This window comes from Ruditapes philippinarum, unplaced genomic scaffold (assembly GCF_026571515.1).
Source record: "Ruditapes philippinarum isolate M1 unplaced genomic scaffold, ASM2657151v2 ctg11063_1_1_1_1, whole genome shotgun sequence".
NCBI classification, from domain to species: domain Eukaryota; kingdom Metazoa; phylum Mollusca; class Bivalvia; order Venerida; family Veneridae; genus Ruditapes; species Ruditapes philippinarum.
In genome coordinates, this window is record NW_026860214.1 from 1 (window position 1) to 101571 (window position 101571).

Genomic DNA, 101571 nt, shown 5'->3' on the forward strand with positions numbered 1-101571 from the left:
CCTTATTGCTTATGTAAAAACAAGATGCCAGATGCATGTACATTGCCAATAATAACACAAAATATGAATACATTTCAATACAAAACAGGTAAAAAATTGACAACTTAAATCTAAGAGCATTGTGTCGATACAAGATCTAGTCCTCCATGTCTGCAAAATCAATATCTGAAATGGACCGTTCAGTTTGAACAGCTAATACAATGACATTCTCCAACAACCAACCGAACATTCGAGGTCATGTTTGCGACAGGTACATCTCTAAGAGTGGCATTTTTTGCAATTGCATCTGATAATATTTAAAAGAAAATCTGGAGCAGCGGGTTGTGTAGATTTTGCGGGTACAAGAGTCCTTAGAGAAGTTCCTATCCCCATTCTGTCGGGTCTAATTCATAATTTCAAATCCATGTTTGTGTTTGAAAATATGAAGGTATAGAGTGTTGCGCCGCAGCATCAGACGTAGGCGGAATGCTTTGAACTTGAATAACAGATGAACTTGACATGGTTTTACTTACAAATTTGTGAAATCTCAGTCTGTTCATATTATCTCCCTAGCTCATCATATAATATCCTCATGGCATTTTCACCGCCTGTAATAATTTCTTCTTTGTTTGTTGAAGAATGAAATATTGCAGCATTTTGCCGGAACACTTCATTTTTACACATTATTTTAAGAACTGTCGCAACCAGAGAAAGCGTGCAGGAATGGTAGGTGATAACAAATCTCTATTCCAATCATATTTTGGTGTCTTTTGAATATATATGCCAAACTATTTGGGTTTTCATTGTCTGATCTGAAATATACATTCTTCGAATCTGACGAAAATCCAAAACTGACAACAGTCTGTTTAAAACAACATTTCCCAAAAGATTGTTTCTCTCAGAACATTTGAGTTGTATTGTTTCCTGCATCCTCGGTAACCCAGGCTATTTACCGTATATATGTATCGGTAATAATATTAAATGTAGTATATACGGATGACTCTAATCCAGTTACCTCTCTGGCGTGGGTTCGATCCCCGGGAGATGCTTTGGTAGTTTAGCGCGGAGGAAGGTAGCCTAGTACTGGTGTAACTCTCCAGGAACGATGGTTAGGAAACTACCCGCCTATATGACTGAAATATTGTTGGGAAAAGGCGTAAAATGAAACAAACAAACAAACAAACAAGTATATACGGAATGTGTACCGTGGGTTCCGACGATGTGTTTCCTGAAAATCAAAACTTCTACCAGGATGAACATCTACGTTAACCAGATGCAACTTTAGCAGGCTTACCACAGAACAAGCAATTACACTTAAAAGCAAAATTAGCATGTGATCTTAAAGGTCTTTTAACTTGGTTACACTTAACATTGGAACTATTTGAAATGTTTCTATTGAGAATAAAATCCCTTCTACAGTCTTGATGCACAATTTGGCCTGTAATTGTTCGTATTCTTGTATACTTGAATTCCTCAGATCGCTAGCATGGTTAACAATGTTGCTTCCCTTCTCTTCTCTCTGAGAGTGACAATTGGGACCTATTCTGGATATCCTGCGCACAAAATACGCACGTTGTAGAATCTGAAAGCATATTTTAAATCTACAGATCTGTATATATTATTATTTTGTATATGCATTATTTCACAGTAACAATAGTATTATGTAGTGTAAAATATGAATATACATCATACATGTATATAACTTATGAAATATGTTATTTTATATATGTTTGTGTATTGATTTTCTTACTATTCAGACCAATATCGACACATGGGAACATGATGAATGTATAAACCATCTGACATTGGTAAAAACAAAATATACCTGTTGCCATGTTGATATTCACTTGTAGATCCCGAAATCAGAAATGCACAACGGGTTTCTGAAAAAAAAATTCAGTATAGAAATATTCAGTATGAAATGTGCATTTATTTCAGCCTACCTTAAATAGCCTATGTTATTTCCCTGCATTTAACATACATTAAACCTTTGTCCGAAAACTTGATGGCAAGCATGTGTATATTTACAGAGAAATTGTCATGAGTTTTTATTAATTTAATATACAGTAGTCAGTATAAACCTACCGAAATGCAACGCCCTTCATATCGTTATTTGTTCCATCAGCATGGTTTGGTAATGTGGCTTGTATCATCTATAGAAATAAAAGACATATTTTGTGAGAAATCATGTATGAATTTAGCATATATTTATATTAGCATATTAACTTTGTATTTAAAAGAAACAAGTATATTTTGCATGAACCGATACTCAAATGACATAATCGTTCATTTCATTTTTCCACTTTGATTAATAAAGCGTGACGTCATTTGGCCAGTGCCAATTTGAATATTCGGCATTACTTTCCATAGGTGTTAAATGTAGGCAATAACAAAAAATATCCGTACTATGTTATACATTGTGTACTTTGCATTTTTAAACTTTTAAATCAGTAAGTTATACAATCACAACAGACCGAGGAAGGTGAACATATATGGAATGTATTGTACATTCCGGGCAATCATGTAGTATGAAAGCTCGGGAGCGATTTTGCAAATTTCCTATGAAGAGCTACTGGTGTGGTCCATTTCACATAATAGCATATTTAAAAAAGGACAAGTTAAAACAAACATTGTTCATATATTATAGATAGAAATTGTGCATAGATAATACTTAAAGTATGACTCACCTTGATACAAGAGACAGCTGAACATTAGATAATCATCATATGACCATTGGTGTGTAAATCATGGATGTCCTATCTGAAATTAAGTATTGATTTTATTTATGTACATTTACATGTTTAATAATGCAAAATATATATCTAAATATAAATGTATATATACGTACATGTAAATCTGAATATTGTTTTATATACTGGTTTGGGACCACCAAAACCAGACAACCACCAAACCCGGACGGCCCCCAAAATGCTTTATTTAGTATTTTCTTTGTTCAGTGGTTGTCAGTCAAATTAAGTAAATAAATTTATTTCAAGCTACGTAAATGGTAATATTTTTGTTGTCTATTTCTAGAATGTTGACGTTGAACTTTTGGGGTCAAGAAAGCATTGCCTGACCTCATATACCAGCTATAATCATTTGCAGAGTAAACAATAGAATATTCAAAACTTCAGCATTTGTTGCTGAAATATTGTATATCATGTTAAAAATCTAAAATCAAAACACCCCACGTGATGTACATATCTGTCCGGACCCATGGTACTGTAGTGTAGACAAGTTAGGTAATTTTGATACCCTCCTTGTGGAGCCTAAGATATAAGTGTCAATACAATCAGAAATAAACAAACTAGTTTGTTAGTTAGGAGAAGAACCTAGCTGAACTGTGTCAAATTTTAAGGTCTCTAGGTTAGAAATTATGAAATTTGTACGGTAAATTGTTCAAAAAGTGTTCGTTTGATGGTCCCCGATAGTACAATAAAAATACCTTGTTATAATAAAATAATGCATATTCACGACGTAAATTATGTCCCGTTTTGTCTTCCGTAGATTAAAAAATCGTGAAATTTGTTCATTTCAAAGTAACAATATATGTCGAAAATACAAAGTTTTCATATTAAATATGTCTTATTAACATCGTTTTCTTATAAATATATATATATCGTTTATTTAAATCAAATCTACTAACGTTTACTGCTGATATTGGTTTGCTGTTTATTTCCAAAAATATTTAACATAAAATCGTAGTTATATTTAACTATGGCACTTATTGTGAAAGTAAAAAGGCATAAATGATAAAAGTAAATGTAAAATACACAAAACAAACTTACCTTTGCCATCTAAATGCTATTTTTGATGAATAATTATATTTATGTTTCGACGGAAGTTTCACGAAATCATATGACAAGTTTTCAATGACGCGCGTGCCTACTTAAAATTGTTACGTCATAGGAAAAAAACCGCGTGTATGGTGTACAGTTCGGGTCTTAAAATATAAAGTTAAAATTCGTGAACTTTGAACGCTTGTAAAAAAAGTTGTGCACAGAGTTATATGTGCAACTTTTTTTCTGACATATACATATACCAGACCTATTCAATGAACAAAGATTGAAAACTTTTGCAATTAGTTCTGGGTCATATTTTATTTTTACTAGACTAAATAGGGAAAAATGCGGGTCGTGTTAGAATGTATATTTCTACACTTTTACAACAATTATCTCATATATAATATTGTCATATCCGTGATCGTAAGGGGGAATTCTTTAACAATCGTCTTTTCCGTTGCCTTTTTGTGGCAATTTGGCCACAAAGCTATAAATGTATCTTTCATGTTTGTGTAAAAAGCTATTTTATATGTTTTCCCAGAGACATAGATAACGTCATAGTTATATATATGTCTCTGGATTTCCTAATTTTTTACCTTAAACTAACTCGGAATTATCTAATGTAATACATTCAGAAATGAACTTACACGAATTTAATATTCTATTTATCAAAGACCGTTTAAAGTGAATAAAGAGTCATTTTTCATTGACACGCATATAGTATAACGCTAACATTTACCGCGTCTTTACACTATGTTTGTATAACGCTAATGACGTCACGTCAAAATATAATGCACGGCCATGCAATACCATATTTACGGAGTCGCAAAATCGGCACGGGAGTGTGATAAAAAGCCCTACATGTCTCCTATGAGCCAACTTAACAAAAAGTTGGACAAGCCAAGGCCATTAAACAAACAAAAAATAATACAGTCCTTTCACATCGCAACCCCATATGAGATATATTCCTAAGAATATGGAAGATACCTGGCCAACAACTCAACAAATATAGTCATATGAGCCAACTTCATATTGTCTGCGAAGAATGATATAGAATGGAGTCAAGACCCCCTTTCACTAAAGCAGGTACGTATATATATAGATCTACGTGCCTGACTAAATCTACCATATAAAGGCAAAAAAAGTGTTCTACATCATTTGCTGAATCTTGCTATGTGTTTTTATGTATTTAATATTTCACCAGTTTTGGGATATTCTCATTAGTATAATTATACAAAATTGAAAAAGAAACCAATGTTTGGCTAAAATTTCATTCCAAATTCGCTTGTCAAAACCTGGAAAAAATGCTCGTGCATGTCGGTCGTGCATACGGAAAATATGTGTCAGGTATCAGTCCGAGTTGCATGATCCTATCGATCAGTCAAGCTCGTCATTCATTGTTTCTCCATGATGCATATATATAATGGTCTCATTGGCTTCCCGTGCATAAAAATTGTATCATCACAAAAATCGACTTGTAAACATATTTAGTATCATTCAGTTAATTACTGAATTCAAAATTTATAGGTGATAGTAACATTTAAGGACATGAATGGTGAGATGTCCGGGTCCGTACTTTCATGATCAGTGAGTGAAAGGGCGGATGGACCCTCATTAAGCCTAGAATATTCATACTCATTCTTATATGTTGTTTATAGTAAAATACTACCAGCCCAAGTTAAGAAGATTCAACTATTATATTTTCACGATTTTGGTAAATTTTGATGTTTTATGTATTCGATTAAATTTATAATTGTATATACAATTAACAACAAATCTACATATCGGACCACTGTCTGTCTTTATGTACAAATAAAATGTTTGTGACATAATTATACACTAGTATGGAGCACCTCAAAATACTTGATTAAATTTTTGTCCAATTTGTAAATTGTATGCGTCAGCATTTTAGTGCGACCCCTTTAAATATGGCCGCGCCCATCGCTACATGTTAGTATTTTTTGGTTCTCCCTTTTTTGGATATAAAGAGGTAAGATACTGGCCCGGGACCACCAATCGGACAGTTTTTGAACACCTTTTCCATACAGATTTCATAAGTTTATAGATCTGAAAGTTTGACACAGCTAGGTTCTACTCCATACTACAGTAACGTTTGTTTATTTCTGATTATAGGGTGCATAGAAAACCGGAAAGCACCGGATAGCACCGAAATACCGGAAAGCACTCAAATTTCTCATAAAAACATATGAAAACGTTAATTAATCGGTTTATAAGTGTTACAAATCGATTTATTAGATTAAAATCTTTCAGACAAGTCATTTTTATATTTATATATTGATAATTATTACGAGTATTTAGGAAAATAGATATATCGAGTGCTTTCCGGTCCTGTTAAGATACATGTACATTACCGGATAGCAATATTGTTTATCAAAGTTATACATGAAAACTTTATTTTATTGATTTGAAAGTGTTACCAGTCGATTTATTAGATCAAAATCTTACAGACAAGTCATTTTTATAAAAATATATTGATAATTTTTACGATTATTTCGGAAAATAGATATAACGTGTGCTTTCCGGTCCTGCTAAGGTACATGTACATTACCGCATAGCAATATTGAATATCAAAATAATACATGAAAACTTTATTTTATTGGTTTGAAAGTGTTACCAATCGATTTATTAGATCAAAATCTTTCAGACAACATGTTTTTATAAATATATAATGATAATCATTACGAGTATTTAGGAAAATAAGATATATCGAGTGCTTTCCGGTCCTGCTAAGGTACATGTACTTTACCGGATAGCAATATAGTTTATCAAAGTAATACATGAAAACTTTATTTTATTGATTTGAAAGTGTTACCAATCGATTAAATATATCAAAATTTTCCAGACAACATGTTTTTATAATTGTAATATGATTATTATAACGATTATTTAGGAATGTTAAAGAAATTGAGAATGCTTTCCGGTTTTGTTAAGTATATGTACCGAAAAGCACTCGAATTTTCCCTAAAAAAAACGTACAACCTTCATTGTATTGAATTGAAAACATTACCAAGAGATTTATTAGGAAGAAATCTCTCAGACATTATTTTTTCATAAATAATATTACTAATAAAAAAGTTTAAAATAAATATTAAAATAGATATATCGAATGCTTTCCGGTCCTGCACATTCCATTATTGCTTTCCGGTCCTGTGAAGTAATAGTAATACATCACCGAAAAGCACTGGTCCTCTTACCTCAGACAAACAGATGGTATATAAATATTTAAAATGTATGTACCTTGTCTAATATATTAATATATTTATTTGTTGTAGGCTATATGGAAGACAAGAGGATTCAAAATAGCAGAAAGAGAAGAACAGTAATAGTTTCAGTGATGTTTTATTTTATTTTTGACAATAAACAGTGCAATGAATAAAAATAAACGAAACTAATTACTAAGAACAAAATAAACAGATAAAAAAACAGAACTTAGCAAACATATATACATACATAATTGAAAAATAAGTATGATATTGAAATCAATCAAGCTACACTTCACGCCTTCATATAAAACAGAACTTAGCAAACATATATACATACATAATTGAAAAATAATTATGATATTGAAATCAATCAAGCTACACTTCACGCCTTCATATAAAACAGAACTTAGCAAACATATATACATACATAATTGAAAAATAAGTATGATATTGAAATCAATCAAGCTACACTTCACGCCTCGTTTAATACACGGGCACACGCTGATTGAACGGACACACGCTGATTTAATTATCACATTTAAAGAGGTGTTAATAATACACAATAACTTGATGTATTTAACTGATTGATTATTTATAAACTTTTCGTATTCGTATTCGATTATTTGAGGTATTATATATGATATTGAAAAGTCATTTAAACTTATAATTTAATTGTATTTACAAACAGTGATGTTTTAAAAACAAAATCAACAAATAACTATCTCATTATTATTTACATATAAAACTACAAAATATATATACATAGGCAGACCCCTAGATTTTTTTTTATGTAATATTAATATCAATGCATATTATATTATGGTAAATCCATTTCAGTTCGAGTATGGGCTAGACTATAGCCTGATGAGCATAAATGACATCTTAAGACACACTCGAACCTACTATTGCGGTCGTGATATAAAGTATCTATGAACTGCAACAACCCGAGATAACTCAGGTTGTGGGTTCATAGGTACATACTCCCTTTTCCGCTGAACTCTTGTTAATTTGCAGAATAAATTATTTTTTTTGTAAATGACGGACAGGTCACCGGCATTACCCAAAAGATATAATGTTTTGGGAGAGGTTCCATTATCTGAATTCCAGACGCCACGATCGTCTGAAAAACTTCTTTTTTTGCTACGGGAGCGCTTGTTCAAAAATAATTTTTATATCAAAAGAGTGTGTAGTTAATTGCAATTTCTAATTATCTAATTTAATGTGCATGTAAAGGACAGTGTCTAATTAATGCAACTTTGATGTGCAGGTCGGTACTCTCAATTATCATAATTGTGTACAAATTGATTAAATCATCACCTTTTTGTGCTACAATATACAAGGTCTTTAATCAGCAAGGATTAGCACGTGTGATAAACAATACAACAACTACTGTCCTACACTGATGACCACATTGCTTTTCGGTACACATAGTATGGTAAAAATAAAGACATAACTGAACGAAAATTTATAAGTTTTTCTTTATTTTACATGATATAAAAATATAATAATAAAAAATATGGTTCGATGCTTTGAATAACTTATTGGTACTTTTTACACAGCCTCTTTCTGTCCTTCACACAACCTATAAAATATTAGAAATATGATACATTGATCTATGGTATGAGCAAGATTGAAAAATCGTGTAACTAATCATAATATTTTTAATTGAAATAAGTTCAACTTAATTAATCAATTTATAACACTTTCACATAATTAATATGAAGGATTAGTGTGATTTATATAAATATTCGAGTGCTATTCGGTAAAGTATATGTACTTTAGCATTACCGGAAAGCAATCAATACAACTTTGTAACAACTTTGAAAATCGCGTAATGAAACATAAAATATTTATAAAAACGTCATGATATACAGATCTTCAACTACTAAATAGATTGGTAACACTTTCAAACCAATAAAATAAAGTTTTCATGTATTACTTTGATAAACAATATTGCTATCCGGTAATGTACATGTATCTTAGCAGGACCGGAAAGCACTCGATATATCAGTTTTATATATCTGAGGCCATCGTCGGATACCCACGGTCGAACCATTAACATTTATCTATTGCATGATCTATTGATTGCATGTTATGTGACATGTTTATCAATCATGGGTATCCGACGATGATCTGAGGCCTGTGTCTGTGAAGGAGGGTATCAAAATTACCTAAATTGTCCACACTACAGTACAGTACCATTTATCCGGACTGATATGTCCATGATGCTGATTTAATTCAATAAAAGCTTTAGTGTTTTAAATTTTTATTTTTAACATGATATAAAATATTTCAGCAGCATATAAATTTTTGATATTCAATTATTCACTTAGCAAATGATTATAGCTAGTAATATGAAATTAGGCAAAGCCTATGAACGGGGAAGTCGTTAAAAAATTAGTTTCATTCTTTCCGTTTTAAAGGTGCCATTCGGTATTTAATGCATCGCTTCCGTTTTCACTCGGAACACTCGACAATTATTATTAATCCGAAAAGTTGAGATTTGTTCCTTTATCGGAATACCCCGCCTATTATCATTGCGTTACATTGTAAATGGCGGCGCCCGACTAGAACTGACACTGAAAATTTGAAAATTTCATTGATAGGTATAGAATTCTATATATTTTTTAATTGTTTTTTATTTGATTTTCTTTTAAATATACACGTGTAGTCTATAGCCGGCCAAGCCAAAGCCCGGGCCCGCTTCGCAGTCCCGGCCTTTGACTTCCCCGTATAAGCAGGCCTTTCCCCAGGCGCTTTTAGCACCGCGCTCCGCTGTGCCTTAATCTCCAAATCAATCTTACCGCTGTGCCATAAAAGTCACCGCGGCGCTTAATTTTTCCGATCCTTGTTTACAATTTCTTATAGCACTTGCAGAGTCGGACTCGATGATTAATCAATTAACAACAGCGGTCATCAACTAGACAGTGTGATAACAGATTAACAGTTTGTTTATAGGGTGCAATTAATAATCAGTCTGTGCGAAAATCTGTCACGGTCTGTCTGAATAAAAATCAAATTATCCGAGATAAATTTCGTTACAGTCAGTCCTTATGTTTGAATAAAATTTCAAGAAGCTAAAAATTTCAATGAGCTGTTTGATAAAAAGTTCCCGGTGACCCAAAGAAATTTTTAAAGAACCTGTCTCTTCAAAAAGTTACATTTTAAGCAACAGTAAATTTGCACCCGATAAAGGTACATCGATCGATAATTTATCGGCGCTAAGCGAAAATGCCCGTTAGCAAAGGATACCTACTTTACAAAATACCATATAGCTTTTCCATTTATTATCCGATTTTTGAAATTTAAAGTTTATTTTCAAGAAAAATGCTTGTTTAATTCAAATATCTAATTTATTTTTTAAAGATACAGACTATATTTCTGCAACGACAATTAAGAAATTAACTTGACGAAATCCGCGGTAAATTTACATTTTTTTATATAAAAAGCATATATATGAAATTTATTATTACGGTAACATAATAAATTCAATTTCAAAATAAAAAAGAAGCCGATGGAAGTTATTCACAGTTGATCAAAGATGCAATATTTAAGATTTATTTGGTTATGTAGTCAAATTAATTGACGCACAATTGTTTTACGGGTAATGTATTGCGGGCTTTACAATTCGCTCAACACGTAAAGTAAATTTATTCATTTTTTTAAATACAAAATATTGCTGATATTGTCAATACATGTATTGCCATTTTCATAGGATATCTAAAATTTCTTCATCATTTATATCATTATTATTTTTTTGTAAATCTGTTTTCAAATGTCGGTGCAGTAAAGTAGACAATCATCGTAACAGTAAAGTACTTACTCTCGTGTGGCTGTCTCGATTCCGGCCTTTTTAATGTCACTCGTATATTTTAATTATTTCACTCGAATATTTTAATTATTCTTTTTATTTGAATGCCTGTAGAAAGATATTTCTGATATTTTTAATTTTACGCTAAAAACAATAAAAATCTTGACAGTTTTATTCGAAATAAAAGTAACTTTTGATTTATTTTTTACACATCGCTTAAATTTCTGTGAAGTTTAACTACTTTTGAAGGGGGTTAATTACCAGGTAACAAGTGATAATTGAAAAACTTTGATTATACGGTAAATTAAAGCTGTGAAAGACCCTAATATGAATGCAGCAGATGATAAAAAGCTAGCTAATTGATAATTAAGTTACCTCAAACGTATATTTGTGTCTTATTTACAATATCCCCTGTAAGTTTTATTTGATTTACAATATTCCCTTTAGAAACATTTTGTTTGATTTACAATATTCCCTTATATGTCCTGTTTGATTTACAATATCCCCTATACGTTTGTTTGATTTACAATATTCCCTTAACGTTTTGTTTGATTTACAATATTCCCTTAACGTTTTGTTTGATTTACCATTTCCCCTATATGTCCTGTTTGATTTACAATATCCCCTATACGTTTTGTTTGATTTACAATTTCCTCTATATGTTATGTTTGATTTACAATATCCTCTATATGTTTTGTTTGATTTACAATATCCCGTCCATTCTTGTTATCACCATTACATTTATGATAGTAATATTCATCATTAAAACTGATGTAAATTGATAGAATTTGGATAATTATTATGAATTAAAGAACTTTTCTTCGAAATTAATTGCATTTAAAAGTTAGTTTCAGAAACTGTTGAACCTAAAAAAAAATAAAAAAATGTTGTGTTGATGTAATGTTGTGTTGATGTAAATCAAATGCTGAAATAAACTTTATTGAGCAACTAGTACTTCATTCAATATCATCATAACACATTTGTTTATTTTCCGTGCCATATACATGTACATTTTATATGTATGTATATATAAAGGTGTACATGTGTATTTTGTGAAATAAAATAAGAAAAAAAATCCAATGATATAACTCGATTTGATGATCACTTCTCCCTAAATTTCAAAACTTCTCCCTATTTTTCCTGAAGGGAGAAGTCACTTCTCCCTAAATTTTCTGTCCAAGGTTGTCCCTGTACGATGCATATTGAAATAGCTGATAAATAACAATCTTCAAATAATCAAAAAATATTTAATCTGATATAATAATAAACAACAACTAAAAAAGTGAACGTTTTTTTGCAGGAAACAGAAAAATTTCATTTGTCACATATTTTGCAATGCCGCTTTTTATAATTAAAAAAAGGTAACCACAATGAAGCTATGTTTTGTCAAAATGTGTGTAATAACACTTAAAATGCAGTTCATGAATTAAAATTATTAAAGGTATTGTTTAAATTAGTTGAGATGGAGATATTTGCCAGTATCACATACTTATGGGAGTGGGTTGGGGTGGAGTGAATTGGGAAGAAAACAGCATAATGGTCTGAAGATGTAGGGTATTAGAAATTATATATCAGATATTTTTTTGTGACTTCCTCACCGCTTATTCTGTTTATTCATCATATACATCAATTGCATAAATGCAGCAAAGATGGCTTAAGATTATTATTATTTGGGACTCCTAGTTGTTCTGGCTTGGGAGTGTCAGGACTCCTATTTTGAAAATCCTAGTGAGACCCCTCCCTGTAAGACTGTTTTGTTTCTACATTGATCATCATTGATGTTCACACTAATATAAGAAAGACTTTCAGTTTTGAACAGTTAAGAGTGACTGTGAAGACGGACAGTTAATGTATATATTGTTTATAAAATGATTTTTTTCATTGTGTTGTTTTCTTAATTTTATGATTATAGTGAAATAAATTGTTAAAATGTTACATTTATCTGGTATCTTTTTTGTTTATGAAGACTCTTAAATATAGTAGATTTTGATGTTGCAAACATAAAAATAGCAAAAATTTTTGAACATGGGAAGAGGTTCCTACCCCCTCCCACCCCCACCCCCATTTTCACGAAAACTTGCCCCTGTGCCTGGCAAAATTCCTGGGAAAAGGCCTGATAAGAGGTCAGGTATTGCACTCTAGACGTCAAAATTTTCAATGTCAACGTTTTTGAAAAAGACATTAAAATATTATACTTGTGCCTCATATTTCCGTGGTACCCATATTTCCAAGGTATTATAGGCATAAACAGTCTAAAGTGCCTCCTAGACTTTGTGAACCTGCCATTAGTTTTACTTTTACTATTTTATTGTAGTTTTATCGAAATGTTACATATACACCTGAAAAAAATATTTTATTCAAATTATGAGCAAAGTAATTTATTTCACCATTTTACTTTTAGATTTCATACCTTTTAAAAAAATCTTCTTTTAGATATTTGATAATGCCAAAGAGAAAATCCCCTCATTCAGACGAGGCCAGGCATAGGTGTACTAAATAATAAAGAGTACAATTGGTTTTGCTTTTGAAACTGTTAAAATGTAATTGCCTGAACACAACTTTACTCACTAGGCAGCAGATGGGTATTTATTACAATGTTGTATACATAATTGCTTACATGGAATAAACTATGATGCAATTGACATGTCTATCCTACAATATTCAATGTGTTTTCCAGAATTTTATCCTTTTAATTTTTGTTGTCTGTGTTAAACAGTTAAGTACCAGTAAGAAACAGTAAGGAAATATGAGGCACCAGGGCTGCGTTTCATGGAGAGTCCTAAGTCTTACCGGTAAGTTTGTCTTAAGATAAAAATTGTGACAATTTTCAAAGAAAGTCTTAAAAAAGGTCCTAACTTATGACTCCTATACTTATGACCAAAAACAGTCCTAAGTCTAGGAGACTGAGTGTTTTAAAGGTATCTTAAGATTGTCCTAAGTTAAAACCACTCCAAAATCAAACAACTTTTTGTTGAATTTTGTTTTGAAAACTATCTAGAATGATAGATAATGGTCTAAATAAGAAAATAAATCCGAGCACCAATATCTTTAATTCATTCATTAACGCTGTACAGATGTTTAAAGAGTTGTTTACATGACGTCACAATGTAGCTCCAAATAGCAAAACAAGACGCATATATAAATTATAATAATTATTACTGCGCCCTGTACAATTGCAGTTGCGTAGCAAGCAAGGGGGTTCGTAACCATTTTTTTTTACTATGAAATTAAATATAGGTTATTTTATCGTTTTTCGTGAAATATGGTATAATTATTTTCACTCAACATGATAAGAGGGCAATACATTACTTTTTATACTTGCTATAATCAATTACACAGTAAATCCAATCCGGGATTATGTGTGTGCCATTGTATTTTGTAACTTTTTTCAGGAGAGCGAATTGGTCGTAAGTCTTAAGTTTAATACAAAAGATAGTACAGTTACTTGAAACGGTCTTAAGTGCAAAAAGTTGGTCATAAGTCCTAGGCATTAGGATTAACTTAGGACTCTCCATGAAACGCAGGCCAGTATACCATCTATGAAAATGATTTTAACCTTTTCCCTGATATAGACGTGTTTCAACGGCTGTTTGCCCCCCCCTTTTTTGAGGCCTCAAACAGTGAAAAAATGCCTTATTTAGGACCCAAACACTGTTTTTCGTTTGAGAAATGTTGTAAAAAAAAGTGACAACTCTTTCTGCTCCACCCCCCATCCAAATGTTACATCAGGGGGTTGCCAGAAGGGGGATGTTTGGGGGGTTTGAAGGGGGCGGTAATCCCCCTCATCGCCAAGAAAATTTTTGACATTTGACAGGCTAAAAATGGCAATAGGTCCATTTTAGGGTAACTAGTAACCGACACTGAAAAGCCTTTTACTCTATCTGAATTCATCGAGAAGTTGCAGGCCTTTGGGAAAAAAAACAATGCAAAATAGTGATTTTTGGCAATTTTGAGACGTCCCCCGTTGCACTGGTAACAGGAAATTTACATTTGAGCATGCTGTTACAGAGGCTATGGTCTAGTCAACATTTGTGCCAAGTTTCATCAGTATTGAAGCATTTTTCATAGATTCATAGCAGTTGGAACTTGTTACAGGAGGCTTTTCAATGAAAACGGCCAATTTTCGCAATATGCTCATGGGGTAAAAGGTTAAATATATTAACTATACTAGAACGCTTATAACGGAAGATTATCCCAATACAGCATTGCAATATACAGTAAACGATGACGCTAATCCTTTGACTGGTAAATCTATGTGCCCTTCCGGCAATAATTTTGATCAATTAAAAGATTAATTGTTTACCCTCTGTGGTTTCTTGAGGGAAGGTTAACAATTGGTGTGAAAATTACCACTAAACATGAGGTTATGAAGTCTACATGATTGAGGGAATGTTTTAGGTATTTTTACCAAAAGGACATGGCTAATTGTCGTTTAAGAGTGTAGGACAAAAGCCCTCATTTTACTGTCATTTTACTTCGACACATCAAAATCGACTTATCAAAGTTTGACTCATAGAAGTTCTACTGTAGTAAATAGTGAAATAGGTGGTTGGTACTTGTATACTTCATAATAAACAATTTCAGGCTACAAATCCATAGAAATATCTCACTCTGTACTTTAATCATATCTTTAATATCAATCATTTACGCTGTACAGACATTTAAAGTGTTGTTTTAATATGTGACGTCACAATGTAGCGATAAACAGCGCGTGCAAAAACAATCAAAGCAAGAGTGCTAATTCAATGTCACAAACCAGTTAAATTTCACATTTATTTCACTATATTCATTTATTAACACTACAATACAGAAGGGGTGACAGTGATTGTATGGTCTTGTTTTGAATACATTACCTAATTAGTGAAGAGTTTCTGGGACAAATAATGTGAGAAATTTTTTTCTTATTTCAAAGTTGATACCATTTAGTTACTAACATGATGATACTGAACAATAAATGTGACTGCGCATGTGTACCTTTTATACCTTACATATTTTGCATTTTCTATATTTCTGAAATCAGTTTAGAAGGGATTTTTTTGTGCTTTGAAAATAGGTTTGTTTGGTGCTTTCATTTGTTTATCTTATTCAATATAAGTGGAAAAGTTTGTGCAGAAACTTACCATTGAAGCTCTGTTTAACCACAATAATTGGAATATGGTTATATTGTGTCACCAATATAACGGAAAAGAAATGAAGTTATGGACAATGCTCACATGTCAAAGGAAACTCGAAATATACGTCATCATAGAGGTACTAGTAAAAGACAAAGAGCAGATGAAACTACTGTTTTTGATTCTGATTTTACTGATACAGATTCATGTGAATAATGTTTTTGTTCCTCATGTGTTACTGTGAAAGAGTAGACCTGAATGGAAAAAAGGTCAGGGCCAAAACCTACTCATAAAATTTCAATAAAAAAACAGATACAAACAGTTTTGTTCAATTCTGTAAAGACAAAATGTTTGGTGTAAAAGGAAGTAATTAAGAAACAATGCATTTCTCCATTGAAAAAATGATAAAAGAACTGTTCTTGTTCAACTAGACAAAATGTTATGCAAAACTGTTTTAAATTAACTTAACTTAAATTAACAATTTTGCATTACATTTTGCTATTGATTACCATATTTTGTAAGGAAACTGTATCCTAATCCACTAGTACAACCCTACACTGGACACTATTTATGACCTTAGGTGATGAAATTGAGAATTACTACTAGTATTTATAACGTGAATATAATGTGTCTGTGAAATTGATAAACTTACAATAGTGAGAAACACAAGTCAGGGATTTTTTTTGGCTTATTTCATAGCCGATATTCGGTCATATTCCCAATTGAAAACAGTATATTATTTTCCCAATCCACAGTAAAAAATTCCCAATTGAAAGTTACAAAATAAAAATATTAATATTCAATAACAAATTCTAAAATCTTTGTTTCTTCAATGTTATGGTGCTTAAATGTTTGAAGTTGTCCTAGACAGTGATTCTTTGCATTCATTTAATTACTGCCAAATTAAATTAAAGTCATGCTTTTTTCCCCAATTTTCAACAAATCAACGCTGAATTCCCAATTCCATGGGCATGGGTCATGTTCCCAAAATCCTGGAAAAAAAACCCTGCAAGCCAAGAGTTTTATCATTTCTGTATATTTTCATTGTGAAATGTAATAATTGATGTACTTATATTCTCATGTGATCACATTGCTATGTTTAATCAAAGCACAGATGGCGCTGAATTTGTTTGGGTCTCAGAATGCCAGAAAGGTGAAGGTTGTGAGATTATAAACCAATTTGTTTTTGTATAGTGCCACCAATGCTTTCCAGTGTTTTAACTGTAGTAAATTGGCTATAAGACTAATTGCAACACTGATAGTCAATTCAATGTTTATTTGACTTAAAAAAAAATGAGTTGCCTCAACTGGGATTTGAACTCCAGACCTCTCGATTCATACGAGCGTGCAAACCCCTCGGCCACGGTGAAGTTATATGTTAACGGCTTGAAGAAAACCATATTATTCTAAATTAGGGTTTGTAACTCTTATTATTTCGACACTAAACCTGTTGTTTAACACAGATGTAAATAATCATGGAGCTTACTGTAAGCATGTATATCTATAAGGAATGAATCAATATTAGAAATCTTCGACCATTCGGGAACTACTTTGCTTGAAAATTAATGCGCCTCTCATTTGACAATCTTTACGCATTGATCTCCCCTGAATTTTTTGGCGTTAGTGTACATATAAAGGGAAGTAACCGCTTCAAAAAAGTGGACTACTTTAAGCATTTGCAATTAACAGCATTAGGCTCTGAAATTTCGCTACCATTATTTGTTTGGTCTGACGACCCAAACAAATAAAAACAATGTGGTCATGTGGTTACTTACATAATAAACTCCTCCCCATAGTTTCAATTTTAATTTCTGTTATCATTTGTTATTAAGTTATAAGAACCAATTTCTTCATACATTTTGCAATTTGTTATCAAGATTGACAGATTAATCATTTGGGTTCATTGAACTGAATACAGTTTGAAAGTTCAAGGGAAACCACCCACCAGCCATTACCTTCCATTTATACCTAGGTTGGGTCCGTAAACCAAACTAATTTTTGCTGATTTTTTTATTTACAGATATAACTTAGATTTAATGGTTACAAATAGACAACATTGATCAACTGGAAAAAAATTGCTGAAGTAATTTTAACTTGGAAAGATGATGATCTCTATGTCATGTGAGGTTAATTTTAGGTAAGATATAAGTTACATGAATCTTCAGTGAAGAGTATATTAAAGATAGTTATTGTTTTATTTCAAAACTATAATTATTGATTAGTTCCGTAAAGAATTATCAAATTTATTTAGTAATATATGTAATACAAACTATTGTAATTGGATGAAATTATCATAATACACATGTACAAAATGCATGACTTTTGTCTATCTTTAATACTGTAGAGATGCAACAATATGGACATATCCTAGTACATTTTATATTGCTATTTTGTATGGTGGTATAGAACTCTCATACTGTGATATTTCCTTTAACGTATGTCACAGTTTTATGTATTTTGACTTTTTCAAGACTTGAAAATAGCTTTATCAATTGCCAATGTATGTTGTATAATCAGAGCAGATGATACCAAGTATTTTATTATTCTCAAAAGAAACTTAGGGGCATATGATTTTATGGCATTATCTGTCTGTCTGTCTGTCTGTTGCTTTCCACAGTAAAACTTTTAATGGATTCTGATGATTGTGTTCAGTTAAGAATGAGATATTTAAATGAAACTTGGTGTTCACAAGCTGATGTGAAGACATTGCTTTGCATTTCTTTTGGGGCTCCTAGGGTTAAGGTCAAGGTCATCACTGTTACTAAAGATAGAAAATCAGTTTCCAGTTTTGGTATGAAATACAGTTGACTCTCAATAAGTCAAAATCGCTTTACTCAAAATTCTGCGTTAGTCGAAGAATTTCTAAAGTCCCGTCAAATTTCCTTCTTTATCTTTGTGTTTTAACTCCGCTTAGGTCAAATTTTGACTTATGGAGACTCCTGTTTAGTCGAAAAGAAAATTTGGTCCCGTCAATTAAAGTCCAACATATTTTCATCTCAATTAGTCGAAGTGTGAAAACAGCCGACTGATCAAAGGTCGGCGAAATCAAGGTGAGATGTTGTCACTCGTGATTCACACGTTTCATTATTATTTTAATTGCCGGTCATCATGTATTATTAACATGTCGTAAAAGTGGCTTTAATCGGTTTCAGGACTTAATTGGTTTTAACAGTTTTATAACTAAAGCAAACTATTCTTACACATTTCTTTAAGAAAGTTGACTCGTGCCAGTCTGACAGGTGTTAGTCAAATAACAGCCTAGGTATTGATTTGTGTTATCAACGCAAATGACATTTGTGTAATTAATGTTCCGTCATATTGCATACATTAATATATACTTCTGGTTTACGATATTTGTTACTTTCGTTTTCGTCCGATGATCAATTCACTTCAAATATTAGACAAATTGTTGTTGAAATAAATGTGTTATTTTGCATTTATTCTAATGAACTGTCATGAGTGCTTATTAAATACATGTGCTTTTCTGATGAATACTAACAAACTTGCATTTCTGTCATTGCTACGAATGATTGTGTTTATGTTTCACTATTAATATACATGTATTAAATTTTGAATAATTTATTTTTGTTCAATTATAAGTTGTAGTTGTAGGTGATTTACCGTCATTTCAACGGTTAAATATTGCAGCATAGCCACTATCAACAATAACAAACCTACTTCTTGGCACATTCAATCAGACACATGTATATACATTAACGAATGTCAACGTAATGGCGGCATGTTGCAAGCTTATGTGAAAACCTCCCTTGGGATTTCTTTAAAGCCCCCCTAGGGTCAAGGTCACTGAAATTTTGTTTCTGGTCAACAACTAGAGTGAGGAATGAGATATTTCAGTGAAACTTGGTGTGTTGCAAGATTATGTAAAGAAAATTTTGTTCTTGGTCAATAACTAGAGTTTTATGCTAGTGTTTACTACTACTTCACTGACATGTGAAATTTGTTTTTTGATTCCTACTCACAAAAGACCGTTACAGACCATATAAAGTTGTATTTGAATTCCTTAAACATTGCAATGTTCCGTGCAAGTAGAATTTTCAAAGACTAAAAGATGGAAATGTGTTTATTTTATATATTTACCTACCTTGTTAAGCTAAAAATCTATTTTATCTGAATCAGCCGGTGCCAATAAATCCAAATCAGTTCAGGGACGGGAAAATATTCCAAATCAGCCCGAAACCATTATGCACCGTTTGCATGCAACATCATTTTTCATTAAACACTGCACATACTTATTTGGGAGCATAATAGGGGGTCACAGTCCAAGGCCCATAATTCTATCATGGGTTTTGACAAAATTATGGCCCTTTTTGAACTTAAAAAACTTAAATAAAGGAATAGTCTCTGTCCTTCCATTTGTCCGTCCGTCCTTCTGTCCCACATTTTTGTCCAGAGCATATCTCAACAAGAGCACCGCTAGGCGGAGCATTATATGCCTGAAAGTATTTTTTCTTTTAGTAAGGATGAAGCATTTGTAAGACATGGGAATTAAATACAGTAATACCTCCTTCAAAAAGCAATCCTCCTTTATAGCTGAAAACCTTCATGTATATATACAGTTGCTGTTTTCAAAGCACCACCATCAAGTTGTTATCTTGTAAGTAAAAATGCTAGAAGGGATGAACGAAAAGACGTCAGGGGTATAAAGCTGTTAATCCTACAAAATTTTACAGCTGTAGGTTGATTAATAATTGAGTTATTGAGCGAAAACTGTTTCCAGTTTTAAGAAGATAGTGACCTTGATTTTTGACCCCAAAATCAATAGGGGTCTTCTACCTTATATGGACAATCATCTTATGAAGTTTGAATACAGTGGGCCAAATGGAACTTAAGTTATGCTCCATTTTCAGTATTAAGGTAATAGTGACTTTGACCTTGTGACCCCAAAATCAATATTCTGTTGGGCATATAAAAAGTATTTGAGGTATCAACTTGAAACTTCATAGGTGGATGGATTATATTGAGGAGGAGTGCAGTGCACAAGAATGATAACTCTATCCTGCATAATTTTTCAGTTATTGCCCTTTGTTATTTTTCAAACTTAATTTTGTCCAGAGCTTAACTCAAAAAGCCTTTGAGATATCAACATGAAATGGGTCATTGATTTTCCTTATATGTATATAGTAAAAACTTAAAAAATCTTCTTGTGACAATCCAAAAGCACTATAGATTAGATATTTGGCATGAAACATCTTCTAGTGGATGTCTACCAAGTTTGTTCAAATAATTGCCCTAGGGTCAAAATTGGCCCGGCCCCAGGGGTCATTGAGTTTCCTTATAATTTTATGTTTAAACTAAAAACTAAAAAAAAATTCAAAAGAGCTACAGCTTAGATGTTTGGCATTCACCATCTTCTAGTGGATGTCTACCAAGTTTGTTCAAATAAAAGCCCTGGGGTCAAAATTGGAGGGGGTCATTGATTTTCCTTATATATACATGTATATAGTAAAAACCTTAAAAAATCTTCTTGTGAAAATCCAAAAGAGGTAGAGCTTAGATATTTTGCATGAAATATGTTATAGTGTATGTCTACCATGTTTGTTATCCCCCGCCGAAAAATTTCGGCGGAGGATATAGAAATAGTCTCCGTCCGACCTTCCGTCCTTCCGTCCGTCCGTCCGTCCGACATTTTTGTCCGGAGCATATCTCTAAAAGTATTTGAGGTATCAACTTGAAACTTCATAGGTGGATAGACCTCATTGAGGAGGAGTGCAGTGCACAAGAATGATAACTCTACCTTGAATGATTTTTGAGTTATTGCCCTTTGTTATTTTTCAAAATTGATTTTTGTCCAGAGCATAACTCCAAAAGCTTATGAGATATTAACATGAAACTTCATAGGTGCATAGATCTCACTCAGGAGGTGTGCAGTGTACAAGAATGATAACTCTACCTTTCATAATTTTTGAGTTATTGCCCTTTGTTATTTTTCATACCTAATTTTTCACCTGAGTGGAGCATAACTCAAAAAGTGTTTGAGATATCAACATGAAATGTCATAGGTGGATAGATCTTATTGAGGAGGAATGTTGTGTGCAAGAATGATAACTCTTCCCTATACAATTTTTGAGTTATTGCCCTTTGTTTTTTTTATGTTATTTTGTCCAGAGCTTATCTCAAAAAGTATTTGAGGTATCAACTTGAAACTTCAAAGGTGGATGGATCTCATTGAGGAGGAGTGCAGTGCTTAAGAATGATAACTCTACCCTTTATTATTTTTGAGTTATTGCCCTTTGTTCTTTTTCATACTTAATTTTTCAATTCAATTTTTTTCTCAAAAAGTATTTGAGGTATCAACTTGAAACTTCATAGGTGGATGGATCTCATTGAGGAGGAGTGCAGTGCTTAAGAATGATAACTCTACCCTTTATTATTTTTGAGTTATTGCCCTTTGTTCTTTTTCATACTTAATTTTTCAATTCAATTTTTTTCTCAAAAAGTATTTGAGGTATCAACTTGAAACTTCATAGGTGGATAGATTTTACTGAGGAGGGATGCAGCACACAAGAATGATAACCTACCCTGCATTATTTTTCAGTAATTGCCCTTTGTTATTTTCAGCCATCAGTATTCACATAGGTTTCAAATCTGTAATCATTATAGCCATCAGTTTTCATTACCAAAAGACATCTTAAAATGGAATTATTCCGCTCTACTACATATACATTCTTCCAATGAGCAAACACATTCGGCGGGGGATGGCCATGTTGACATGGCTCTTGTTCAAATAAAAACCCTAGGGTCAAAATTGGCTCCACCCCATGGGAACGAGGTAGACAATTCAGTCCCAAGCCAGGTTAAATGTTTGTTTTCCTTCTCTTTTTCCATCATCTTTTTATTAGCTCACCTCTCACAGTGACAGGCTGAACTGTCAGATGGCTGCCAGAGCTAAAATTAGAAAACAACATCTAAACAACCTCTCAGCCAGTGGTTCAATTTTGAAATAATTTTACACAAAAGTTTTCTTGGTGACAGTGTACAAAAATTGTTCAGATTAAGCTGTCCCTTGTTGTCCCCCGCCTTTTTGAAGAAAAAGGGGGATATAGAATCAGTACACACCCAGAGGTACTTGTGTGACTTGGAGAACAATGGGTAAAAGTAAATTCTCTTTGATCCTATTCATTCCGTTTTTACTTGTGTGCCTTTTTTTAAGCCTTGTGTGACTAAAAATGGCTAAAAAGATCAAAGGAAAAGTCACATAAGTACCATTTTGTAAGTCTGTCCGTCCATTAGCAATTTGGTTTCCCGAGCATAACTTAAGTTCCATTTGGCCCACAATATTCAAACTTCATAGGATGATTTTCCATACTGGGTAAAAGACCGCTATTGAATTTGGGAATACAAGGTCAAAGGTCAAGGTCACTATTACCTTAAAACTGAAAACAGTTTCCGCTCAATAACTTAAGTAACTAATCAACCTACAGCTGTAAATTTTATAGGATGAACAGCCATTTCCAATACATGACCCCTATTGATTTTAGAGTCATAAGGTCAAAGGTCAGGGTGACAATGATCTTTAAACTGAAAAATTGTTGTTTCTGGAGCATAACTTAAGTTTCATTTGCCCCACAGTGTTCAAACTTCATAGGATGATTGTCAATATTGGGTGGAAGACCCCTTTTGATTTGGGGTCTAAAGGTCAAATGTCAAGGTCACTATTACCTTAAAATTGAAAACAGTTTTCCACTCAATATCTTAAGTATTAATCAAGCTACAGCTGTAAAATTTTTATAGGATGACCTTCACACTGAAAATTGTGATTTCTGGAGCATAACACAAGTTCCATTTGGCTTACTGAGTGTTCCAACATCATAGGATGATTGCCTATATTGAATAAAAGATCCATTTCTATATTGGGGTCACAAGGTCAAAGGTCAATATCAAATGACCTTAATATTGTTAACAGTTTTACAATTGTCAAACTTCATAGGATGATCACTTATATAGAGTACATTAATTATATGCCCAAAGAAATTTGCTTATAAGATTGTATTATGTTATACCCCTGGCGTCTTTCTGTTCATCCGTCATAGCATTTTTACTTACAAGATTATTAGATAATTACTTGATAGTGGTGCTTTGGAGACAGCAACTGTATATATATGAAGGTTCTTCAGCTATTAAGAAGGATTGCTTTTTGAAGGAGGTAATACTTTATTTAATTCCCATGTCTTACAAATGCTTCATCCTTACTAAAAAAAACTTTCGGGCATATAATGCTCCCCCTAGCGGTGCTCTTGTTTTTCATACTTTTTTGTCCGGAGCTTATCTCAAAAAAGTATTACAGGTATAAACTTTAAACTTCAAAGGTGGATAGATCATATTGAGGAGAAGTGCAGTGGACAAGAATGATATCTCTGCTCTATCCTGCAAAATTTTTCAGTTATTGCCCTTGTTATTTTTCATATTTAACTCAAAAAGTCTTTGAGATGTCAACTTGAACTTCATAGGTGGAAAGATCATATTGAGGACGAATGCTGAGCACAAGAATGATAACTGTAACCTTTATAATTTTGAGTTATTGCCCTTTGTTATTTTTCTTTTTTTTTGTTTGGAGCTTATCTCAAAAATAGTTAGAGGTATCAACTTGAAACTTCATAGGTGATAGATCTCATTTAGGAGGAGTGCAGCACACAAGAATGATAATCTACCCTGCATTATTTTTCAGTTATTGCGCATTGTTATTTTCAGCCATCAGTATTCACATAGGTTTTAAATCTGTAATCACTTCAGCTATCAGTAGGTCTCAAATCTGTAATCACTTCAGCCATCAGTTTTCATTACGAAAAGACCTCTTAAATTGAATTATTCTGCTCTACTACATATACATTCCTCCAATGAGCAAACACATTTGGCAGGGGATGGCAATGTTAACATGGCTCTTCAAAAATGCAATCTTGTATTAATTATGCCCCTACTTCGAAGAAGACGGGGTATATTGCTTTGCACTTGTCGGTCCATCAGTCCGTCGGTCCGTCGGTCCGTAGACCAAATGGTTTCCGAGTGATAACTAAAGAACCCTTAGGCCTAGGAACTTCAAACTTGGTACGGTGATTGGTCATGACCAGTAGATGACCCCTATTGATTTTGGGGTCAAGGGGTCAAAGGTCAAGGTCACATTGACCTTGTATGTTAAAACGGTTTCCGATCAATAACTAAAGAACGCATAGGCCTAGGAACTTCAAACTTGATATGGTGATTGGTCATGACCAGCAGATGACCCCTATTGATTTTGGGGTCAAGGGGTCAAATGTCAAGGTCCCATTGACCTTGTAGGTAAAAATGGTTTCCGATCAATAACTAAAGAACCCTTAGGCCTAGGAACTTCAAACTTGGTATGGTGATTGGTCATGACCAGCAGATAACCCCTATTGATTTTGGGGTCAAGGGGTCAAAGGTCAAGGTCACATTGACCTTTTAGGTCAAAAAAACCGTTTCCGATCAATAACTAAAGAACTCTTAGGCCTAGGTACTTCAAACTTGGTATGATGATTGGTCATGACCATCAGATGACCCCTATTGATTTTTGGGTCAATGGGTCCAAGGTCAAGGTCACATTGACCTTGTAGGTGAAAACGGTTTCGGATCAATAAAGAAAGAACGCTTAGGCCTAGGTACTTCAAACTTGGTATCATGATTAGTCATGACCAGCAGATGACCCCTATTGATTTTGGGGTCAAGGGGTCAAAGGTCAAGGTCACATTGACCTTGTAGGTAAAAACAGTTTCCGATCAATAACTATAGAACGCTTAGGCCTAGGAAATTCAAACCTGGTATGATGATTGGTCATGACCAGCAGATGACCCCTATTGATTTAGGGGTCAAGGAGTCAAAGGTCAAGGTCACATTGACCTTGTAGGTTAAAACGGTTTCTGATCAATAACTAAAGAACCCTGAGTCCTAGGAACTTCAAACTTGGTATGATGATTGGTCATGACCAGCAGATGACCCCTATTGATTTTGGGGTCAAGGGGTCAAAGGTAAAGGGCACATTGACCTTGTAGGTGAAAACGGTTTCCGATCAATAAATAAAGAACGCTTAGGCCTAGGTACTTCAAACTTGGTATCATGATTAGTCATGACCAGCAGATGACCCCTATTGATTTTGGGGTCAAGGGGTCAAAGGTCAAGGTCACATTGACCTTGTAGGTAAAAACGGTTTCTGATCAATAACTAAAGAACGCTTAGGCCCAGGAACTTCAAACCTGGTATGATGATTGGTCATGACTAGCAGATGACCCCTATTGATTTAGGGGTCAAGGGGTCAAAAGTCAAGGTAACATTGACCTTGTAGGTTAAAACGGTTTATGATCAATCACTAAAGAACCCTTAGTCCTAGGAACTTCAAATTTGGTATGATGATTGGTCATGACCAGCAGATGACCCCTATTGATTTTGGGGTCAAGGGGTCAAAGGTCAAGGTCACATTGACCTTGTAGGTAAAGATAGTTTCCGATCAATAACTAAAGAACCCTAAGGCCTAGGAACTTCAAACTGTGTATGATGATTGGTCATGACCAGTAGATGACCCGTATTGTTTTTGGGGTCAAGGGGTCAAAGTCATAGTGACCTTGTACTCAATAACCGTTTCTGACCAATAACTCAACAACACAAGTTGCCTTGGTTGATATTTTTATGTGCCTTTGGTATACACATTTGAAGGTCTTATGTAATATAACAACTTGGCTGTCATTAATGAGGCCTATGTGATTCATAAAATTTATGTATATGTTATTTGGTAAGATTTTTAATAACTTTAATTGCTGCACACAACCTATGGGGTCACAATAATTATTACCTTGTGACTAGTCATGACCAGTAGATACTAGATAACCCTTATTAATTGCTTGTTCAATGGGTCAGAAGTCATGCATAATAATCTGATCACATGACAAATTGGCTGCTGATAGGGGGCATACATGTTTTACAAACATATCTTGTTTCTTTTTGAATTGAGATAACTATATAACACACATATTTATTTTTAAAACTTCACATTTGTATGAATTTTGTCAAATTGAAGATGGAGACTTGTTTTCATGTATATTATTTCAATTTCATGTTTTAGTGTGCGTGCCAAAACACAACCTGGAGAATCATTATGCATTGTGGGAGATTCTGCTATGCTAGGACAATGGGACCCACATAATGCTGTAGTTATGAGTAGGCAAACAAAGAAATATGTTCTGCCTGACAAAAACTATGCTGAGTGTTTTGAGGAGTTTTCTGAAGATGGGTAAAGTTTCCATTTTAAAGCCATTTATAGTCCGATTTTATTGACCTGTTAATTATGAGTACATTGTAGCCCAAAAGAATTTTGGCATATATTGTTATGTACCTGATTGTCCGTCCGTCCGTCTGTTGGCAGGTTTTCTTGTCCAGTCTGTATTTTTTGAACCGGTGGAAGGAAATTAAAACTACAGAAATGTTAACCATAATGAGACGATGTGCAGAGCGCAGGTTTGACCTTCCTCAGGTCAAGGACAAGGTGACACTTAGTCATTTTGTTTCAATATTAAAATTTTGTGTCCGCTCTGATTCTTTTGAACTGGTAGAAAATTATTAATACTTTTTGGCAGAAATATTACTTATATTAAGACTTGTGCAGAACACAAGTTTGAAAGTCTTAAGATCAAAATTGGGTCCACCCTGGGGATTAATTTATTATCCCCTGCCGATGGAATGGAGGGGGATATAGTTTTAGCATTGTCCGACCGTCTGTCCATCCCTATGTCCGTCCGCACTCAAAGGAGAGTAATTATGTGGCTAGAGGGACAATAGGTAACTGTTCTTTCTCTTTGATGTCATTCATTCCGTAATGCTTTTATGTGGCTATTTTCTTTTGCGTGGCTAAAAAGAACAATAGAGAGAACAATAGAGTAGCCGCATAATTACTGTCCTGTGAGAACTTCCGTCTTTCCGTCCTCACAGGACAGTAATTATGTGGCTAGAGCGACAATAGGTAACTGTTCTTTCTCTTTGATGTCATTCATTCTGTAATGCTTTTATGTGGCAATTTTCTCTTGTGTAGCTAAAAAGAACAATAGAGAGAACAATAGAATAGCCACATTATTACTCTTCTGTTAGAAGTTCTGTCTGACCGTCCGTTCTCTTCTGTGTCGCATGTAACTCAAAAAGTATTTGACCTAGAGTCATGAAACTTAATAGGAATGTTGATCAGCATGTGCAGTTGTGCACCTGGGTATTTTCGCGTGGATTTATTCAGTATTTTTTGACTTATTGCCCTTGACTAAGTAAAAATTTGAAATTTTCAACTTGTGTCAAAAGTAACTCAAAAAGTATTTGACCTAGAGTCATGAAACTTTACAGGAATGTTGATCAGCATGTGTAGTTGTGCTCCTGGGTATTTTCGTCTGGATATTTTTAGTATTTTTAGAATTATTGTCCTTGACTTAGTAAATATTTGCAATTTTCAACTTTTGTCGCATGTAACTCAAAAAGTATTTGACATAGAGTCATGAAACTTTACAGGAATGTTGATCAGAATGTGTAGTTGTGCACCTGAGTATTTTAGTCTGTTTTTATTTAGTATTTTTTCGAGTTTTTGCCCTTGACTTAGAACATTTTTGAAATTTTCAACTTGTGTCGCATGTAACTCAAAAATATTTGACATAGAGTCATGAAACCTTACGGGAATGTTGCTCAGCATATGTAGTTGTGTACTTTGGGTTTTGCTTGTGGATTTATCCAGTATTTGTAGAGTTATTTCCCTTGACTTAGTAAAAACCGTTTCATTATGTTGTTTTATTTGGTCCTTGAGTGCTTGAGTAAGAATCAACCAACTTTACAGGAACAATGATCAACATCACTAAATAACAGGAATGATGATCAACATCACTGTGAAGCTATGCACCTGGGACTTTGCATGTGGATTTTTTTCAGTTTTGTTAAGAGTTATTGCCCTTGACTTACAGTAGTATAAATGTGCAATTTTCAACTTGTTCATGCATAGCTCAGAAAGTATTTGACTTGTAGGCCTGAAAGTTTACAAGAATTTTGGTCAGCATGTGTACTTATGCACCTTGGGGTTTGTTTGCGGATTTATTCAGTATTTGTAAAGTTCTTGCTCTTTACTTAGTTAAAGATTTTTAGTTTTCAACTTGTGAAAAATATTTGACCTAGAGTAATAAGATTGACAGAACAGTGGCGTGTGGGGGCACCCGTGTCCTTTGGGCACATTTCTAGTTTTACACTTTTTATGCCAGCCAAGCATCTGCGATGTGGTGGCATATTGCGATTCACTTGTGTAATTGTGTGTATGTATGTGTGTTATATAGATTATATAGTGAACTTAAAAAATCTTCTTGTGAAAACCACAAGTCCAATTTCCAATTTATCCTTGCATGAAGGGCTTCCAAAGTTGTTCAAAGGATTTAATTCAATGCAGAAATCTGGTTGCCCTGGCAAGCAAAATGAATTATAAGGATAAATTAAAAAAATCTTCTTGTAAAGACCCACAAGGCCTAGAGCATTTTTGCCTCAATCATCCTCAAACATTGTCAGGATGCTTATCTAGTTGATAGCTCGGATGAGTTTGAACATGGGTCATCTCGGATGAAAACTAGGTCACAGGAGCTAAAAGTAGAAAAACCTTGTTAACACTCTAGGGGTCACATTTTTGCCTCAATCATCATCAAACTTGGTCAGGATGCTTGTCTAGGTGATGCCTCGGATGAGTTTGAATATGGGTCATCTTGGATGAAAAACTAGGTCACCGGAGCTAAAAATAGAAAAACCTTGTTAACACTCTAGCGGTCACATTTTTACCTCAATCATCATCAAACTTGGTCAGGATGCTTATCTAGTTGATAGCTCGGATGAGTTCGAACATGGGTCATCTCGGATGAAAAACAAGGTCACCGTAGCTAAAAATAGAAAAACCTTGTTAACACTCTAGCGGTCACATTTTTGCCTCAATCATCATCAAACTTGGTCAGGATGCTTGTCTAGGTGATAGCTCGGATGAGTTTGAACATGGGTCATCTCGGATGAAAAACTAGGTCACCGGAGCTAAAAATAGAAAAACCTTGTTAACACTCCAGCGGTCACATTTGTCTCAATCATCATCAAACTTGGTCAGGATGCTTGTCTAGGTGATAGCTCGGATGAGTTCGAACATAGGTCATCTCGAATGAAAAAGTAGGTCACCGGAGCTAAAAATAGAAAAACCTTGTTAACACTCTAGCGGTCACATTTTTGCATCAATCATCATCAAACTTGGTCAAGATGCTTGTCTAGGTGATAGCTTGGATGAGTTTGAACATGGGTCATCCTGGATGAAAAACAAGGTCACCGGAGCTAAAAATAGAAAAACATTATTAACACTCTAGCGGTCACATTTTTGCCTCAATCATCATCAAACTTGGTCAGGATGTTTGTCTAGGTGATAGCTCGGATGAGTTCGAACATGGGTCATCTCGGATGAAAAACTAGGTCACCGGAGCTAAAAATAGAAAAACCTTGTTAACACTCTAGCGGTCACATTTTTAGCTCGACTTTTCTATGAAAAGGGGAGCTATCCTACTCGCCCCGGCGTCGGCGTCGGCGTCGGCGTTAGCGTTGGCGTCACACCTTGGTTAAGTTTTTCGTACCACCCCACTTTATTTCAGAAGTATTACAAGTATGGCTTTGAAACTTACCATACTTGTTCACCATCATAACCTCCATCTACAGACAAGAGTACATAACTCTGTCAAGGTTTTTGACAGAATTATGGCCCTTTTTTGACTTAGAAAGTGTATTGAGCTTGGTTAAGTTTTTCGTACCACCCCACTTTATTTCAGAAGTATTACAAGTATGGCTTTGAAACTTACCATACTTGTTCACCATCATAACCTCCATCTACAGACAAGAGTACATAACTCTGTCAAGGTTTTTGACAGAATTATGCCCCTTTTTGACTTAGAAAGTGTATTGAGCTTGGTTAAGTTTTTCGTACCACCCCACTTTATTTCAGAAGTATTACAAGTATGGCTTTGAAACTTACCATACTTGTTCACCATCATAACCTCCATCTACAGACAAGAGTACATAACTCTGTCAAGGTTTTTGACAGAATTATGCCCCTTTTTGACTTAGAAAATACATTGAATATGGGTAAAATCCACTTATTGCCTTAACCCTTTGAGATATTGCTTTGAAACTTTTAATGCTATTTCACATCATTACCCCCATCTGTACGCAAGAGAAGGTAACTCTGTCAAGGATTTGTTTTAAAAATTAAGGCCTTTTATCGACTTAGAATCTTGGTTAAGTTTTTAGTACCAGTCCACTTTTTGACTGAACTGTTTGAGATATTAATTTGAAAGTTGGAATACTTGTTTACAATCATGATTCCCAAACATGTCCAGGAGAAGGTAATTCTGTCAAAGATTTTATTTGAATTATGGCCCTTAACTGTCAATGTTTTGTATTATAGGCAAGCACTAAAAAACTTAAAAAATCTAAAAAAATTCATTCCTATCCACTTGTTCACTTTACCATAAATTATGTCATAATAAAACAAGAAAAGCATTGATGCAAAGCATCAAAGGGCGTCCAAGCAAGAAATGCAGCAAGTGAAGATGAACTAGTACACATATGATGACAAGATATTCTTATAAACTACCAGAAATGTATACCACTTATAAATGAGCGGACGAAAGACATTGTTCATTATGAACTTTGATTGGCATGCTAGAGATTAGAATATTACTTGTTATTTCTTTATGATCGTGGTTATTAATAGCAACGGATATACATGTATGCAATCATTTATAATCCATATGTGTAACGCATGATCAACACGTACCACACATTTGTCCCTTATTATGTACATGTTATCGCTATTAGCGAAGACCCCCTTAAGGTATCTGTTCACACTTTAAGTTAGTAAAAATATGACACTGGTTATATTACCATGTTGATCATGTTGAGCATAATTGTTTATTATACAATAATTGTAATATCTATTAATTTTAATTTAAAAAAAATACAAATTTTATGAATATTGTTTTCTTTTATTCTTTTTTGTGTTTATGTGCTATTTTAATACTGAGTTTTTACTACTCTTTTTTATTAAAATTGTAAAATAAATTTTAAGAATTCAATTGTCATATTGACCGACGATTATAAGTCAAAGCTTAACTGGAAAAAGTAAGTAAATTATGGTTTATCTTTCAATATATCATATTGTTTATTCTTAAACCATGTACATGTACATTGTATTTTTCTTTATCATTTTTTAAATTATCGATCAATTGAATAATTCATAAAATCTAACTTGTAACTTTGAATAATTCCTCGGCATCTTTACTAAACACGGATAACAAATTGAATATTAAATAAAATGTTTCAAAGTTGATAATGTCATTTTAATACCATAAAAAATGTACCTTTTTCTCAATTATTGTACATATCACGGATTTATATTACATATAAATCCGTGTATATATTTATTGTTTTTATCTCATATAGATAAAATGAAACATGCTATTGTTGTTTTTTTTCTAATTGTAACGATATCAAACATCTACTCCAAAACCGGGAGAGACCGGACAATATAACGTGTGGTACTATTCGCCGGTCACTAGTAAATCCTGGTCAACATAGACCGGGAGAGACCGGCATTTACCGATAGGAGTGATAAAAAGATATATCTATAAATAGGTTTTTGGAATATTTAGGTCATCAACTGATCATTCTAGGATACATGTACAACAATAACATACCATGACATGATAACCGACTGTGTACTACAAAATGATAAATAAAAAACCCCGAAGAGCGCGATTTATTGACGGAAAAGGTTATTTCATGTGTAAATGTTTGCATTGCGAAAATTCATTGTAACATATCGCGACATTTCATTCTTATTTAATAATCAAGCACCCTCATACCGATCGGAATTTTCGGCTTTTATTATGACCGACTAAAAGGCTCGAGAAGTTGCTGTCGCCCTTTCACAAAATCTGATCTCATTCCATAAGAGCGCCGCGCTTCGGCGCGGACGCCAATAATTCTTCACTAAATATCTTAATGCTCATGGCCATTGTTCACTTTAAAAATACAGAGATTCTTGTATTGCCTTTTACTGCAAAAACTTTTTTTATTGGCAAGCAATAAAAAAGTCGAGCGCGCTGTCTTACGGACAGCTCTTGTTACCTCAATCATCATCATCAAACTTGGTCAGGATGCTTATCTAGTTGATAGCTCGGATGAGTTCGAACATGGGTCATCTCGGATGAAAAACAAGGTCACCGTAGCTAAAAATAGAAAAACCTTGTTAACACTCTAGGGGTCACATTTTTGCCTCAATCATCATCAAACTTGGTCAGGATGCTTGTCTAGGTGATAGATCGGATGAGTTCGAACATAGGTCATCTCGGATGAAAAAGTAGGTCACCGGAGCTAAAACTGGAAAAACCTTGTTAACACTCTAGCGGTCACATTTTTGCATCAATCATCATCAAACTTGGTCAAGATGCTTGTCTAGGTGATAGCTTGGATGAGTTTAAACATGGGTCATCCTGGATGAAAAACAAGGTCACCGGAGCTAAAAATAGAAAAACATTATTAACACTCTAGCGGTCACATTTTTGCCTCAATCATCATCAAACTTGGTCAGAATGTTTGTCTAGGTGATAGCTCGGATGAGTTCGAACATGGGTCATCTCGGATAAAAAGTAGGTCACCGGAGCTAAAAATAGAAAAACCTTGTTAACACTCTAGCGGTCACATTTTTGCATCAATCATCATCAAACTTGGTCAAGATGCTTGTCTATGTGATAGCTTGGATGTGTTTGAACAAGGGTCATCCTGGATGAAAAACTAGGTCACCGGAGCTAAAAAATTGGTCAAGATGCTTGTCTATGTGATAGCTTGGATGTGTTTGAACAAGGGTCATCCTGGATGAAAAACTAGGTCACCGGAGCTAAAATAGAAAAACCTTATTAACACTCTAGCGGTCACATTTTTGCCTCAATCATCATCAAACTTGGTCAGGATGCTTGTCTAGGTGATAGCTCGGATGAGTTCGAACATGGGTCATCTCGGATGAAAAACTAGGTCAAACTTGGTCAAGATGCTTGTCTATGTGATAGCTTGGATGTGTTTGAACAAGGGTCATCCTGGATGAAAAACTAGGTCACCGGAGCTAAAAATTGGTCAAGATGCTTGTCTATGTGATAGCTTGGATGTGTTTGAACAAGGGTCATCCTGGATGAAAAACTAGGTCACCGGAGCTAAAAATAGAAAAACATTATTAACACTCTAGCGGTCACATTTTTGCCTCAATCATCATCAAACTTAGTCAGGATGCTTGTCTAGGTAATAGCTCGGATGAGTTTGAACATGGGTCATCTCGGATGAAAAACTAGGTCACCGGAGCTAAAAATAGAAAAACCTTGTTAACACTCTAGCGGTCACATTTTTGCATCAATCATCATCAAACTTGGTCAAGATGCTTGTCTATGTGATAGCTTGGATGTGTTTGAACAAGGGTCATCCTGGATGAAAAACTAGGTCACCGGAGCTAAAAATTGGTCAAGATGCTTGACTATGTGATAGCTTGGATGTGTTTGAACAAGGGTCATCCTGGATGAAAAACTAGGTCACCGGAGCTAAAAATAGAAAAACCTTATTAACACTCTAGCGGTCACATTTTTGCCTCAATCATCATCAAACTTGGTCAGGATGCTTGTCTAGGTGATAGCTCGGATGAGTTCGAACATGGGTCATCTCGGATGAAAAACTAGGTCACCGGAGCTAAAAATAGAAAAACTTTGTTAACACTCTAGCGGTCACATTTTTGACTCAATTGTCATCAAACTTGGTCAGGAAACTTGTCTAGGTCATTGCTGGGATGAAATCGAACATGGGTCATCTCGGATGAAAAACTAGGTCAAAGGAGCTAAAACTAGAAAAATCTTGTTAACACTCTAGTGGCTACTGTTGTGATCCAAAAATTTTGTAAATTGGTCTGAAAGTTTGTTTTGATGATTTCTAAGTCAAGTTCGAACATGGGTCATCTTGGATGAAAAACTAGCTCACACAGCCCAAATATGGAAAAACCTTGTTTACATTCTAGTGGTCACATTTTCGACTCAATTATCATCAAACTTGGTCAGAATGCTTGTCTAGGAAATTGCTCGGATGAGTTCGAAATAGCATGTGAAACTAGGTCTCCGGAGCTAAAAATAGAAAAATCTTGTTAACACTCTAGTTGCTACTGTTTTGATCCAAGTATCCTGGAAATTGGTCTGAAAGTTTGTTTTGATGATTTCTAGGTCAAGTTTGGATATGGGTCACCTGGGTAAAAAACAAGGTCACACTGCTCAAATATGGATAATCCTTGTTAACACTGTAGTGGTCACATTTTTGACTCACCTGTCATGAGACTTGGTCAGAATGCTTGTCTAGGTAATTGTTTGGATGAGTTTGATGGGTCAGGTGAGCAATCTAGGGCCATCATGGCCCTCTTGTTTACAATGCAATCTTGTTTATACAGCCTTTGTATTTATTTTACTAGGGATGTCATTCGGAGTCCGGATATCCGAACATTCGGATCACGAATCGGTGTCCGGAGCAAATTTTCGGATCCGGATGTTCGTATAAAATATTTCAGAAAATTGAGAAAATGTGATAAATTCATGCGTTCAGATAATCAACGTAGACATGGTGTTGACACCATATTGTATATTGTACCTTAGTTTGACAATACACATCATAACCTCTGCAGACCACAAAAAGTCAATAATTACTATAATAATTACGAGTCAGGTATGACACATGTTGTTAATCTATATTAAACACCAAACAAATTTAAATTTTGTAGGATTCCAGATGAATATTCTTAGTCCCGTGCGATAGTTATCGGCAACGATGTTACATTTGTTATCTCCAAATTTAAATATTTACGTAGGCTATTATTTTTTAAATATATTTCGGCATACCGACCCGTTGACTCCTTAATTTGAAAAAATGTAAAATCTGCAGAAATAAAATAATCAAATCAAGAAATGCACTTACAAATAATAATATGTTAATTATCAAAGCTTTTATTGAAATTGATAGGATAATTATCCGACAAAATAACTTTCTCCTTTTGTAGTAATCAAATGTGTGCATTTGTTTAAAAAACATTTTTTTCACATTTTTGTCTACTTATGAACACTTTAAATGTGTGTAATTCATATAAGTTTCGGCAACTTCTTTGATGATTCAAATCAAACAGCCAGGGTTACATGTTGGTAAACATCAAAGAATGACATATATTTTGAAAAGCCGACTACACACCTGTCAAAAGTCATGGTGTGTAAATTGTATGCGTGTTATTGAACAATGAAAACATTATATTTATTTTTTACGGGTGTTTTTTTTTTGTTTTCACAAATGTGAGGGAGTGTTTTTGTGTATTATAGCACAAATTGAGGAATTGAGACAATCGGCATTGAATTTCATTGTCATTTCATTTGAAATCGTAAGTACTTAGTACAATACGCACAAAATATATGGATAATAGTCATATTTTATATAGAAAAAAATAAAATCAATAATGAAAAATTTTTGATCAATTAAAAAGGAAGTATAAAACTGTTTACTACACTTTGAAAAAGGTCGCGAAAAATGGTAAATCATATCAGCCAACTAAGAATATAACAACGATCCGAACATCCGGATGTATCCGGATGTCTGATTTGGATATCAACTCCAAATGACATCCCTATGTTTTACCAATGTCTCACAAGGAATATACTTAAGGTTGGATGGAGTTTGGGGTTGCTTGGTTCAAGGTAAAGTCTTGCATATACATGTAAAGATACTAGTATTTGATAAAGTTGAATATTTTTCAACTTCATCACATGTCATAGCATTGGCAACTTATATTTTTCCCAATTACAAAACTATTTCACAAAACTGTCAAGTTATATAACTGTGTTTAAAATGTTTTTGGCAATTTTGTGTCCTAAACTGAGTGAATGGATAAACATGTTTTGAAATATTGTTACTGACAAGAATCTGAGCCAGGGTGACATTTGTGTTTAACAAACACGTTCTTGTTTTAAAATTTTTCTTGCCATATTGCACAATATTTTGAACAGATATGGAAATCCGAAAAGAGAGAAATTAACCATAGAATTGCAGGATATTAAGCAAACATTTAAGAAGGACAGTATTAAAAAAGACGTACACCTACTTAACATTAAAAGATTTGAACTGTTGAAGTTGAATGAAAATTGATAAAATCAGGTTAGTCAGTTATTGTTAAAAAGATGCAATTTCGCCACTGCCAATAGGAGGCGCTTTGACATCATATTAACACTGTATATTTTAAAAACAAAATAATGCTGAGGAAAAAAAGCTTACATATCTACATGTTTGCTTACTAAAGGTCATCAAGATCTGAGATGCTGTCATATTTTGGTCGGAAAGTACCTAAAATGGAAATAATTCTTAGGTGACTACATTGAAGATAAGGTTGTGTTAATCCCTACATACTTTGAAAATCTTCCTATAAACTCATGATGGTGAGTGATTTTGTTTTATTAAGCTCCCCGAAAAATTTTCGGGGAGCATATGGTCGTCGGGTTGTCCGTCCGTCCTTCCGTCGGAATGTCCGTCAGTCCGTCCGTACGTCCCGAATTCTTGTCTGGCCCATAACTTTGTTATTTGAAGTCTGATTTTAAAACTATTTCACGATGTGACGACGTGTCGCGCTCAACATTTGGGTCGCTACCTTTAAGGTCAAGGTCACAGCATGACCTTGCAGCAAAATTGTGTCCGTCCATAACTTCATTATTATGCCCCCCTTCGCAGAAGAAGGGGTATATTGTTTTGCTAATGTCGGTCTGTCTGTCTGTCGGTCTGTCCGTCGGTAGACCACATGGTTTCCGCTGATTATCTTGAAAAGCATTTATCACAAAGTCTTCATATTTCACATAGTGATTGGTCATAACTAGTAGATGACCCCTATTGATTTTGGGGTCACTAGGACAAAGGTCAAAGTCACAGGGGCTTTAAATGTCAAAATGGTTTCCGCTGATTATCTTGAAAAGTATTCATCACAAAGTCTTCATATTTCACATAGTGATTGGTCATAACTAGTAGATGACCCCTATTGATTTTGGGGTCACAAGGACAAAGGTCAAAGTCAAAAGGGGCTTTGAATGCCAAAATGGTTTCCGCTGATTATCTTGTAAAGTATTTATCACAAAGTCTTCATATTTTACATAGTGATCTGTCATAACTAGTTGATGACCCCTATTGATTTTGGGGTCACTAGGTCAAAGGTCAAGGTCTCAGGGGCCTTAAATGTCAAAATGGTTTCTGCTGATTATCTTGAAAAGTATTCATCACAAAGTTGTCATATTTCACATAGTGATTGGTCATAACTAGTAGATAACCCCTTTTGATTTTGGGGTCACTAGGTCAAAGGTCAAGGTCACAGGGGCCTTAAATGTCAAAATGGTTTCCGCTGATTATCTTGAGAAGTATTCATCACAAAGTCTTCATATTTCACATAGTGATTGGTCATAACTAGTCGATGACCCCTTTTGACTTTGGTGTCATTAGGTCAAAGGTCAAGGTCACAGGGGCCTTAAATGTCAAAATGGTTTCCGCTGATTATCTTGAAAAGTATTCATCACAAGGTCTACATATTTCACATAGTGATTGGTCATAACTAGTAGATAATCCCTATTGATTTTTGGGTCACTAGATCAAAGGTCAAAGTCACAGGGGCCTTAAATGTCAAAATGGTTTATGTCGATTATCTTGAAGATTATTCATCACAAAGTCTTTATATTTCATATAGTGATTGGCCATAACTAATAGATAATCCCTATTGATTTTTGGGTCACTAGATCAAAGGTCAAAGTCACAGGGGCCTTAAATGTCAGAATGGTTTCTGCTGATTATCTTGAAAAGTATTCATCACAAAGTTGTCATATTTCATATAGTGATTGGCCATAACTAATAGATGACCCCTAATGGTTTTGGGGTCACTAGGTCAAAGGTCAAGGTCACAGGGGCTTAAAATGTCAAATCATCTGATTATCTTGAAAAGTATTCATCACAAAGTCTTCATATAGTTATTGGTCATTACTAGTAAATAACCCATATTGATTTTGGGATCACTAGGTCAAAGATCAAGGTCACAGAGGCCTTAAATGTCAGAATGGTTTCCGCTGATTATCTTGAAAAGTATAAATCACAAAGTCTTAATATTTCACATATTGATTGTTCATAAGTGGTAGATGACCATTATTGATTTTGGGGTCATTAGGTTAAAGGTCAAGGTCACAGAAACCTTGAATGGTAATATGATTTCCGCTTATTATGTTGGTTACTATTTATCACAAAGTCTACATATTTCACATATTGATTGGTCATAACTAGTAGATGACCCCTATTGATTTTGGGGTCACTAGGTCAAAGGTCAAGATCACAAAGGTCACAGGGTCTTTGAATGGTAGAATGGTTTCAGCTCATTATCTTGATAGATAATAATCACAAAGTCTTCATATTTCACAAAGTGATTGGTCATAACCAACAGATGATCTGTATTGCTTTTGGGGTCACTAGATCAAAGGTCAAGGTCACAGGGGTCTTAAGTGTCAGAATGGTTTCCGCATATTATCTTGAAGATTTTTTATCACAAGTAAGTGAACCTATTGATTTTGGGGTGAGCAGGTCAAAGGTAAAGTTCACAGGGTTCTTGAATGTCAGTTTGGTTTCCGCTTATTATCTTGAAAACTATTTATCACAAAGTCTTCATATTTGTAGTATTGATTGATAATACCTATTAGATGACCCCTATTGATTTAGGTCACTAGTTCAAAGTTCTAGGTCACAGGGACCTTAAATATCTCATTATCTTGAAAACTATTTATCACAAAGTCTTCATTATTTTTCTTTTTTCAATAATTGAACACTTCTATGTACCCATTTCTTGCAAATTTCTGTATCAAAATTACTAATTATGTGAGTCAAGGGCTAGAAAGGGGGCATATGTGTCGTTTGACATTCTTGTTTGAAGTTGGATTTTAAAACTATTTCACAGAAATGATCACCATATTGAGACGACGTGTCGCGTGCAACATTTGGGTCGCTACCTTGAAGGTCAAGGTCACAGCATGACCTTGCAGCAAAATTGTGTCCGGCCCATAACTTTATTATTTGGAGTCTGATTTTAAACTATTCCACAGAATTAATCACCATATTGAGACGATGTGTCGCGCGCAACATTTGGGTCGCTTTTTTGAAGGTCAAGGTCACAGCATGACCTTGCAGCAAATCCCTGTCCGGCCCATAACTTCGTTATTTGAAGTCGGATTTTAAAACTATTCCACAGAAATGATCACCATATTAAGATGATGTGTAGTGCGCATCATTTGGGTTGCCAACTTGAAGGTCAAGGTCACAGCATGACCTTGCAGCAAAATCCTGTCCTGTCCATAACTTCGTTATTTGAAGTCGGATTTTAAAACTCTTTCACAGAAATGATCACCATATTGAGACGATGTGGCACACATAAATTTTAGGTCGCTACCTTGAAGGTCAAGGTCACAGCATGACCTTGCAGCAAAATGATTTTAATCGTATTCAGCCCATAACTTTGTTATTTGAAGTAGGATTTGAAAACAATTTCACAAAAATGATCACCATATTGAGACAATGTGTCATTCGCAACATTTGGGTTGTTTTTACACTTTGAACTTTGTCTGTGACATAACTCTGACACTACAAGAGGTATACCTTCATGTGTCCAAAACCTATTCGGGGAGCATCACCCGGTTTAACCGGCTCTTGTGATGTATTATGTTATTACAGAGACATCTGGACAAAGACTCTATATTTAGATGGTTGTGTCAGTCATCAATACCGTTATTTCATTTGTCGAATATCACACTCGGATAGTGAGGATGATTCTGGCAGAAATGTGCAAGTAAAATGGTGGGAGGGGCATATCAAACCTCGCAAGTTTTGTCCACAAGGTAATTATATAGAAAATAACTATCAGTTTTAATCAAGTTTTAGTAATTTTATTTTAAGAAACCTATTCTGTTTCTTCATCCAACAAGCTAGGGTCAACTAGCTTCCTTTAAATAGAAAAAAAGAAGAATGAACAATTGATTGAAATTTTAGTTGAAGATATTTAATGAAGGTAGTTTCAATACCGAAATTTATTGAATTTTAGACTTAAACTATATGTTTTGAGCCTCTTGCAATTTAATTAAAGTATTTTTAGGTCATTTGAAAACAAAATGTGGTGAGTTATTGTGATCTCCTTCTGTCAGTCATTGTGCATCCATCTATTGTTCATTGTCAACAAGTTCTTTAAACATCATCTCTGTAACCAATGGCTAGATGTGAGCCAAACTAAGCAGACATATTTCCTTTTCAGATCCCTTTGAAAGCTGTTCAAATGTCCAGATGCATAAGTGTGTCAAAGATTTTTCAAAAGAAAAATTTCTGAAACCCCTCTGGCTAGAGCTTAGTTAATTGGCATGAAACATCAATGTAATGGATCTTTATAAGGATAATTCAAATTTACGGTCCTGTGTTAAAAATTGGCCATGTGCCAGGGGTCATGGGCTGCCCTTATATATATATATTAAAAATGTAAAAAATCTTATTTTCTAAAAGCCCAAGGGCTAGGGCTTGATATTTTACATGTGTTACATAACCTAATAGCTGTCTACCAAGATTGTTCAAATAATGGGTGGATGGTCAAAATTAGCCCTCCCCAGTGTTTACATTACATATTGTAAAACCTTCTTTTAAGCCTCAAGGTCTAGAGCTTAGATGTTTGGCATCTTGGGAACCTCCTGCAAGGTTGTAAAAGTAATAGCCCTGGGGCCTGAGTCCTAGAATGTCCGCACTACCGAATAGAGATATGGGGCTATCTACCTGTGAGAACAATATAGTTCATTCTATAACAATAGAGGAAGGGGCCAATGGCCCTCTATTAAACAAAAGAAAATAACAATATAAATGGCCCTTGGTACAAAAGTTCACCATGATAGGATTGAGTGTCGCCTACAAAACCCAGGTCTGCCTTTCCAAGGTCAAGATCACACTTGGGGGTCAGCACAAAACTGTGTCCAGAGTGTAACTTCCACATGCATGAAGGTATTTTAATTTAACGAGGTGAAGTGTTGTGCGAAAAATTCAGGAAATATTCTCCATGTTGAGTTGACTTGTCTCGCACAAAATAAAGATCAAGGTCACAAAAGGTCAAAGGTAAAAAAGAAAATATTAAAATTTGTTTGTTGGCACTGTATCTTGCTTATGTTTTGAAGTATTATGCTTAATGGTCAGAGAACTTCTAAATTGTTGAGCCCTCTTGTGATGAGGTCGACATAGTTGCCACTATTCGCTTTTGGTGGTTCGGTGTATGTCAGTGTGTGCATTTGTCTAGATTTATCTGATCTATATCTTGCTCAGTCTTTAAAGAATAACAAAACAGTTTGATTCAAATGTTCACCATATTGGGTGGTGTGTCACACCCATGTTCAGAGCGTATTTTTTACTTGTGTGGCGGGATTGTTATATAACTTTGGACAAATGTTCTCCATAGTGAGGCTGAAGGTTGCGCAAAGGTCAATGTCTTACATCAGAGTCAAATAACAAATAAAAATATTCATTAATGAGTATAACTTCTACAGTCGACATTGTATGCAGAACCACTCAAGGGACTGCCAAAAAGTGGTCTCTTAATAAAGTGGTCTCTCATATTACAAGTCATAGATATAATAACATAGTTGTAAGGGGGGTATACTGGAATCAGCTTGTCTGTCCGTCCATCTGGACGTCTGGCCGTCCGTCCGAGCCAACATTTGATTATTATGAGTCTCCCCGTCCGTCCGTCGGTTTTTCCTTGTCCGCCCAATAACTTGAGATTCCTTTGGCCCACAGTCTTCATATTTGGCATGGAGGTTAGTCATGATTAGTAGATGACCCTTATTTATTTTGAGGTTACTGGGTCAAAGGTCAAGGTCACAGGGACCTTGACTAAAATAAAAGCTTGTCTGCCCAATAACTTGAGATTCCTTTGACCCACAGTCTTCATATTTGGCATGGATGTTAGTCATGATTAGTAGATGACCCATATTGATTTTGAGGTCACTGGGTCAAAGGTCAAGGTCACAGGGGCCTTGACTAAAAAAACTTGATTTTAAAATTTTCACATTTGAAGCATGGAGAATACATATCTTAGCAATGCACTGGCTTAGTAACCTCAGATTTAGCAGGGTGGTTGTCCTTGAGTTCTAAATGGCCACTGACAAAGTGGTATGCGGGGGTATTCACGCCATGACAGTGGCAGTTCTAGTTATAATAAAAAAAAATCGGACAATATTATGTATGTATTACAGTTTCATAATAACATTCATGCCTTTTTTAAAAAAGTCAACAATATGTGTTTGTTTTTGTTTTTTAGTAGAAATTTGTGTACAAATGTGATCTATGCTCATAATACTATCAAGCATGTCATTTTGACTATGAAACAAAGCATATTGTCTTATATTGTTAATATGTTCATACATGTCTTCTGCTGTGCAAACTTTCAAATCATCAGCCAAAGCTCCAGATAATTTTTCATGCAGTTAGTTTTAAACTTCTTGATTTTTTCAGCAATTAGTTTTTACACTACCCGATTTCAAATTTAATAAGTTTTTTAGAGATCTATGATTTAAAAAAAAAAAAATTTGTCGATTTGATTTTCTGGAAGGGAGGTCACTCTGAGCACTTGACAAAACTGTGCAAATGCGGTGTTGTGATATGTAACAACTTCTCCTCCTAAACCACTCCGCTAAATTTGTTGAAATTTGCAGGGATGTTCCTTGCATGAAGCTCTACCAAAGTTGTTCAAAGAATTGAATTCTATGCAGAACTCTGATCCAAAGGCAACTGAAGGAAAAAACCAAGAAAATCTTCTTTTAAAAAAACCCAAAGATCTAGAGCTTAGATACTTGACATGAAACGTCTTCTAGTGAGTGTCTACCAAGTTTGTTCAAGCATGGAGTTTCTTCTAGTTAGTGTCTTCAAAGTTTGTCCAAATAAAAACCCTGGGGTCAAAATTGGCATCACCCCAGAGGGCGCTAATTTGCCTAGTTTGTAAATAGAAAAAAAACTTCTTTGTAGACACCCAAATAGCTAGAGCTTTGATTGTAAGCATGAAACATCTTCTAGTGGGTGTGTAAGTTTGTTCAAATAAAAGCCCTGGGGTCATAATTGGCCTCGACCAAGGCGGTTATTTACTTTTCATATATATAGTGTAAAAAACTTAAAAAATCTTCCTTTAAAAATCCCAAATAGTTAAGACTTAGATATTTAGCTTGAAACATCTTCTAGTGAGTGTCTACCAAGTTTGTTCAAATAAAAGCTCTGGGGTCAAAATTGGCCCGCCCCATGAGGTCATTGATTTTCCTTATATGTACACATCTTTTGGAACTGTTTTTTCCCCTTAGCAATAGCAACCAGTTATGTTTTTACACATGCACTGTTTCAAATACAAATATAAACTTTGTGATATCCGTTTAAGATTTATATTTTATATCTGCTTTTGTTAATAGTTTACAATATGACTTGTTCCTTGTCATGGATAGTTTCTATTCAGGTGAACAATTTCAGGGTCATCCTGGCCCTCTTGTATCATATTTGCTCTTATTATTTTGCTAACGCTAAAACCTTAAATCTAGAGGGGCAAGTTGAAGTTGATCATGGCCCTCTTGTTTTTTTCAAGTTTACTCAAAATAATGTAATTGGGCCTATTTAGGGGCACTGAGAGCTAAAAATAGTTAAACCTTTAAATAGCTTTTCTAAATAAATTGTTTGAAATACTTACTTGTTCTTCCTATTTCTTACTATGCTTAGCTTTTTAAGTCACATTCTTCAAATACTTGTTAACATGAACCACAACTGCCTAATTTCATGTATTATTTTCAATACAAGCAGACATATTATTATAGAGGCTACTGTGGGCACCATGTTAAAATGGTTGACTTAAAACCACATTCCCCTGACCACTGAAAGTTTGAATACGCCTGGTCTTTTGGATTCTTGCCATCTAGCTAGCATACAGAAATTAACAGAATGTAAGTGGTCCTACTCTGGTGCGCATGTTATTAGGCCTAACAGAAATAGTTGTGCTTAGGATAACACCCTACCTAGCAAAATCTTCTGACCCTTAAGTTTTTGTGCCCCCCACCACTATGGGGGGGGGGGGGGGAATTTAGATTTACCCTACAAACCCAGAGGTACTTGTGTGACTTGGAGAACATTGGGTAACATAAATTCTCCTTGATCCTATTCATTCCATTTTTACTTGTGTGTCTTTTTTTAAGCCTTGTGTGACTAAAAATGGCCAAAAAGATCAAAGGAAAAGTCACATAAGTACCATTTTGTGAGTACGTCCATCCGTCCGTTCGTTCTCTTTTTGTGTTGCATGTAGCTCAAAAAGTAATTGACCTACAGTCATGAAACCTTACAGGAATGTTCATCAGCATGTGAAGTTGTGCACCTGGGTATTTTCATGAGGATATATTTAGTATTTTTAGAGTTATTGCCCTTGACTTAGTAAAAAATTTGCAATTTTCAACTTGTGTCGCACGTAACTCAAAAAGTATTTGACCTAAAGTCATTAAACCTTACAGGAATGTTGATCAGCATGTGTAGTTGTGCACCTGGGTATTTTTGTGTGGATATTTTTATTATTAGACTTATTGCCCTCGACTTAGTAAAAATTTACAATATTCAACTATTGTTGCACGTAACTAAAAAAAGTATTTGACCTGTAGGCCTGAAAGTTTACAAGAATGTTGGTCAGCATGTGTACTTATGCATCTTGGGGTTTTCTTGTGGATTTATTCAGTATTTGTAGTATTTGCCCTTTACTTAATAAAGATTTTTAGTTTTCAACTTGGGCACATGTAGCCAAAAAAAAATTGACCTATAGCACTTGTGCGATTGTATAGCACACGACTTATCTGGCACCCCTCATGCCAGATGAAATGGGTAAAACTAACGGAAACGCCAGTCTGATATGCAAGAAAAATTGTTCAAATGGTTCTGCTCAATTGAATATTTGGGTCTGGAGGTCTAAAAATAGATTTTTGAAATGATTTTTTAGAAATCTTTTCTGAAAGTGCAAGGCCTAGAGCTTATATATTTTGTGTGTAGCATCGTCTCATGAAACTCTAAAAAAGTGTTGAAATTATAGTCCTGGCCCCGTGTTCACAAGGATTTATAAAGTTATAACTATACAAATCTTCTGTCATAAAAATAATGTCTAAACCTAAGATATTTGGTATGAAGCATAACACCACAATATCTTATAACAAAAAAATTAAATCATATTCTCATGGGGTAAATAACCTGTCTGCTCTAGATTTTGGACATCATATTAATCTTTCTGCAGGGTCAATTGTAAGTCAGTAAAGGAACCTTAAGAAATATTTCTAACACTGAAAAACAGTTATTTCTGGTGAGCGACGCAGGGCCATCATGGCCAGTCTTTTTTAAATCAGGTTTTGACCATCTGCACAATATCAGGTGTAGAACTGAAACTTGATATCAAATGATCTACTATCTTGTTTTTGATGTACAGCTATGTAATAAGTACCATGTTTATAGTACAATTAAAAAATGAAGTATGGTCTCAAAAGTGACCCCTTGTTTTTGTATAACTTCTTTATTTCTTAATGTATCTACTTCAAATATATGTTTCTTATATGTGCCAAGGTTCCTAATTCTAGCATCTATATTATCAAAATTATCATCCTTGAATTTAGAATTTTATTATACTTATAATAATATTATTTATAGAACTTAGATGTGACTTTTATCTTTTATTGACCTTAGCCGTCTAGATTAAATTATTGAAGTTTGCTTAAATTGTCATAACTTTGTTAATTATTGATGAATTTTATTCATTCTTTGACCTTATGACAAAACTGACAAGATGATTAATTAAAATGTGACCTTGACCTTTGAATGATTTTAACTATCAAAAGTCAAATATGAAATTTGATTTTTTTTTATTTGTCACAAAAGAATAATATCTTGTAGGAGTAGTCTTTATTGTTGTGTCGCCTCTACGGAGTAGTGGCGACATATAGGGATCACTTCTCCGTCGTCTGTCTGTCCGTCTGTCTGTCTGTCTGTCCGTCCGTCCGTCCATCCGTCACAAAACTTGTCCGGACTACTCCTCATAAACTACTGGTGCAATTTCATCCAAACTTTACAAGAATGATCAGTACCAAGTCTAGTTGTGCATATTGTCAGCATTTTCCGGTTCAATGATTTTTGTCAGAGTTATGGCCCTTTAATAATTTTTATTTTTAAAGTTTGTCCGGACTACTTCTCTTATACCACTAATGCAATTTCAATGAAACTTTACAGGTTTGATCTGTAGCTCAAGTCCTTGCGCATATTGCACGGGTTTTCCGGTTGAATGATTTTTGGCCGAGTTATGGCCCTTTGTTAAAAAGGTGTTTTTTTTCTGTGTGTTGCCAGATACACAAAAGCTTGTCCGGACTACTTCTCATAAACTACTGGTGCAATGTCATCCAAACTTCACAGGAATGATCAGTACCAAGTCTAGTTGTGCATATTTTTAGCATTTTCCGGTTCAATGATTTTTGTCAGAGTTATGGCCCTTTAATAATTTTTATTTTAAAAGTTTGTCCGGACTACTTCTCTTATACCACTGATGCAATTTCAATGAAACTTTACAGGATTGATCTGTAGCTCAAGTCCTTGTGCATATTGCACGTTTTTTTTTCGGTTGAATGATTTTGGCTGAGTTATGGCCCTTTGATAAAAAGGTGTTTTTTTCTGTGTGTTGCCAGATACACAAAAGCTTGTCCAGACTACTCCTCAAAAACTACTGGTGCAATTTTATTCAAACTTTTCAATAATGATCAGTACCAAGTCTAGTTGTGCACTGTCCGTCTGTCTGTCTGTCTGTCACAAAACTTGTCCCAACATGAAATTGGCCATTATGAGGCGACACATGTGATTACTGATCGCTCTTGTTATAATTTTCTTTCTCTGATGCGTTTGACTTAAGAAATAAGAAAAAGTCGAGTGTGGCCACTGCTAGGCATGTGTGGCTTGTTTTATCTTGGTCTTTGTGCTTAAAAGTACCCGCAGTAGTGGCCTTGGAGTCTCACTCAACCAGCAACTTCAAAGTGTAACAGTGTTATAATGAACTAAAATCATTTTCTATTTTCAGATGCAATGGCAAATGTAGGTGAATCCAAAAATCAAGAGCCTGATGTTTTTGGAAATTTTGGTAAGAATTTAATAACTTATTATAAGATGCCAGCCAAGTATCAGCTCATTTTTGTGTTGCCTTGAAAAAGGCGACATATAGGGGTTACTTTTGTTGGTGGGCGTCGGTGTTGTTGTCGGCGTCGGTGTCTTACTCTGCACTTCTTATTTTTAGCTCACCTGTCACAAAGTTTGTTTTTTTAAAACTTGTGTGCTTGTAAGAAAAACAGTTATGATGTCAAGTCTAAATGTCCCTGATCTGTTATCTACGGTCAATCTGAAATCATTTTCGGAATTTCTGAGGGTCATGCTTTGCAAAATCAATAGGGGTCATTTACTAGTTATGAACAATCAGTATGTGAAATATAAAGACTTTATGATAAATAGCTTTCAAGATAATGAGCATATTAAATCATTTTACCATTCAAGGCCCCTGTGACCTTGACCTTTTGCCTAGTGACCCCAAAATCTATAGGGCAACAACTCAAAAAGTAAGAATTTGCCGAGAAACAATTATTTTGCACTGCACTTCGGGTCATTGAAAGAAGCATGCAAACCGTATTTGAGGTTAATCCAACAATAGTGACTGAGTTATGCTCCAGACAAGCCCAAGGTGACGCCACCAATTTTGAGGACGCTGACACCGACGACAAAAGTGACCTCTATACACAACTAGAACTCCGCAAGTCTGAAGTGTCCATGTGAAGAGTATAGCTGTCACTTAGGCATATTCTTTTTAAATATAGGTTATTTCAAAACACCACTCTTAAAATGTACATGTACCTTGAACTTTAGTGGCATTTGAACTGATTGTAACAAAGTTACATCAGGATTGACGTAGCTTGAATAGCTTTTATTGTGTAGGAGAATTGACTCAAACAAAAATAAAGTATAATATAATTAACAAAGGGCAATAACTCTAAAATCATGAAGTTCAGAGTACCGGTTCTTATGTACTGCTCTTCTAAGTTTCAAGCCCATAGCTTCTATAGTTTAGGTGAAATGGCTGGGACAAAAATAAAGTATTATAAATAACAAAGGGCAATAACTAAAAAATTATGAAGTACAGAGTACCGATTTTTGTGCACTGCACTTCTTCTTAATGAGATCTATCATCCAATGAAGTTTCAAGTCCATAGCTTTTATACTTAAAGGAGAAATGGCCAGTACAAAAATAAAGTATGAAATTTAACAAATGGCAATTACTCAAACAAGAGGGCCATGATGGCCCTGAAATCGCTCACCTGTATATAGGTCCCCGGGGTGGGGCCAATTTTAACCTAGGTGCTTTTATTTGAACAAACTTGGTAGACACTCATTTGAAGATGTTTCGTGATAAAAATCTTAGCTCTAGCTGTAAGAAGATTTTTTAAGTTTTTACTTTACACATATAGGGAAAAACAAAGACCCCCCCCCACTCTTGGCGGGGCCAGTTTTGTCCCCAGGGCTTTTATTTAAAGAAATTTGGTAGTCACTCACTAGAAGATAGTTCATACTTAATATCAAACTTATCTCTTAGGGATTTTTTAAAGAAGATTTTTTTAAAGTTTTTACTATATGCATATTAGGAAAATCAATGATCCCCGGGGCGGGGCCAATTTTAACCCCAGGGCCCTTATTTGAACAAAAATGGTAGACACCCATAAGAAGATGTTTAATGCTAAATATCTTAGGTTTTTTAAAAGAAGATTTTTTATGTTTTTACTATATACATAAAATAAAAAACAATGATCCCCTGGGGCAGGGCCAATTTTTCCCCAGGACTTTTATTTGAACAAACTTGGTAGACACCTACTAGAAGATGTTTCATGCTTAATATCTAAGCTATAGCTATTTGGGCTTTTTAAAAGAAGATTTTTATACCCCCAAAAACGAAGTTTGGGGGGGTATATAGGAGTCACCCGGTGGTCGGTTGGTCGGTCGGGCGGTCGGTCGGTCGGTCGGTCCAGACGTCCGTTGCATTTTCCTTGTCCGGACCATAACTTGAAGACTAATGGTTGGAATTCAATATAACTACATACAATGGTCAAGCACATTGAGAGGAAGTGCAGTGCACAAGAACCATAACTCTATCTTGACTAATTACAGAGTTATTGCCCTTTGTTACTTTTCCTTGTCCGGGGCATAACTTGAACACTACTGGTTGGAATTCAAAACAACTTCATACAATTGTCAAACACAATAAGGGGAAGTGCAGTGCACAAGAACCATAACTCTATCTAAAGTAATTACAGAGTTATTGCCCTTTGTTTCTTTTCCATTGCTTTCTTTTGTCCGGACCATAACTTGAAGACTAATGGTTGGAATTCAATATAACTACATACAATGGTCAAGCACATTGAGAGGAAGTGCAGTGCACAAGAACCATAACTCTATCTTGACTAATTACAGAGTTATTGCCCTTTGTTACTTTTCCTTGTCCGGGGCATAACTTGAAAATTACTGGTTGGAATTCAAAACAACTTCATACAATTGTCAAACACAGTAAGGGGAAGTGCAGTGCATAAGAACCATAACTCTATCTAAAGTAATTACAGAGTTATTGCCCTTTGTGACTTTTCCATTGCTTTCTTTTGTCCGGAGTATAACTTGAAGACTAGTTGTTGGAATTCAATATAACTTCATACAATGGTCAAGCACATTGAGAGGAAGTGCAGTGCACAAGAACCATAACTCCATCTTGCCTAATTACAGAGTTACTGCCCTTTGTTACTTTTCCATTGCTTTTTTTTTGTCCGGAGCATAACTTGAAGACTAATGGTTGGAATTCAATATAACTTCATACAATGGTCAAGCACATTGAGAGGAAGTGCAGTGCACAAGAACCATAACTCCATCTTGACAAAATACAGAGTTATTGCCCTTTGTAACTTTTCCTTGTCCAGAGCATAACTTGAAAACTACTGTTTGGAATTCAATACAACTTCATACAGTTGTCAAGGACATTAAAAGGAAGTGCAGTGCATAAGAGCCATAACTCCATTTTGACAAAATACAGAGTTACTGCCCTTTGATACTTTTCCTTGTCTGGAGCATAACTTAAAACGTACTGGTTGAAATTCAAAACAACTTCATACAATGGTCAAGCACAAAAAGAGGAAGTGCAGTGCACAAGAACTATAACTCCATCTACAGTATTTATAGAGTTATTGCCCTTTGTTCCTTTTCTTTGTCTTTCTGGACTTATTACAGAGTAATTCAATAAAACTTCAACAATGGCCAACCACATTGAAAGGAAATGCAATATACAAGAACCACAACTATCTTTAATTGCCCACAACCATAACTCTATATTTCAATTCTTTTACAAGATATTCTGTTACTAGTAACATCCTCATTTCCGAAGCAGTCTTGTGGGGGTATTAATCACATTTAGTGATAGTTCTAGTTAAGTTTTTACTTTATACATATAAGGAAAATCAATGATCCCCGGGGCGGGGCCAATTTTAACCCCAGGGCCCTTATTTGAACAAACTTGGTAAACACCCATTAGAAGGTGTTTCATGCCATATATCTTAGCTCTAGCTCTTAGGGGTTTTTAAAAGATTTTTTAAGTTTTTGCTATATACATCAAAGGAAAAACAATGACCCCCCTGAGGCCAATTTTGACCCCAGGGCATTTATTTGAACAAACTTGGTAGACATCCATGAAAAGATGTTTCATGCTTAATATCTAAGCTCTAGCTATTTGGGCTTTTTAAAGTTTTTACTATATACAAATAAGGAAAATCAATGACTCCCCAGGGCGGGGCCAATTTTGACCTCAGGGCATTTATTTGAACAAACTTGGTAGACACTGACTACATGATGTTTCATGCCAAATATATAAGCTCTAGCTCTTAGGGTTTTCTAAAGGTAGATATTTTAAGTTTTTTCTTTGGTTGCCATGGCAACCAGAGTTCTGCTTGAAATTAAATTCTTTGAACAATTTTTAAAGTTGACTACCATAGGAACATTCCTGTGAAGTTTGGATCAAATTGGCTCAGCCGTTTATGAGGAGATGTCGTTTAAAGTAAAAGTTTACGGACGGATGACAGATGGACGGATGGACGCCAGACGAAAAGTGATCACAATGTACATGTATATATATATATGTACATATAGTAAAAAATAAAAAAATCTTATTGTCTGAAGATACAAGGCTTGATCTTTGATATTTGGTATGTGATATCATCTATAGGTACTCTACCAAAGTTGTTCAAATTTTGCCTTTAGTGTCAAAATAAGCCCCGCCCGGTGGGGGGGGGGTCATAGGTTTTCCCTATATGTATATAGTAAAAACTTTAAAAATCGTCTTCTCTAAATTGACAAAGGCTAGAGGTTAGATATTTTACATGAAACATTGTGTAGTGAACCTCTAGCAAGATTGTACAAGTTAAAGCCCTGGGGTCAAATTTGGCCCCACCCCCACGGGTCATTGATTTTCACTATGTACATATAGTAAAGGAACTAAAAAATCTTCTTCTCTGAAGGTACAAGGCTAAGAGCTTTGATATTTAGTATATAATATCATCCATGGGTCCTCTACTAAAGTTGTTTTAATTATACCCCTAGTCTTAAAATTGCCCTGCCCCAGGGGCGATTATGAGTTTTCCTTATATTTATAAAGTAAAAACTAGAAAAATCTTCTCTGAATTGACAAAGGCTAGGGGTTAAATATTTGGCATGAGACTTTGGGAAGTGAATTTCTACCAAGTTTGTTCAAATTATTGCCCTGGTGTCAAAATTGGCCCCACCCCTGGGGGTCATTGATTTTTACTATGTACATATAGTAAAAAATTAAAAATTCTCTTGCCTGAAGGTACAAGGCAAAGAGCTTTGATGTTTGCTATATAATATCATCTATAGGTTCTCTACCAAAGTTGTTCAAATTTTTTCCCTGGTGTCAAAATTGGCCCTGTCGATTGGGGGGGGGGGGGCATTGCTTCTCATTATGTACACATAGTAAAAACAGAAACTAAAACAAATGTTTTCTGAATTGGAGAAAGCTACAGCTTAGATATTTGACATGAAATGTTGCTTGGTGGACCTGTATCAAGATTGTTTTGAATTAAACCCTTGGGTCAAAATTTTGCCTTGCCCAAGGGGACAGTGACCTACTTTCTTGTCCTTTGATGTACAGCAATGAAATTTTGACCATGTGCACAGTTTTAGTTGTAAAATTGAACTTTAATATCAGGTGACCTAGATTTTGATGATGTGGCCTACTTTCTTGTCCTTTGATGTACAGCTATAAAATTTGAACCATGTGCATAGATTAAGATGTGAACTTTGATATCAGCTGACCTAGATTTTGACAAAGTGTCTTACTGTGTTGTCCTTTGATGTAGTCATGAAATTTAGGCTGTGTGAAATATGACCTTCACCACCAAATTCACTAGACTCAACTGCATTAATATATTCCTACTCTGATCTTTTATTTGAATAACAATAGATTTAACCACTAATCTGATAATAAGAATTAGATAAATCAGGGATCTATGCATTATGACAATCTTCAATTGTATAGAAACAAAAAAGAATCGGTTCCTACACTACTATTTAGTGTTGTATTAATGAGGTGGCATAGCATTTTGCACAAATGCAATCTTGTTTTTCTTTTGCCTTTTCGAAGAAAAAAAGGGGATATAGAAATAGGCTCCGTCCGACAGTCTGTCTGTCTGTGTGGCCGAAATGGAATAAGGGGCCATTTCTTTTGTTATTTTCTTTTGTTTAATAGATGGCCAATGGCCCCTTACTCTATTGTTACAGAATGAACTCTATTTATCTCTTTTGTTCTGTTTACAGTTAGATGGCCCCCTATCGTTATTCAGTAGTGAGTCTTTTTGTCCGTCCGTCACACTTTCTTGTCCGGTCCATAACTTTGTCATTTATCAAATCAATTTGAAATAACTTGGCACAAATTATTTGGTCAAGGTCGCACTTGCTCATTCAAGGTCAACATTGCCTATTTGAGGGTATATGTTGTGTCCTGTCCATAACTTTCTTAATTTTGAAGGGATTTGGAAATACTTGCCACAATTGTTCACAATAATAAGATGATGTGTCATGTGCAACAACCAGTCACCTACCTCCAAGGTCAAGGTTACACTTGGAGGTCAAAGATTAGCAAAGTCTGTTATAGGGTATATTTTGTGTCCGGTCCATAACTTTTTCAGAGATCAAAGGATTTTGAAAATACTTGGCACAAATAGTCACTATAAAAGACGATGTGTCATGCGCAACACCTGCATCCCTACCTCCAAGGTCAAGGTCACACTTAGAGGTCAAAAATCAACATAGTCTGTTATAGGGTATATTTTGTGTCCGATCTAGAACTTCTTCACAGTTCAAGGGATTTTGAAAGAACTTGGCACAAATAGTCATCATAATAAGACAATGTGTCAAGTACAACACCTTCACCCCTACCTCCAAGGTCAAGGTCACACTTAGAGGTCAAAAGTTAACAGAGTCTGTTATAAATATGGTATATTTTGTGTCCTGTCCATAACTTCTTCATAGATCAAGGGATTTTAAAAATACTTGGCATAAATAATCACAAAAATAAGACAATATGTCAGGCGCAAAACATGGGTCCCTACCTCCAAGGTCACACACAAACACACTTAGAGGTCAAAGCTTAACATGATAGAGTGTTAAATTCCGTGTTTCATTTTATTTCTTTAATAAATTTATTGTTGCATTTGCTGATCTAGCATTGATCATAATTTTGGACTGAAAGTCCTGAGATCCATACCTCAATCTTTCGAAATAGCACAATTTTATGCTTCATATAAAACTTCCCTGAGGCGGGGGACATTGGTAACCCTGTTACAATTTCTTGTTTGTGTGTGAATCCTTTTTTGTGTGTGTACCGTGCTCTATATAATGTATGCGCATAGGTAAAACCGGGCTATAACAAGAGTGCGTGACTATGTTAACACATGGTTTTGGTCCCGTTAAAAGGATTTAGCTGATTTTTTGCTATAATCATAGTTATAATCGTGAAAGAAATTATTATAAGACCCAATATTGTTCATTTGCATAGCAAATGTTGCCTGAGGCTGCTGAATGCTTTTAAAACACTCTGGAAAAAGGTGTTTCTATATATCTGGTGGGCTCTTTAGGTAACAAATCTTATTTTATTATGGTTAAATGTATTTAAGCCAGCGCTTTTTCTTTTTCTCAACTTTTGTTTAGTCTTTCCGCCATCACTGATGTTTTCTGGGTTTTTTTTTCAGCCATACTATTCTCACTATCTGAGTGAAATTATGTTAGAAAATTTACAAAATAAAGGCAGTTATTTATTGCACGCTTACAGGTTTTCAAATCTGCGAACACGTACTGAAAAGCTCTGATGGGCATGAGTATTATAACTAATTAACAGAATAAAATTGCCATAAATATAATCTTTATTTGTTAGTGTTACTAACAACTAGCCAAACAGTAAAATGAGGAAGCTATTCAGCTAGCTTACTAATGTCGGGGTTCTTCTCAGGTGCCCTTTTGTGCCTGAAATAATGAACCTGAGGTGTTCCTCCACCAGTATAGCTGGAACTTTGCCATAGTGTTGGTGTGACGTAAAACCTAACCAAACAATTAACCTTTTTTGTTCTTTGTATTTGATTAGATGGAATACGTTCTATAAATCGTGGTTGGTTAACAGAGCAGGTAGAGATACAGTTACAGTTACATGGTGATGCAATTTCTATGTGGAAACCTAAATACCGGCAGCAGACTTACAGTATTAAATGTACAACACTTGATTATAGATATAAAGATGTAAGTAATCAACACTTGATTATAGATATAAAGATGTAAGTAATCAACACTTGATTATAGATATAAAGATGTAAGTAATCAACACTTGATTATAGATATAAAGATGTAAGTAATCAACACTTGATTATAGATATAAAGATGTAAGTAATCAACACTTGATTATAGATATAAAGATGTAAGTAATCAACACTTGATTATAGATATAAAGATGTAAGTACTCAACACTGGATTATAGATATAAAGATGTAAGTAATCAACACTTGATTATAGATATAAAGACGTAAGTAATCAGGGTGAGCTTTCAGGATCGTTGAATGTCCGTCTTCTGTCCACATTTGTTCGTTAACCCTCTAGTCGTCACATTTTTGCCTCAATCATCATCAAACTTTGTCAATATGCTTGTCTAGGTAATTGCTCGGATGAGTTTGAACATGGGTCATTTTGGATGAAAAACTAGGTCACAGAAGCTAAAAATAGAAAACCTTGTTAACACTCTAATGGCTACTGTTTTGATCCAAATATCCTGGAAATTGGTGTGAAAGTTTGTTTTGATGATTTCCCGGTCAAGTTTGAATATGGGTCACCTTGGGTAAAAAACTAGGTCACTTCGCCCAAATATGGAAACCTTTTTAACACTCTAGTGGTCACATTTTTGACTCAATTGTCATGAAACTTTTTCAGAATGCTTGTCTAGTTAATTGCTCAGATTTGTTTGAACATGATGAAAAACAAGGTCACAGGAGCTAATCAAAGAGCTGCAAGCTCTGTGGTATTTTCTGATCTTTGCAATCTAAATTGTACTGTATAACTGTAAGTATTTTCCTGTATAAGGTTATTTTGATTAAGAAATAATATATCCAAAACTGTGATTTTATCGCTCAAAAAAATCACTGTTTGGAGTTTGGATGCGAAGAATTATATCACGAGGGCGTAGCCAGAGTGATGTAATGATGTGCATCCGAATGACTAACAGTGAATTTATCAAGCGATAAAATCACCGATTTGGATATATAGGGAAAAATGCAGGTCGTGTTAGAATATACTATAATTCATCTTGCAGGGCACCGACTTGCAACAACTGCATTTAGGGCGATGACAGGCAACAATTTTGCCGAAAATATTTTCACTTGGAAAAGAACAGAACAGAACAAAACATGTATTTTATTTTCACCAAAGCAATTTTCAATACAATTTGGAAACATAACAAAATGGTTATATAAAAGAGAATGTACAGTTCTGGTACAAAAAATTAAAATATAATCATTTAACAGAGTTCACTTCCAAATCAAAAAAGAAAAAAATACTAAATAAAAGAAACCAAATTACAAAAATCTTTTTCTAAACTATGAAATGAAATAGGTAATGGTAAAAAGTGGATATATCAATATTTTCATGTCCGAAATAAAATCTAAAATTCCCAGTTTATCGAGCACCAGAAATTACTGTTTTAGTTTTGTTTAGGTACACCTTTAGATGCCAATTATTAAAGTAATCATGAAAATTGTTCAAGCAAATTTAGAGATCGTCAACGATGTTCGATAACAGGATAGTGTCATTTGCATAGAGAAGAAAAAGAAGTTTAAGGGTGATCTAACAGTTGATCTGTAAATAAGTTTGGAGGTCATTTAAGTACATGGAAGACACATTTTTGCCCTGTCTTACCCCTATTACGATGCTGATATGTAACTCAATTATGTGAAATAAATGATTCGTTGTTCTTGTATTATTAATAACTATGAAAAATTAACCATTTATAGAATTTTTGAGCAATCTATGCCCTCCCTCCGTGCTTTATCAAAAGCTTGAAAGAAATGTACAAAAGCACAGGAAAGTTTCATTTTTTTTTCTTTTTAAGTATTTCAGTAAGAGAGTATAGTGTAAATAAGTGCATGATCAGCGCAAGGAAACCAGTTTGATTTTCATGTAGAATATTTTTAATTTCGAAATATTTTTTTCACGGTAAACCTGTTTAAAATAATTTAACAAAATTCTTCTTGCCCAAACAGTCCGACATGTATATATAATATTTCACTACTCGACAGTCAGATTTATTTGTGTAATACAGGCTGAAGTGTGTCGGCAATCGACATCACTAAAAATAGCGCTTTGTTCACATGGATGAAATTATCAGGTGCTTAACTTATTGTACTAATTACTTATTGTAGAAATTGATTATTGATCGTCGACTGCCCTATATTCGTCCCTATCCTAGAGTCAACATCCTTACTTTATTTTTCAGAAAGTCTAAATTTAGGCAGGGTTAAATTCCGATCACAATAATCTGAAGCTTTAAAGAAAATTGCTGAGCATTCATTAGCATAATTTGTGATTGTGACTTTATTGACAATTCTATAAGTCAAAGCTACTTTTAAACATAGAATGCCTTATAATTCGTCAGATACTTGTAACAAAATAAAAATATTTCTTTGTTATACATCGCTAGTTTTAAGCTGTTTTGAGAACTGCTTTGTGTTTTTAGGTTTGTCGGGAAGAGCTGTTCCAGATGTTGAATGTCAGCATTGTATTTCGTGATCTGCGATCAGAAAATACAAAAATACAAAAATCTTGTTAACTCTCTAGTTGAAGTTTGAATATGGGTCACCTCAGGCGTAAAAAACTAGGTCACACTACCCAAATATATAGAAATCTTGTTAACACTCTACTGGTCACATTTTTGACTCAATTGTTATGAAACTTGATCAGGATGCTTGTCTTGGTAATTGCTTGGATGAGTTTAATGGGTCAGGTGAGCGATCTTGGGCCATCTTGGCCCTCTTGTTATTATTGCTCTTTTTAACTAAGTAAAACTTTTCAATTTCAATTTGTGTTGCATGTAGCTCTTGATCTGGAGTAACAAAACTTCACAGGAATGTTAGTCAGCATGTGTAGTTGTGCACCTGGGTGTTTGCTTGTTGATTTATTCCGTATTTGTTGAGTTATTGTCCTTGACCTAGTAAAAATTTGCAATTTACAGCTAGTGTCGCGCTTAGCCCAAAAAATATCTGAGTCATAAAACTTTGCAGAATTGTTGGTCAGCATGTGAAAATGTGCCCCTTAGGGTTTGCTTGTGTACTTAGTGTTTGTAATGTTATTTCCCTTGACTTAGTAAATTTTTTTGCAATACTTGTGTCATTAGTAACATAAAAGATGTTTGACCTAGAGTCATAAAACTTTTCTTCAAAAATGTTGGTCAGCATGTGAAAGTGTGCACCTTGAAGTTTGCTTGTGTATTTGTTTTTTATTTGTAGTGTTATTGCCCTTGACTTAGTAAAAGTTTTTGCAATTTTCAACTTGTGTCATGAGTAACTTCAAAGGTATTTGATCTAGAGTCATGTAACTTTACAGAAATATTTTTAGAGTTGTGCCTCTAGAGTTTGCTTGTATTTTTTTATTATACCCCAACAAACGAAGTTTAGTGGGATAAAGGAGTGAACTTAATTGTCAGTCAGTCGGTTGATGGGCCGGTCTCCTTTATGGTTTGCAGTAATAACTATAGTTTGGAATGAGGTATTGTAATAAAACTTAGTAAATAGCAATCTTATGTGGAAACCCTGGTTGGTATTGGTATTGTAACCCCCTGGGGTCAAGGTCACTGTTACTAAAAATAAAAAAAAAGGTTTCTGGACATTTACTAGAGTTTGGAATCAAACTTGGTATATAGCAAGATTTTGTGAAGACCCTAGTTGGGATTACTTTTGTACCCCATGGAATCAAGGTCACTGTAGAAAAATTGTTTCTGGACAATAACTAGAGTTAGGAATGAGATATTGTAATAAAACTTGATATGTAGCCAGTTTATACAAGACCCCGGTTGGATTGCTTTTGGACCCCCAGGGGTCAAAGTCACCATTACTAAAAAAAAAAAAAAAATGTTTCCAGATAAAAACTAGTGTTTGGAATGAGATATTTTAATCAAACTTTGTATATTGCAAGCTTATGTGAAGACCCTGCGCGGTCTTGCTTTTGGACCCCTTTGGGTTATGGTCACTGTTACTGAAAATAGTGTAATGGTTTCTGGATGATAACATTAGTTAAGAATAAGTAATTGTAATCAAACTTGTTATTTTACAACCTTATGTGGAAACCCTTGTTGGTCTTGCATTAGGACCCCCTGGGGTCAAGGGTCACTCTTACCAAAAAAAAAAAAAATAGAGAAGAGAGATATTATAATCAAATTTGATATACAGAAAGCTAATATGAAGACCCTGGTAGGTATTACACCTCATTGGAATGTTTTTAGCTCACCTGTCACAAAGTGACAGGTTGAGCTTTTGTGATCGCTTTTCGTCCGGCGCTGTCGTCCGTCCGTCGTCCGTCGTCTGTAAACTTTTTATTTAAATGACATCTCCTCATAAACCGCTGAGCCAATTTCATCCAAACTTCACAGGAATGTTCCTTTGGTGGTCACCTTTAAAAAGTGTTCCAAGAATTTAATTCCATGCAGAACTCTGGTTGCCATGGCAACCGATAGAAAAAACTTAAAATATCTTCTTTTAAAAAACCCAAAGAGGTAGAGCTTAGATATTTGGCATGAAACATCTTCTAGTGAGTGTCTATCAAGGTTGTTCAAATAAAAGCCCTTGGGTCAAAATTGGTCCCGCCCCATGGCTCATTGTTTTTCCCTATATGCATATAGTAAAAACTTTAAAAATCTTCTTTTAAAGAACCCAAAGAGCTAGAGCTAAGATATTTAGCATGAAACATCTTCTAATGAGTGTCTATGAAGTTTATTCAAATAAAAGACCTGGGGTCAAAATTGGCCCCGCCCCAGGGGGTCATTGATTTTCCCTATATGCATATAGTAAAAACTTATACAATCTTCTTTTAAAGAAACCCAAAGAGCTAGAGCTAAGATATTTAGCATGAAACATCTTCTAATGAGTGTCTATCAAGTTTGTTCAAATAAAAGCCCTGGGGTCAAAATTGGCCCCGTCCCAGGGGGTCATTGAATTTCCCTATATGCATATAGTAAAAACTTATACAATCTTCTTTTAAAGAACCCAAAGAGCTAGAGCTAAGATATTTAGAATGAAACATGTTCTAATGGGTGTTTACCAAATTTGTTCAAATAAGAGCCCTGGGGTCAAAATTGGCCCTGCCCCGGGGGACATTGATTTTCCTTATATGTGTATATCAAAAACTTAAAAAAAAACAAATAGCTAGAGTTTAGATATTAAGCATGAAACATCTTCTAGTGAGTGTCTTCAAAGTTTGTTATCCCCCGCCGATGGAATCGGGAGGGGGATATAGTTTTGGCGTTGTCCATTCGTCCGTCCTTCTGTCCGTCCGCACTCACAGGACAGTAATTATGTGGCTAGAGGGACAATAGGTAACTGTTCTTTCTCTTTGATGTCATTCATTCCGTAATGCTTTTATGTGGCTATTTTCTTTTGTGTGGCTAAAAAGAACAATAGAGAGAACAATAGAGTAGCCACATAATTACTCTCTTGTTAGAACATCCGTCCGTCCTTCCGTCCATCCTTCCGTCCGAATTTCGTTTCCGGAGTAGTTCTCTGCAACTACTGGCTGGAATTCAACGAAACTTTATGGGAATCATCAATATCAAGAGGAGAAGCGCATATCCTCGGCTTGTTCCGGTCCGACCCTTTAACTTAGAGTTATGGCCCTTGATTAGTTATGTAGTATGTATATAGAGTAAAAATTGTTTCCGGAGTAGTTCTCTGCAACTACTGGCTGGAATTCAACGAAACTTTATGGGAATCATCAATATCAAGAGGAGATGCGCATATCGTCGGCTTGTTCCAGTCCGCCCCTTTAACTCAGAGTTATGGCCCTTGATTAGTTATGTAGTATGTATATAAAGTAAAAATCGTTTCCGGAGTAGTTCTCTACAACTAATGGCTGGAATTCAACGAAACTTTATGGGAACCTTCAATACCAAGAGGAGATGCGCGTATCGTCGGCTTGTACCGGTCAGACACTTTAACTCAGAGTTATGGCCCTTGATTAGTTATGCAGTATCCATATAGAAAAATATTTGTTTACTCGCTACTTCTCTGCTTCTACTGGCTAGAACTTTATGGGATACTAAGAGGAGATGTGCATATAGTCGCCTTGTTCCCGGTCAGATACTTATAACTCAGATTTATGGCCCTTGATTAGTTATGTAGTATGCATACATCTCATTGGCATTTCCAGATTTTACTATTTAACACAAAATTATGGCTCTGTTATTGACCTGAATATTTATCAAGTTCAAAGAATATTACTGTTTATGCCATGATTAATATATAAATAAAGCCTTATGTCTTCAGTTGTTGTGTTAATAATAACCAGTACTCGGTGGGGGATATAAATTCAAGGAATTTGCTTGTTAACTAAAGCCCTGGGGGCAAAACTGGCCCCACCCTAGGGGTATCATTGCTTTGAACTATATGTGTATAGTTAAAACTTAAAAAATCATTTTTTTTGCTCGACTTCTTTTTTTTTGAAAAAAAAAGTAGAGGTATTGTTAAAGTCGCGGCGGCGTTGCCGTCCGCAAACTTGTACCTGGATCATAACTTTTTTTTTCTTGGTGTATTGTCTTCATACTTGGCCACAACAACCCTTGGGACAAGACCTTTCAGTACACCACACTAACCTTGACCTTCATCCATAAATGACCTTGACCTTCAAGGTTAAAAGTCCAAATTTTGCTTGTTCATGCTGTTATTGGCTGTAACTTTGTTACTTTTGAATGGATTGTCTTCAAATTTGAACATAATAATCTTCAAGGATATCCCTTAAAAATAACCAGACAGACCTTGACCTTCACTCATAAATAACCTTGACTTTGAAGGTCAAATTATTGCAATTTTCATTTTTTTGGCTATTATTGGCTGTAACTTTGTTATTTTTGAATGGATTGTCTTCAAACTTGAACATAATATTCTTCAAGGATAACCCTTAAAAATAACCAGATAGACCTTGACCTGCACTCATTAATGACCTTGACTTTGAAGTTCAAATTATTGAAATTTTCATTGTTTTGGCTGTAACTGGCTGTAACTTTGCTATTATTGAAGGGATCAACTTCATATTACAACAGAACATACTTAAGGACAAGACCTTGTTGTGACTTTACCACATGACTTCACCACATGACTTCACCACGTGACTCCACCACATGACTCCACCAGGTGACTTTACCACGTGACTCCACCACGTTACACCACCACATGACACCACCATGTGATACCACGTGATTCCACCATGTGACTCCACCACGTGACTCCACCACGTGACTTTACCATGTGACTCCACCACGTGACTTTACCACGTGACTCCACCACGTGACTCTACCAATGACTCTACCACATGACTTTACCACGTGACTCTACCACGTTACTCCACCACGTAACTCCACCACGTGACTCCACCACGTGACTCCACCACGTGACTCCACCATGTGACTCCACCACGTGACTCCACCACGTGGCTTCACAACGTGACACCTCCACGTGACTTTACCACGTGACTTTACCACATGACTTTACCACGTGACTTTACCAAGTTAATTTACACGTGGCTTTACCACATGACTCCATCACGTGACTTTACCACATGACTCCACCACGTCACTCCACAACATGACTACACCACGTGACTCCGCCAAGTGATTCCACCACGTGACTATACCACGTGACTGTACCAGGTGACTTAACCACGTGACTCCACCACGTGACTCACCACGTGACTCCACCATGTGACTCTACCACGTGACTCTACCACGTGACTCCACCACGTGACTATACCACGTGACTCCACCACATGACTTTACCAAGTTAATTTACCACGTTAATTTACCACGTGGCTTTACCATGTGACTCCATCACGTGACTTTACCACATGACTCTACCACATGACTCTACCATGTGACTCCACCAAGTGACTCCACCACATGACTCCACCACGTGACTCTACCACGTGTATCTATTTATAGAATTTTCTATTGATAGAATTGCGTGTTTTTATTTATAGAATTGCATGTTTCTATTTATAGAATTTTCTATTTATAGAATTGCATGTTGCTGTTTATATATATATATATATATATAATTTAGTATATTTATATATACAAAATATATAGACAAAACTTATGTGACAAGACAGACCGATTAATTTTATAAAAAGGAAATGTTAAGATTTTGTTCAAACATTTCTTTGTTTGCTTTTAGAGAACGTAAAAAGTCGAGTGTTGCCCCCGCCTGGCAGTGGCTCTTGTTAAAAAACTCAACGAGCTAGACCTTAGATGTTTAGCATGAAACATCTTGTAATGGGTGTCTACCAAGTTTGTTCAAATAAAAGCCCCGGGGTTTAAACTGGCCACACTTTGGGGGCCTATAAACAGGTGAGCGACTTCAGGGCCATCATGGCCCTCTTGTTTTGAGATTTTCTTGAGACCACTTATTATACCCCAAAAACGAAGTTTGGGGGGGTATATAGGAGTCACCCGGTGGTCGGTTGGTCGGTCGGTCGGTCTGTCCAGAGGTCCGTTGCATTTTCCTTGTCAGGAGCATAACTTGAAGACTAATGGTTGGAATTCAATATAACTACATACAATGGTCAAGCACATTGAGAGGAAGTGCAGTGCACAAGAACCATAACTCTATCTTGACTAATTACAGAGTTATTGCCCTTTGTTACTTTTCCTTGTCCGGGGCATAACTTGAAAACTACTGGTTGGAATTAAAAACAACTTACGAGTTATTGCCCTTTGTTACTTTTCCATTGCTTTTTTTTGTTCGGAGCATAAGGGTTGGAATTCAATATAACTTCATAAAATGGTCAAGCACATTGAGAGGAAGTGCAGTGCACAAGAACCATAACTCCATCTTGACTAATTACAGAGTTATTGCCCTTTGTTACTTTTCCTTGTCCAGAGCATAACTTGAAAACTATTGTTTGGAATTCAATACAACTTCATACAGTTGTCAAGGACATTAAAAGAAAGTGCAGTGCACAAGAGCCATAACTCCATTTTGACAAAATACAGAGTTACTGCCCTTTGATACTTTTCCTTGTCCGGCGCATAACTTAAAACGTACTGGTTGGAATTCAAAACAACTTCATACAATGGTCAAGCACAATAAGAGGAAGTGCAGTGCACAAGAACTATAACTCCATCTTCAGTATTTATAGAGTTATTGCCCTTTGTTCCTTTTCCTTGTCTTTCTGGACTTATTAAAGAGTAATTCAATAAAACTCCATCAATGGCCAACCACATTGAAAGGAAATGCAACATACAAGAACCCCAACTATCTTTTATTGCCCACAATCATAACTCTATATTTCAATTCTTTTACAAGGTATTCTGTTACTAGTAACATCCTCATTTCCAAAGCAGTCTTGTGGGGGTATTAATCACATTTAGTGATAGTTCTAGTTTTTCAAAAAGTCAAGGTTGCTGATGAGGGTACCTTTAGTGATAGAGCTAGTTTTCTTTTAAGCATACTTTAGAATATCAAATTGAGATTTGACATTCTTGCAGCTTAATGCTGGGGAAATCAAGATGTCAGCATTGGAAAAATTGGATGTCACCATATTGCATACATGCCATAACGTCCCGGATGCCCGGGACAGTCCCGGAAATAAGGTGTCTGTCCCGGAGGTGTCCCGGAGATAATTTATGTCCCGGTAAAAAAAAAATGTAAAATAATCTACTTTGAAGCAAGAAATTTTACATTTTAATATAATTTTATTGTCAAGTTTTTATAAACTAGTCTAGAACGCTAATAACGAACGATTACCCCCTAACAGCATTGCAATGGTGACACTAATCCTTTGATTGGTATATCTACGTGCCCCTTCCAACAAACAATTATCGGCAATAATTTTGATCAATTAAAAGATTAATTGTTTACCCCATGTGGCTTCCTGAGCGAAGGTGTCATACATTGTAATTAATAACTGGCCAGTATAAATTTAATCCGCCTGGAGGCAGTTATTAGTGGTCAAACACCGTGAAAATTACCGCTAAATTTGAGGTGATAAAATCTACAAGATTCAGTGAATGTTTCAGGAAAACGACATGGCTAATTGTCATTACTTAACATAGCCTTTGTATTTTGTGACCGATTGAATTAACGATGCCTAAAGACTTAAAAAGATAGAAAAACTATTAATAATTATTGACATTCTTTCTTTTGTTTATGGTGTCATTAAATTTGCAAGTTGTACAGGTAATATAGGTTGAATGCCACTATGTAAATTTAAAAAAAATACGTTTGCTGATTAATGCCCCACCTCCAAATGTGTCCCGGAAATGAGTGTAAAAATTATGGCATGTATGATATTGGGTAGGGGGAGTAAATGATAGAACAGTGGAATGTGAGGGCATCTGTCTCCTATGGACACATTTCTAGTTTCACAAATGTAATTTTGTTATAGAATTGATAGTGCTATAGTATTATATTAATTTAAAAAAAACAACTATATATCTATTTTGTATTTTAGGCAATGGATGATAGATATGATGAAGAAATACTTGGAGATTCTTTACCACAGTGTTCAAACTCTGAAATTCTTGTCTCTGTAAGTTATTTTTCCACAGTGTACAAATTAGAAATTCTTATATATGTAAGCTATTAATAACAGTGTACAAATTAGAAATTCTTGTATCTGTAAGTTATTTTTCCACAGTGTACGAATTAAAAATTAGAAATTCTTATATATGTAAGCTATTTACCACAGTGTTCAAACTCTGAAATTCTTGTCTCTGTAAGTTATTTTTCCACAGTGTACAAATTAGAAATTCTTGTATATGTAAGCTATTTATCACAGTGTACAAATTAAAAATTCTTGCATCTGTAAGTTATTTTTCCACAGTGTACGAATTAGAAATTCTTGTATCTGTAAGTTATTTATCACTGTGTACGAATTAGAAATTCTTGTATCTGTAAGTTATTTTTCCACAGTGTATGAATTAGAAATTCTTGTATCTGTAAGTTATTTATCACAGTGTATGAATTAGAAATTCTTGTATCTGTAAGTTATTTATCACTGTGTACAAATTAGAAATTCTTGTATCTGTAAGTTATTTTACCACTGTGTACGAATTAGAAATTCTTGTATCTGTAAGTTATTTTACCACTGTGTACGAATTAGAAATTCTTGTATCTGTAAGTTATTTTACCACTGTGTACGAAATAGAAATTGTTGTATCTGTAAGTTATTTTACCACTGTGTACGAAATAGAAGCTCTTGTCTCTGTTAAAGTTCTTTACCACTGTGTACAAATTAGAAATTTAACCAAAGTTACCAAATTCCGAAACTCTTGTTTCTGTTAGTGTACAAACTCTAAATTCTTGGCTCTGTTAGTTATTTTTCCTTAGTATACAAACTCTAGAACTCTTCTCTGTAAGTTACTTTACAACAGCGTACAATCTCATCATGTTTTGTTTCACTACTCACATATCATGAACATTCTTAATTTGATATTACAGGTTCTTGAAAAGGGACGATCTAAACCCAAATCTCAAACAAAATATGGAGCTATTTATACATCAGGGAAATACTTTGCATTTCAAATAGAGACTTATGATCCTGAATCTGTGGTAAGATTTTGTTACGTTTTAACTATTATCATTTGAAAAAAAAAAAAATTCTTTTCCCAAGTAGTTATATCAATGACTAAGAATCATTTGTCTATTTTTACTGTGGGAAAATTGAATTTGAGCTCACTTGGTACATAGTGACATTGAGCTTTTTAGGTTTCTTAGCTGTCCATTATCTGTCTGTAGTCAGTCAATCCACAATTCAATCAAATGACATCTCCTCTGAAAACACAAGGTAAAATTTGATTGCATTTGACAGAAATGTTTCTTGCTTAAGGTAGCACTCCACATTTAAGACCTCCCATCAATGCCCTACAATTCTGATTCCAAACTACACAACCTTGAAAAAGAAAACACATTTTGTTTAGAACATATGTCTACAGTGCACTCCAGATACAACGAGATTATCTGGACTTCGCATGATTCCTCTTTACAGCCGGGTCTTGTTATAACGGGGACAGATCAAATTGAGCAATCAGCATCATTTACTTCTACTTTCGCTTTCTTGTACATCCTTTTTGAAGAGTACATAATAGGAGGTAACTCTTTGCACTCAGAAGTTTTTGTTTTATTTAAATAAATATGTATATAAATATATCTAGCTATCATAGAATTTAAACAAAACATATAAAAACACATACTACATCCAACCCGAGTGCTTTTATTTATATGTTCATTTTTATGCCACCACAGCATCTGTGATGCGGTGGCATATAGCGATTCACCTGTGTGTGTGTGTTTGTGTGTGTGTGTGTGTTCTATAGATTATATAGTGAACTTAAAAAATCTTCTTGTGAAAAACCACTATTCCAATTTCAACCAAACTTGGCAGGATTGATCCTTGGGTGAAGGGCTTCCAAAATTGTTTAAAGAATTTCATTCCATGCAGAAATCTGGTTGCCATGACTTCTACCAAGATGGTTCAAATTATAGCCCTTGGGTCAAAATTTGCCCCGCCCCGGGGGTCATTAATTTTCACTGTATGTACATATAGTAAAAACTTAAAATACCTTCTTGTCTGAAGGTTCAAGGCTTAGAGGTTTGATATTTGGTATGTGATATCAGCTATAGGTATTTGTTCAAATTTTGCCTCTAGTGTCAATATCAGCCCCACCCTGAGGGTCATAGGTTTTCCTTATATGTATATAGTAAAAACTTTAAAAAAAATTCTTCTCGCAATTGACAAATGCTAGAGGTTAGATATTTTGCATGAAACATTGTGTAGTGAACCTCTAGGAAGAGTGTTGAAATTATAGCCCTGGGGTCAAAATTGGCCCCGCCCCAGGGGTCATTGATTTTCACTATGTACAAATAGTAAAAAATAAAAAAATCTGATTGTCTGAAGGTACAAGGCTTAGAGCTTTAATATTTGTTATATGATATCATCTATAGACCCTTTCATTTAAGCGATAACAGTCAGTGAAGAGTTACTTCCCTTACCGGATGTGACGTAAATGGGGGATAAAACTATGCATGTCGCATAGAAAATTAGCTTATTGAAAAGTTAAATGTGTAAATACTGATCGTTCAATTATGATAATAACATGTAAAAATTTACGCATGCATACATAAATTCAATATCAAGACAATAGGAAAAAAAATACAAAAGCAAAGATTGAGATTAATTCTCGCTAGATCTACCACGGATTTATAAATTCGTGTCACTACGGAGTGAAACAGCGAAATTTCAAAGTGAATATATTTATTAGATGTAGATTTTCTCAAATGCCAGTATAAAAAGCTAGTAACTAAATCAAATTTTAATATTTTATAAACGCCCATACACACCGAAATTGCCTATTATAAATTTAAATGGCCATTTTCTAGTTTTCTGTTTTATTTTCTGTCATTCAGAAAATTCCAGTGTATTTGTGACAAACCTGAAAATAAGATTGCCAATGGCTTTTAATGATTGTTTTTCAAGCTTTTATAGAACAATAACAGAATGCATTATGTCAATTCTTACTGATTCTTTTTCATTATGGGGTATAAAAAATATTTCATACAACTTGTTTTTGTTGTTTGTTTTTTTTTTGTGATTTTTTAAATATTTGATAAGCAGAGTATGAATTAAAAAGTATCAAGTTGAAAATATTACTTTACCAGCTTAAATATATTGGTGTGATGTAAGATTTTTTGAGAGTGCATTTTTTGCCGACACAAATAGTATACATTCATGTACATTCAAAAGAATTATTTTTACTTTTATGCCTTTACATTTTTTTTTTAAATTACAAAAATTTATATTGTTTTCTTTTCTTTGTCTTAGTAATGCTTAAATCAAAATGATTTTAATAAACCAGTATCTTGCAATTAATTATTACGCAGCCGTTTTTCGAAACTACAGAATCCTTACATTTTTGAAACTCTAAATATCTTTTGGGTATTTCAATAATTAGCAGAGACATTATGATACATTATCTATATCTCTGGTATTAGCAAGTTAGTACGATTTAACTGCCTGGTAAAATTTTCATTATTAAGAATCTAACGAAAATGTAATCATGATCAGTTACCCAGGAATATGGTCTACTATTAAAACAAATCGTTAACCATATTATATAGTAAACATATTTATTCATTTCACCATCCTTTTTATGTAATATATTATTCAATTACACAAAATTTTGGCAATTTCAATCTGCCAATCTTAAAAGAGAAAGGGTTAAGATCTTTATATCCCTCTATTATTGTACTTAAACGTATTGGCATTGTCCACCAATTCCCCCAATGATGTCATCCAAGGGCGACAACTTGAATACGGTCTTAAATGAAAGGGTCTATAGGTACTCTACCAAATTTATTCAAATTTTGCCTCTAGTGTCAAAATTAGCCCTGCCCACGGGGGTCATAGGTTTTCCTTATATGTATATAGTAAAAACTTAAAAAATTGTCTTCTCTAAATTGACAAAGGCTAGAGTTTAGATATTTGCATGAAACATTGTGTAGTGAACCTCTAGCAAGATAGTACAAATTATAGCCTTGGGGTCAAAATTGGCCCTTCCCCGGGGGTCATTGATTTTCTCTATATGTACATATAGTAAAAAATTAAAATACCTTCTTGTCTGAAGGTACAAGGCTTAGAACTTTGATATTTGGTATATGATATCATCTATGGGTCCTCTACTTAAGTTGTTTTAATTATGCCCCTAGTGTTAAAATTGCCCTGCCCCAGAGGCGATAGTTTTCCTTATATGTATAAAGTAAAAACTTCTTAAAATCTTCTTCTCTGAATTGACAAAGGCTAGAGGTTAAATATTTGGCATGAGACTTTGCGAAGTGAACCTCTACCAAGATGGTTCAAATTATAGCCCTGGGGTCGAAATTGGCCCCGCCCCAGGGGTCTTTGATTTTCACTGTGTACATATAGTAAAAAATTAAAAAGTCTTCTTGTCTGAAGGGAGAAGGCAAAGAGCTTTGATGTTTGCTATATAATATCATCTATAGGTCCTCTACCAAAGTTGTTCAAATTTCTGCCCTGGTGTCAAAAATTGACCCTGCCCGGGGGCATTGATTCTCATTATGTACACATAGTAAATCAGAAACTTAAACAAATGTTTTCTGAATTGGAGAAAGCTACAGCTTAGATATTTGACATGAAATAATGTTTGGTGGACCTGTATCAAGATTGTTTTAATTAAACCCTTGGTTCAAAATTTTGCCTTGCCCCAAGGGACAATGACATACTTTCTTGTTCTTTGATGTACAGCAATGAAATTTTGACCATGTGCACAGTTATACTTGTAAAATTGAACTTTGATATCAAGTGACCTAGATTTTTGATGATGTGACCTACTTTCTTGTCCTTTGATGTACAGCTGTGAAATTTGAGCCATGTGCACAGATTAAAATGTAAAGTGAATTAGCTGACCTAGATTTTGACAAATTGTCTTACTGTGTTGTCCTTTGATGTACATACTCATGAAATTTAGGCTGTGTGAAATATGACCTTCACCACCAAATATCCGCCTCCGAGATCGAGGGGTTAGAGTTGATGACTTCTAATCCAGTTACCTCTCTGGCGTGGGTTCGATCCCCGGGAGATGCTTTGGTAGTTTAGCACGGAGGAAGGTAGTCTAGTACTGGTGTAACTTTCCAGGAACAATGGTTAAGTAACTACGTGCCTATATGACTGAAATACTGTTGGGAAAAGGCGTAAAATGAAAAAATCAAAACAAACAATCACCACCAATTTCACTAGACTCAACTGCATTGATATATTCTTCTCTGATCTTTTATTTGAATAACAATAGATTTAACTACTAATCTGATAATAAGAATTAGATAGGTCAGGTATCTACATTATGACAATCTTCAATTGTATAGATACAAAAAAAAAAATCTGTTTCTACATTACTATTTAGTGTTGTATTAATGCGGTGGCATAGCATTTTTCACAAACGCAATCTTGTTTTCAAAAGTCACGCAGTGTATTTCTCAAGAACACCGAATATCTCTGTCATACCCTCTCTGAATCTTTTATGTCAGTCGAAAACTAGTGTGTGGCTTACTGAGGCTTTTCCCTTGATATCCAATATCCTTTTGTAAGTTTTAGATGGTGTTGAGCCTTCCTCTTGACAAAATTTTATTATTGCTTGTATTTCAATGCCATTTTGAACAAAGATCTTATTGCCACAAGCGATATAAAATTGTGACTGCAACGGCAAATGTTGTTTAAAGTGGCATTATGCTCATATTTTCATAGTCAATTTGAGCTGAACTGACCATATATTTCAAAAGATTGACTGTTTAAAATGGTGATTGACCAACAGTTCATTTTGGAAAAATGTTTAGGATAAAATTTAAATCTGCCTAAAATATAAAAAAGACTTCCCCACTCTTTTTATGAAATGAAGGTTACAGGTAAATTCTAGTGGATATTTAAGAAAATTTTGTTTGAATCCATGCGTTGTTTATTGTTAATATGAATTAAATTTGTATATTAAAAAGAATTATGGTAAATGAAAACTTATTTGACATTCACTTGTTCACTCATTTATACCCTCGGATGGGCATAATGTCACTTTAAATGACATCTGTTTTTCTCACAACGTCATAGATATGACGTATTACGTTTTAGTGAATTTTGAAATCTAAATATGCCATATTGTAAAATATATGTTATATAAGCGCCTGCCATGGGCGCAATTTACGCACTGCGCTGGGTATGCATTACCATGGATTTTAAATTCGCTGTTACGGACAAGCTTAGCTATCAGTTTATAGGTATTGCTTTTCCGATTAATTGTGATATATAACAGTAAGTGATAGGTTGAAAATTGTTCAACTTACAGCCACTGTGAGTCTGGTTTATTTTTGATCATCCCTCATATGCCTGTTGAACACACTGAAAAAATATTTGTACATGTATATAATTAATTATTCATTTTTTGTGTCGCCTCTACGGAGTAGTGGCGACATATAGGGATCACTTCTCCGTCGTCTGTCTGTCCGTCTGTCTGTCTGTCTGTCCGTCTGTCCGTCCGTCCGTCACAAAACTTGTCCGGAACTACTCCTCATAAACTACTGGTGCAATTTCATCCAAACTTTACAGGAATGATCAGTACCAAGTCTAGTTGTGCATATTGTCAGCATTTTCCGGTTCAATGATTTTTGTCAGAGTTATGGCCCTTTAATAATTTTTAATTTTAAAGTTTGTCCGGACTACTTCTCTTATACCACTCATGCAATTTCAATGAAACTTTACAGGAATGATCTGTAGCTCAAGTCCTTGCGCATATTGCACGGGTTTTCCGGTTGAATGATTTTTGGCCGAGTTATGGCCCTTTGATAAAAAGTTTCTTTTTCTGTGTGTTGCCAGATACACAAAAGCTTGTCCGGACTACTCCTCATAAACTACTGGTGCAATTTCATCCAAACTTTTACAGGAATGATCAGTACCAAGTCTAGTTGTGCATATTGTCAGCATTTTCCAGTTCAATGATTTTTGTTTGAGTTATGGCCCTTTAATAATTTTTATTTTTAAAGTTTGTCCAGACTACTTCTCTTATACCACTTATGCAATTTCAATGAAACTTTACAGGATTGATCTGTAGCTCAAGTCTTTGCGCATATTGCACGGGTTTTCCGGTTGAATGATTTTTTGCCGAGTTATGGCCCTTTGATAAAAAAGGAGTTTTTTTTCTGTGTGTTGCCAGATACGCAAAAGCTTGTCCCGAACTACTCCTCATAAACTACTGGTGCAATTTTATCCAAACTTTACAGGAATGATCAGTACAAAGTCTAGTTGTGCACTGTCCGTCTGTCTGTCCGTCTGTCACAAAATTTGTCCCAACATGAAATTGGCCATCATGAGGCGACACATGTGATTACTGATCGCTCTTGTTTATATGCATATGATTGGTATTATTAGCATGTAATTAAAAAATTAAATATATGTACATGTATAATTATGTCCTTTTGAAATCATATAATAAATATATGATACCAATAATCATATATTTTCTCACATTTATGCAGGAGCATAATAATTAATTATACCCCCACCACAAAATGTGGGGGGGGCTATAATGGATTCGCTTTGTTGCGTCGGTCGGTCGGTCGGTTTGTCGGTCGGTCGGTCCGTTCGTCTCCATTTTCGTGTCCGCTCTATAACTCCTATATCACTTGAAGGATTTTCTTCAAACTTGGCTCAAATGTTCACCTCAGTAAGGGGATGTGCAGAACCCATGTTGCCCATGTGTCAGCTCAAGGTCAAGGTCACAATTGAAGGTCAAATATCAAACACAATCATATATTAGACAGTATGTCGTGTCCGCTCTGTAAGTCCTACAATAATTGAAAGATTTTCTTCAAACTTGGCTAAAATGTTCACCTCAACTAGGGGATGTGCAGAACTCATGTTGTCCATGTGTCACTTTAAGGTCAAGGTCACAATTGAAGGTCAAATATCAAACAATCAAATATTACACAATATGTTGTGTCCGCTCTGTAAGTCCTACACTAATTGAAAGATTTTCTTCAAACTTGGCTCAAATGTTCATTTCAACAATGGGATGTGCAGAACCCATGTTGCCCATGTGTCAGCTCAAGGTCAAGGTCACAATTGAAGGTAAAAATATCAAACAATCAAATATTACACAGTATGTCGTGTCCGCTCTGTAAGTCCTACACTTATGGAAAGATTTTCTTCAAACTTGGCTCAAATGTTTACCTCAACAAGGTTATGTGCAGAACCCATGTCACTCTTTTGCCAGCTTAAGGTCAAGGTCACACTTGAAGGTCAAAAATTGACTTAGAAAATGTTCTTTAATTTTAACATATATCTGAATATTTCTGAATCTAGGAAAGGTATTTGCTTGAAACTTAAAATATAAATGAAGTGTCACAATTAAGATATGCTGGTCAAGTTTCATAACTCTGTATTGCATTTTAACAAAGTTATGCCCCTTTTTAATCTTCAAATTTACATACAATCACATATTAGACAATATGTTGTGTCCGCTCTATAAATCCTATACTAATGGAAGAATTTATTTCAAACTTTTCTCAAATGTTCACCTTAACAAGGTTATGTGCAGAATCCATGTCACCTTTGTGCAGACTAAAGGTCAAGGTCAGACTTGAAGGTCAAAAATTGACTTAGAAAATGTTCTTAGATTAAAACAATCATGTTCTTGAATATTTCGGAAACTAGCATAGGTATTTGCTTGAAACTTAAAAGATATATGAGGTATCACAATACAATATGCAGGTCAAGTTTCATAACTCTGTATTGGATTTTGACAAAGTTATGCCCCTTTTTAAGTCTTTAAATTTACATACAATCAATACTAGACAATATGTTGTGTCCGCTCTATAAATTCTATACTAATGGAAGGATTTTCTTCAAACTTTACTCAAATGTTCACTCCAATTGGGCGATTTGCAGAATCCATCTTACCCTTGTGCCAGCTGAAGGTCAAGGCCACACTTGAAGGTCAAAAATTGACTTATAAAAAGTTTAGTATATTGGGAAAATGAAAGGTTATTTGAAACTGTTTCGAACATGATTTGATAATAGATATTTTTACTATTACCTGTACAATTAGTCTTTTTTTCACCAGAGATAATTTCTTTTTATGTATTTATGTCACTAAAGTTATTCCCTTAACCACCTTTCCAAGTTGTCTTCTGTCAAGGACATTGGTGGGGGTATGAATCGCATTCAGCGATAGTTCTAGTTTAAAATACTGACTTTATCTTAGTTTGTGTAAAAAGATTATTAGCTTACACTGATACACTCTTGATTTCCTCTTTCATTATGAATTTTGGGTGATTTTTCTTTATACCCCCGCACAACAAAGTTGTAAGGGGGGTATACTGGAATCAGCTTGTCCGGCTGTCTCCGTCCGGCCGTCCGTCGGTTTTTTCTTGTCCGCCCAATAATTTAAGATTCCTTTGACCCTTAGTCTTCATATTTGGCATGGAGGTTAGTCATGATTAGTAGATGACCCCTATTGAGTTTGAGGTCACTAGGTCAAAGGTCAAGGTCACAGGGGCCTTGACTTCAAAAAGCTTGTCCACCCAATAACTTAAGATTCCTTTGACCTACAGTCTTCATATTTGGCATGGAGGTTAGTCATGATTAGTAGATGACCCCTTTGAGGTCACCAGGTTAAAGGTCAAGGTCACAGGGTCCTTGACTTCAAAAAGCTTGTCCTCCCAATAACTTAAGATTCCTTTGACCTACAGTCGTCATATTTGGCATGGAGGTTAGTCATAGTTAGTAGATGACCCCTATTGATTTTGAGGTCACCAGGTCAAAGGTCAAGGTCACAGGGGCCTTGACTTCAAAAAGCTTGTCCGCCCAATATCTTAAGATTCCTTTGACCCATAGTCTTCATATTTGGCATTGAGGTTAGTCATGATTAGTAGATGACCCGTATTGATTTTGAGGTCATCAGGTCAAAGGTCAAGGTCACAGGGGCCTTGACTTCAAAAAGCTTGTCCTCCAATAACTTAAGATTCCTTTGACCTACAGTCGTCATATTTGGCAGCATGAGGTTATTCATGATTAGTAGATAACCCCCATTGATTTCAAGGTCACCAGGTCAAAGGTCAAGGTCACAGGGGCCTTGACTTCAAAAAGCTTGTCCGCCCAATAACTTAAGATTCCTTTGACCCATAGTCTTCATATTTGGCATTGAGGTTAGTCATGATTAGTAGATGACCCCTATTTACTTTGAGGTCACCAGGTCAAAGGTCAAGGTCACAGGGGCCTTGACTTCAAAAAGCTTGTCTGCCAAATAACTTAAGATTCCTTTGACCCACAGTCTTCATATTTGGCATGGAGGTTAGTCATGATTAGTAGATGACCCCTATTGACTTTGAGGTCACCAGGTCAAAGGTCAAGGTCACAGGGACTTTGACTTCAAAAAAGTTTGTCTGCCCAATAACTTTAGATTCCTTTGACCCACAGTCTTCATATTTGGCATGGATGTTGAACATGATTAGTAGATGACCCCTATTGATTTTGAGGTCACTGTGTCAAAGGTCAAGGTCATAGGGACTTTGACTTCAAAAAGTTTTGTCCACCCATTAACTTAAGATTCCTTTGACCCACAGTCTTCATATTTGGCATGGATGTTGATCATGACTATAAGGTGACCCCTATTGATTTTGAGGTCACTGGGTCAAAGGTCAAGGTCACAGGGACCTTGACAAAAAAATGCTTTTCTTCTCAATTGCTAAAGAATGTCCTGTCCGCAAAGTATTGATTTTGACATTTTCATATTTGAAGCATGTAGAATACATAACTTAGCAATGCACTGGCTTAGTAACCTCAGATTTGGCAGGGAGGTTGTCCTTGAGCTCTAAATGGCCACTATTGATTCTGAAAGTGGTATGCGGGGGTATTCACGCCATGATAGTGGCAGTTCTAGTTTTTTACTGACTTCATCTGAATGTCACAAGTGATCTCTAGTTTTCACATGGCATTTATTAATAATTTTGATACAGTTATAAGAATTTTAATAACAGTAATTAAAAATTCTTATACAGTTATTTGATTGTAAAACATAGAATGAAAGACAGGCAGATAAAATCTATGAAATAAATGTTTTCAGTTGAATCCCATTATATTATATGAATGCTTATTAGTTTAATGAGTGAAATTATTTTGATAAACTTTTCCAAGTTTTTGTTATGAGAAATTTTTCACTACTTTTCCTTTTCCAAATTTTCTAAGAAGCTTGAGATAAAATTGATTCTTGTAAGCTTGTGCAAGCTTGCACAGTAACTGCAAGCTTGTAGAATTCATTATGAAACTACTGGAAAGCTTGCAGCAAGCATACAGAAAGCATCAATAGTCAATGTAAGCTTGAGACAAGTTTGCAGCAAGCTTGTGACAAGCTTACCACAAGCTTTCATTTTTGTTTGGAAGAGTTCTTCCCTAATCATAAATCTTAATATCCATTTTTGAATGACCATATGCATAATTTGTCCGTCTGTCTGTCTCCATTATCAAGTCCCAGACTTCCCGAAATACGTCGGTCCGACGGACATGTCCGATAAATTTTTATCAGGTCCGACGAGTTTTTATTCCGGATCAGTCCGACTGTCCGGCTTTTATCCAAGCCGCATGTATACAAAATGGCGTCGCTAAAGGTGCCAAACCTCAGAAAAATAAAAAATCTACGTCAGAGGAACAGGCAAAACAGCAGTAAAAGGATAAAAAAGAAGAGACCCGAGACAAAATTTAATGAAAAATAGAAGCAAGACAGTGAATCGTTGGTGTATGATAGGGAGGAGATGAAAATGCGCTGTAAGGAATGTGCCCGATTTTTACGGCGAAAAAAAAATACAAACAAAAAGTGTCTTAGAAATACAAACACAAGTCATTCTTTGATTTTGATCAATTTTATTTGGTCCGACAATTTCGTTTCGGTCCGACAGATTTTTATGGTTTGTCAGACCGAATGTCTGACAGTTTTTTTCAAACTTTCGGGAAGTCTGAAGTCCGCTCTAAAAATCCTATACCAATTCAAGGATTTTCTTCAAACTTGCCCAAATGTTCACCTGAACATGTTGCCCATGTGTGTCAGCTCAAGGTAAGGTCACAAATTGAATATCAAAATATCAAACAAATCAAATATTAGAACAGTATGTTGTGTCCGCTCTGTAAGTCCGACACTAATTGACAAGATTTTCTTTAATCTTTGCCTCAAATGTTTCACTTCTCAACTGGGCAATGTGCAAAAACCATGTTACCCTTTTTGCCGGCTTTAAGGTCTAGGCCACACTTGAAGGTCAAAAAATTGAACTTAGAAAAGTATTCTTACAATTTTAACATGGTATTTGAAAATATTCTGAAACTATGAAAACGTATTTGCTTGAAACTTAAAATATATATGAAGTGTTACAATTAAGATATACAGGTCAAGTTTTCATGAAACTCTGTATTGCATTTTGACAAAGTTAATAATCCTATACTAAATGGGAGAATTTTCTTTAAACTTTACTCAAATTTCACACTCAACAAGGTTATGACAGCAGAACCCATGTTACCTTTGTGCTGGTTTAAGGTCAAGGTCACACTTGAAGGTCAAAAATTGACTTAGAAAATGTTCTTAAATTTTAACATGTACTTAAATATTTCTGAAACTAGAGAAGGTACATGTACTTGCTTAAACTATATGATGTGTCACAAGTAAAATATGCAGGTCAAGTTACATAACTCTGTATTGCATTTTTACAAAGTTATGCCCCTTTTTAAGTCTTTAATATGTTGTGTCTGCTCTATATAAATTCTACTAAATGGAAAGAATTTTCTTCAAACTTGACTCAAATTTTCACCCCAGCTGGGCATTGTGCAGAACCCATCTTACCCTTGTGCCAGCTTAAGGTCAATGCCACACTTGAATGTCAAAAATTGACTTAGAAAATGTTCTGAAATTATAACATGTACTTGAATATTTCTAAAACTAGAACAGATAGTCATTTGAAACTTCAAATATATATGAAGTGTAGCAAGTAAGATATGCAGGTCAAGTTTCATAACTAAAAAAAGTGGAGGGTGGATAACTTTGTATTGTATTTTGACAAAGTTAAGTCCATTTTTATTATGCCCCCACTTCAAAGAAGAGGGGGTATATTGCTTTGCATTTGTCTGTCTGTTGGTCCGTGGGTCTGTAGACCAATTGGTTTCCGAGTGATAACTAAAGAACCCTAAGGCCTAGGAACTTCAAACTTGGTATGGTGATTGGCCATGACCAGTAGATGACCCCTATTGATTTTGGGGTCATGGGTAAAAGGTCAAGGTCACATTGACCTTGTAAGTAAAAACGGTTTCCGATCAATAACTCAAGAACGCTTAGGCCTAGGAACTTCAAACTTTGTATGGTGATTGGTCATGACCAGTAGATGATCCCTATTGATTTTGGGGTCAAGGGGTCAAAGTCAAGGTCACATTGACCTTGTAGGTAAAAACAGTTTCCGATCAATAACTAAAGAACGCTTAGGCATTGACTTTTTATAACTAAAGAAGGCTTAGGCCTAGGAACTTCAACTTGGTATGGTGATTGGTCATGACCAGCAGATGACCCCTATTGATTTTGGGGTCAAGGGTCAAAGGTCAAGGTCACATTGACCTTGTAGAGTAAAAACAGTTTCCGATCAATAACTAAAGAACGCTTAGGCCTAGGAACTTCAAACTTGGTATGGTGATTGGTCATGACCAGCAGATGACCCCTATTTATTTTGGGGTCACTCAAGGGGTCAAAGGTCAAGGTCACAATGACCTTGTAGGTTAAAACGGTTTCCAATCAATAACTAAAGAACCCTAAGGCGTAGAAACTTCAAACTCGGTATGGTGATTATTCATGACCAGCAGATGACCCCTATTGACTTTGGGGTTAAGGGGTCAAAGGTAAAGGTCACATTGACCTTGTAGGTAAAAACGGTTTCCGATCAATAACTAAAGAACGCTTAGGCCTAGGAACTTTAAACTTGGTATGGTGATTGGTCATGACCAGCAGATGACCCCTATTGATTTTGGGGTCAAGGGTCATAGGACAAGGTCACATTGACCTTGTAGGTAAAAACAGTTTCCGCTCAATAACTAAAGAACGCTTAGGCCTAGAAACTTCAAACTTGCTATGGTGATTGGTTATGTCCAGCAGATGACCCCTATTGATTTTAGGGTCAAGGGGTCAAAGGTCAAGGTCAACATTGACCTTGTAGGTAAAAACGGTGTCCGATCAATAACTAAAGAATGCTTAGGCCTAGGAACTTCAAAACTTGATATGGTGATTGGTCATGACCAGCAGATGACCCCTATTGATTTTGGGGTCAAGGGGTCAAAGGTCAAGGTCACATTGACCTTGTAGGTAAAAACTGTTTCCCGATCAATAATTAAAAAACGCTTAGGCCTAGGAACGTCAAACTTGTATGATGATTGGTCATGACCAGCAGATGACCCTATTGATTTTGGGGTCAAGGGGTCAAAGGTCAAGGTCACATTGACCTTGTAGGTAAAAACGGTTTCCGATCAATAAGTAAAGAACGCTTAGGCCTAGGAACTTCAAACTTGGTATGATGATTGGTCATGACCAGGAGATGACCCCTATTGATTTTTCGGGTCAAGGGGTCAGTGTCATATTGACCCTTGTACTTAAAGATGGTTTCTGACCAATAACTCAACAACTCAAGTTGCCTTGGTTGATATTTTTTATATTAAAACTAAAAATGCTTTTGGTATACACATTTGAAGGTCTTATGTAATATATAACAACTTGGCTGTCATTAATGAGGCCTACATGATTCATACAATTTATGCATATATTATTTGGTAAGATTTGTAATAACTTAAATTGCTGCACACAACCTATGGGGTCACAATAATTATTGCCCTGTGACTAGTCATGACCAGTAGATACTAGATAACCCTTATTATCAATTGTTTGTTCACTGGGTCAGAAGTCCTGCATAATAACCTGATCACATGACTAATTGGCTGCCGATAGGGGGCATACATGTTTTACAAACATATCTTGTTTTTAACTGTTTTCGAACATGATTTGACAATATATATTTATACTATTATCTGTACAATTTGTCTTTTTTTCACCAGAGTATAATTTCTTTTTATGTATATGTATTTGTGCCACTAAAGTAATTCCCTTAACCACCTTTCCAAGTCGTCTTCTGTCAAGGACATTGGTGGGGTATGAATTTCATTTACCAATAGTTCTAGTTGTTAACCATGTTTTCAACGAAAACCGGGTTATTGTAATGCCGAAGTTGGCGGGCGGGCTGGCGGGTGGGCAGGCGGGCGGGTGGGCGTCAACTTTTTTTGTTTTTCCGCTCAATAACTATAGTTTGCTTTTGCTATTTGACAACACCAAACTTGGTGTATGGATAGCCTATATCAGGAGGCAGCTTGGGATTGCTGCCCAGGTGTCCTGTGATCAAGGTCAAGGTCACTGTTTCTAAAAATAGAAATTCAGTTTCCGCTCAATAACTTGAGTTTGCTTTGGCCTATTGACACCAAACTTGGTGTATGGATAGCTTATATTCAAGAGGCAGCTTGGGATTGCTACCCAGATATCTGTGATCAAGTTCACGGTCATTGTTACTAAAAATAGAAATTCAGTTTCTGCTCAATAACTTGAGTTTGCTTTGGCCTATTGACACCAAACTTGGTGTATGGATAGCTTATATCAAGAGGCAGCTTGGGATTGCTACCCAGGTGTCTGTGATCAAGGTCAATGTCACTGTTACTAAAAATAGAAATTCAGTTTCTGCTCAATAACTTGAGTTTGCTTTGGCTTGTTGACACCAAACTTGGTGTATGGATAGCCTATATCAAGAGGCAGCTTGGGATTGCTACCCAGGTGTCTGTTATCAAGGTCAAGGTCACTGTTACTAAAAATAGAAATTCAGTGTCTGCTCAATAACTTGAGTTTGCTTTGGCCTATTGACACCAACTTGGTGTATGGATAGCTTTATATCAAGAGGCAGCTTGGGGTTTGCTACCAGATGCCTGTGATCAAGGTCAAAAGTCACTTTTCTAAAAATAGAAATTCAGTTTCTGCTCAATAACTTGAGTTTGCTTTGGCCTATTGACATCAAACTTGATGTATGGGTAGCTTATATCAAAAGGCAGCTTGGGATTGCTACCCAGGTGTCTGTGATCAAGGTTAATGTATTAAGTTTTCATGTTATAACTTGAGTTTGCTTTGACCTTTTTGACACCCAAACTTGCTGAGTGGCAGCTTTGGATTGCCACTTAGATATCTGGAAGCAAGTAAGGTCATTTGCTTACAATAGAATTTTCAGCTTCTACTACTCAATAACTTCAGTGCACTTTGACCTATTGATTGCTGTCACATCAAAACTTATGCATTGAAAACCTGGTTTTCGTCGCATTGCAGCGCTTCTTGTTCATTAAATAAAACCGTTTTTCACCATACCAGTAAATAATTACCAATGAGCAGGGAACAGTTGGTTTTGAAAACTCATTGAAAGGAACCAAATTTTTTTTGTACAGTTAGTTTATCAGGCCAATTATTATGAGTACAGTAAGAAATGTGAAATAGATAGTTAAAACATTTCGTGTAATCAGTTATCATAACTTGTAATAGCTATCATAACTATAACTAATGAAATATCTGTTCCAATACATCTGTTTTTGTATTCTGTCTCCTTACTTATATAATTTAACATATGCACATATAGTAAAAACTAAAAAAAAAAATTAAAACATCATGGATCTTTAGTAATTGCTACTTTGTATGTTTTCAAAGTAATAACAAATGAAAGTACAATATTGTTCAGATTTTTTTTTCATCTTTGTTTATTTCATGGTTGATTTATTGCTTTACTTGTTTTGTAACAGGGATACCAGTTGGATTTCTATGTACATGATAGCCTAATGATGCAATGATGCTTGTGTCAGGCACGTAGGATTTAGTTTTCTGCTACCTCTAGACTTAAAGAGCGCTACAGGAACTAGAAAAGTTTCCCATCACCGGCCTTTCACATAGACCAATAGGACAAATCATTTGTAAGTTTTTAGAAGTTAAGGGGTGTATATATAGGAGTCAGCTTTTCGGGCCACCTGGTCCGTTGGTCCACTTCATGGTTTCTGGACCAATAACTAGAGTTTGGAATGAGTTATTGGAATCAAACTTAGTATATAGCAACCTTACATGAAACCTTGGTTGGGATTGTCTTTTTTTGACCCCTGAGTTAAAAGTCAAGGTCATTGTTACTAAAATTACCAGTAAGCCAATTTTACATCACAGAATAGTTCCTTTTGTTGGCAGCTTTAAAAGTTGTTTGAAAAAAATAAATTCCATGCAGAACTCTGGTTGCCATATGGCAACCAAAAGAAAAAAAACTTTAATAATCTTCTTTAAGAAAAATCCCAAAGAGCTGGAGCTTAGATTTTAGGCATGAAACATCTTTTGGTGAGTGTCTAGTTTTTTAAAAAAAAATTGGCCCTGCCCAGTGGGTCATTGATTTTCCTTATATGTATATAGTAAAAAAAAAAACAAAAATTCTTTTTAAAAAACCAAGGTATTAAGCATGATACATTTTTATGCTCCCGAAGGGTAAGCATATAGTTGCAGCTTTGTCTGTCCAGTTATCCGTAGATACTTAGGTGGCTATGGGATCAATAGGTAACAGTAAATTTCCTTTGATGCTATTCATTCAGTAAGCTCTTATGCTAGAAAAGTTACTTTTTCCCTTATGTGGCTAAAAAGAACAATAGAGAGAACAAAGGACTAGCCACCTAAGTACCATTCTTTGAGCATGTCCGTCCATCCGTCTGGGCTATTTAAGAGAAGTAGTGGGCCATGTAACAGCATACAGAACAAAAGAGAACAATAAAGTTCATTTCGTAACAATAGAATAAGGGACCATGGCCCTCTATTAAAACGTAGAAATGGGCCCCATAGTTCATTTAAATGGCAATGTCTGTCCGCTTTTCTTGTCCAAGACTTAACTATTTACCAACAAGATGTTATCAACATGAAAACTTTGTAAGTAGATAGATCTCATTGGGTAGAAACACAGTAAAAAAAACCCCATAACTCTGTCTTGCCTAATTTTGGAGTTATTGCCCTTTGTTCATTTTTACACTTTGAACTTTATATGGGTTATAATTCTAAAACTGTAAGAGATATCAACATGAAATTTTGAAGGTGAATAGATCTCATTGAGTAAAAGTGCAGTGTAAAAAAAACATAACTCTGTCTTGCCTAATTTTGGAGTTATTGCCCTTTGTTCATTTTTACACTTTGAATTTTGTATGGGTTATAACTCTAAAACTGTAAGAGATATCAACATGAAATTTTGTAGGTATATTAGATCTCATGGAGTAGAAGTGCAGTGCAAAAGAACCATAACTCTGTCTTACCTAATTTTGTAGTTATTGCCCTTTGTTCATTTTTACGCTTTGAACTTTGTCTAGGACATAACTCTAAAACTATAAGAGATATAAACATGAAACTTTGTAGGTAGATAGGTCTCATTGGGTAGAAGTGCAGTGCAAAAAGAACCAGAACTCTGTCTTGCCTAATTTTGTAGTTATTGCCCTTTGTTCATTTTACACTTCTTCGAACTTTGTCAGGGGCATAACTCTGAAACCATAAGAGGTATCAACATGTAACTTTTGTAGGGAAGATTGTCTCATTAAATAAAAGTGCAGTGCAAAAGAACCATAACTCTGCCTTGCTTAGTTTTGGTTATAGCTATTGCCCTTTTTTCATTTTTAGCTCACCTGTCACAAAGTGACAGGGTGAGCTTTTGTGATCGCTTTTCGTCCGGCGTCCGTCCGTCGTCCGTCCGTCCGTCGTCCGTCCGTCCGTCGTCCGTCCGTAAACTTTTACTTTTAAATGACATCTCATAAACCACTAAGCCAATTTCATCCAAACTTCACAGGAATGTTCCTTTGGTGGTCACCTTTAAAAAATTGTTCAAAAAAATTTAATTCCATGCAGAACTCTGGTTGCCATGGCAACCGAAAGGAAAAACTTTAAATATCTTCTTTTGAAAAACCATAAGAGCTAGAGCTTAGATATTTGGCATGAAACATCTTCTAGTGAGTGTCTACCAAGTTTGTTCAAATAAAAGCCCTGGGGTCAAAATTGGCCCCGCCCCGGGGGGTCATTGATTTTCCCTATATGCATATAGTAAAAACTTAAAAAATCTTCATTTTAAAGAACCTAAAGAGCTAGAGCTAAGATATTTAGCATGAAACATGTTCTAATTGGTGTCTACCAAGTTTGTTCAAATAAAAGCCCTGGGTCAAAATTGGCCCGGCCCCGGGGGGTCATTGATTTTCCCTATATGCATATAGTAAAAACTTAAAAAATCTTCTTTTAAAGAACTCAAAGAGCTATGGCTAAGATATTGAGCATTAAACATGTTCTAAGAGGTGTCTACTAAGTTTGTTCAAATAAAAGCCCTGGGGTCAAAATTGGCCCGGCCCCGGGGGGTCATTGATTTTCCTTATATGTGTATAGCAAAAACTTAAAAAATCTTCTTTGAAAAAGTCCAAATAGATAGAGTTAAGATATTAAGCATGAAACATCTTTTAGTGAGTGTCTACAAAGTTTGTTCAAATAAAAGACCTGGGGTCAAAATTGGCCCGGCCCCGGGGGTCATTGATTTTCTTTATATGTGTATAGCAAAAACTTAAAATCTTCTTTGAAAAAACCCAAATAGCTAGAGTTTAGATATTAAGCATGAAACATCTTCTAGTAAGTGTCTACAAAGTTTGTTCAAATAAAAGCCCTGGGGTCAAAACTGGCTCGGCCCCAGGGGCGTCATTGTTTTTAACTATATGTGTATAGTAAAAACTTTAAAAAAATCTTCTTTTAACCCATTACTTCATGAGCATTTTGTGAAAAATGGCTGTTTTCATTGAAAAGTCTCCCGTTACAAGTTCAAATTGCTATAATACTATAAAAACTGCTTCAACACTAATCAAACTTGGCACACATGTTGACTGGACCATTGCCCTTGCAACAACATGCTCAGGCTTAAATTTTCTGTTACCATGGCAACGAGGGGACATCTCAAAATTGCCAAAAATCACTATTTTGCGTTGATTTTTTCCATCATAATTGATTTCAAAGTGCTGCAACTTCTCAATGGATTGAGGTAGAGTCAAATGCTTTTCAGCGTTGGTTACACGTTACCTTATGATCAATCTGAGGTCATTTATAGCCTCTCACAAGTCCAAAATTTTCTTGGCGATGAGGGGGACTCCGCCCCCTTCAAACCCCCCAAACAGAGGGGGCACATCCCCCTTCTGGCAACCCCCTGATGTATCTTTTGGTTGGGGGGCCGCGCCGAAAAAAGTGGTCACTTTTTTTAACAACATTTCTCAAACAAAAACAAGTGTTGGGGGTCTAAATAAGGCATTTTTTCACCATTTGAGACAAGAGGCGTTAAAAGGCGTGTATATGAAGTAATGGGTTAAAAAGCCCAATGAGCTAGAGCTTAGATGTTTAGCATGAAACATCTTCTTATGGGTGTCTACCAAGTTTGTGCAAATAAAAGCCCTTGGGTTAAATTGGCCCTGCAATGTTGGGGTGGGGGTTGGGGGGGCTAAATACAGGTGAGCGACCTCAGGGCCATCATGGCCCTCTTGTAACACTTTGAACTTTGTCTGTGACATAGCTCTGACACTACATGAGGTATACTTACCTGTGTCCAAAACCTATTCGAGGAGCATCACCCTGTTCAACCAGTTCTTGTTTTAAAGAGTTATGTCTTCTTTTTATTTTAAGAAATTTGCTTTGAAAAATATTGTATTCTGATTACAACCAAGGATGTTTAAAGATTAATCCTCAGATGGTTTGTTCATCTGTCTTTCCTTCTGTTCCTAAAAACTGTTTCCTGAGATCACTTTTTAAGAACTCGGACCTTTTCCAATTAAAATACAGAAAAGTTGAAACATTAGTTATACATGTTCATCTTGAGAAAATTGGATCTTCCAATTATCTGTTGTATAAACATAATTTCCTTACTAGGCAGGGAAACTTAATACTTTACTATGATAGAGACAAACTAAGAACTCAAAAGATCTAAATTCATTCATGTCATTCATTCATTCAGTGGCATAATTGAATTGCCCATGGCCCTTCAGAATGTTCCTGGGGGACTCCTGTATTGCTTGCAATTCTATGATAATTTCTTGTAATACTTTTTCCTTTGTATCATAACGTAAGACACACTTGTACATTGACTTTCATTTGAAATGCTGAAAATATGTCCTTGACTCCAAATTCACTTGACAAAAACTGCACTATGACAAAGTTCAATTTTATAGAAAAAAAATCTACTTCTGTTCCTACTACTTAGTGTATTAATGCTGTGGCATAGCATTTTTTCACAAATGCAATCTTGTTTCTGTGAAAGATTATTACTTTGTGATGTCATATAATGTTGTTTACAGGTTTTATTTGACTGAATGAATGGGTAAATTGTTTTGACAAATTGGTTACAGACAAGAATTAGGGAGGGTGGAGAACATATTTGTTTATCTTAAAGATGTTCTTTTTTTCAGTCAAGTATCTGATAGTGAAGCCTATGATAAGTTCCTGTTTCAATATGAAGCAAACATTCCAGCGTTACTGGAAGTCTACTCGTAAACCTGTAGATGTTGGCCATAGAGGACTTGGTAGCTCATATAAATGCAAGAAGTAATTTTTATTTGTTGATAGCTAAGTCAGTAAACTCTTTTATCGTTATATTATGACCACATTGGTTACAAACTTCAATAAAGATTGAAAGAAAGTTTTAATGCATGAGTAAAAAGTAGGAATCAAAGATGTAATTTGTAGCTGTAAGTTTTGCTGTTGCCATTGAAGTTGTAGTTGCTGCTGCCATCCAAAAACTGTTATGTTGATCATAATTTTTCATACACCTGAATATATTTCAGCTAAAATGTTATTTGCCATGTCCACTACTAAGGGAAGGAAATCGAAGTTACTTGGCAAAAATGTTAACCTTTAACCCTTTACCTCATATAAGACGTGTTTTGACGGCTTTTCAAACCCCCTCCCCCCTTTTTGAGGCCTCAAACAGAGAAAAAATGTCCTATTTAGGCCCTAAACACTGTGTTTCGTTTGAGAAATGTTGTTAAAAAAGTTATCACTTTTTTGGCACTGCTGATGATACTTTAAAGGGGTTGCCAGAAGGGGATGTGCCCGCTTCTGTTTGGGGGTTTGAAGGGGCAGTGGTCCCCCTCATAGCCAAGAAAATTTGGACATGTGACAGGCTAAAAATGGCCTCAGGTCGATTGTAAGGTAACGTGTAACCAACATTAAAAAGCCTTTCACTCTATCTCAATCCATTGAGAAGTTGCAGCACTTTAAAAACAGTTTTGATGGAAAAAAACAATGCAAAATAGTGAGTTTTTTGCAATTTTTGGATGTCCCCCTGTTGCCAATTTTACAGGAAATTTAAGATTAAGCATGCTGTTACAGAGGCTATGGTCCAGTCAACATTTATGCCAAGTTTCATCAGTATGAAGTATTTTTCATAGTTTCATAGCAGTTTGAACTTGTAATAGGAGGTTTTTCTATGAAAATGGCCATTTTTCACAATATGCTCATGAAGGAAAGGGTTAATCAGACAATGTTCAGAGTGCGATGTTTGAACTTTCATACATCAAGGTCACAGTCATAATTATATGATTTTCAAAAAACACAAAGGCTTTAGCTAAGATATTTGGCATGAAAATTGTCTGGTGGACCTTTACCAATTTTGTTTAAATTATAACTCGAATGTCAAATTTAACCACATCCCATGGTCATGGTTCATCCTTCTATGTATTTATTAAAAACTTTGAATCTCCTATGAAACCACAAATTCTAGAGCTTGAATATTTGGCACGGAACATTGTTGAATGACCCTGGCTACTTAGGTGGTTATAATTAGTACCTTTAGAGACTTTAGGTTTGCCTTCTGTCTGTGCATATATTTAGGTACTTAGATGGCTACAAAACAATAGGTGATTGTACTTTTTCTTCTATAAAATAATTTCCTTAAGCTTTTACATGGCATGTCTTTCCTCTTATTTGGCTAAAGGAATAATAGGGAGAACAATAGAGTTAAGCCACCTAAATATCCAAATGTCAGTATGTCTGTCTGATCGTCTATTGGTCAGTCCGTCCACAAAAATTTGATCCCGTGATTACACCTAAAGTACTGATAATATTTTGATGAAACTTGAAATATCAATAGATGACTTTATGAAGATTATATTTTCATTTTCTTCCTATGATGAAAACTTTGTTTACTATGGCAACAAAATATACTTAAAACAGGCAGATTTATAAGTATTATTTTTTTGTAATTACTCAATAAGTACTGAAAATATATTTATGAAACTTAAAATATGGGTAGAGGGCAGTCTGCACAGAGTACATGTAGAGCTGTGCCAGCAACCTTGTCCAGATTTCTTTATTAAGTTTTTTGTGCCGTAAAATCTTTTTATGCAACCCCAGTATCTGCAATGGCATTATAGCAATGTCACCTGTGTGTTGTGTTGTGTGTGCGTGTGTGTGCGTGCGTGCATGCATTATTATTAGATTATATAGTGAATTTAAATAATTTTCTTGTGAAAAAAACCACTTGTCCAATTTCAACCAAAACTTTGCAGGATTGATTCTTGGTCAAAGGGCTTCTAAAGTTGTTTTCCCACACAGAAATCTGGTTGCCATGGCAACCAAAAGGAAATGATAAGAGTAAAATTTAAAAATAAAAAATCTTCTTGTAAAGGCCCACATGGCTTTAGAACTTGGATATTTTGCATAAGACACTGTCTAGTTAGACTTCTACCAAGATTGTTCAAATTATAGCCCTGGGGTCAAAATTGGCCCCACCCCGGGGGTCATTGATTTTCACTATGTACATAAAGTAAAAACTTAAACATCTTCTTATCTGAAGGTACTAGGGTTAGAGCTTTGATATTTGGTATATGATATCATATATAGGTCTCTACCAAAATTGTTCAAATTTTACCTCTAGTGTCAAATTGGCCCCGCCCCGGGAGGTCATAGATTTTCCATATATATGTATATAGTAAAATCTTAAAAAAATCTTCTTCTCTGAATCGACCAAGGCTAGAGGTCAGATATTTTGGCATGAAACATTGTGTAGTAGACCTCTACCAAGATTATTCAAATTATAGCCTTTGGGTCAAGATTGGCCCTGCCCTAGGGAGTCATTGATTTTCACTATGCACAAGTAAAAACTTAAGAAATCTCCTTTTGTGGAGTTACAAGGCTTAGAGCTTTGATATATGATATCATCTATAGGTTCTCTACCTAAGTTGTTCAAATATTTTGTCTCTACAGTCGAAATTGGCCCCAACCCGGGGGGTGGAGGGTATGGTGGTCATAGGTTTTCTATATATGTATATAGTAAATTCTTAAAAAATCTTCTTCTCTGAAGTAACAAAGGCTTGAGGTTAGATATTTAACATGAAACATAGTGCAGTGGACCTCTACCAAGGCTGTTCAAATTGTAGCCCTTGGGCCAAAATTGGCCCTGTCCTAGGGAGTGATTGATTTTCACTAACTTAAAAAACTTTTGCCCATAGTGTTAAAATTGGCCCCGTCCCGCGGGTCATAGGTTTTCCTTATGTGTATATAATAAAAACTTACTTCAAACCACTTGCCCCTAACAGCTTTGGGTTCGAATCCCGACAGGGACTTTGGATTCTTTCATGTGAGGTAGCTATCCAGCTAGCTTAAGGTGCCCGTTCATGCCTGAAATAATGCAAGAGAGGGCACCTGAGGTCTTCCTCAACCAATTAAGCTGGAACGTCGCCAAATGACCTATACTGTGTCAGTGTGACGTAAAACCAAATCAAACAAACAAAATATAATAAAAGCTTTAAAAAAATTCTTCTCGGAATAGGCAAGAGGTTAGATATTTGTCAAGAACATTGTGTAGTGGACCTCTACCAAGATTGTTCAAATTATAGCCCTGGGGTCAAAATCATTTTGTGTGAAAGGAAACAACTTAAATTGGAATTTGTAATACTTGTATTTTTTTATGTAAAATATTCAATGGCCCTTTCCAGTGTTTACAGTTTTATGTAAATTGGCTAACTTGTTATCCAATTGCCACACTGGGATAATACATAGTCACTGTATGACCTGGTTTGCACAAAAGAACACATGGTTTTGTTAGCTCGACTATTCGAAGAATATGAGACCTGCGTTGGTTAAAGTTTTTTGTAAAGTCAAATATCTCAATTATTACTTGAGATATTCAATTGAAACTTACAATACTTATTTATAGTAACAAGGTACATCAGATTGACAAGTTGGATAACTCTGCCTACAATATTGACAGAATTATGCCCCTTTTTAACTTAGAAATTTTGGTTAAAGTGTTTTGTTAAGTCAAATATCTCAATTATTGCTTGAGATATTCAATTGAAACTTACAATACTTATTTATAGTAATAAGGTACATCAGATTGACAAATTGGATAACTCTGCCTTCAATATTGACAGAATTATGCCCCTTTTTAACTTAGAAATTTTGGTTAAAGTTTTTTGTAATGTCAAATATCTCAATTATTGCTTTAGATATTCAATTGAAACTTACAATACTTATATATAGTAAAAAGGTTCATCAGATTGACAAGTTGGATAACTCTGCCAACAATATTGACAGAATTATGCCCCTTTGGAACTTAGAAATTTTGGTTAAAGTTTTTTTTGTAAAGTCAAATATCTCAATTATTGCTTGAGATATTCAATTGAAATTTAAAATACTTTTTTATAGTAACAATGTACATCAGTTTGCAAAATTGCATAACTCTGCCTGCAATATTTGCAGAATTATTTGCCCCTTTGAAATTTTCGTTAAAGGTTAAAGGTCTTCAAAGATATTTACTTGAAACTTAACCCATGCACTTAGAGTCATAATTGGAGGTTCATAATTGTATGTCACTGACCAAGTTCCATAACTGTATTGCATTAAGGCTGATTCATATCCCCTTTTCTACTTAGTCTCTTGATTAATGTTTACATGCAAGTTTTATATATCTCAATAACTATTAAAGATATTAATTTAAAACTTCACATATGCATTTAGGGTCATAATTGTAGGTCACTGACAAAGATCCATAATTCTATCTTGCATTTAGGCTGATTTTTCTCCCCTTTTTCAACTTAGAAATTCATGGTAAAGTTTTGCTTGTAAGCTGTTATCTCAATAACTACTGAAGGGTTTGTGCCTTTTTTGGGACAATTTTATGCATTCATAATTATTAAGCAGTGATTTACTTGATAAAACATCTTAATAACAAGCCTTTGTACCTTTTCTGTCAAATTTATGTATTCATAGGTAATTAGTATTATTATACACCCTTGTGACATTACCCTCCGAATAGTCAAGCCAATACTGTATAATAAGACTCTTTCTAAGGCCTATAACGTGAATTTATAAAAAAAAATGAGCCCTTTTGTGAACTTAAAAAATTTAACATTATCAAGGCTCTTTTACTATCAAGCACTTAGAATAGTCGAGCATGCTGTCCTACTGACAGCTCTTGTTTGTGATACTGTTTGTGAGCAGTTGACCTAGCTATGAATGGAAAAGGTGTGGCTAAATGTTCCGCTACGAAATACCACAATGGTCCATAGCTGGGAGTAAGTCTAAAGGTCATAATTTTCAGAGATATTTATGAAATGATTCAGGTCATGAACTTTAGCAAGATAGATGTAAGCTTTGTGAAACAATTTGAGCATATTATAAGGACATGATTATGCTTTAGAAATTGTAAATGCTTAATTGAAAAGATAGTATTTAAGAAAAAGATACTGTACCTGCATTTCAAAGTTTAATACAGCTATGTTTTACACTTAATACCTATATTTTGTCAGTAAAAAAATCTTTTATTTTTTAATCAAGTATTGCGCTATGGCCTTTGTATCTTAACATTAGACACATCTGCACATGTGTCTAATGATTTGACATGCTGAAATATGACCTTGACCCCTAAATTCACTAGACGCTTCTGCATTATGGCAAAGTTCAATTGTATAGTAACAAAAAAAATTAACTTCTGCTATATTAATGTGGTGGCATAGGATTTTTTCACAAATGCATTCTTGTTTATTATAACTTTATCTATATGCCCCCTTTCAAAGAAGAGGGGGTATATTGTTTTGCTTATGTTGGACGGTACGTCAGTTGGTCGGTCTGTCCGTCGGTAGACCACATGGTTTCCCAACGATTATCTTCAAAGCTATTTATCGCAAAGTCTTCATATTTCACATATTGATTGGTCATAACTAGTAGATGATTCCTATTGATTTTGGGGTCACTAGGTCAAAGGTAAATGTCACAGGGGCCTTAAATGTCAGAATTGCTTCTGCTGATTATCTTAAAAACAATTCATCACAAAGTCTTTATATTTCACATATTGATTGGTCATAAATAGTAGATGACCCCTAATGATTTTGGGGTCACCAGGTTAAAGGTCAAGGTCACAGGGGTCTTAAATGTCGGAATGATTTCTGCTCATTTTCTTGGTTACTATTGATCACCAAGTCTTCATATTTTACATACTTATTGGTCATAACTAGTAGATGACATTTATTGATTTTGGGGTCACTAGATCTATCAAAGGTCATGGTCAGAGGTGCCTTTGATGTTAAAATGGTTTCCACTCATTATCTTGGTTACTATTTATCACAAAGTCTTCATATTTCACGTAATGATTGGTCTTAACTAGTGGATGAACACTTTTGATTTTGTAGTCACTAGGTCAAAGGTCAAGGTCACAGGGACCTTGAATGGTAGTATGGTTTCTGCTCATTACCTTGGGTTACTTTTTATCACAAAGTCTTCATATTTCACATATTTATTGGTCCTTACTAGAAAATAAAGCCTTTAGATTTTTGGGTCACTAGGTCAAAGGTCAAGGTCACAGGGGCCTTGAATGGTAGTATGGTTTCCGATTATTATCTTGGTTACTATTTATCACAAAGTCTTCATATTTCACATACTGAGTAGTCATAACTAGTAGATGACCACTATGGATTAAATTAATGTTAAATAGTAATGTTAAAATTATTGTTAAAATTGTTTCTGGTCATTATCTCGGTTACTATTTATCACAAAGTCTTCATATTTCAGATATTCATTGGTCATTACTAGTAGATGACTCTTATTATACCCCCGAAACGAAAGTTTTTTTTGGGGGGGGGGGGGGTATGTAGAAGTCACCCGGTGGGTGGTTGGTCGGTTAGGCCAGGATCCTTTGCATTTTCCTTTCTGGAGCATTAGTCAAGCACATTGAGAGGAAGTGCAGTGCTCAAGAACCATAACTCCATCTTGACTAAGTAAAGACTTATTGCCCTTTGTTACTTTTCCTTCTCTGGAGCATAACTTGAAAACTACTAGTTGGAATTCAGTACAGCTTCATACAATCATCAAGCACATTAAGAGGAAGTGCTGTGCTAAAGAACCATAATTCATTTTGACAAATTACAGAGTTATTGCCTTTTGATACTTTTCCTTTTCCAGAGCATAACTTGAAATGTATTGGTTGGAATTTAAAACAACTTCATACAATTGTCAAGCACAATAAGTGGAAATGCAGTGCACAAGAACCATAACTCTATCCAGAGTAATTATAGTTATTGCCCTTTGTTACTTTTCCATTGCTTTTTTTCTTGTTAAGAGCATAACTTGATAACTACTAGTTGCAATACAATTTCATGCAATGGTCAAGAAACTACATCTCTTTCTTGACTCATTTAAGAGTTTTTGCCCTTTGTTACTTTTTATTGTCCAGTGCATGACTTTGAAATTAATGGTTGGAATTCAATGAAACTTCATACAATGGTCAAGGGCAGTGAGATGAAGTGCAGTGCACAAGAACCATTACTCTATATAAATTTTGGACTAATTACAGTTATTACTTTTTGTTACTTTTTTTGTCCAGTGCATAACTTGAAAACAAGAAGTTGGAATTTACTACTACTTCATACAATGGTCAAGCGCAATGAGAGGACATGCAGTGTACAATAACCATAACTCCATGTATAGTATTTGAAGAGTTATTGCCCTTTGCTTCTTTTTCTTGTCCAGAGCATAACTTGATAACTACTAGTTGGAATTCAATACAATTTCATGCAATGGTCAAGAAACAACATCTCTTTCTTGACTCATTTAAGAGTTTTTGCCCTTTGTTACTTTTTATTGTCCAGTGCATGACTTGAAAATTAATGGTTGGAATTCAATGAAACTTCATACAATGGTCAAGGGGAATGAGATGAAATGCAGTGCTCAAAATGTGTAACTCTTTCTGAACTTATTACTGAGTAATTCAATAAAACTTCATCAATGGTCAACCACATTGAAAGGAAATGCAACACACATGAACCACAACTATCCTTAATTGCCCACAACCATAACTCTATTTAAATTCTTTTACAAGGTATTCTGTTACTAGAAACTTCCTTATTTCCGGGGGTATTAATCACATTTAGTGATAGTTTTAGTTGATTTTGGGGTCACTAGGTCAGTAGTCAAGGTCACAGGGGCCTTAAATACATGGGTGCAAGTTTTCCGGCATGTGCCGGAAGGTCCGGGTTTTCACGTGCCGGAGGGATCATTTTTGCGAATCGCGTAAATCCGTTGAGATATTTGGAGGGGTATGGTGCGGGTCTACTCTTTCAAACTGAGAAGTACCACCGATTAGAAGTTCATAATCGAGAACGCTATATAACATACGGATGCTCACGGTTGTTCTCGAAGCGTCAATAGTAAACTTTCGCGGAAACTGCCGATAGTTTCCGAAGATATACGAGATATTTACGCAAACATGTATTATTAATCCCGGCATGCAATTTTATCTGTGAATTTATTACAACGATTTAGATTGGCGCACTAATTATAATCATCCAATGAAAAAGCGGCTTTGTTACCGATTCTGCTACAGAGTAATATGTAAACAGAAAGTAATGTACAATTTGTTAGTCAAAATGAAGTTTCTACACGAAGGATTTAATACAAAAGATATCGAGAAGACCTCAAAAAATAAATGGAGATGGGAATGGTTGTCTGTATGTGATCGAAACGGGGATAACTACGGAAACTGGCTGGAAAAGCCAGACGTTCCCGGCGTAGCTTTCTGCACTTTATGTAGAAAATTCATCAAGTATGAATCCAGCGGGAAAAAAATAATTAAATGCACGCAGACGATCCGAACCATATGAAAAACAAACTTACTGTGAAACATAACCAGGCTTGTTTTAATTATCTTTTTTGAAAACAATTTATTGTTTGTATGGAATCAGGGTCAGCTCAGCCCTAATTAAAACGTAAACTCGGTACAAATCAACTCAATTTTCAATTTATTTAAATATTGGTTTGTTTTATCACTCTTTACTGTTGGAACCACAATATTAAATAGTGGAAACAATATATGAATGCACATTTCTTTTTGTGTTGAAATGTTTTTGTTTATATAATTAAGAAAGAGAGAGAGAAAAGAAAATAATTATGTGAGCAATATTTAAGTGAAAATACTATACTACAGTATGTATGTTATCTGGCATGTAATCATTCAAAGGAATTGCATTTTAGGCTTTCAAATGTGCTATAATGCAGGAGCTTTCGGGAGCCTCCGGCCCCCTGGACCCCTGGCCGGGCGTTGCCCTGGACCCACCGGGGACCCTGGACCCACCGGGGGCCCTTGCGGCCCCCTGGCCCCCAAACAAATAGTTCAGGTTTTTCAAAACTTTTAACTTGCACCCATGTAAATATTAGAATGGTTTCTTCTTATTAGCTTGAAAACATTTTATCTCAAAGTCTTCATACTTCACATTTTGATTCGTCATAATTGGGTCACTAGTTCAAAGGTCAAGGTCTTTTTATTATGCTCCCTGAAAAAAATTCGGGGGGAGCATATAGTCGCCGGGTTGTCCATCCGTCAGTCTGTCTGCAGTCACACGACAGTAATTATAGAAGGACAATAGGTAACTGTTCTTTCTCTTTGATGTCATTCATTCCATAATGCTTTTATGTGCCTAATTTTTTTTGGTGTGGCTAAAAAGAACAATAGAGAGAACAATAGAGTAGCCACATTATTACTCTCCTGTTAGAACGTCCGTCCATCTGTCTGTAAGTACGTACCTTCCCAATTCGTGTCCTGCCCATAACTTTATTATTTGAAGTTGGATTTTACAACTATTTCACAGAAATGATCACCATATTGAGACGAAGTGTGGCGTACAACATTTGGGTCGCTATCTTGCAGGTCAGGTCAAGGCATGACCTTGCAGCAAAATTGTGTCTGGCCCATGACTTCATTATTTGAAGTCCTATTTTACAACTATTTTTGGGTAGAAGTGCAGTGTCAAAGAACTATAACTCTATCTTGCCTAATTTTGGAGTTTCTGCCCTTTGTTCATTTTTACACTTTGAACTTTGTCATAGACATAAGTCTAAAACTATAAGAGATATCAACATGAAACTTTGTAGATAGATAGTTCTCATTGGGTAGAAGTGCAGGTTAAAAGAACCGTAACTCTGTCTTGCCTAATTTTGGAGTAATTGCCCTGTGTTCATTTTTACACTTTGAATTGGAGTTATTGCCCTGTGTTCATTTTTACACTTTGAATTTTGTCGGGGACAAAGCTCTAAAAGTATAAGAGATATCAACTGGTAGATCTCATTGAGTTGAAGTGCAATGCAAAAGAACCATAACTTTGCCTTGCCTATTTTTGCCCTTTTTTTAGCTCACCTGAGCATGCTCAGGGTGAGCTTTTAGGATCGATGATTGTCCGTCGTCCGTTCATATTTTGTTGTTAACACTCTAGCGGTCGCATTTTTGCCTCAATCATCATCAAACTTGGTCAGGATGCTTATCTAGTTGATAGCTCGGATGAGTTCGAACATGGGTCATCTCGGATGAAAAACTAGGTCACAAGAGCTAAAAATAGAAAAACCTTGTTAACACTCTTAGAGGTCACATTTTTGCCTCAATCATCATCAAACTTGGTCAGGATGTTTGTCTAGGTGATAGCTCGGATGAGTTCGAACATGGGTCATCTCGGATGAAAAAGTAGGTCACCGGAGCTAAAAATAGAAAAACCTTGTTAACACTCCAGCGGTCACATTTTTGCCTCAATCATCATCAAACTTGGTCAGGATGCTTGTCTAGGTGATAGCTCAGATGAGTTCGAACATGGTTCATCTCAGATGAAAAACTAGGTCACTGGAGCATAAAAATAGAAAAAACCTTGTTAACACTCCAGCGGTCACATTTTTTGCCTCAATCATCATCAAACTTGGTCAGGATGTTTGTCTAGTTGATAGCTAGGATGAGTTCGAACATGTGTCATCTCGGATGAAAAACTAGGTCACAAGAGCTAAAAATAGAAAAACCTTGTTAACACTCTAGAGGTCACAATTTTGCCTCAATCATCATCAAACTTGGTCAGGATGTTTGTCTAGGTGATAGCTTGGATGAGTTCGAACATGGGTCATCTCGGATGAAAAAGTAGGTCACAAAGAGCTAAAAATAGAAAAAACCTTGTTAACACTCTAGCGGTCACATTTTTGGCATCAATCATCATCAAACTTTGTCAGGAAGCTTGTCTAGGTGATAGCTCGGATGAGTTCAAACATGGGTCATCTCGGATGAAAAAGTAGGTCACTGGAGCTAAAAATAGAAAAACCTTGTTAACACTCTAGCGGTCACATTTTTGCATCAATCATCATCAAACTTGGTCAAGATGCTTGTCTAGGTGATTTTTCAAGATGCTTGTCTAGGTGATAGCTCGGATGAGTTCGAACATGGGTAATCCTGGATGAAAAAATAGGTCACCTGAGCTAAAAAAAGAAAAACCTTGTTAACACTCTAGAGGTCACATTTTTGCCTCAATCATCATCAAACTTGGTCAGGATGCTTGTCTAGGTGATAGCTTGCATGAGTTCGAACATTGGTCATCTCAGATGAAAAACTAGGTCACCGGAGCTAAAAATAGAAAAACCTTGTTAACACTCCAGCAGTCACATTTTTGCCTCAATCATCATCAAACTTGGTCAGGATGCTGATCTAGTTGATAGCTCGGATGAGTTCGAACATGGGTCATCTCGGATGAAAAACTAGGTCACAAGAGCTAAAAATAGAAAAACCTTGTTAACACTCTAGAGGTCACAATTTTGCCTCAATCATCATCAAACTTGGTCAGGAAACTTGTCTAGTTGATAGCTTGCATGAGTTCGAACATTGGTCATCTCGGATGAAAAACTAGGTCACAGGAGCTAAAAATAGAAAAATCTTGTTAACACTCTAGTGGCTACTGTTTTGATCCAAATATCCTGTAAATTGGTCTGAAAGTTTGTTTTGATGATTTCTAAGTCAAGTTTGAACATGGGTCATCTTTGGATGAAAAACTAGGTCACACCGCCCAAATATGGAAAAAACCTTGTTAACATTCTAGTGGTCACATTTTCGACTCAATTATCATCAAACTTGGTCAGGATGCTTGTCTAGGTAATTGCTCGGATGAGTTCGAAATCGCATGTGAAACTAGGTCACCGGAGCTAAAAAAATAGAAAAATCTTGTTAACACTTCTGTTGCTACTGTTTTGATCCAAGTATCCTGGAAATTGGTCTGAAAGTTTTTTTTGATGATTTCTAGGTCAAGTTTGAATATGGGTCACCTGCGGTAAAAAACTAGGTCACACTGCTCAAATATGGATAATCTTGTTAACACTGTAGTGGTCACATTTTTGACTCACCTGTCAGGAGACTTGGTCAGAATGCTTGTCTAGGTAATTGTTTTGGATGAGTTTGAGTGGGTCAGGTGAGCGATCTAGGGCCATCATGGCCCTCTTGTCATTTTTACACTTCGAACTTTGTTTGGGACATAAATCTGAAACCAATTAGAGGTATTCAACATGAAACTTTGTAGGTAGATTGGTCTCATTAAAAAAGAAGTGCAGTGCAAAAAGAACCTTAACTCTGTCTTGCCTAATTTTGGGAGTAATTGCCCTTTGTTCTTTTTTTACACTTCGAACTTTGTCTGTGACATAAACTCGATCAACAGTAAGTTACTTTTGCTGTGTCCAAAACTATTTGTGGAGCATCACCCGTTCAACCAGTTTTGTTTGACATGTTGTTTGGATATAACAAGTTTGGTGAATATTTTCTTTTTTTCTGAAACTGAACACTTCCATATACCCTGTTTAAGGGCAAGAAGTTTCTATAAAAAATAACCAATAGTTTGAGTAAGGCTAAAAAGGGGGGCATATTTGTCGTTCAACATTTATTGTTTTCTTAAGGTATCTGTTTCAAACTTGAAATACATAAATTATAGCCTTGGGGTCAAAATTGACCTGGACCGGGGTCATGTTTTTATGCCCCCGCCATGTAACGGCGGGGATATAGTGTTACTCCCTGTTCCGTCCCTCCGTCATTCTGTCATTCCGTCATCATCAGTTTCGTTCATTATTCTTAGTAACGGTTGCACATATTCAACTCAAATTTGACATATGGATATGTCATGAGAAAATACAGGTCAAGTTCGAATTTGGTCATGGTTCAATGATTTTTGGCAGAGTTATGCCCCTTTTACTTTGAAAATTAATATGAAATTTCAGATTTCCGTTCATTATCTTCCACGGTACAACACATTCAATTCAAATTTGACATATGGATATGTCATGAGAAAATACAGGTCAAGTTCGAATTTGGACATGGGGTTCAATGATTTTTGGCAGAGTTATGCCCCCTTTTACTTTGAAAATAATATGAAATTTTCAGTTTCCGCTTCATTATCTCCCCCCAACGGTACAACACATTCAACTCAAATTTGACATTTGGATATGTCATGAGAAAACATACAGGTCAAGTTCAAATTTGGTCATGGTTCGATGATTTTTGGCACAGTTATGCCCCCCCTTTTACTTTTGAAATAATATGAAATTTTTCAGTTTCCGGGTTCAATTATCTCCCCAACGGTACAACACATTCAAACTCAAATTTTGACATATGGATGTGTCATGAGAAAAATACAGGTCAAGTTCGAATTTGGTCATGGTTCGA

The 101571-nt window shown here is 35.2% G+C and overlaps 1 protein-coding gene and 1 long non-coding RNA gene across 3 annotated transcripts; one reads left to right on the top strand and one right to left on the bottom strand.

Annotated features, from left to right (window-relative positions):
- Positions 1 to 603: 603 nt before the first annotated feature.
- On the bottom strand, positions 604 to 4092 carry LOC132759269 (uncharacterized). Its single transcript, XR_009629685.1, has 5 exons — positions 3768 to 4092; positions 2667 to 2739; positions 2065 to 2132; positions 1805 to 1862; positions 604 to 1561 (listed from the first exon to the last, which is right to left on the bottom strand). It is a non-coding gene; the product is annotated as an uncharacterized LOC132759269 (long non-coding RNA).
- Positions 4093 to 5666: 1574 nt separating this feature from the next.
- LOC132759267 (glycerophosphocholine phosphodiesterase GPCPD1-like) lies at positions 5667 to 88514 on the top strand. 2 transcript variants are annotated; one of them, XM_060751009.1, is made up of 10 exons: positions 5667 to 5751; positions 17928 to 18044; positions 26994 to 27161; positions 40757 to 40920; positions 48165 to 48224; positions 55812 to 55963; positions 66419 to 66496; positions 67408 to 67518; positions 83357 to 83524; positions 88043 to 88513. In XM_060751009.1, the coding sequence occupies exons 2-9, from the start codon at positions 18010 to 18012 to the stop codon at positions 83402 to 83404; spliced, it is 816 nt and encodes a 271-aa protein (XP_060606992.1). In that variant the 5' UTR covers positions 5667 to 5751; positions 17928 to 18009; the 3' UTR covers positions 83405 to 83524; positions 88043 to 88513. The 2 variants fall into 2 exon arrangements, with proteins under 2 accessions (XP_060606992.1, XP_060606991.1); XM_060751008.1 differs by having other exon boundaries at positions 5670 to 5711; positions 88043 to 88514.
- Positions 88515 to 101571: the final 13057 nt, after the last annotated feature.

What these genes read in the sequence shown, in the direction of transcription:
- LOC132759267 (XM_060751009.1), top strand. Translation starts at nt 18,010, where the DNA reads ATGATGATCTCTATGTCATGTGAGGTTAATTTTAG. An exon ending in TCATGTGAGGTTAATTTTAG is followed by an intron (nt 18,045 to 26,993) that starts GTAAGATATAAG and finishes TTCATGTTTTAG; the next exon opens with TGTGCGTGCCAAAACACAAC. An exon ending in TTGATTATAGATATAAAGAT is followed by an intron (nt 55,964 to 66,418) that starts GTAAGTAATCAA and finishes TTTGTATTTTAG; the next exon opens with GCAATGGATGATAGATATGA.